Here is a 144,179-nt window from a genome sequence, read left to right as displayed (position 1 = left end):
TTTAAAATGGTCAAAGTATTTCTATAACAGCTTTAATCGCTTCTGCATATGTCAATTCTTTTGGAGTAAATACACACGATCGTGACATCTACACAAATATTTGCACAAAATGCTGACATAAAAATTAGTAGGAAGCACAGAAATCTTGTGCAACGGCCCCTATCTTTGATTCCCACCTAGCAATCTCATTGTCATGTGTTTTTTTTTTACAAATAAATCCACACTTTAAAATCACAGGCAATATTGCTCATATGCTATCTCTCACATAGTTTGGTACATAAATTTAGATACATACCATATCGTTTGACGTTGGTATGATTTCAGAGGGAGTAATGTGATACTCACTTAACCAATGTGTTAATCGTAGTATCAATAATGTAAACTGTTCTATCAATATTTTCTTTTTTCAGTTCGGCGAGAATCCTTTCACTGCAAAAGAGAAACAACATAATCATCAATACAATATGTAACTATTCTCCCAATGCATCATTAAGCAGGTAAAATAGAATGAGCTTTCGTTTGATAATTTGCATTCGATTGGAGATAATAGCTTTATAAAGATAATGACAATGAATCGTTCAATAACGCTGTACAGGTTTTCCTGTACATTGTAATGACAATATATTGTTACTGCACAAGACGTCTGAGTAAAATGTGAGTTTGCAATAGCTATTTATAGTTATCTTGACATCGTACAGAGGTTGTTTAACTTTTTTTAAAGAGGAAATATCAGAAAAGAATAATGTTTTACTGTTTCTGACACGGACAAGCAATGAAGTTCGAAATTGTACAAACTTGACTAGGTAGGTTCTCCGCATGTAAAAATAGTTGGTACATATTTCATAGTGAGATGCTAAAATGTATTTTGTGAGAAAAAAGATTATGGGCACAATGCGGTGATATCACTTTTACAAATACTTTTTCTCCTATTTAGGAAGTATATATACCTTTCTGTATGTTTTTCAAATTTGTATTTCCATTTTCGGACTTTTTTCTTCTGCTGCTGGTCACTCTATCATCCTCCCAAATTAGGATATACATATCTTAAAATATTCTAACGGCATCAAAATTGCCTAAAAAGGGATTCCAAACAAGAACAACTATGCTTTATGTAATAACATTTAAATTATTGTTAAAAAAAACTTCTTGGTTAAATATAACAATACACTTGCCATTCTATCTCTTAACGCTTTCATGATTATGTTTGAAAACGATGGAGACATCGGTCACTGATGAGTGTTGATAACAAACAAATTAAGTAACAATGGAAAAATGTGAGAGCAGCTACTGTTAGCGAACTAGAATCCAACATTTCAAGGCCACTGAATGCAGATAATGGAACAAAATAAAAAACAACACTCCATGAAAGTAAACTTACAAACATTAAAATATTTTGTCCAAAGGCATTAAGCCCTGAAATCTGTCTGATGCTGCTGCTCTACTTTCACTGTATCAGTCTGCGCAGTCAATGTGTTAACAACAATACGAATCGTTTCATTTCGAAAACAGCAACTAATTTAGCAAAATATACAATCCAAAGCATTATGTTGACACACACAATTTATTAGCCGTTAATAGCAGCGGCATATATTGGCGAAAAACTCCATGCAAACAGCCGGTTTTAATAACGTTTTAACGAAAACGAAGTTATTCTATATTTACGTTATCAGAACGAAAACCTGTTTTTTTTTTTTTTATCACTATCGCAACGTCCCCAGTGTAAGCCAGCTATCTAGATACATATACAAATAAACATACATGCATATATTCTTCAAATTTCACAAGTCACTGTATGATTATGATAAACATTGAAGATTAGGAGCCTTGACATGCATTAAATTTAGACTATTGCACACTATTTATAAAATCCTCCAAACTGTTTCAAACATAAATAAAATGGAGGAAAGAAATGTACATTTATTTTATTACTTTGTGCGCAAAATAAAACTGGATGCTATCATTTGTTTATGTTACGTTTTTACCACTTACCTTTAAACTGGCACCATTTAGCCAAAAATGTGCTAACTTGCTGCAAAACACTGTACATACATACATACATACAGACAGACACACACACACACACACACACACACACACACACACACACACACACACACACATATATATATATATATATATATATATATATATATATATATATATATATATATATATATATATATATATATATATATATATACCACATGCATTAAAAATAACATGGCATTTAAAGTGTTGGTATAAAGCAATTTGACCCGCCCATGGCGCAATAATATGAATATCTTAAAAACTGTTTCAACTGCAGGCATATAGATCAATGCTGAATTTCTATTCATTAATTAATCATAAATGACATATGAAAACAATCATAACAAGTATTATAAGTCCCTGTTTTTTAAATGAAATTAAAATGGTACACAATTTCTATGAAATCCTTTCTTTGTTCCATTTCCTCTCACCTCTCATGCTAAAGGGACAAATAAGGAAAAATGTGGAGTGAGAGAGAAAAACATTGCCCTGGACGAAAACATTAAAACTGAACTTGTACCAAGTAACGTACAGTAATCTGGTTCGTCGTAACGGTATGTTTACGCTTTCCTTGTGATCTGTCTACAGTGTTCATAATATCAATGATACATAATTGCAATATCCAACTAGGCCTATATGTTAAATTTGTCGGTTACGAGGCACACATACTGTAGCGTATTTAATGCTGTGTTTTTGTTTCTTAAACCTATTATAATGTTCTAAAAATAGATTATTAATTATTAAATTTAAAAATGTCCCAATTGTCGTCCTCTCTCTCTCTCTCTGGATTATCGTAGCTAGATACGCTTGTGCCATACGACGATGTCTCTGGACCTATGAATGATGGTAAAGTTTAGTCAAACCGTCCACAGAGAGAGAGAGAGAGAGAGAGAGAGAGAGAGAGAATAGTATAGTCTTTAGAACTGTTAATTATAGCAGAATAATGACATAGATGAACTGTCAATATATTAAAATATTTTAATTACCTCTTGTTGGTTCGTCATTTGGCTTAGTTTCTATTTCATGCAAATTTCCATACGCAAGTATGTGAATGTCTGCCAGTTCAGCTTCAGTGCACAGACGCTAAATGTGTTTGTAGCGCACTAATTTCTTCATAAAAAAACATGTTTCATGTTTAAATCATGAGTGTTTCTTATACTGATCCAATATGTGAATAAAAATAGAAACTCAAAAAGAAAACAATCAACTTATGAATTTGCATATGTGATTGTGAACAACAAGAAATATCGTAGAACTACATTTTGTAGCGAACACACTCACAGGGATGTGAGAAGTTCATTCACTCCGTCAATACACAGTTACGCGGAACATATCGTAACTCCATTCAAAGCGCAAATATGTGCATTTGTATGTATCAATGATATACTACTCGTTGTATAAATATTTCATTGAAAGGAAACTCGTGTGAGTTTTATTATATATATATATATATATATATATATATATATATATATATATATATATATATATATATATATATATATATATATATATATACCAATGAAACTCACACGTTAAATAAAACTTACATGTTAAAATTTAATTTCAGAGCAGCATTTTCTGTCTCCAGCTGTTCTATCCGCCTTTTTAACTCCTCCTTTGGTGCACTACTCTCATTGGGGTTTTCTTTCTTTTGTGGAGCATTTCCTTTCTTGTCAGCATTTCCTTTCTTGTCAGCATTTCCTTTCTTCGGTGGAGGTTTTTCTTTCTTATTTTTTTCCATACCGCAAGCCAATACCTAGGACGTACAGAGTACTTTAAATACATTCCATGGAGGACATGAAATCAATACCCTGCAATTTAAGTTTCCAATTAGTGTAACTTTGTGAAAAGTTGTCCTCATTCGCCATATAGTTTTTTGTTGTTGTTGATAGAACCCCTTCTAATGAGATAATGGACGTGTGCACACATAGGAACTTACATTGAACTGACAATTCAAACTGGAGGTCTTCATAAGGAAGAAACATATTTAGTGCACTTTTAGTTACGTAATTAATCAACTGCACCTTCACTCATGTCTGCATATACCAAATATTGTTCATAAAAATGTTTGATTTTCCACTCTTGCTCGTCATTTGTCGTAGTCTGCCTTAGCATTTCGAAATGAAATACAGCAAATATTCTCAATTCTTGAAATCACGTAAAATTTTTGGAAACCACGTTTTTCATCGTTAAATTGAGCTGTCTATATGCAATGGCTGAAATACCAGCATAAGTAGAAAATTGTACCTGAATCGTGAAAGCTTTAAAATCGGACATACCAGTCACCTTTGAGTGAAATAATTCATTCAAATGAATGTCTTTCTTTTTCTATATTTTTTCCCTAGCAATGTTGGATAACTGCGCTTGATCAAGTTGTTTAAGGATATATATATATATATATATATATATATATATATATATATATATATATATATTGATAAGCTTTACATCTTGTTTAAATTTGGTCCAAGCTAGTTAATATTTTCTTGTGAAAATGTGCGAAATGACTGAAATATTTGTCGAATAGGTCTTGATATTATCTTTAATGTGATAATACATACAGATTATGTTATAATATTATGTTATTATATTATATTCTATAAATTAATTAATAGTGAACGTACAACCTCTTCTCTCCCCTCCCCCGATGTTCCCAATCCGTACATTTTAAGGTAGATGACATGGGTCTAAAATTATGGACATTGTGCTTGCCAATTCACACATAAATTAAATTTGCAATTTGGGTTATATTTGTTTTGTGTTAGGCTTTAACATGGATTGGTTGGTTTGCGACTGCCTTTGACAGTTACAGCAGCACAGGACATCAAATGTATAAATTGCGATCAAAGGAACGACCAGTTTGGTTTACATATGTATGTATGTCTGCTGCAGATGTAAATATCTAAACTTCAAGATGGCTAATAAGAAGTATGACAATTTTGTTATAATGCCGGTGAACTTCAACCATGCATATGACCCATATTATTTGTTGAACCAACTTATCAGAGGACACCTTGAAAAAAGCTCTTGACTTTCCAAAATTAACACTGTAAAAGGTTGTTCAAGAAAAACTTCACCTGAATCCTTAATTAAAATTTGACAAGCATACTTTCCACAAAAAAAATCATTTGCAGGTTTATGTTTATATAATTATTCTCATTTTCTTCAATCTGCCCTAGTCCGTTGAAAGTTTACCAAAAATGCTATCCAGCGAGACATTCAGAATTGTGTCATTGTTTCTGTGGTCTCATTCACTGTGACAATAGTCGTTTCCTCATTAGCTCTGTATGAATCTGACATATTACGATATTCTATTCACACAGTTCCTATTCTAAATTGAACTTAATACAAGGGAGATAAGTCAATAATGTCAGAGTTTAGTCTTGTCACTTCTCACCCATTTTATTAATGAACTACTTAAACGTTTGAAGTTTCGTGCACAATGTTTTAATTTAATTAATTTGCTAAGTTATTCAGTTTATCAATATTTATAGAACATCCTTTTTATATTTTCATAATTTGTGATGATGAGTTAAGTTTATAGGTTTCATCCTATTTGCACATATATATATATATATATATATATATATATATATATATATATATATATATATATATATATATATATATATATATATACACACACACACACACAATCAAAGACTTGCTGAAAAGCATCAATTTCACCGCTTTTTAAGAAAGAAATCCATCAAATTAGGCACGTATACAGTTTGGCTTGGATCCAACCTTCAACACGGTGCGGAATAATTTGTACTCATTTCAGAGGAAAAAGAACAAAACTTAAAGCATTTCGTCCACAGTGTTCTTTTTATATGTTTTATTCACTACATTTGAAGATTGCTCATAAAATTGTGCTACTTTTCTTACACTGTATAAATAATTGCATCATGCACTTATATTTGCAGGGTGTATAAACTATGAAACTTGATGACACTGACATGTGAGAAATGTACTCTTCTGCTTAAGCAGGAAGGATAATGGATGAAGTGTGAAGGTGTCTCATAGCGTTGCTCCATATGATAGGATTTTGATTATTAGGGATTGTCATATGTTGCACCAAACACACCATTTGGAATTGAGAGTTATTTAGCAGGGGGTTTTATTCTCAAATTTTGGGAACTTAATCCTTTTCCCACCTTTTCACACCATAAATAAATTTATATGGTTTCACTGGATAGTTTCGTAATATAAATCCCCCTTCCCATCCCTTATGTTTCTAGGTTATAAGAATAGGCCTAATAAGCATGACTACTGTGTTTGTAAATTCACAAAGAAACTGAATCTTTAATTTGGTTTACATTTATGTTGAAATAAGATTGAAAGAGGGATGGTCTAGTTTAGAGATTATTTTTGACAGTTAGATAAGCACATAAGATCAATTGCGTAACCTGGATTCACATGAACGGCCGACTTGGTTTACGAGTTATTAATTTCCGCTTCAGATGTAAATATCTCAAAATCGAGTAGGACGAGAGGTAATGAGAATCATGCCAATATTTGTATTATAGCGGTGTGCTTTAGGCATCCATAGGACTCATGGCGTCTCTTAAAACCACCTCGTCACATGATAAATTCAACATAGTCATCGCTTGTCCAAAATTAACGTTGATGGTAGGATTGGTTAAATGTAAATGCCATCATTTGTACAAATAATTCGTCCGAACACCTTAATTCTGACAAGCACACTCCTCCCCCCCTCCAATCAATGATTAGTTGTAATTTGCATAAATTTACAAGAACAAAAATAAATAAAACGTCCAGCGAAACCTCAAGTACTGCACTGTTATTGTGCTTACAAGGTAGATAACTCTGTTTCGAAAACTTAACAAAATGTCGCATGGCGAAAAAGAAAATTAGGCGATCTAATGTAACACGAAAATCTAAACTACAAACCCCTTTCAACTGTTCCGTTTCAAATTTCTTGACCAGGGATTAATCCAATGAAGAATAACACAATCTCATACTCGAAAACATTACACTGATTCCCCGTCGTGGATCGAGTCAGAGAAGTACTTTGAGTAATTTACTTCCTTGGTAACGCGACTAAAGACGACCTGTTCCTGTACGATACTGTACAGGTAAAGCAAGCGGAATAACTTTGTCAAAGCAGTTGCCGATGAAAGTGAATGAGCTGGAAGATTAAATTAAAAAAAAACAAAAACAATAAACAATGGACAGTTGTAAACGTCTTTCGTATACTTCTGCATTTCGAACTTATAAACTGAAGAGAAATGTGCAACATACAGTGCCGATGTACTCTGTCTATGCAGACTTATCCTGCCCATTATGGGATTCGTATCTAAATGCTACCTATTATGAACTCTTATCTAACTTCCGCCTCTTGTGCTTCAAGTGTATACGAAGCAGATGTTGATTTGTTAAGACCTCTTTTTAATTACCCAACCTCTCTCTTGTATCTTTTTCTGCCTCCGTCTTAGTTTGTATGACTGTGAAGAAAAGAAAGAAAATAACATTATTCTTAAGTGCATACCTATTGAATGAACCAAACAGTAGTCAAAAGCCCGTAGTTATTCACACACACACACACACACACACACACACACACACACATATATATATATATATATATATATATATATATATATATATATATATATATATATATATATATATATATATATATATATATATATATATACATACATACACACACACACACGCATATAGAGATATATACAAAGACACACTTCTACAATTATTTCTCTACCCCATCCTCCTTCCTCTACTTTTCTGTATGAAAATCAAGGAATAGTATATCAGCGTGGCAGCCGTATCTGTATAACTTTGATATAACAATGCACTTCAAAATTCCAACAACTAGAAATAATGCCGAAACCCGCCTCTAACTCTTCCATTAAACAATACAAAAGTATAGAACATATCTCATTTATAATAGTATATGAACATACATCGGAAGAACAATCGTCTGATTTCATGTTGTGAAATCGAATTATGCGTAAGTACGGTAAGTAGGACAGATACATTCACTAAACCTGCATATCGAATCTATCTTTCAATGATGACAAATTTGAATGGGTGCCAAGATAGTACGACATATATCGCTGGTTAGTAGCTGGGCCATGAATGTATTGTTTCTTACTAAGGCTGGATTTTTGAGACAGGTATGGAAAGGTTGCTATTTATTGGCCACTTTTTCTGTTCGTTTATTTATTTTTCTTTTTTCCATAGAATGTTTCAGCATTTTAACCGGAAGAGGGGCATTAGAGCATTAGAGAAACCATACCCTGCCCCTCCTAGAATACACTCCTGATTATCAACTCGGTATCAGGTGTGATCCTCATTGGAATAACGTTTCCAAACATGCGTGTGGATTATCAAACGAGTTAAAATAGTAATGTTATTTGCGTGTTAGATATCTTTAATCTAAAGTGTATTTACCGTACAAAGTGTTCAGATGATATGTTCTAATATTCGATCAACAGAGTTATATTTCTTGAATATTAAGGGAAATTAATATGAATTATTCAGTCATATTGTGCTATACTTAATTATGCATGTGTTGTTGAATCCAGTTGAAGACGACATAGAACATTAGTTGCGTTAAAACATACGGGTCCTTGACCGCCTCATTTTAAGACATTACTAGTGTAGTGGGATACCGTAGGGCAAATGAGAACATATAAGGAAAAACAGGGGGTTGTACCGTGGGGCAGATGATGGGGGTTGTACCGTAGGGCAAATGAGAACAAAGAAGGAAAAACACCCTGGGACACTATGGGGAAAAAATGTATAGGGCATATGAGAACAAAGAAGGAAAAACACCCTGGGACGATATAGGGCACAAATGGGAATGGAACATGCTGAACAGTGGGTCTGTTTACCAGTGGAGTTTGTATAGCGTCTGACGTCACGGTACGGGAGATTGGTAACAATGTGGCAACTAGGGGAAGGTGACGTCACAGTACTGAGCAAAGAACAGGGGTGCACAGAGATAACACAGACAAAACTTACATTATAGAGATACATCATTTTAATAAAAAAATTTGGGGGTTAGGCAAGAAAGTCATTTCTTTTCGAGGCAAATGAGGGGCCCTGAAAAGGGCCTTTGAGTTTATGTTAACATCATTCCGTTAACATAGAGGGCATCGCATAGGTCTTCTTCGTTTCCTCAAACTTTGTCTGACTTCTGGTCCTTAAGTTAGAACCCTTCAAACAGCCTTGTCTCTCCACATAAACTCTTCTTTTCCAAACGCTTGTATCCGTTATCCTGACAATGGTCCACGATGATCTGACATACATGGGTAAGTCCGTACGGAACAACATTAAAGATACGAGAGTAGAGGATTCTACATTGGTCCACATCTTTGTGACGAGAACAGGTGAAGGAATGCAGCGAACTGCGGTTATTTATAGGGGAAGGGAGGATCGAAAGGGATTGAGTTCATTCACCAATCCAAACACGCGTTACAAAATTCAGTCACCACACGGAGTCAGTCGTCCAATCCGAAGAAAGCAGTCTGTGACGTCACATTCCCTATATGGAGGCGCTAGCGTCTGTGCGCAGTTAATCCATGCGACACAGCTTTCAAACATGACGACAACTAAGAAGACGATGAATTGGGGTGCACCGGCCGTGGAGACAAAAAGCGATGGAACAGCAGTGACTACCCAAGTCAACACGGACCTACTTCCAGAAAAGGTTAATTTTAATTGGGATTTTGTCGATTTTCTTTCGCAAGAATTTGTTCCGGAACCAGTACCTTCGCCCCCTTCTCCTTCTTTATCACACGTGGAGAATTTTAAACAGAAACAGAAAGAAGAATTGGAGAAATTTATACAGCAGCAAAAGGAAGCAGAACAAGCTTTTCTTCTTCAACAACAGCAAGAAGAAGACATAAGAAGAAAACGACAGGAAGAAGAAGCAGCTAAGAAACAAGGTAGTGAAAGTCAAACGGTCACGATACTTTTAGACATTTTAGCAGAGTTCAGAAGTCTGAAACAAATGTATCAGACTTCTTTATTACGACCGAAGAGAAAAAGACCTTCCGAGCTAAACAGCCCAACCCTGTGACTACGCCTGCCGTACCACCCTTACTGATTTCTACCCAATCATCATTGACAGGAGGCAGTTCAGAAGTAGGCCTTGGCCGTGGCAAAGGCTTAAGGCTGTTAAAATTGATTGGTTCCCATTCCTAAGTTTGTTGTTTAAACCAACAAATACTCAAAGGTCCTTTTTAGGGCCCCCCATTTCTCTCGAAAAGAATAGCATTTCAATTGCCAACATCAATTAAAACTCAAAAAGCCCTTTTTACCTCTACTGTATGTGTGAATGTATGAGTGCATGAGTGTAGGTTCTTATTCTAAAAATCAAAACCAAGAGACACTTGCGTTTTATGCCTGGTCTATTCTGGTCCAAATTTTACAATCCAATTCACAATTTAACACTTTAAAAAGTTCTTAGGCTTCATCTTTGTCTGTCTTCACTCTCTCTGTTTTTTAAATTTCTTTACTTTCACAGTTTTTTTCCTCCACTTCTTCCTCACTTTCTCCCCTTCTTCTTTTCTTTTCATGTTTCTCTTTCTGCACGTGTCTGGGTTCTTCCTTGGGGGAGGGTACCTCTTCTTCCTCTCCAGAATCCCTCTCTTCTTCTTCTTGCTTCTGTTGTTTCTTAGGGCAATCTGCAGACCAATGTCCTTTTTCTTGACAATGATAACAGGTATCTTTACTTTTGTCTCTTCTAGCCCCTGTTTTGCTTTTTTGACGGTCTGGACATTCTGAAGACCAATGTCATTTCTTCTTACAGATATAGCAAGTATCTTGACTTTTATCTCGAAAGGAGGGTGAGTAGTCCGTCGACCTGTCTGAAGAAAATTTTCTGATGACTCCTCGCAAAGCTCTGATCAAAAGTTCGATCTGTGTAGGTTCCTCCATCGTTCTGCTCGGTTTGAGAGTGAAATGAATATGGGAAGGCAAGACACACAAAATTTATAAATACGCTGGTCTGCCATGGATATAAAGTGACCTATGGTGTTTAAAATATAGTCATTTGACTTTTCGCAGTCAAGATGAAGCGATCGCATCAATTCGAGAAGAAAGAAGAAGAAGAAAGTAAGAGGCGGAAACGTGATTTATCGATTCGTACAATAGCTGAAGTCTTGGCACAAATTCATGCCAGTGATTTTGAAGATGAAATGAGTGAACCAGAATCCAGACCTAGAGAGTCTTCACCCTACCAAAGTTCACCAGTAAACCCTGAAAATTACTATCACATTCGAGAGACGGAAAAGCGTTCCTCTAGAACATTTAGAACGACTGCGTACACCTACTCGGTGAGGTTTAAAGATTTCAAGTCCGACGTACCACTGGAGAAAGTAGAGAGCTTCATCACCGAGGTGTGGGATTCTTTGTTAACCACTCTGAAACCCCAATGTCAAGGCAAAGAAGACGATCGCTTGAGACTTTCCATTCATCACGACGGTTTGAAATCCCCTGTTTGGATCGAGTTTAGCAGCCTAGCAGAGTTGACCCCTTCCAAAGTCATGGACAAGATACAACAAGTGCAGCAATCCAACGACAAGTTTCACATCACCGATGGAAACGCGACACTGTTCATGACCCACGTTTCTCGTCCCAAGGGAACTGGACGCAAAAAGGTGTTATTGGTGGACGACCTTCTTAGCATTAAGCGTAGCCTCATCCAAATTAACAACTGTCAAGACCACATGTGTTTAGCCCGAGCTATCGTGGTTGGGCGAACGTATGCCAACAAGAATGACACGGTAGAATGGAAAAGGGTCTGGGAGAAAATTCGAAAATCGGACCGAGCCAAACAACGAAGTGAAGCAGAACTCCTGTTACAACAAGCTGGCCTGTCCAAAGACACACCCTGTGGCATTCCTGAAATGCAAAAATTGCAAGATGTCCTAGCTCCACGCTACACCTTGAAAGTGCAACCTCAGGAAGTGCGCGGGTCTCTGTTGTTTCGAGGCAAAGATTTTAAGGATGGAAAATACATTCACGTCTATTATCACGATGAACATTTGGATGCCATTACCAGTATCACTGATTTCTTGGGATACGGCTATTACTGCGAGACATGTGACTATGGCTATAACAATCGAGAGCAACACAAACATTGTGGATCCAAATGCTCAGGATGTTTGGCCTCGCAACCCTGTCTGGACGAAGGACAAGAACGAGTGCATTGCTCTGCTTGTCAGCGCACGTTTGTCAGCGCTACCTGTTACCAACAACATCTAAAGACGCAAGTTTCACAGCAGAAATGTGCTTGTCAACTGCTGCGATTGTGAACTACGTGTGGACAAGGCATACTTACCAGTAATGCCAAGGCACACGTATGTCCAGGAAAGAAACGATGTCACATTTGTCACCAAATCGTGGACTTGGAACACCAATGCTACATTCAAAAATATCAACCACAACAAGAGAAAGATGACCAGAAGAAAGGGAATTTCATCTTTTTCGATTTCGAATGCATGCAAGAGACCGGCATTCATATTCCTGATTTCTGTGTGGCTCATCGAGCGTGTGAGAAGTGCATACAAGAACCTATCTTTAGTCGTTGCCCTCACTGCAGCAAGATTCCTGGAGGACGTGAAAAATTCTTTCGGGGGTCTAACACGTTAGCCGAATTCGCTCAATGGATCTTAGACCCCATCGACGATACGTGGAGCCAAGAGGACATCAAACGTTAGGGTGATTGTCATCGCCATGCCACGGTGATGGCCCACAATTTCTCGGGATACGATGGACAGTTTGTTTGGAGATATTATACGGAACAAGGCACCGAACGTCCTAAAGTGACTTTGAACGGAGCCAAAATCATTTCCATGCAAGTGGGACAAGTACAGTTTAAAGATTAGATGAGCTATTTGGCCATGCCTTTGAGTCGAATGTCTAAAACGTTTGGAATGACAGAAATGGCCAAAGGTTACTTTCCACACTTTTTCAATACCGAAGCCAATCAACATGCCGTCCTACCCCATTTGCCTGAGGCTAAAGACTACGACCCCGACAACATGCGTACCGAACAACGAGAAGTTTTCTACGCTTTTTACCAGGCCCATGCCTCGGACCCTTTCGACTTTCAGGAAGAAATGTTAAAGTATTGTCGTTCCGACGTGGACAGTTTACGGCGCTGCTGTGGAAAATTTCGAGAACTGTTCATGGAACACGGAGGGGTCGATCCTTTGAAAGAAGCCTTCACCATTGCCAAAGCGTGTTCCTTAGTGTACCGCCAACGATTCATGCCTAAAAACACCCTGGCTGTCATCAGCCCTCAAACGACCAACTATGTCAAACGTCAATACTCGGTCAAAGCTCTACGTTGGTTACATTACTTGTGCGACAAGGAAGACAAATGGATTCAGCACGCCCGCAACGGAGGGGGCGAAAAGATCATCGGAACGGATTCGGTAGATGGCTGAGACTTAGAAAACCCTAAGATCGTGTACGAGTTTAACGGTAGCTTATTTCACGGATGTCCCGTCTATTACCCTGAACGTGGCACTAAAAATCAGTTTTTACAACGAACCATGGAAGACTTGTACCAGGCCACTTGTCAGTGAGCTTGAAGTTAGAACAGCAAGGATACCAAGTGGTGGAAATGTGGGAACACGAATACGATCACCGTTGAAAACCGATCCCGAGTTTAAACGTATCGTGGAAAGTTACAAGTTGATGGACCCCCTGAACCCGAGGGACAGTTTGTACGGAGGAGGGACAAATGCCACCTGTTTGCTGTACCACGCTAATGAAGAGAAAGGAGAAGAAATCAAATACTTGGACGTGTGCTCACTGTATCCTTACGTGTGCAAATATTTTCGCTTTCTTGCAAGGCACCCGCAATTGTTGACCGTACACATCGGCCTGGACCACATTAGACAATATGAAGGTTTGATCAAGTGCAAAGTCTTGCCTCCCACTGACTTGTATCGTCCCGTGTTACCTCACCATTGCCAAGGCAAACTGATGTTTCCCTTGTGCCGTACTTGTGCCGAAACGTGTAACCAAGACCAGCCTTGTCAGCCCACCCAGGAAGAACGCACCTTGACGGAAACGTGGGTCAGCGTGGAATTGTTCAAAGCTCTGGACATGGGATACCAACTGTTAGAAGTGTACGAAATTTACCACATTCCCAAGACATAATAATACCACAAGGGTGATCCAACTCAGAAAGGCATTTTCGCAGACTACGTGGATACCTTTTTGAAACTGAAACAAGAAGCCAGTGGCTATCCTTCTTGGTGTCACACTCCCGAAGATCAAAAGACATTCAAAGAGAAATACTGGGAGCAGGAAGGCATCACTTTTGACCACATCGAGAAAAAGGAAATCAGGCGATCGTTTGCCAAAGTGATGCTAAATTGCTTGTGGGGCAAAATGGCACAACGACCGTGTTTACCCAAGACGGAGTATTTGACATAACCTTCCCGGTACTTCCAGATGATTCATGACAAAAACAAATACATGAAACACGTGGACGTCGTTCGCGAGGATTTGATCTTAGTCAATTACGAAGAAGATCTGGACTTTGTACAAGACGACCCCTTTGGAAATGTCATCATTGCGGCTTACGTGACAGCCCATGCTCGCTTAAAATTGTACGAAGCTTTAGAACTGTTAGGGGATCGCGTCCTGTACTTTGACACGAACAATTACCTTTACATCGATCGCCCGGGTCAACATCACCCTGACATCGAAGGAGACCGTTTAGGAGCCTGGACAGACGAGCACCCCGACGAGAAGATTTTAAGTTCGCTAGTGGCGGTCCTAAAAGTTACGGTTACGAATACCGGGACCCACAAGGAGAACTGCACACCGAGTGTAAAGTGAAAGGATTGACTCTTAATTATCGCACCAGTCGAATGGTAAACTTTGGAGTATTGAAAGAAGCCTTACAGTCTGGAGAGGATGGAAACTCTACCAACCGCACAAGATTGTACGTTTACCCACTCACCAAATTGTCAGTCGACCCTTGGAAAAAGTCTATCAAACCGTGTACCAGAAGCGAGTGCGTCTTCCCAACCACTTCACTTTGCCTTATGGACACGTTGGTATAAAAAATTGGTTGTGAGAGGATTACCACCAACCAGAAGGATGACTTCGCCACAGCAAGAATCGAGTGAGAAACCCAATGAGAACTCCAAGTTCAAACCCTACCATTTTCCGGTCTCCTTACCTGACTATTGTGATTGTGCCGTCGATTGGAAACGTTTCAAAAATGGCCCGCGGATAGGGAAGGATTACCTACTTCAAATGTTTTAGCTAGAAGAGGAGTTGTCTAGTTGGGACCTATGACTGGATTGGGATACGAAGTACAGTGTTTCAGCTGCGGACTGAAGTTACGAATGGATCTATCTATCTATAAAGATTCAGCTATTCTGGAACATACTCGATGGTCTCCGCATTGTCCTTACCTTTCTATGGCCTTTCCACCCATCACAGTACGGTACAATTATGACGGTACCTTAGAGAAGGTAGTACCGTTGTCCAGGAAGAAAGAAAGGAAGATTTTCAAAACTAGACATAAGAAAGGAACGATGTACAAGCTTGAGACATCATTGTGACTAGTATAAAGAGGGACAATGTGCAAGATCGATAGTTCATTGTGACTACAAAGACCAAGCGAACAAGATGAATACTTTCAGAGACACACAAAACAAGTTCAGACAGGCACAATTCAAGTTTGGGGCCTCTGAAGTGGAGTGCAATGGTGAGCCTTGCGATATGAGCGATGCAGTACAGCATCATGGGAACTTTGTTCTCACTACTACTACCACTACACCTATCATGGAAAGTGATGCCGTACGTGTGAAACCTGACGGATGCGAAAGCGATGCCACCCGTCATCATGAATTCTTTACTGGTTGCCATTGTGGATGTCAACCTTCACGTCTCCCACCCTACGGATGTTATCCAGTCCTGAGCAAACTCCTGCCAATGTCACCCTACCCTCATCGAAACGAACCTGTGAAAGACGAATATTAGTTCCCTGTGCGTTCGCCTGAATACTGCAACTTTGAAAATCGTTTTCAATCGTTCAAAGGAAAATGGCCTAAATATCTTGGAGGACCGACCCCCGAAGAATTAGCCAGAGCCGGATTTTTCTACTTGGGCGAAGGGAATAAAGTGAAGCGCTTCAGTTGTGGTGTGTCACTTCATCAAGGGAAAAACAAGATTCAGCCTACCTGGAACACGCTCGATGGTCCCCGAATTGTCACTATTTACCTTTAGTGGGACGATATCAGTAATCCCTGAATGAATACTTTACAAGAGAACATTCGTGGTTTTACCGAGAACTGGTCAAAATTCAAATGAAACGTAAAGAACAATTGCATCCGTTACGTCACCGGTGTTTAAACCACTGGTACCTGAAAGCTATAAAAGGACAGATTCAGTTGAAAGCGTTACATTGGTCAGACATTCATCAACTACCCCTTGGTTCAAAGGATTGGTTTGTTATTGATGATTCTATTTCCTACAAGGTAGACTTACTGCAACACATTTCAGAGGAAGAGTTAGAGAGTTAAAAAAAATCTTTTACACAATGTCACCTTAGTGAAAGAGGAAGCTTCTGAACGAACTGTGATGTGCAAGTTAGTGACTAAACTATTTAGATTCGCCACTGGAGTGAAATCATCTCTGGGCAGACAGTACACATATTGTCTCCGACAAAAGAGAGTTTTAATATGACCTAATCATGGATACTTTACAAGAGAACATACGTGGCTTGCCTGTGGAGTTGAGAGAACGCATTTACCGAGAACTGGTCAAATACAAGTGAAACGTAAAGAACAATTGCATCCGTTACGTCACCGGAGTTTACACCACTGGTACCTGAATGCGATAAGAGGACTGATTCATTTGAAAATGTTCTAATGGTCCGATATTGTTCAACTGGACAAGGACAGTAAGAATTTGGTGTCTACTCATCCTACTACTTACATGTTGACCATACTACAACGAGTACCAGAGGAAGAGTTAGTGGATTACCAAAATCTTTTATGTGATCGAATTTTGTCTCTAGAGGAAAATTTACTGCGATGTGTAGTGTATCCGTTACGTCACCGGAGTTTAAACCACTGGTACCTGAATGCTATAAGAGGACTGATTCATGAGAAAGTGTTCCAGTGGTCAGACCTTGTTAAACACTTCGAGGACGAGAAGGATCAACATGTTCATGATTTTCGTTACTTCGAGATACACCTACTGCAACGAATTGAGGAAGAAGAGTTGAAGGATTACCGAAATCTTTTATGCAACATCTGCTTAGTGGAAGAGGGAACTTCTGAACGAACTCTGAACTGTAGGTTAGTGTTTCAAGCATTTATATTCCCTATTGGAGAACGAATATCTCTGGGTAGAAAGTACATTTATTGCTTCCGAGAAAAAGAGGGTATAAAAACAGGCTGCCATGTCAAGGCTTTTATCAAAACTGATTCAACAGATTCCGTGGAAGGAAATCAATGACACTATTCAAACCGTGGAAGATTACTAACAGTTAGTACAATAACTGTATCTGTTGAATTTGGGTCGACGTATGGTGTGTGTCTTAGTGACTTGTTTTCTGGGATTTCGTTTACCAGCCGATTCCTTGTGGACTCTTTACGAACAGTACTTACCACCCAAACATGAAAGCGGTGTCTTTAAATGGTCACGAGAAACTCATTTTGTTCAAAGCCTTGCGTTTTCATCTGGATACTTCCTGACCTCTACGGGAAAAAAAGATTCGACGACTTTTAGGTACCAAAGAGGTGTATGACGATGTGTGTGTAGCTTGTGACTTACACCCCCATTGGACAGATGTACGTGACTGGAAAAAATGGGGTTTTGAGGCTTGGACCCAAGAAGTGGCCCAATATGCTCAAGAGTTGTAATCCTTCCTTCCAACGTCCAAGGAAAAAAGCCACTTTTCAACCTGTGTTAGTGACAGTACCAGAAGGAACCCGTCATGGACATTTCTGAAAGACCCTTTCGGGAGGACATTTGTGTGACATTACCCCTGTAGAACCTGTAAGAGCATTACACCCTGTCCCTAGGACATCTTCGTTACCCAAAACATGTTGTACAGAAACTTGTTTCTATTCCACATTGATCGTTTTAATGTGCATTTTATCGTTGTACTTAACCCTTTGGCTTTTATGTATTTTAAACTTTCGTGTTTATTTTTAAAATATCAATAAACGTGTCCTGAAAAAGTATATAAACTCTTGTCTTGTCTGTCTTCGTGTCACAAGTGACATTCCTGACACTATGGCTACCTCTGCTGTCTCTGCTCCCTCTTCCTCCACTTTCAAAGTCATCGACGAACACTTAGATCGTGCCAGTTGGGAGGCTTTGTATCTTCGCATCCCTTTAACATGCTTATTGCTAGACCTAGCGGTTCAGGCAAAACCGAATTTGTCAAACGCTTGATCGAACAAAAACATCATTTGATCGATCGTCCACCTCAACGAATCGTGTGGTGTTACAAAGAGTGGCAATCGCGTACAGCCTCTTGCGAGAAAGTCAAGGCGATTCCATCGTGTTTGTGGAAGGCGTTCCTAATGAATAAGACGGAATCGTATCTGACCCCCGTCAAACCCATCTGGTCATTTTCGACGACATGTTAGGAGAAGACGAAGAAGAAATTAAACTTTGGTTTACGCGAAAAGGGCATCATCGTAATGCCAATCTCATTTACATTACTCAATATTTGTTTCAACAAAGTAAAGCCCATTGCACCATCAGTCTCAATGCTCATTACGTGGTCTTGTTTAAAAGCCCTCGAGATAAATCGCAAGTGCAAGTCTTAGCCAAACAGTTAGGAACGCCTTGGCAAACTCAGGCGTACGACGATGCCATTCAAACTCCACACGCCTATTTACTCGTCGATTTGAAACCCACTACCCTCGATTATTTGCTCGGACACTTTTCGTCTCTCTCACACAGCGTCAACATGACGTCCCTTCAGTCTCATCTTCCCGTCAAATTGATTCGTGCCTTGTATGGCATCAGTCGCGAGAAAAATCCACAAACACGTGCTCGTGTCTTAGAAGCCAGTCTCAAAGACGTCTTACGATGGTTCACGGTGACAGCACGTCAATTACTGCAAGGCATCATTCAGATTCCTCATCAAACCAAACGCTTTTTTTGATAGAAACAAAGTAGCTTTGACCCAACAGCCCGATCCCCGCATCGACACTCAAACCAAAAAGCAAATTATTTTGAAACCTGGAGGGAGCGGTACTCTAGGAGGTGTCATCATTCGCTCCCTCTTAAGATGGGATCCTAATGCTCCCGAAGTTCTCCCCAAGAAAAAAGCCACTCCCATAAAAGCCAAACGTAGCCCCAAGAAGAAAAAGAGCAACGGTGTCAAGACCAGGTCACAACCCCAGAAAAAGAAAAGCCCCCCAGAAAAAGAAACAGAAAAGTCCCCAGAAAAAGAAAAGCCCACAAAAAACAGCTTCTACTCACAAGAGAGGCACTTCAGCCAGGACGCAACCTTACATTCGCAAACCACGGCCTGCAACGACGGTGACCGTGTCTCCGGTAGCCTCAGGTTCATCCACTTCTCCGTTGATGACACCATATAAGCCCGTGTCTCCAAGAACTTCTCCTCCAGTGGTGACACCCTCCTCCTCTTTAGCTGCAGTGGCAGCTGCTCACAAAGTACCTGCTCCCAAAATCAAAGTCCAAGAGAGATCGCGCATGTTACAGAGTTTACTGGATTTGTCCAAGCAAGAACTGACTCGATTTAGTCCGTTGCGTACCCCTTCACGACGTGTGATGCCTGTCATCAAGTTCCAGTATAAAAAAGCCTGAGACAAAATATGGGTATCAGTGTTTTTTTGTGCTCCTGAACTCCCAAAGATGTCACATCAAAGAAGTGCACACCGTCACTATCGTCATTCTCCTGTCCAAAAAGGAAAGAGACAAGGACAGTCTCGTCATCCGACAAAACGCTTAGCCAAGCATCGACGTTACCGCAAGAAAAGACGTTGTAGTCCAAAGAAAAAGAGGAGTCACCAAAGGGGAGGATTCTTTGGCAATTTTGGAAAACACATTGCAATTTTTTGATCAAGCGATAATCCAAAAAAAAAAGATAAAAGGGCGTGTGCTTAGTCATCGACGCCAGTGTATTTTTGGTGTGTGTCCCGCTACCAACAAGGAAAGATGTCACCCCCCAGAAAACATCCCTCTTCTAAGCCCAAAGGAAAGAAAAGGAAAGGACTGCCTCCTCGTTTAGTCAAACATGGGGACATTTTGTCTGTCCTGTCCAAAGCTTCTCCACCCATGCGAAAAAAAACTCATTCAAACAGCCTCCAAAGACGTCATCGATACCGTGTGCGAATGTTGTTTGAACGTCTTGAAAGGCACTCTACCTTTGTCGAAACACCAGAACCAATGCTTAGGCAAGTATCGTCACGTTCTTCGCCAAATGGTTCAAAAGAAAATCCCCATTCGTCAAAAGAAGAAGATGTTGGTCTAATGCGGAGGAATTTTGCCTCTATTGTTAGGACCTTTGCTGAAAGGAGTCTTGGGAACCATGCTGGAAGGACTCGTGGGAGCAAGATAAAAAGGACCTCTGGAGTCCCAAGATCTCAGACGTGACCCTTGACATCGAATGGAAGGACGAAAACTAGCTTTAGTACCTTACAAACGATGGATGGAATACCATCGTTGGCAAGAACAGCGAACCCCGCATTTGCCTCTCAATCCCAATTTGAGCGAGATGTTCCAGTTACAACACGAACTGCAGTCATTGATGGATCGCCACGATTTATCCGAAACAGAAAAATCACAAAAGTACGGTCAACTCTTGCAACGACTGCAACTCTTTCACCAGAAAGCTTTAGACGAAACAGCTCTACCCACTCTGAAAGATTTTAAGACCTTGATGAAAAGTCCACCACCACCACAACTACTGCCACTGACCAAGACAGAAAAATGTGAAGAAGAAGAATAAGAAGAAAAAAGAAAAAGAAGAAGAAGAAGAAGTAGAAGAAGAAGAAGGGTTTCAAACTCCGCCAGAAAAAGTACGTAAGTTAACAACACTACCTACATCCAGAATTGGATGGATTAAAAAGATGATGACCACCCCTTATTCGTCAGAAGAGAAAAAGAAGGTGAAGATAGAAGTGAAACAAGAACCGATTACCCCTGTTCAGACATCCTCCTCCTCGACACCTATCTCTGGCCGGACACGCAAAGCATTACAAACCAAGACAATACCACACGAGAAAAAGAGTAGCATCAGCGAAGAGTCGGTGACTTATTAACAACAACAAAAAAAAAATGGAGAAGGTGTTAGCCAGCATTTACTACGATCCGTCCCATCCTGCAGGTTACGTAGGAGTTCAAAAATCGTATCGTGCTTCCAGACCTCGACTGAAAAGTCTCCGTTTATCTCAAGTGAAACGATGGTTACAAGAACAAGCTACTTACACTTTACACAAACCCATTCGACGCAAGTTTTCCAGAAGTCGCACCCAAGTGGAAGGCATCGATCATCAATGGCAAGCCGATTTAGCCGATGTCTCTCATTTGGCCTCCTACAATTGCGGCTACAAATATTTGTTTTGTGTTATCGATATCTTTTCCAAATTTGCCTTGGTCGTGCCATTGACTTCCAAATCGAGCAGCGAGTTAGTGCGAGCCCTGCAACGGGTGTTGAAACAAAGCGGTTGTCACCCTCTTTGATGGCAAACGGACAAAGGCACCGAATTTCTGAACCAAGTTTTCCAAAAAGAATTAAAGAAACGTGACATTCATTTTTTTACCACCGAGAATTCTGAAACCAAAGCCAGTATCGTGGAACATTTTCAACGCACTTTGAAAGAACGCATGTGGAAATATTTTACGCATCACCACACTCTTAAGTACATCGACATCTTTCCGCACCTGGTTCAATCGTACAACCAATCTTACCATCGAAGCATTGGACGTGCCCCGCAAGATGTGACTGCCGACAACGAAGTGCTGGTTTCTGATCGCCTGTTTGGTACGTCCCCGACGGTGGCTTTCCCCAAGAAAGTTGAAGTGTTGACCGTAGGAGATTGGGTGCGCATTGGCAAAACCAAATGCACTTTCGACAAAGGTTACTTACCTAACTGGACCACCGAATTGTTTCGTGTCACTGGACGAGTGCATTGCCGTCATACTGCTGTCTATAAATTGGAAGACATGAATGGAGAAGTGTTAAAAGGAACGTTTTACTTGACTGAGTTACAACGTGTCACCAAAAAGAAGACGACGTGTACGACATCGAAATCATTCTCGACCGCAGATCCCGTAAAGTGGGCAAACGACGTGTCAAATAAGTCAAAGTACGTTGGAAAGGATATCCACCCAGTTTTGATTCTTGGATCGACGCTTCGCAAGTCATCAACTATAAAAGGAAGTGACCATCATTCCCTTTCACACAGCCTCAGCTACTGCTACCACTGCATTGAACACTATTTCACCCAGTTCTTCTCTGCAAGATCTACAAAAGCAACCCTTGTGGGTGTGGTGTGGGGAACGGGTGCCTAAAACACAAATCGTCTTTTTCTGCCAAATCTTTGTGGTATATTGTGTCATCGGTGCAGCCATTGCCAATTTGAGTTTGCAACAATGAGACAAACAATTGTGGACCATTTTAATGAGCAGTTGCATCGGTTACCTTCTTCCCAATCCATCCCAGAAATTCTCCTCGAACGGGAACAACGGGAATCTTGCGTCCAGTGCCAGTCACCACTCCAACAACAACAACCCCATTTTGGGTGGAGACACTCCTCTGACTTCCAGTAACCCCTCGGACAGCCACAGAACTCTGGAATTATGAGTCACCATAACCAATTTTACTTAACCTTACCCAGTGATAGTTCCATGGATGTGTTTCCCAATAACACTTTGTGCTATTACACGGCGGTCAAATTACCTCAGGCCATTCAATTAGATCACGAAGCCTACTGGAAAGTGGCTTTGGTGGAAATCATTCACCCGACCCAAGTCCTCAATGTCCTTCCAAATCAATATTTATTTACGGTCGAAGTTCATGACGAGCAAATGCAAAAGTACTTGAATAATTTAAAGTAGGACAATAAAACATATAATGAACAAACTCAAAAGTGGACCTATCACTTGATCATTCCCCCAGGTTATTATTTTAGTGGTTAACATTCAGTGAGCACCATTGCATCCAGGTTTAATGTCGTGTTTGTTAAAGCTTTGGAGAGTGTCAGAAAAAATGTCACCTTTGAGTACCACAAAGTAGCTCGTCGCTTCCTGATGAAATTTGAGGGGGGTAAAGTGATGTCTATTTTATTTTGTCATGAATTGTTTGACATATTGGGCGGGGACATGGAGATGAGAAAGAAAGTAGAGGAAAAAGGCGAATTAGCAGTCATTTCCGACAACGATTCTTTTACCAAGTTATTTTGTTCCCCAGTAGAAATGAACCAAGGATTGAATTTGATCTTTTTGTACTCCGATGTACTGCGTGTCATTCCTTTCAAAGTGGATCCTGCCACGGCCACTGAGGAGGAAGGTGGAAACACATATCACGTTCACCTCGAATTTGTACATCCTAATTATTTGCCCGTCAGTAAGTCTTATTTTGACATTGCTATAAAAGGAGATCTTGGACAAAATATTCCATTCACCAAATGAAACGTCTATGTGAAACTCCATTTTCGAAAACGATTCTCTAACGAGTTGTAAGTCATATATCCAGTGTACCGAGGTATCGCTCGACAGCGATGACATGGTTTAGGAGATATGTTAAAATCGGCCTTTCGTTAGGTGGCTCCAGTGTTGAAACCGATGGTGACAGGAGGATTGCACGCCTTGAAAGATGCCGCACTGAAGCAAGACAAAGAATTTCTCCAAAATGTCATCATTGACAAACAAAACCCTAAAGAAGCTTTCTTGAGAGCAGGCAAAAATGTCTTGTTTCAAACAGGCAAAGACATTTTGGGCCGACGAGAAACTCCTATAAATGCCCTGAATGCTACTGAATCTGGCATTCCCGGTTCCCTGACTCCACAGAAAGGACACGGCAGAAAAAGACGACGAAGAAAACATCCCTTCAGAAGACTTCATACACCTAAAGCTAGAAAGACTAAGAAAAGAAGAACTGCTCGAGACTTAGACGTTTTGATTATTAAATTATTGAGAAACAGAAAAAATGGTTCACCGATAGTCTTGCGCATGTTCCAGGTCGGAGCTGGATCTGTTTGCCATGCCACCCACCATGATGACGATGCAAGAATCCCAGTGGGTCGAATTTCATCCCGTCTCCTCCTTGACGGATTCAGCTCCCATCGAGTTTGATATCAAAGGTCAGCCCGAAGATTACATTGATCTGAATAGCAGTTACCTGTACTTGAAAGTCAAAGTGATCAAAACGGACAACACTAATCCAGGAGCTGATGTTAGAGTAGCTCCTGTCAACAATTTCATACATTCCTTGTTCAGCGAAGTGGACTTGTACTTGAATAACAAACTGGTCAGCAGCAGCTTGGATACTTACCCTTATCGAGCGTACCTGGAAAATCTCTTGACGTACGGAAAAGAAGCCAAGAAAACTCATCTGGATGCTTGCGTGGTATGGAAACCTGATACAGCGGGTGAGAACACGTTTAACTACACAGTCCTGGCAGCAGATGACGATCCTCACAATGTCGGGTTTAATGACCGTCGTAAGAAAATCCTGCAAGGACGTAGTTTAGAACTGTTGGATCGTTTGCATTTGGACATGTGGTTACAAGAAAGGTATTTGTTGAACGGAGTGGATATCTGCCTTAGACTGAATCGTAGCAGTGCCTCTTTCCATTTGATGGCCAATGCCAACGAATACAAAATTATCATCCAAGAAGCCAGGCTCTAGGTGCGTCTTATGGAAGTGTTACCTAAAGTGGGAAATGACATCAGTCACACTTTGAGCAGAACGACCGCCAAGTATCCGATACGACGCGTGGAAGTGAAAACGTTCATTATTTCTGCTGGACAGCGATCCATGATCGAAGATCATTTATTCCAAGGACAATTACCCAAACGTTTGATCATTGGCATTGTCAAGAATTCAGAATTCAATGGACTTCACAACGAAAACCCTTTCCAGTTTCAACATTACAACGTGGACAAAATCGAAGTCAGTCGCGATGGCAAGACATTGTGTATCAGACCCGTCAAGGCTACGTTTGGTGACAGGAATTATTTGAGATCGTACTTGTCCCTGTACGAAGCCACCGGACAGTTAGGGAACAACACCAGTCACGGTATTTCGTACGACGATTATGCAGGAGGCTATGCTTTGTGGGCTTTTGATTTCACTCCTGACCAAGGCAGTGACGAGGGACATTTTCACCCTATAAAATACGGCCAGATTCGTGTGGAACTTCAGTTTGCGAATCCACTACCCACAGATAACAAAGTGAACGTCATCCTGTATGCCGAAATTGACAATACGATAGAAATCAACAGTTTGAGAGAAGTCATTCTAGACTATTAGAAGCCATGGAAGACTGTTATCCCTCTTTACATAGTGCAGAATCAGTGGTATAAAGGCTTGCGTGAACATTCTTGTCCTCCATTAACAACTCTAGAGATCGATCGCATTGAAGCTCTCTTACCTAAAGGTTGGGAAAAGAAACGAAGAAACGGTTACTTGTCAGATATTTTCAAGCAAAAAGTCAGCATCGAATTGATAATTTATTATCACCTGTGAAGAAAGAAACAAGAAAAAAAAACAATACAAAAATGGATACGTCGGAACTTTATTACCTTTTGAACCACAGTTCGTACACTGCTTCTTGGAATCCTGTCGTATGTGGAAAAGATGAACTACCTCATCGCAAACCTCAAGACCATCAAGCTTATGTGATCAACACAGACGACAGCCATCTCCCAGGAACCCACTGGGTAGCTGTCTACTTTCCTCAAGAAGGATATAAGGAGTATTTCGATTCGTATGGATTGCCCCCTTTGGAAGACGATATCATTGACTTTATGAGAAGAAATGCTCAGACAATAATGTTAAATTACAAGGTACAGATTCATTGGTGTGTGGACAATATTGTGTGTATTTTCTGCATCAACGCAGTCTGGGATATTCTTTAGAACATTTAGTGACTTATTTTGATCGTCATTCTTCTAGGAACGATGAGAAAGTAGATCGATGGTTTTGTGACCATTATGGTTATTTTTTGTCTCTAGCTAGGAAACGTAGTGTCCATCAATGGCCCAATGACTTCCAACAGTGGAAATCTCATTCACAATAGTTATTGAAAAAAAAATATTGTTAAATTGAATGGTTAATTGTTACAAAAATTTGTTAATTGTTAGTTATGAGTTATTTGAATAAAAATGTTGTATTTTGGAACAAAAATGCGTTTTTGTCATTTGTTTTGCCATGGGTATCATGAACCATGCTCTTTGACTTCTCTCTATCCCTCACATCACACTATTTTAGCGTTCCTACTCGAACCCATGTAGGGATGTTTTCCTTCGCCTCCACGCTTTGAACATAAAGCGGGCTTGTCTCCAGTCTGACCATCCATTGTTGACTCATCCTCCTACGAAGATGTGCTCAAGACTAGCCAAACTGAACGAAGCCTACGTGAATTTGCATCGGGTCATGACAAGTCTGATACCGAGACCTGAAGAGATAGACAATGTTAGAATGTTGAAGGGTCACTGAAGACCTAATAGAAGAGCTGTTCAGAGAGAAAATCAAGAAGGAGAGAGAAGAATGGACGGAGAAGTACAGACTTCAGAAACAGAGAGAGCAGCAGCAACAAGAGCAGCAGGAACCTGACAGAGGTTTTGTCGACTGCCGTGTCGACACGAAAGAGTTCTCCTTCTCTTTCCGAAGAAGCAGACCCTATCCTGTGGGAAAGCCTGTCGCCAGACGAGGTCGCAATCTTAGATCATAAAATATTGCCATAGCTCCTCGTTCACAAAAAAAACCCCAGCCCTTTTCAGGGCTACCCAATACTGTAGAAAATAAATAGACATTCAATTGCCAATGGTGTGTTAGTCAGTTAGAAAAAATAGAAGTGCGCAAATAAGGACATAATTTCTTTATCTTGGTTAGAAAGTGTGACTCTAAGCCCTTCGTTTCCGTCGCTTATAAAAAATTTTAAAATATTGATTGTCAGTAAAAAGAGAGTGAGTGTTTCTTTTAGATCCGCCGTTTTTCTGGTGATAATATGGATAATGTAAGTTTTGATATGGGGATGTTTTCCTTCACGTCCGTGCTTAAAGTATTTATAGGAAAACGCTCGGCTGACTGGCTACCCATCGTTGACCTGTCAACATTAAAGAATAAGCAGCAGAATAGCCAAACTTATGGAACTTCAGATGCACCTGGAGTACGCCCGTTGCCTATTGGATGAGCTGGCCATGGAGGCTATAGCAGAGGAAGCAAAAACAGAAGAGGAGGAGCAGGAGAGAAAAAAGAAAGAAGAGGAGGAAAAAACTATATTACCTCACCTCATGATGAGAGCTGTGTGTGAGGTTAAGCCAGAGGCAAACATTGGGCACTATACCAGCACAACAGTCTCTACCAGTACCACAACCAGTAGCAGTACAGGTGCGTGCAGAGAATATAAGGAGACCCCAACATCCTAGAGTATGGAATAGAACAAGAGAGAGAGAGAGAGGGAAGTTTTGACAATCCCAGAGACAGAACATTGGGAGAGTGAAGCCAATCAACCTCTCTCTGCGGTCCGACAACAAGAGTGACCGATTGGAGCCGTCGATGTGTCTGCGGTGCCAGGCCGGGGAGATGTAGGCATTAGCCAGGTGCATCTGAAGTTAGAAAAAAAGAGCCCTTCTCAGGGCTAGCCAATACTCTAGAAAAGAGAAACTATTCAATTTGCCAATTGGTGTGGCTGTGGAGCAGTGTGATTCTAAACATTTACTCCTTTACTAATGTGATTATGTATGTGTGTGTGTGTTTGTATGCGCTCACGTACGTTTGTGTGGATAGTAGATTATTGGGGTTTGTTATGCTTCTCTGCGTGTGTGGATAATAGATGCGTGGTGGGTTTTTTTTGTTGCTTATTTGCGTTGTGTGAATAGTTGATTGGGTTTGATTTTGCTTCTTCGCGTGTGTGGATAGTATAATTTGGGTTACATTTCGCTTCTCTGTGTGTGGATATTATAATGGGGTTTCTTTTTTGTTCTTTCCCTTGTGTGGATAGTATATTTTGGTTTTGTTTAGTTGCTTCGCCTTGTGTGGATAGTATATTATGGTTATGTGTTTGCTTATTCGCATGTGTGGATAGTAGATTTTCTGTTAAATTTTGCTTCTTCGTGTGTATAGACAGTATATTATGGTTATGTTTTTTGTCTAGTAGATACTATGATAAGAGAAAAAATAGGGGATGTTTTCCTTCACGTCCGTGCTGTAAAATCTCACAGCGTTCGTCATTCGCGCCATTCTACGGAATAAAGGAAAGAAGATGGTGGCAGTAACGGAGTTGTTTAATAATTTGGTAAATATATATTATTGGATAATGGATACTACCTATGTGGTGGAAAGGTTAGAAAAAGAATGGAAGTTACCAGAGTGCCTGGACTATGCTAATAGCCTAAAACTAGCGAAAGACAAGGTAGAAGGAATGATAGAAGAGGAGGAAAAGAGGTTGAGAGGTTTGATTAATCCCCCCATGTCAGAGTGGGAAGCTTAAAGCAAGCACTTGACAATGTAAGCAAAGTCAGGTGCTTTCTGGAAGATATGTTGTATGGGACAGAGTGGTCTTATGTGAAGAGGGGTCTGGACAGGCTGAAGAAAGGAAAGGAATTCATGAGAAAGGTGATGGAGGTATAGGTGAAGAAGATAAAAGAAAAATGGTCAAAAGAAAGAAAGGAAGAAGAGAATATGAAGAAGAAATTGGACTTTGAGCAACTAAATCAGAACTGGATGAAGATACAAGACAAGTTTAGAGCGATGGGTCATCCAGACTGGATGCCGGACACGGAAAAGAAGAAGAAGAAAGGAATTATTGAAAAAGTCAGGCAATGGCTAAAGAAGTGGAGGAAATAGAAGAAGAAGAAGAACCCAAAGGCCCTTTTCAGGGCCCCTCATTTGCCTCGAAAAAGAAATGATTTTCTTGCCTAACCCCCAATTTCTTTTTATAAAAATATTGTATCAGTATAATGTAAGTTTTGTCTGTGTTATCTCTGTACATCCCTGTTCTTTGCTAAGTACTGTGACGTCACCTTCCCCTAGTTGCCACATTGTTACCAATCTCCCGTACCCTGACGTCAGACACTATACAAACTCCACTGGTAAACAGACCCACTATTCCCCATGTTCCATTCCCATTTGTGCCTTATATCGTCCCAGGGTGTTTTTCCTTCTTTGTTCTCATATGCCCTATACATTTTTTGCCCCATAGTGTCCCAGGGTGTTTTTCCTTCTCTGTTCTCATCTGCCCTACGGTACAACCCCCATTCTCTGCCCCACGGTACAACCCCGTTTTTCCTTATATGTTCACATTTGCCCTACGGTATCCCACTACACTACTGACATTGCTTTGAAAGCCGCCTTATAACGAGGTGGAATGTATACAAAACTGTGTTGACCCATATTTGTTTTTATGCATTGATCGTCTGAAAGGGTCATTATACAACTATGATTATATTACTATCTATTTCGTGACTCGCTGTCAAAGCAAATGTTATGTTTACATTTTTGGCTTTACATGAGATCAGATCCACAAGTAGGCTGATGTCTACTGTCAAGGGCCGACATATACAAAGACAGATACAGAGCACAAACCTAATGAACAGTGAGTAACATCGTCACGTGATTTGCCAGTCGGATTAGATGGCAGAATAAAATACGCTCAAAGCAGACGAGATTTAAATTTACTTAAGTTTATTTAAAGGATGGAAATTTCGTGATTATCTAAATGGATTGAAATAATCCTATTATACGCATAAACTATAATACTATTTGTGAATATATATATATATATATATATATATATATATATATATATATATATATATATATATATATAGAGAGAGAGAGAGAGAGAGAGAGAGAGAGAGAGAGAGAGAGAGTACACAGTAAATATCGAAAGAGAAAGGAATGGTAACCTGAAATCAACATATTAAACGATATTTACTTAGGAGAAAGGAATCAGGTCTCTCAGAATGTTTTATTTAGTTTGTAAATAATGTTTCTTGAATAGTATAACAGATGAATTCTAGATATCCAAAATACACCATCGGAGCAGTTAGTTGAATTTATTTGCATGCTTATCAATACTTGCTACATATTCCTCGTCTGAATTTATTAAAATGCTTGAAAAATAATAACATATCTAAAAAAAACTAGCACTCTATGTTAATGCAGCCATAATTGTTGGATGAAAGATGTAGGTGCTGTAAAATAATGGTCGCATCAGAATTTATTTTAAATTATACACTCTGATTTTGTCCAAAGCCTTACAATTTTAACAGTCATCTTTGTACAGAGTGAACACATTTGAAAAATATTCATGAACGGCTGGATTTGTGGGTTCGGTTTCTTTCCACCCCTGTTTTTTTTCTGATGTGGAGCCATGCTATGTGCACGTACTACCACGATCTCTACAAAGTCCACTTCAAACTATGCACTCGTGAATTTTCTTCTGGTTTTGCTTTATCCGTAGCATTTTAACCGTTCATTTTTGTATAGCTAGCACACAACGTCGCACCACATCAGACAAATATAGTCGATATCGGGATAAAAACAAAATCTCATTCACCAGTAACGGCAGCATTCAGAGAGTACGATGATTTGGGGCTAATTAAAGCCGATGAATGTAAACTCAGAGGACTGAATACAGCATGAGTTTTTGGATGCAAAAAAAACCCCATTATGGAACAGGTTGAAATCGGAGAGGATGTCAAATACGGATACCGAATTTAAAATTGCATACGAAGCTAAAGTGATTATCAATGGTGGATTGATCGCCAATTTGTTCGCTGATTGGTGATTTGACTGGAAAGTCAAGGATATTGCAGAGCATCAATGATGTTGCACAAATTATTCAGATGAACGTAATAGCCTGCGATGGTTCTTAGTTGCCTAACGGTTCTGAAAGGTAGATTATACATTATATGGAGATTTTTGATGATTTACGGGAAACAGCTTCTGTAGCAGTGTGGGTGGTATTTGTGACGCATATGATTATGAACAAGACAAATATTTAAATGAACTCAACAAAGCCATATTCAGTGGTGATTCAGCACAATCGTATAGTTTCTGCTCCTGACTATGGACATGTACAATATAAGTATTCACTCGGTACCAAAACTCAGGATATTAATAAGGCAAGAAATACGTTGGATCATCGTGCATCGGTTACCAAATGCACGTTTCACTCACAAGCCTACATCGGTGTGACAAGAAGGATGGCATCAAATAAAACGACACTGAGGTGAGTGAAGAAACATACGATTCAAAACAAAATCAGACTTGTTAGAACAACATAAAACGCGAAAACAATTCTTAAAATTATATCCAATCCAATAGATATAGAATTGATAATGCAGAAAAAAAGAATCTTGTAAAATGATAACATTGAATTTTATTCATGCCGAACATTCACTTAATATCAGACTTTATTTTAAAAATGTTTGTCGACGGATAAAAAGGACTAAATTTTACCGAGCTATTCAAAATTATGACATTGTATGTGTGTTTGAAACCAGACTTGATGCTTTACACGTGATTTATTTTCCAGATTATATGTTTACTGATCAAAAAGTGGCACTGGGGTGTTTACAAAAAAATAGCCCTATTTTTATTATATCTATGCATTTATCCAATGTATATGTAATGTGGCTAAAATTTTAATCATTTTAATAATTTTTATCATGACAAAGATCTCATTTTAGATGGTGTTTATTGACCTTCTGTAAATTCAAAATCTTTAACTGATTAAGATATTGAAATGTGATGCAGATATCATATCCTTTTGTATATAACATGCCGATATGTGATATATGAATGCAAGAACATCCAATGAGACTGACTTAATAGAAGATTATACGTTTCTGACTGATTATCTAAATTTTATCCATACAATTAAAGATTATGTTGACAAAGTTTCTGACTTAGATTTAAAACATTTTTCACAAAAGTGTGCTATTCATGATAAACTTTAGGCGAAGCAGAGACGAAACCTCCTTGACATTTGTATATGTATTAATGATTTTGTATTGGATGGAATGTACGATAAGCATAGACTTGTAGATAAATTAATTTGTCATAATATATCTCTGATTGATTATGCAATTTCGAGCAAGGGAACACTAACGTATCTCAACGATTTGGTAAAACATAATCTGGTTCAAATACTTAATGAACGTAGAAAACACCGAGACAAGATGAAATCAAAATTTTGTGCCAATATGATACTTTTATTTATATGTATTAAAGCAAAACAGCTTACATGACTACGTAAATCGATTAAACTTTTATTGTCAGGCAATTATCATCCAATACGATATTGATGGTAAATTAAATAATAATTATTGCAAAACAATCGAATAGTTTTCGGAATAAGATACGTCAAGCAGTTGCAATTCTGTAAGGATAGTTTAGCTTTGAAGTACCTGATCAGTTTAAAGATCTCGGTGATTTTTTCGAAAAATCTAGGAACTTTTGTGGAATCATATGATAGTTACTGAGTCTTAAAATATATGAGCATAGTCTAATTCCTCTGAATAATTGCATAAATAAATCATCTCACATAAAACTTAAACACAATTAAATGACTGCTTAGCTAAAGATGTTATTCACTACCTTATTTAAGAAAACTAAAATACAATTTGAGATGAAAGCCAAACGTCCATTTCTTTATAATTTTAACCCGTTATCATAGTCAGACCTTTGAACAGCCAACCAGTCAGAAATCAGGTGAGCCAGCATTTATTTGGGGAAAAACCAATGACCTTAATGGTGAACGGACACTTATTAAATTCGTCAACAAGATTACTTCTACGCCTTCTAAGGTAAAGTCACAAAAATATGTTCACTCAAACGAAATGAACTTATCCCAAAGTACACACACACACACACACACACACACATAAAGGACAAAATTAGCTATTTAATAGGTTATCTACGAAATGACTTTTACAACCTAATGTTATGAATCACAGATGAAAAAATATATGCATGTATGCATACTTATGCACATGGGGAAAATTGTAATTGAGTTAACAGGCTAGTTCGTTATATGAACTGGTAACATCAACATCAACATCAACCCCCTTCTCTCTCTCTGTCTCGACCGATGGATCGAGATGAGCATGTTTTTAGGAGACGGGGAATGAAATATTTATAGAATACGTTACGTTTGCTTCGTATTCATAGCAACTGTCTGGATTTAGGAAGTTTACTAGAAAGTAGAGCTGATTACTTCCACAACAATGGTAACCGATGAAATGAAAGTTCTGTTAAGCTTTATTCATCTGAATGCAACATAACTTGGTTCATTTCTTTTTTTTATCTCGGATATTTCTGCAGTGATACATCTTATATTCTAAATAATTTTGTACATGCCATTAATCAGATTTGAGAGGTACAGGCTAATCCTGTTTTGCTTCGTGTCAATGTGGACTTACAATACAAGTAAAAGAAAATGAAAATGATTATGCAAATTCGTCGATTTTTATTTTAGTACGTTTGCAAGGATTAAATACTTTTTTATATTCTGTGTTTAAGACATGGATTATTTGAACCGTAAAATGGTAGTGTATTATCATTTCACATTTCTTTGACGAATTATTATGGTTCAGAAATAAGAGATGGGCTGGTTAAATAATATACTTCACAAAGTATTTTGTTTGCAAATACATCACTGACATCAAGTTATATCTCTGAAAATAGCAGTGTTGTTGTTGTTGCTGTTCTTGTTGTTGTTTATATTTTGTAAATGAGATCGTGAAAACCTCAAGCATCTTTTTGATTCTGTACAGTTGTACCTACCTTTGAAAAACATTTTTCGGTTGATAGACACCAAGTGTACAAATAATAAAACCTAAAATTGACTTATGGCGAAATACTACTTCGAATATTACTTTCGAGAAAAGCGGGTTTGCTTCTGATTATTTCAAAGTGCTCAACACAGAACATAAAGATGGAAAATAAATCAACATCATTTTTACTTTAACTATTTTAAGATTTGTAAATCAATATCATAAGTAGTTAAGTGGGGCACTTTAGCGTCAATGGGAATTAGCATTACAGAGAGGGTCACGGCACTTTGGCGTCAAGGGGAATTTAACATGGATGGGGCAATCTGGCGTCGAGGGGAATTTAACATGGATGGGGCACTCTGGCGTCAAGAGGAATTTAACATAGAGAATTCAACTAAGCATATGAACGTTTAATAACACAGAAATAGCAGCCGTTGACGTAAACCATTTAATTTAATCATGTAGGTGTATGGGATGGTTCTAAATTTTTCAACAAGTCACTTTTGGGACTACTAGATTGAAAATAATCTTCACGAGGTACCAAACAAATTTATTTCTTCACTGGTCTTATTGGTTCTGTCATCCTACAAACCTCTACCCCAACACATTTTTTAAAAGTGGTGTGTGACACGGATCGCCATTGTTGCTTGTTGTATGCTTTCTCCTTGGAAAATAGGTCGTTTCGTCTTCATTATAAAAAAATTAATTTGACTTAAGTTTTACACACTACTTGAACTCTTAACATTTCACGTTGTAGGTGTAAGCCGTCGTTTTCAATTTTCTGGAAGTTTGTTTTTGCGTTTCTCAAATGTGGTAATATTCTTATGGAAGGAATGAATTTCTTTTGGCGTGAATCAAGACTCTTGGTTTTGTGACATAAGTGGAGAGCGTTGATTCAAGCTCACTTATGTCGTCTTTGAGATTGCTAGAACGGATGTGAGCTAACATTTCTGCTCGTGTATGAGGCGACACGGCACGTCGTTGCCTCTTACTTTCTCAAAGCAATATCTTATTGCAAAATTTCATTTGACTAAGTTTCACACGCAGCAGGTCCCTGTATATGGGGAGAGTGTCTTAGAGTCAGAAGGGTATTCATTCAACTCTCAAACGATCAAGAAGATGGATGAGTCAGCACAGATCGACCTGCTGGTCAAAGATTTGCCAACTCATAAGAAAGCCTAATTCACAGGCGAAAGTGGCAACACAGTTTACTCTTCTGGTCGTTGATTTGATGAGAGTATAAGTGCCGATGAAGTCTGTTATATCTACAAAGCAAATGGGTATTTATCTCCAGAATACCTGCTTCGTCCAATAAAGAGAGACAAAAATCAAGATAATTGTTATCGTTGTAAGGAGAAGGGACACTGGGGCTTCAGAGTACCCTAAGAGAAAAAAGAATAAACCGAAATAAGAGGAGAAAGAGGAAAGGGGTTCAAAGAAGAAGAAACAAATGAAGATAAGGAAGAACTTGTGCCAGTGAAAAGATGGATATGGAAAAATTGACAACCTGAGCCGGTGCGTTGGTCCTGATGTGAAATTTCATACTAACTTCTAAAAGAGAGTAGACAAGAAAGAAAACGTAAGTGTCTCATGTTTTTGAGTTTTTATAATAAGGATGGTATGTTTTGTTTTTATTGAAACTGCATGAATATGTGCGCTTTTACCTTTCTCTGTCCGTCTGGGTCATTTTTATTTAGACTTGAAATGGAATGGGCGTTTTCCTTCACGTACGCACTTTAGGTACACAAATGGTAAAATATAATCAGCCTGATCACCCATCATTTTGTGTCTTGATTGTTTCTAAAATCACACACACAGACGCTATAGAATAATGGGTTAAATGGGTTTTGGAGTGGGTGGGTGGGTGTTTGGTAGAGTTGGTCATTGTATGTGGAGGCTTATGTGCTTTCGAAAAATCTTTTTCTTCTTTACTCTGTGTAGATAGTGTAAACTGGTTTATGTTTTCTTTTTCCCTCTGTATGGATACTGTATAATGATGTTTAACTTCTCACCTCTGTATGGATAGTATATTTCGGTTTTGTTTTTTCCTCTTCCCCTGTGTGAATAGTAGATTTTGGGGTTTGAAAGCGTTCGCGTACGTTTGTGTGAATAGTAGATATTGTGGGTTTTTACTCCTTCCCGTGTGTGGGTAGTATATTTTGGTTTGTTTATTCTCCTTCCTTTATGTGGATAGTAGATTTTGGGAGTTTGCAAGCGTTCGCGTACGTTTGTGTGGATAGTAGATATTGTGGTCATTTATTGCTTCTTCGCGTGTGTGGCTAGTATATTTGTGTTTTGTTATGGCACCTTCCCGAGTGTGGATAGTATATTTGTGGTTAGTTATTGTTTCTTCGCGTGTGTGGATAGTATATTTGTGTTTTTTTGTGTGCTTCTCCACCTGTGTGGATAGTATATTGGTGGTTAGTTATGGCACCTTTCAGTGTGGGGATAGTATATTTGTGTTTGTTTTGCTTCTTTGCGTGTGTGGATAGTATGTTTATGGTTGGTTTTAGCTTCTTCGCGTGTGTGGATAGTATATTTTGTGTTTGATTTTGCTTCTTGGCGTGTCTGGATAGTACAATTTGGGTTTGATTTTGCTTCTTCGCGTGCGTGGAAAGTATATTTCTCTTTGGTTTGCTTCTTTGCGTGTGTGGGGTACTATATATATGGTTCGTTTTTGGATAGGTTAATTGTGTTTTGTTTTGCTCCTTCCTGTGTTTGGATAGTATATTTGCATCGTGTGGATAGTATATACCAGTTTTCGCTTCTTCGCGTGTGTGGATAGTATATTTGTGTTTTGTTTTGCTCCTTCCAGTGTGAATAGTATATCTGAATTGTGTGGATATATGGAATATTAGGAAAATTCTGGATCTGGTGGAAGAAGTTGAGAAAATAGAAGAAGAAGCAGAAGAACCCAAAGGCCCTTTTCAGGGCCACTCATATGCCTCGAAAAATATTACTTTCCTGCCTTAAAACTTTTTGTAGTGTGATGTATAAGTGTTTGTGACTGTATGTTGTCTGTTGTATGTGTTATATATATATAGGTCCCCTTGATGCCAAACATCCCCGGGGTTTTTTTAATGCTAATTCCCATTGACACTAATTAGACCCAATATGCTTTTTTGAATTCTCTGTGTTAAATTCCCCTTGATGCCAGAGTGTCCCATGCATGTTAAAATCCACTTCACCCCAAAGTGCTGGGACCCTCTCTGTAATGCTAATTCCCATTGACGCTAAAGTGCCCCACTTAACTACTATCATGTATATTTTGTTAGTTTAAAATTTGGATATATCCGATTTATAAAAGAAATATATATTGCTTTAAAATGTTGTAAGTGCTATAAATTAGATGAAAATTTGAATTCGTTCTTTAAATGCGCAATCTTTATTTATGTAACTAAGCCGTGTTTTCAGCATGTTAGTACATTTCCTGTAGACAGCATCTCCCACAGCAGAAAAATAGTTTTATGTCTTGTCTTTATCATGTATTCATGAATATGACGGATTATTTGTGCCATATATCTTGTTCTATTTTTTACACGGCTGGAATGAAATGACTCACTTGCCGATGAGCAGCCTAAGACGTAAATAATAAAAAATAACATATGCCATGCTAAATTACAAGTAGAGAAACCAATCGTTTTAATTCTGAATTTGTATTTTTATATTTTAAAAGAAATATACACTCATAGATAACTGATTTTAGACAAAGGATAGTAAACAAGAACACGCTATATTTTCCACAACTATAATTCAGAGTATTATTGCTAAATTAAATAAAAATTTAAAAATCCTTTTGAAATAAAATTCATTACCAGCATATAAAACAGAAATCTTTCAGTTGTAAACATAAATAATTTTACTATACTAATGCACGTCAACATATTCAGAACCTTTCAGCATTTTGTTTTTCCAAAATGTGTATCCCTTATAATAATATTTCCCTAACGCGTATGTATGATATTCATTGTGCTGGTAGCTGTCATGACGTTGTTTACCGTGTTCTGTAAATGCACAATATAAAAAAGGATAACATCACTTTATTCTTTTATTTTAATAAATACTTCAAAACAATAAAAATATAAAAATAACAGCGTGAAACGGGATACGTACTGATTAAGATACGTGTCAGCTTTCTGAAAGTTTCTTATGCAGTACCTGATTAGAACTTCACATCAGTTTTTTTTTTCTCCTTCTCTTTTCATTATTGTATAATTTTTATTTATTTCTTGCCTTGTTTATAATTGGTACTGCAGTGTAATTAACTCATACTTTTGATATACTTTAACTACATTACAAAAGAAACAAGCACAAATAAATTCCTCAATATATACACCAATCTTATCCTTCCTGGTCCGCCTTCAAACAATAATGGTTCACGAGCAACGATTGGTATACCAATCATTTCCCAGATTGTACGTACCATTCCACTGTACCGTCACCCATATACAGTTGTCTGCCACCATAACATCAAAATCCTCCAGTAAGTGATGGTTGATATAGCTCATCTTAAAACAAGTCTACAGTGGCTTTTTGAAGAAACCACATCAATGTGTGTAGAAATAGGAGCAGACATTTGTGTGTCAAAAGGAGGAACAGAAAACAGAGAAAGAGAAACTTTAATATGAGAACTTGTGGAAGAACAACTGTATTGATCATGTGGTCTCAAGACAGGCAGAGCATTAAAGAAAACTTTACGGGCATTAAAATTTGAAGATATCTACGGATAGGTGGTTGCCACATAACTTATTTGACTGTTCACCGTCCGCCCAACGATCCACGCATCTGGATCATAACCAATTAGAAGCATACCAAAATCCTTTCCAATCTGACACATTTCTACAACAATCGTCATTAGTTATATTAATGGCAATGTGCAATCGTAGCTGTCATAAATATTCTATTTATTTTAATTGCTGCCTTCAATAATTGCCTTCTGAATATTCCATAAAAATTGGACCTGTCAGTTATAAGAATAACAATCACAGGTTGCATACTAAATCCCATCAATACGAGTGGTGGTAGTGATTGTTTGGGAAAGGAGTGGAATGGTAAACACACACAGTAATATGTATTGCAACAATTTCAGCGACAGATTGCAAATGTCATCCTAAAGACGGAGTTTCGTACTGTGAACCTTATTCGTATATTATTGCATCCTGGTTCTCATTTTTCCATTGCATGATGCCACTGGTTGGCTTTGGTGTAGGTTCGCCTTCTGAATTGAAGTAATTTGGTATTCTAGGTGTGGTAGGGTCCTAAGCAAACACTTTCGGTTGCTTGATTGTTTTGACTTTCACCGCTATAGTATAGTTTTGTGATACAAAAATTCATATTTGCCAATCCACGTTAGTGTCGGCATGTAAGCAGTTCATTATATTGGTCATCCTTGCGCTTGCAATCACTAGTCTTAACGACTGTAGACAGTTTTGTTTGCTTGTTTTTGTGTTTGCCGGTATATCAACACACGAAAGAGTATATGGTGACAAGCTAGTTTAAGTAAATTACCTTGTCCTGTAGCATACCAAGGTGACCGATCCAGCCTGATCTGGGCAGCACTACATATGAATTACAAAGTGTGAAATTGACATTGATGCATCGATAACAAACTTAAATCAATGGATGATCATTGTAAAGTGTCATCACTGTTATCCTAAAGTAGATTCTGCAATGATGTTCGAAACGATATTTCATATCATCATCATCGTCGTCGTCGTCGTCGTCGTCGTCGTCATCATCATCATCATCAGAGTACCATTTTTCTGGGGCATGCCAAACATCCGACTCCTTATGCAGTTACTAACTCTCTTTCTATAAAACACACTAATATCTCCAAAAGGTGTAACTTATAGTGTGATTGAACAACTATGAAAATCAATCAAACATCTTAAAGCTGGATCAAAACAAATATGAATATAATCAAAACCCATTACAGTGGTATCAAACAAGCACGAGTACAACCAAAAGACTTAAAGCTGGATCAGACAGCCATGAATGCAATCGAAATCCTTACAGCTGGATCATACAACAAGGAACATAGTCAAATTGCTTCAAACTTGGATCAGACAAACAAGAATATAACGAAAAGCCTCAAAGATGGATCATACAATCATTAATACAAGATTATTACTCAGAATAGTTACAATACAAATAAACCTTATTCAATGTACTAGAAAAAATATGTCGCATATGTCGGAATCAAGGATTGAACAGCAACTGAACAATTGCAATCTGAACGTTGTTGTCGCTGCTTTTGTGGTGTTGCTGCTCAATACCGCCGGCACAGCCGACTTTATGTTCTTAGTGTTATCCGTTCTTTCCATTACTGATTGCTGACGGGCTTCAATGAGCAGACGCAATCCAAAAATCCTACTAATTGTAATTACTGAGATTTTAATCCAACAAAATAGTACTATATAAACATACAAGTAAACATTACGTGATCCGTGAAGTACATGAGTTCTATTCATAGGCCAAGATGACGTGGTTTCCTGATTAGCTAGTGTGACCCACGTGACCCTTGTTCACTGTCAATTATTTTTAATTATTTCACTTTATATTTTAGGGAAATAAATTATAATTTTTGAATTATACAAAACTTGTCTGTGTATGCGCTTTCTTATTTTCATTTTAGGTCCATAAAGTTGTACAACTAGTAATAATTTACGGGAGGGGATTCTATGTTTGATTTTCACGGCAGTCTGGAATCGAACCCGATTCTTCTGACTTGCAGTCGATTGTACATGCTCTAACTAAAATGGCATAATCATCATCGTCATCATCATTATCATCATTAACATTATCTTTGTTGTTATAAATATTTTTAGTATTATTGTTATTATTGTTGTTGATTTTGTTATTGTTTTGAGTTTTATGCCATTTCTCATTTCTAATGGAGTTTTTAGTCCTTTTTTTCTAAAGTTGAAACTATTGACAGCAAGCACATGCCACAATAATCAGCCTTCGATTTACATTTAGACCGGCAGATAAAATTATTTGACCACACCGTTATATCAATACTGGCCTATGGGAGTGATATGTAGATATGGACATCTTGATTTGTTAGAAACAATATCATAATGGATTTTTAAGAAAGAAGAAGAAAAAAAAAAGAATTTATTATACAGTGATCAGGTCGATATTACATGTAGAATTAGTGTCTATACATCACTATAAGGACAAGTAGGATTAATGCACTGTAATTAGCCATCACTGGAATGGAAGATGATTGTCAGATATGGTATCTGTATGTTTTAATAATGGAAATGGTATTAACGGCATAAGAAATTATATTAAAACCTTCGTCTTAGATCAATACAAATAATATTGGGAATATGTTGTAGACAAATCATCTTAAATTTATACAAACCTGTATTAATTTGAAACATATTGTATTGTCTTTCATACTAAAGTGTTTTTCTTATCTATAGATTCAAGACATTACACATTGCCTGTTGAAACTGAGCGATGAAACATATTTCGCACATCTTATGTTACGTGTTTAGGCTCGAATAAACAGTAATACGAGAAAGAGTGCAAACAACAAGCTTTGAAAAATTCAAATATTTATTTCCTTGGCAAAATTCTGTAAAAATGAAAGAATAAATTTGAACTTGCGGTTTTAAGAATCAAATCCAAAAGAGAATTCAAGAATAATCCACGAATAAAATTGTAGAAGTCCTAATAATAAAATGCTCTACTGATTTCAAATTCGAGTCCTGAGGAAGAATCCATGATAGATCAAGATGACATATGCCATAACATGTAGTGTTGACGTCTAAAGTTACTTGTAGAAACAATACATATGCCTCCGGTTTTCGGAAATCTGAATACATTTTTATTAGAGCTGTCTTTGTTCACGAATTTCACATGAGTACATGTATTTTCAAGAAGAAAAGAAAGAATTAGTCCTTTTGAATCCAAGTAATTTGAAATAACTCCAAACAGCACAACAAACACCTACCAGTATCAAGAAAAAACCCAACTAATGTGAATATCTCTTCAAAACAAAGGTTATATCGTATTCCAAAGCGCAAACGTGAGTCAGGTGATCATTTTCCAGAACATCGTCGAAATTATTTACTTGTTAAAGATCACGTACACCCAGCGTGGCCTGACGAAAACCAATCAATTTGCTCTAAGAAATAAAATAAAACAAATTGTTTACATCTTAAATCAGTACTCCCATCTTGACCTCGACAAAACCAAACATTTTAAAATAAAAAAAGAACTTCTTAATGTGGTTGTTACTAATTTTGAATCAAGGTCAGAACTTAGGTCAACACCTTGTAGTTACTAAAACGAACAGTCAAGGTCAAACACTTTTCTGGAAAAAGTATCATCTCTAGTGAATACATTTACATTACAATAGCAGGTAATGAAAAACATTTAACAAAATTAAACCTGATAAATAAACAATTAAATTGAAAATCAATATATATTAGATCAGATATAGTTAAATCAAAATATTCATAACACACAAAAATAGAGGGATGTCAACGCCTGGTTAACGTTGTTAGCTTTAAGCGTTTAACTTGCTTTATCTCATAGTTACCTTTATTTAGAAGTCGTTTTCATCTTACGTTTTTACCATGGGTTGTGGGTGGGGGTACAGATGTTTATCTTTACACTTGTTGAATTTATCTTTTAATCGGTACTATATAGTGCTTTAAACACTGTACCACATATACATGCTTACATAGATGAGAATAATATTAACTTGTAAACAAAGTAGCTCATGAATTTGTAACAACAGCAACGATAATATAAATCTCATTTCGTTCTTTCTTTCTTTCTTTCTTTCTTTCTTTCTTTCTTTCTTTCTTTCATGGTAAAGACGTAGCTCTGTTGAGTAAAGGCTGTTCTAAACCTAGTTTGTCGTCAGTAAATATTGTACATTGTACAACATTAATATCAAAGAGTATAATCCAATATAATCCGAATCATAATCGCACAACTACTTTCCTGGTTGTGTTCCGTCGCTTGCAATTAGATAATAAATATTGCGTGCCGCACAAGTTGACATTTATTTGACTGCATTTATTGACAGTTGGTTATATATTTAGTACCTAAAGTGTTTACCTCAAACAATAAATATCAGCAACGCCAACATTAAATTCACACAGTCAGAACGAAACCTAGGTGTTACTCTGGACAGTACTCTCAGATTGCACCAACATGTCATGAACATATGCAAGGCTGCATATCTTGAGCTGAGACGCATCAGCTCCATTCACAAATATCTTTCAGGTAATGCCACTAAAACACTTGTGTGTTCATTAGTACTTTCATGACTGGACTATTATAACTCAATTCTGTCTGCTTCATCTCAATATCTACTCCAAAAACTTCGAAAAGTTCAAAACACAGCTGCTCGGATCATACTTAGAGTACCACGATCAGAGCACACCTCCCCGCTGCTCTGTACCCTACACTGGCTATCCATTCGATCCAGAATCAAACACGAAATTTGTTCTCTGTGCTACGTTTCACTGTCGGACTCTAGTCCAACATACCTATCCGATCTCACCCATGTGTACACACCAGCAAGATACTTACGTTCCTCTTCTGACAATCATATACTCATTATTCCCACTATGAAAATAAAGTCATATGGACAGTGTTCTTTTGCATACCAAGGCCCAGCAACGTGGAATGAATTGCCCACTGAACTTAGACGCAAAGACACAGTGATCACATTCAAGAGGGCTCTCAAAACACTTATTTCGACTGCAAGAACAAACTTAAAGACCTAATAATGTTTCCTACCTGAAATATTCTCAGCATGTTTTTTATTTTTTAATGTTTTTTATTTTTGCAATAGTATTATTATCTTTTTTTTTTATCTTATAGGTGTTGTCTAATGTTGTAAAGCGCATAGAGCTTCTAAAGATTAGGCGCTATACAAAGTCCTCATTATTATTATACCTCAAATCTGTCTATATTGACCATTCTCTGCAGAGACGTGCCGAATTTATCACTCCATGTAAATGGCAAATAACCTAACGAAATAAGTAAATTGAACAGCCTTCAAAGTAGCAATAAAGTCGAAGGTAGTATCGTAAGCAAAGACACGAGAAGGATCCACAACAACTAAAATTAAACACATGGTAGGTTAACTCAGAAAAAAACATGAACATCAGAAGAATTTCCCAGGAAGTGAATTCAAGCTGAAAAAAGCAAACGAACCGTTTATGCAACAAACACCCAGCCATAGAAGGATATTGTAAAAGAACATGCATTTTACAACATCTCGAACAGGTGGAATGAAACAATAAATCCACAGCAAAAGGAAACTAAAAAGCTTAAAGACATCAAGAAAGAGGGAAAGGTTTAGTTTGTGACACTGTACATTATCAGGATCCTCCACAGTTAGCAAGCTGTTGTTGTTGTTGTTGTTGTAGGGTTTAACGCCATTTTTCAGCACACGATAGGCGCCAAATGTATACACATGCCGGCCAGTATTAATGGTGGAGGAAGAACTCGGGAAAACACCGGAAAGAACCACCGACCCACGAGAAGCTACTGACAAGCTTTCTCACATACCCACTTTAGCCGAATCCGAGATTCGAACCCACGCAGGCAGAGGTGAGATGGCAGTGATTCGTAACGGAGAGCGCTTTAGACCAAACGGCCACTCGGGGTCCCCATTTAGCAAGTAATTTGACAGAAATATGATGCACATATTGTGGACTAGATATCATGCATGAGCAGCCCAGGTAGTCTTCCTTACTGTGTTCTAGAAAAATACATTTGGCGCCCATTTCCGCTGCATGCTTAAGCCGTTCAAGCCAACAAGATTGTTCATCTTATGATTCTTTTTAGTATCAGTTTTGAAAACGGTTTACAACATTCAGAAAAAAGACATGTACAACACATAGCCGAAACAGCAGCATTGCAGTAACAATGTGGAGACTGTGATTAAAGCATCCGGACAAAACAAAGGAAAATTTAAAATTGGCATAATTTGTTACATTCTGGAATAGTAGATGCAAGGAGACAGAAGACTTCATCTACATTTCATCACTAGTCACACGTTCACTTTTTTAAATACAGAATACTCTAGAAGAGTGTACTCCTTCGATGAGTGTTTATGCTTAAATGCTGCTTTTTATGGGTGTTAAAATGTATTTCGCATCATGTCTAAAGTATCGAAGTGTTCGTACTAATATGCACTTTTGGTAATCTTGACCAGTTTCATTGGCTAAGTACCACCTATCACATCTGTGCACTTTTTCACTTGCGAAATCGACATGGGTGTGTCCAGGTTCTTTTTTAATAATAAAAAATGCACTTTGCAATAACAGATTCCAATGCTTTCTTGGCCATTTCAAATTGTCAGCAATGTATTTAAAACAAGGAAAATATTCATCTTCTCTTTCTTTAAAAATAATATGTTTAGTACAATCAAAACCTGAAACTAGTGTTTAAAATGGGGATGTTCGTTTCATTTTCCAGCTCCAAATCTTTTAATCTGAATTAAAACTTCCTTTCCTACTTCCGCCTTTCTCTCTGTATTTCTCACTTTATCTTGGTTTTTTATACATTGCATCTTTATTTGTATTAATCTCTCTTCTGTCTCAATCTCTCTTTCCTCTTTACGCAGCTCTCTTTCTCTCTCTCTCCCTCTCTCTCTCTCTCTCTCTCTCTCTCTCTCTCTCTCTCTCTCTCCAATTGCATATGTTTGTGTTTTTTAAGTTCAAGCTTCCATTACTCTATTTCGTTCTTCTATTGTAATTTTAGTTCCACAACTTTAAGTTAGAGCCCGGTAGAGACTCACTAAACAAATCGAATGCACTATTATCGAAAACGATCTTTTCCAACAAATATTGGACGAACATTTTTTTTTGTTCCTTCATTAAAGAACCATTTGCCTCAGAAACAATATTTTTTGACAAGGCGGGACAACTCATCCTTCCTCAAGGAGTATAACCGTTCATGGGTAGGATTTGAAACAAAGTTATCAACTTTAGAGAACATTGTAAAAGTTTGCTGGTTTAAATATTCATTTCCTAATGTGAAATAATACATGCGACTTAGAAATGTAAAAACAATGTGAATTTAAATCTCAAACTTTTTGAGAAATTCGTATCACATGGAAGTGCCTCTAATTTTCTATTACGACTCTATGGTCTTAAAATAAGTAATAAAAAGGACTGAGAAATAACAAGCTTTGTAAAATTCACCAAATAATTTATTTCCCAAAAATGCAAAGTAGAAATGTAAAGCAAAATAACTCAGGATCTTGTGAATTAATTACAAAACAATTATAGAATCTCTAGCACAGGTCCTAATGATCAAAGTTCTATAAATTTATGTAAATAAGTAAATACTCAATTAATCAAAAGGTATACATTTTTAGACACGGAGAATTTAATTCCAAATATAATTATCATAAATCATGATGTTTGCAGCAATAAATGTTTACAATAGCAAAATGAATATTATGATCGCAAACAATAATGACAAAATTAATATTACTTCATATAAATTACATGCTAATATGTAATAATTTGTTTCACTCTCTCTCTCTCTCTCTCTCTCTCTCTCTCTCTCTCTCTCTATATATATATATATATATATATATATATATATATATATATATATATATATATATATATATATATATATATATATATATATATATATATATATATATATATATATATATTCCAGTTACACAAATAGCATTGAAATGATGGCTTTGGTTTTTAGGATACCTATTAGCGTTGCGCTGATATAGCCTAAGAGAAACTATTTTAAAATCTACAAAGAACAAAGTGGCAAATCTACAATTAGCAATGAATAAAGTTAATACATATAATGATGAGATGAGAGCACTCTAGACCACGAATGCAATTAACCTTGAACCTGGCTCATTCGAAATGTGTAGTCTTCAGTAACAGACAAGATACGATTATTTAGCACATTGCAACGTCCGTGAAAAAGACACAACTGAGAGAGAGAGAGAGAGAGAGAGAGAGAGAGAGAGAGAAGAACTTCTGTTTGGGTTACAAATCTGATGCTCTCTGTATTTGATTGACACAAAGAAAACAAGGAAAGAATCCTCGGGTAACTGATTATATGAACGCTTCAAAATTGCATTTATTCTTAACAGACAAATCAAAATGGAAAGAGAGAAACATATTTGGTTTTCTTATATTTGATACCAAAAGTCCCATATGACAAAGAGAATTGGGAAGGATGGCGTACTATATCATATCGATTATTTTCCGCTGAATTATGCTAGTCTACTTCATAAGCTTAGTAGCACATTCACTCATATTAAAATAATTCAAACATAGAATGATATAATAGAAGAGGCCAATATTCCCAGCGAACAGCTGCAAAAGAGTGTATCATAAATATTGAGTAATCTAGTTATCAGCTAGTTATTTAAAAACGGTCTTTTCTGTTAAGGTGTAGAAGATGCATTTTGCTTCATCTTTTTCAGTCGTACCATCCTTCGTTTCCATATTAACTGACTAGGGCATGAAATAAACCTTTATTTGCATATTAAAGTTATTCATTGTTCAAACAACTATTGAAGTTTTGGCTACGTGACCTAAGACTGAATACATAGACCTCGGTATTTCATATGACATATCATAAACGTGTTGAGTTTTTAAAAAAAAGTGTTCAAATATCAAACGTCTCTTGTTTTATAAAATCGAAATTACTTGTTTTAAGAATTACGTTTCAGCGTAAGGCTAAAACATGTGTTATTGTGGTTTGCTTTCAGAAATCTTGCAACTCCCTGTTGTGGGGGGAGGGGAGCATCAGCAATAGTCCAAGCTGCAGATTTTCTATCAAATGTTTACATCGCAGCAATCCATTCTGTTTCTTACATACATATATAATTCCGCTTAACAGTTTTCTTGGATATATGACAGCCATTTAAAAAAGGGATATTATGCTTTGTTCTCTTTTAGCAGGATTGGAAAGTCAAATGTTCCAAACATTCAATAGCAACAACATATTTACATATGATTTATAAAACTAAATATAGCTGTTTCTTAGGATCAATGTGTCGATTATTTTGAAGAAGCCCGTTGTTAGAAAATAACTATAATTACATTAGAATTTGGTTACAGATTGCTAATTAAGCAACAATCTTGTCATTGACTAAGCATCCAGCCACCCTAGGAATTATATGCATTATCCTTTCTTCCTTTTCATTCCCATTGATAAACAGGATTGCATGCATTGTGAACTTCACGTGTAAATATTGCTAATTCAACAATATTCCACCAATTGTTAATTATGAGTGTGCAGTAATTTGTCAGTAAATCGATTTGGTTCTCAGCATATAAAAACTCTAAATATGTACCTAATCGCAGACCATTCAACGCTTATTTTCAGTGAAACGAATTTCAGCACGTGATGCACATTTGAAATGTACGTTTTAGATTCTAGACTATTTATGTATTATTTCACTCGTTATGTCATGTGTACCTTTAGATTTATTTCAGTGTATTTCCTATGCTTTTACGTTGCTTTTACATTGATTTTGACTGCACCATGTTGCACGAGTATCTTTCCTGGATCAGTTAAATATTTTTAGCTTAGTTACATCATTTTAATAAAGTAAGTATATGAAGCAAATATTTAAGAATATGCATCAGTTCAAGGATATCTAATTGATTTATATCAATATCATTCTGTGCGCGATGCATGAAGATTCATGACATCCACAGTCAATTAGAAAACAAATGAAAAGCTGAAGCCTTAAAATTATGTGAATGATATAGTTTATAAAGTTCAGGGTCTTTCCTCCATGTTGAAATCGGGAAAGAGCTATTATGCGTTGACCATTTGCACTTTTCTATAGCTCTTGATGAGTTTGATGAAGTGTTCATTCTCCTTGTGCTACGCCCTTGACTAACAGTGGTCCGTTCTCGTGAAGAAAAAGAGCAGGCCAAACGACAAACGCAATTTTCTTTCCTCTCCTGGTGTATTCTTTGCAGATATCTGCCACAAATGAATCCAATTTGACCGACTTTAGATCGATGCATACTGGTGGAATATGAATCTGCATTTGCCAACAAAGTTGTACACATTCTTCAATGTATAATGCACACAAGTTCATTATCTCTCCATACTTTTTCTTCATAGTTTCTTTCGCTACAAAAGCCTACAAGAAAAAAGTAAACATTATATTTTGAATAAAACAAGTCTAAGTATGCAAGCAAATATTATGATTAAAATATACATTTAACAAATCAGAATTAGATGCTGAATATAGTTTCTTCAATATTCTTTTTTATTTCTTTTATATCTGGTATGAATTATGAGTAAATTTCTTTCAGGCACAGACGGCTGAAACATCGTCACTGCTGTGATACCAACAATTTCAATGTTGACTTTAATGTTATAACTATGATCATGAGGGTGGTTGCGATCTTTTTTGTATTGTCGTTATTTCAAAGTAACTTCCACCGAACATACAACATTCCTTTTCCATTTACAATGCACTGGGGGTGATTTCAGAAATAAACGTGTATCTGTTGAAAAGGTCAACTGAAACGTTGAAGATTGTAGCGATTTCACGCCGTGTTACACTAACAATAATATGCGCATTTACATTCATAACCATTAAAAGCATGCCTTTTTTAAAAAAATTGCTCTGAGTTATGATGTAAATCTTAAATTTAAATATGAAAGGGATGGTTAAAAACCTAAGTTTCAAGAGACAATTTACTAAAGTCAAAATATCTCGATCTCAGATATACTTCATCTGGTAATAGGTTTCATATGACAGTCTTAAGTTAATAATAAAAGTTGTATGGTAATGTCAGGAAGACGAAAAGAAACCCACATCGGCTTACATAATTAAATTCTGCGAATTTCTAATTTTATGTAGTTATATCTCTCCTGGTATTTAAACATAGACTTTACTATATTCTAATTGTTTTTGCAAATTTTGTTTTATGCTAACGTATGCAAAAAACCTCTAATATCATAAGTGTCAGGTACAAGTGTCAGGCGTAAGTGCATTTCTTGTAGCTTTTAACTTGTACAGACCCAACTTGACTCTATGTATCACGTCGTGTAGTACGGAAATCACTGTGGCCTGTTATATGCACTGCTGTTGGTTATAAACGGAGGTGTTGTTTAAAGGAAACTGTGTCTAGTATAGTCACAAACTGGATATGAACACACACACACACACACACACACACACACACACACATATATATATATATATATATATATATATATATATATATATATATATATATATATATATATATATATATATATATATATATATATATAATATAATATAATATAATATAATATAATATAATATAACATAATATAATAACTGCCATCCAAGATAACTCTGGTTTGTCATCACCCAGTAATGAATATCTTAAATACTGACAAATACAAAACGTTTGGTTTTTTTAATAAATATTTGAATGATAGTTTTTTTTTTTGTCTGTTATATCTCCGTATCTCTCTTTCTGTCAGTCGTTCTCTCTATGCAATACTATGAGGTATAGATCTTTGTAGATAACGTCACAGGTAATCATTCTGTATTTCGCATGAATATTGTCCTGTAGATTTTATAGGGTGCACCACAAATTAAGTTAAAAAAACAGATCAATAGAAAGAGAGAGCAAGAAAGTTTTCTTCAAAGTCTATACTGATTTTGCCTCAATATAGCTAGCTAAAAACGTAAATACTTTATAAGATTTATAAGACCAAGTGTTTGCTTGTACTACATACGAGGCTAAATTATATGATGAAACCTATCTTCTCATCCGATATATATATATATATATATATATATATATATATATATATATATATATATATATATATATATATATATATATATATATATATATATATATATATATAGAAAGAGAGAGAGATTCTGGTATACAAATATACATGAATACAGAAAAGCAGGAACATAACTGTGAGTCAGCTGTTAATGTCTCCTTTGGTTACTATTCACACGTGTCTGAAAAATTTAAAAGAACTAAAAGGTACTCGCGATTTAACTTTCAAATTCGAGAGTAAGAATGCCTTACCTGACTAGCTTCTATGCCACCAGCAGGATACAGGATTAAATCTTCAAGACTACGAATTTGCGCCTGTCGAACATCTCGGCAGAAACAATATCCATCCTATGGAGTGAAATAAAAAAATATTTACTTCAACCAAGTGTGGCAAACAACACAATTTAAAAATAATGAAAGGGAAAATACGTCGAGACTCAGTTCGTAAATCTTTGAAGAAATACAAAATGTATGGTAGCAGCAATCACAATTCGCCTAATTGTTTAATGATATTACATCACATATTCTGAAGATAATAATCCGAATAAATTGACAATTGGGTTCAGTGAAACTGTAATTAAACTTGATGTTTAAATGTATAAGGTGGCTAATTCAAGAGTGCGAACAAGGTGGGCATATACACTTTTACCATGGAACAGAAACGCCTCTAATTATATTACGTATAATTTAGTTCTATTTCTTACTGTGCTTGTAATATTGAAAACAGAAGTGTGTCAGACGAAATTGAGATAATCTCAGCCACATTTGTCAAAGTAATTTAATGGAGAAAGATATGTTGACATGTTAATTATAGTTCACAGTGTTGTGATGTGATTTGGATTTTTAACGTAGCTTTAACAATTTTTCAGTCATATCGCTACGATGTCTGCAATGTGACAGTTTATAGTGATGTCTAGCACTGGGGCATCATGCCGCAGACATGTAGCGTGATATCCCACCCAGTCACATTATCCTGACACCGGGCCGACCAGTCCTAACACTAACCTCTTAATACTGAGCGCCAAGCGAGGCAGCTGTTAGTACCGTTTTGTAAGTCTTTGGTATAACTCGGCCGGGGATCGAACCCACGACCTCCCGCATCCGAGGCGGACGTTCTAACCACTAGGCCACCGGAGCGGTATATATAGTTCACTATGTAGGTCCTAATGTTATCATTGGTTAAAAGTACCATTACATTACAATATTTTTAAAGAATAGTTTTGACTTAGATGAACGTAAAAGTAAAATGTTACATTTGTTAAGGATGTTTTATGCCTTTTCTCCAAAATACCAGCATTTTTGTCAGAACATAAAATAATATGTTTCAATGTAGATAATTTGAGTTTTACGTTGCAAAGGTTCTTTTGCAAACGTCATGGACTATCAGGATCAATTGAAGTTCTATATATGTTCATTAAATGTGTGAAGACCTTGCGAAAGAACAACATTAACTATAAGTATCATTTGCCAAATTGAGAACATTTCTTGACGATGAAGTAGTGTTAGTTTGTCAGTTAGTTTGAAAAGCAAACAGAGGTTAGAGAAAACAGTAACAAAATCCAATTTTCGGTTGATTTACGGTTAGATGATCTAAACAAATATAGTGATATCATCCGGCTACGTTGGATTGATACAGATCCATTGCCTATCTAAAACGTTACATGATTGATAACATCAAGTTTCTTAAAAATAGTGAACATCCCCAACATATATACAATCACTTTTTTACATTATTTCTGGTGAAATCGTTTTCAGTGAACATTATTTTCATTGCGTTTTGTCCTTGCTCTAGAAGTCAAGCACTCCAATTTATTATATTACCCTGTGACAAATTCACCGGTATTTTCAGTATTGTTCCTCCTGGTTTGATACAATTTCACATGAAGTTGTTAGATTTGACAAAGTTTGGGGACGTTGAATTACCTGAGGATATATTTCCATTCCATATGGCAGATTCTGTTTATTGGACTGAAATTGTGCGCTCTTGTACATGATTGGCTTTCATACACGTATTAATATCCTATTAATTTGAGCATGTTTCATCATCAATGTCAAGATACTGAATCTGTTCATAATGTGATTCATTTGTAATATCAGTACTTGTGTGCATACTTCAGTTTGCGCTAGGAGAATATGCATTCCCTTTGCGAGAAGTGTTTTCGTCAGCAGCGACAGATTCTGTGCGATTGAAATGCGTTGGCAAAATAATAGTATGTTATTTTCTCTAATTTGAGCAAAGTCATATTACATTAAAGAAAGTATATCGTATACTACAGTAATGACCAATTCTACAGTGGCAAAGCAGCTGCGATAACTATTGTAATCTAACAGGGATAAAATCAACTTTCCTAAGGTCGAAAATTTTACCAAAAACATTACGAAATCAACTTACCGAATTATAAACCGATAGATTGAAACACTAGATTTGATTTTGATAGATCACGAGGTGACAAAAACAACCACAATTTGAGTTACAGTTACACGAATTTATCAAAAATGGCCAAAATGAGTTTGCACAAGATGGTGTTTCTAATGTATTTTCAACATATATTTTAAACTGCGATGGCATTTTCGTTGAGTCAACCATGAACGACAAGCGACTATTATTATTAATTTGTAGATGACAGCGTTATTCGTGATAAACTCATCACGAGGACATAACAATGTCGTCAGCGTGGACAAAAACTCCAAACCAGGCATGTTTACCATAATAGGCAAACCACATTACGCTAACACGTATCCGCTATACCGTTTGAACCACCTTGATAATGGTGCTCTTACCCCAACGAGAACAAGCACGTTAAATTGTGTGGCTCAGCGTATTAGAGAACTTTTTGTTAACTCAAGACGTGCAAACGAACTAACAGAATCATGAATAAAATAAATAATTGAGAAGGAAGATTCTCTTGTCGACGCAGTTGAAACAGATTATGTCTCCATATTGGAGCAGCGACTAAACTTTCCAATCGTGGTAAAAACAATAACAAACGAGATTTTGTATAATTCCGGCAAATATTGTAGTAAAAGCGCTCTATTAACGATCATAAATCATAACCATCACGCTTTGACTGAATCAATAAAAAGTTTTAAAGACAAAAAAAAAAAAACCAGCTAGAATTTATAACGGAGATATATTTGAAGAATAGGATAATATTATTGCGCATGACTCTGTATCTCTGGCTATTTCGCGGTTACGACGCAGATTTATCTGCCACAGATTCGTCTGCCACAGATTCATCTGCTACAGATTTATCTACCACAGATGAATCAACATTTGTTCAGTTTGTGCTACAGTCTGGTATACTTTATCAGAACTAATCTCTTCAAATTGCGACGAAACTGATTGCGGTAAAATATGTGGCGACAGTGATGAATTACTGAATAATGTTTTATTATGTCGTTCATATAACACAACATAAACAAATCATGGCGTCCAAAACCAAAATAATTTCTTTATAATATATAGCTTTAATGTGTCGAGTTTGGTCTCTGGAACAAAAAATATAATTACGCCGATAAGTTCTCAGTTGACAATGTGGCATTTTATCCGGCAAGTTGTCTTGGACTTGTAGAATGCTGGACTTGTAGAACACCAACCGTATCTTGAAAGATTCGGTCATTTAACACACGAAATGACCAGAGCAGCAATCAATGGCCCGCTACCTCTCCACTACGATCTGTCTAGATTTCTGAGATTGAATCATTCGAGTTCTCAGCGAGTATTCTTCCGGTTGAACCTGCCTAGTTTGGTCGTCATTTTAATAAACCGAACACAAAGAATAATCTCAAGTACATTTGCGCAAAAAATCAGCGTGGCTGGGCTCCGATAGTGCTATTACGGTATTTGTTAGATAGTGGTATTTTAACTTCGCTGACTGTAACTTCTGTGATAATATTATACAGGCCATAAAAATGTGATTGGCTTCCTTAAGATGATAAAGATATTTGCAGAAAAGGTATCGGTAAGTTTACACTACATGTGTCATCTGATTATAAACTCCGCTGAAAAAGATTAATCACGGACCCAGCAGAACTTAAAATTTGTGATCGCAGATACAACGACGAGAAGGGTATTTATGTCTCGGAAAAGTGCAATCGAGATTGAATACATATTGGCACAATACTCAGCTACTACGATAGTGAAACAACGCCATTTACTGATTTGAGATCTTCGATGCTCGCATATTCGTCAAGAAACCTGTTATCGATGATTAGCCGGTTTTCAGCGGATGCTGTTAGATTCTCGCCACGGATTCTATTTATATAAATCGATCACAAATAGATCTTGTGAGACCATTTATCGACGACGATGCTAGATGGTGTAATTGAAGAGTAATACGCGAACAAATACGTAGTTATTCTGAATCGGCCGATGTTAAACCTCCTGAGGATGTATTACGATAAATTATCAGAACCATCATCATCTCCGTCAATGAATGATCCTATCACGAGACATAGCACAGTCTATCTTAATGGTCATTGTGGTTGTGGTAAAACAGGTGCGATAGAACTATTTAAAAACTCAGTCATGATTGTACTAACACCATTTCACCTTCTTGCCAGAAACATGAAACAGTGGAGAGTTAAGTCATGAACGTATCAGGTTTATATGGCGTAGTGTTGAGTGGACCACCAAGCGAATGGTTGAAACATATATCTCTAAATTCGTCATCTAGGACAAAATAGGCACCGTGTCCAAAGATATCTTAAAAATAAATTCTCGACTGGCTGTCGACAAAAACATAGTAATTATCATGTCCGTCGATTATGGACAGCCTCCGCCGTTTAGAGGAGAATCCCCACATATACTGGATAAGTAACTACGTTAGCCATTACGAAGAAATATCGTATGACCATCGATCGCGTGAAGAAACATTAAGACAGTTGACATTTTTAATCGGATTACAGCCGGACAAGATTCAATGTGAAATAATGCGTACGTACCGTAATTCCAGAGGCACCAATGTCTGATTTCTGGAACTCATGACGACCCAATGATCTGATAGTTGTATGCAAGAAAACATACGTGATTCACTTCAATAGAAATTATTTGAGCTTCACAAAGCAAAATTTCCAACGCTGCTAGTTTCACTATAGTATCTCTCTGCAGATACCAGTCGACATAATATACACGTTGACATTCCTTCAACGGACACACAACAAAAACTGGTTCTTAATGATATCGTCGAATTTCCAGTAGATGATGCACAGCAGGCGCTGTCACTCCGAGCGAACTCCCTGGAGAAAGCTGCTCCGCGTTAGTTTCCTTTTTTAGCGATGGTGACAGAGGATGCTAGCGGCTGAGACGCCGAATCCAACTTGGTGGAAATTGTGTATTTTCTCGAATTGTAATTGATCACGGAAAAATCCACGTTGAGGAGCCGTTGAACCTGGTCTGTAGATCATACCACGCTGGACTGTATGTGTGGTTGCACTCCAGATGAGATAAGTTGCTTTTGTTGCACACCCTCAAGTTCACCGGATTCATATAAATATCTGACTGTCACGTTTCTGTCTAGCACTGGACTCTGTAAGTGGCTTACCCTCAACAGGGATGCGTTTCTTCAAGATTGCATCGACTGAATTTAAAGCAATTCCACTCGTGACTTCCTTGTTTAACGCTGTTATCACGTGAGGTAGTCTCGCAACCCATTCACTAGCTTTGTCCTTGCTTGGTAATTGTTGCGCTTATTGATGTCCAAATAATCGCTCAGCAAATTCCTCGATTAAATGGTTCAATGACTGCCTGATCACGATTTAGCACGGTGTGTCCACGTCTAATTACAACATTATGCTTTTGCATCAGCTGTGATACCGCACTAAGAAATGCTTTGCCAGGATCAACATGTAGCAAATGTAGCCAGTGTAAAGGTTCACGCGAATATATGCGTTCAAACGCGGTTGCGACTTCAGTTGCTGTTTTAGTGGATAGCGGCTCTGCTGCTTTGTATATGCATGCAACGTCCACGACAGTCGACGCGTATTTGTATGTGCACTTTTATGTGATGTGCTAATGATGTGATGTGCTAACAAGATATCTACCTGATGAATTTCGTTGGGCGTGTCGACATTAAACCGTCCATGCTGTATCGTTTCGGGAAGTGGTAGATACATTTGCTATATTGCATGATGTGACAACCAATCTGAGGAAACAGCAGGTGTGACACCTGCTGAATCGGCGAGTTTGCTATTCACTGCTGTACCTCTCCAATATCAACTTGGGCTATACAAATCGACTCCATTATGTACTTATCAGACAATGATTTGCCAACACCCACAGCTAACTTACCATTTATTGCCGATCTTATCAACCAGCTGGCGAGTGATTCTCATATGATTTTATTTTTTATTGACTTCAGTGTGTGAATCAATTTGACATCCGCAACATGTAGGGATCAAATAGTTTTGTTTTTGTACGCGTCATCATGAGTATGGCACGCTTGATCAATCGCATTTACTGGAACTTCACCTGGTTTTGGTTGATTTGCTGTGTCAAGTCTACTGTCAAGTCGGCTTCCAGGACAACAATAATTATATCCCAGAAGATGTTTTACCCTGGTTACATAGCACATGGCTTTCCCGAGTGGTGTGGCAACATCACTGACGGCATAGCTAGCACTGATGCTCACAAATATTGTTTATGCAGCATCTTTCACATGTGAGTACGCGTTCGTTATTTTTTGACGTGCTTAACCCAGGTGTATCCGTGACCGTCTTGCAGCGAACACAAAATAAATTCATGTGCATACATAATTCTATATTTGTACAATATGAACGTGATTGACTTTTCAGAGACAAGCTAGCAAGCACCGGACAAGCATCATCCAGTGCTATTAAATTATATTCTGGCTATTATAATTGGTCCGCCTGGGTCTGGTAAAAATCAGTTGTTGCTCAACCTGATAATTAGGTAGCTCGAATGGGACATACTTTATTTAGTGGCACCGTCCATGGATAACCAGCGATAATATAATGTTCTTCAGGAATTAAGTGAATCGGCAGCGGGTTTGGCTAACAAGATGCTATTAAATTTATCACTATGTCACGGAATAGTAAAAACCTTTTATTAATTAAATACACGTACTCGGGTTTCGTTTTTTATGTACAACGATACCCGAGTGTGATTTATGTATATTGTACAATATTTTAAAACAGTAATTTCGGTTCATCTTATGCCGCACTTGAGAAGTACTTTCGATGGGAAGAATCGAATACTTCAAGCACACAGACGACGAATGGCAGCATCGTCTGTATATAAATGTCTCAATATAAGACTAAATCTACACATTACGGATCGTCCTGTGGGTGGTCTACTTAAGGACTTGCACATCTTCAACTGTAGAGTTATGTAAGTTATTTATTGATTTCTGACGTATACGTTATAACTATTGTACTACCACGTTTATGTTTTATACATTTTCTATGTAGTTTCGGCTTACGTAGATAATGCAAATATTTTCTATTCTTGTTTGTGACTTAGCACGAGATTTATATTAGCATTATAAAGTTGCATTTTTAAGAAACGCTTAGTAGCGTAGGATTCTTATCGGGCACGAATGGATTCACTTCTGAACCTGCTGATTGTTTTGTAATTATTGTATCATAATGTAATTTGAATAACTTAACGTATATAACGTAATTACGTTTTATAGTATATGCCTGTGTCATGCATAGTACACATTGTTAGATGCATTTTCAGCTGATCTGAGTCGCAGCTGTAGGGCTAATCGGAGTCGACAATGTACCAGCTGTACAGCTAACCTTAGAAGTCGACCATAGCAGCTGTAAAGCTGAACCATAGCAACCGTAGAGATGAGTGGACGGTCGAGCAGGAGGTGATCGGCATTGCTGACCGATTGGCGCACACTGATTGCTTGATTGACCAAGGAACTGAACGGTGGTCGGTGACTACCTGGAATACTAATTGCTTGTTTGACCAATGTGATTGGTAGCCAAGTGTGCTGGTGACGGAGTGTGTAACTCCATGCATGTAATCTAATTTTGGGGTTCGTAATAGCCGGTGTTTGTGAGATTGTAAACACATTTCGTATGATATCTGTCCCTTTGTTATCATCATTTTACTATTTCAGTAAAATACCTAAATATTTAGTATTTGAGTAAATTCATGTTTACTATTTTAGTAAAACACACCATTATTTTCGTCGTGTGAAATTACTGTGAATCATTCACCTTCGTCCTTGTACAGTGTAAGGTCATTTATTCGTATTTTCATTTGTTGCATTATTAGGTTCGTGTGGATCATGTTAACTTATCCAATATTTGGATCTCATACACGCACGTATAAATCATAATTCTTTTCTCATTCAAGTCAATCATCATTGAACATTGTATTTGTAACAGCGTCAGAAGTATTATTTTGTAAATTCGAAATCCAACCGGTTACCTTGTTACAAAAGACATTGACGATGCTCCGTCCGTCGAGGATCTTAACGGGGATCGTAAGGATCTAGTGGTTTACCTTGATGTCATGATTTACAAACAAATAAATTCAACCTGAATATTATCACGATGAGACAATGAGACATAAAATCACAGATGACATTTACCTTATACAGCGGTACTTTGAAATTCCCAAAGTGATCAGAGATAACCGTAATTGTGGAGTTATTTGTAAAGGTGTTGACACACATACGCTGAGAAATATCCATAAGACTTGGTGTCCTGGTAACATGGACATAAGTTTAAAAACTTCTTTGCACAGCTCAATAAACCTGAATTAATTTATCACAATACGTTTACACGATCCAGCAAATATGTTATCAGTTGGTCTCTATCAAATCTATTATTAAAGAAATACACTTACAGTATAATGAACAAGGAAAATAGTAACGAGATTATTTCAGAGACTGAACAATTACAGCAAGAGGATCTCGCAGTTTAACTTAAAAAATCAGCGATGATTTTGAGATGATACAGCAGCGACTGGAAGAGACCTGATATACACTAGTGACTAAGTATAGATTTATCAAATTATTCCAACAAGAAATGGAATTGTCATTTGCGGATTTACACGAGTACCATGATATAGCTAAATTTGTTCAACTGGCACGTGTCATTGAGCAAATAGGATTCCCGAATCCGCCAAGGTGGAATAGCCATGTCAACAGCACCAAAAAAAAAATACATCTTATTTTTTGGTCATCGATATGCGCTATATTTTTTGTCAAGGTGGGCCGTTCATGGTCGATCACGCACATATAGACTAACAGTGAATTCTTCACTGCACGTTTCCAATAAATTACCGTCTTGGTCGGTTAGACGAAAATGTATTCTTGACAGCGATAGATTATGACATCGTAAATAAACAGGATTAATGGGAAATGATACAATCTAATAACCCAGTGGGACCTCCGGAGAAAAGCTGTAAGAACATATCCCTGGTGGGCCTGCCTGCCGGATGTTTGTCAGGAATCGGTATAGCTAGTGTCGACTACGTCACTGACTAGATTTGCTGAAATCGTCGACGTGATATTGACAATGCCTGTAGATACATGTCGACCACTAGCTGGTGGATCGTTGTGATGCGAGAACATAACCAGAGGGCCTGTTATTTTATCGCATGCGGCACAAATCTTGGAAAAATATTCGTCAATTATACTACTGAGATCCTGTTGCGTTATATCGATGTCCAGCTCGGTAATTTAAACGTAGACAGTTTGGCTTCGGTGATCTTAACAAAGGCAAGAAGTAATTTTTTGTATTATGCTGCGCCTCTTACTATCTTAAATCACCAAGGTGAATTATTGTTTCTGAGATTTTTGAAAGTATTATGCATCAGGTATCCCCATTATTAAAATATTCCACTGTCCCCATGATTCTGAGTTTAAGATCGTCATTCAGAAATTCAACTATATCCAGCCTTCTCAGATCATCGTGTGTATTTTTATGCACTTGAACCATTTCATTGATATGTGTTATACTAGAAAACCTGTTTGTGCTCTTCCTGTACTATCGACGTCGGCATTCTTGCATCTTCATAGAACCATACCGGGTATTTTGTACCCGTTGTTTTAAAATTCTTCAATGATATTCCCGAATATTTCAAGGTTTTTCCCAGTTATCCATTGCCGTGTCCTGTATACCCTAGAATTCTTATGGATCTTGTCTGTCTGATAAATAATCCGATCGTTGTGGTTGTGGTGGTCTAACAACAGCTGGTGCTAACATTGTCCATCCCAAGACAGCTCTAATGGATGACTTACATTAGTCAGCTGCGTAATCTAGTGTCGAAATTTCAATGGCGGTTTACATCGTAGGCTCATGTACTTTTATAGCAATGTTTGATTCTTTTCCCGTATTAATTTATTTCTACGCTGAAGTTCATCATTGATTTGTTCGATTTCATACGGTTTTGTTGGAAAGCCAACGACGTTCTACTCTGTCTTCAATGATCCATCAATATTCCTATGCGCAAATAACAGCGAATTGTAAGCGTCTAATCCACCAAATGATTTTTCTCTGATATTTGGCCAACTATCATAAAGTCTTAACTGTGCCAGTGCGATCTCAAGTGACCTGTCTTTGCAGGCTTTATCGGAGTTGGAAAATGAATATCGAATTCCGGACGTGTTGACATAGCTGATATCATTGCGGACAGCGGATGAGTTGTGTTAGCGATAATGTGTTCTTGTCGTGTGTTTTTTTCTTCTAAGGTGATTATTATCATTACGGCGGATTATAAATGTAGCGTTTGCAATGTTTACGCGGGGGTGGTTGCGCTTTTGTGATACCGATAATAAATGCCTCTAATTTCAGCCAATTTATTGCAAATATTGCACTGTCATTGACCCGCGTTAACAAGATCGACGTTATATTTATAAACGCACACATCGCCGCGTACGTTACTTCTTTTTTATTCATGCAATTTTTTACCTGCACAAGTATATATTTTTTCGCAATAATATTTTAGATACTAGCAACACCGACAACAACAGTAACACTGATTCAAACCATGGACAATATCACGTGAGTTGGTGATAACGTACCGGTTAACCTCCAACAGCGAAGTGACCGCGTATACAATATTATCGATGATGATGATATGTTTGCGATATTTGTTTGTTTTGTCATGTGCTGATCGATGAGTTTTTCCAGCGATGCCTTTCATAAAATCTATCAGTGGAATGACGCCATGGAAATGTGGTAAATATCCTAAATCGCGCACCGATAAACACGGAAAGCATGTACACACCGGTGACCTCAGCGGTATGTTTGAATGAGATGTTTTGTTGTGACCACTTAGCTGATCCAGATGCTACCATGTATACCGCATTGATGAATTACATCAGAGGTAATCTTTTTGTTTTGTTTGGAGTTTGTCATCGAGTAGTTCGCGAATTTCAGAGATCCTAATGTTGACGGCTATTGGAACTCCCACAAAGTCACTGGTAACTCTATTTACAGCTCTACGATGGGTCGTAAATGCGGTTACGTGACTATTTTCAGCTCTGAAATTGACCAATATATCAATGATTGATAATAACGAGATTCTTTTCGTGATGTTGTTGTCCACGTATTTCTTTGTTGCAGCGTCATCAACCGATTCTGGTTCCCTGAATTTAGCAATTATATTTCCGCTCATGCTGAGTTAAAAAGTCATCGCATCGCCGAATTTAGCAACACATTTAAAGATCTCTCCTATGGTGCCTCTGATTGATACGGTTGAGTCTTTGATTTTTTTACCGTCAGTAAATGCCACGATGTTATCGTTGGTCGCACCTGCAACTGGCAGGATTATAACGACCCACTTGATATTGCGAGTCTTTAGCCCCCATTGTTGATCTTGAAAAGCAACAGCCGCATCCGGATCAAACCTGGCGAAACGCATAAGATCAGCGAGTTCATCTAGTGTCAAATACGGGGACAAGCCAATGTCAGCAGAGGGCTTGCTTTTTGCAGATCGTCCGAAAATATCTACTTTTATAAATTATTAACCTGTTTGAAACGACGGGCGGTATATTGGCACATGACATTATGAAGCGGCACTGATGACTTTGACACGGCGTTAAGTACGGTAAGTTCGTATGGCCCACATATTGGTGGATCCGTTATTGTCTGTTTTGTAATATTGAATGCCAGATCGGAGCAATATCACTATACCTTAACAGCTCTCTCGGTGAAGCCAATCCGTACGAATCGAAAAAAAAAACAGCTTGTGGATCAACAGAGTAGGCAACCCAATGAGTACCCGAACCAGATCGGCCATCGAGAATAATTACACCAGTTCCAATGTGGTTAGGATGTTTGGGGTAACTGATCACGCATGAAAACACCTCTGAGGATTTTTATGTTTAATCGCTGAGCAGCATCAAGTAAATCAACATTAGACATGGACAGCTTTAACGAAATGTGCTCGGCAGTCTCAAACCTTGACCGTACCGCGTTCCTGGTAATCTTAAATCTTGTCCTCTTTTGAGGTCTTTAGACAGTGTCATGTTGCCAACAGCACCAAGTACGGCTGCTTTGGTAAGAGTTTCAGAGTCAATCAGCACTGGTATCACCGCTAGAAACCGAACTATATACCGTCGGTCGCTGCTGTTTCGCTGATCGCATTCGAAGAGAGATCAAGGCGCTCGCCACTTTTAGATTTCTTGGCGTCACTGTAGTGTTTTAGTTGACTTTCAGTCAGCGATAATTTATTAGGTCATTGCAACGCTGTTGGATGTATTTGCTCCAGAGTTCTATTTTGATGTCGAGTGCAGCTTTATATTCTGACTGGGTGTCAGCGTCACATTGACGTGATGATATGACATTAGAACATTATGAATGATCTAATTACATGTTTGGAAAACACGAACATGTTTTCAACGGGCGCATTAATGACTCTTTTTCATCCACCATCGCCTTCAAGCAACATTGTTTTGTCTGAGAGTATGATAGTAATTGCCCTGTAACCATCATCCGACGCAGAACCAAGAGCAGCTCACACGTGTACGTCAACGACAGATTGTCTTAACAAATCGTGGTGTTCCATTGAAACGTAATAGGTTGGATACAATGACGATAAATCCCGGTAAGATACGTACACACTAGAGTCGACATTCTGATCACACCCCACGAATCTCCTCAAACTATAATATGCCCGTGCAAGGTTGTTTTGGTAAAAATTCAGTATTATGTCCTCGGATGGTTCTTGATGTCTATGTAGCATCAGCAAAATCATAGACACTGCTAATCTATTAAGCACCATTGATGTTGCTGTCTGATCATTATACATGGTGGCACGAATATATGTCATGGTGCTGATATTCCATGTTGTGATGCGATCTGCCATGAAAATGTTCCTGCTGTGCCCGGAGCTGTGTCTATGGTCATTGTCAACCACGACAGTTTTGATTTACCACCTATATCCAAGAACGATAACACCCGTGCTTCTTCTGTCACTGATAGCCTCATCGTTTGCATTCATAATACTAGTTTTGTCAGTGTTACTTTACTAGCACAACCCCAATTACCCTCAGCTTTTCTACAGAATTCGAAGATCTGTGACAGAGGTAACACACATAAAAATCAACCGTTGGCGTTAACCTGAGATCATTGTGCCAGGTTTAATTCAAAATTAGTACTCTGCACTGTCGCAAACGCAACGACAGGTCGTGGTATCGTTACTGCTGCTACAACATTGGTGCTAGCCTGTGCTAACTGTACCATGAGCTACCGCCTATAGTCAGGGTTGTCGATAATGGCCTTCGCCAACATCATGGATGGGCTGGCGGACCGTCAAAAGTGATCGGAGTATCTTGCAAGACCGATAATTATTGTAAAATCATGAACGTTGTCGAGGCATGCTTCGACATCTCTGCCATAAATTATATATCTGGCACTGGTAAAAAACACCATAGTACCGTTAGTAGCCAATCTATGTCGTGCATTTGCAACGTATGCGGTATCATCATTTTTCACAAGTTCACCTCGTGGTTCGATTCGTCCACGTTGCTCTGGTTCTCGTGCTTCATAATAATAGAAACACTGATAATCACGCAAGACTCTTCGTTGAGTACTGGTGCATCCAGGTCAAACGGGGGATCAGACACAGGCTTGAACAATTTATTATATTCGTTGTTGTCTAAAATGATGTTCTAACACCGATCGATAGGCGGTTGATCAACATCGACGATGTGCGAGACCACTACCCGCTATTAGGTTTGCGGTAATATTTTGTCTCTCCCAGCGGCTGCTTGTTTCGTCAGAAATGGCCCGCCAGCTAATTCTTTCAACCGCTCATTAGCAGCTTGATTTATTATTGCACCAACACTTGCTGACATCACTTAGGTGCTGAGTTCTTTTACCGGCTATGGTTTTCGTCGTACTTATGGTACGAGCCTGTCTCTGATCGCTGAAAATGCTTACCGGCAACATCACCAACACCGCCAATACCCTTATCACGAACAATTTTGATCGCTTTCGTACCTAATTGTTTTACAATCGAGATGTTTTTTGGGTTCTACTTCGGAATAAACCCTGAATAACATCACCGAATCCATCTCCGTAGATCGCTTTATAAAATGGTAATCGTGAATTGATCACCCTAACGTTTTTAGGTCTACCTTGATCGTTATGTTTAATCATGTTATTTTGTTATCACTTATCTAATTAATCAATCACTGTAGCAATCGTCGGTAATTTCATCGATCAGTGCCCGATAGACGCTACTGTCCATGATGACACCGGAAAAAAAACGCTGACAATCAACAGCTGCTTCATTGATGATTTCGTGAGAATTTTTGCCGGCTCGTCTCCCACCAAACAGAATTTCAAGGCAATCAACATCAGTGAAAATGTTATTTGCACATTGTTTATCGTGAATCCTCTTTGATGATTAATTTTTACAACGTCGACCACGAGTGGCAAGGCAACGTCTAGTTGCCCTTTCTTTCTCAATATATGTTGATGTGAATGGTGAGTTTTGGGATGATAACATATCTCCATGTAATGGTACTTTTCTAGCTGTTTTGACTTGTTTCTCAAATTTTTCAAATTCATCTTTATATTCACTGCTGATTTGACTTATACGGTGGCTTTTTCGAAACGCAAAATTAGTAATTTTTTGGAACATTAGCAGTAGTTGGATCTAACAAAGTATCACGAAAAGAATATCCTGCTGCAAGAACCACTACATGCTTTTCTCGATGTGCTTTACGATCTTCTTCGGTAAACTCGGCAAGTGACTTTTCTTTTAACTGGTTCTGGTTCTGGTGCAACAGGATCCAATACATCATCGATCTCAACACTGGCTTCATCGATACACTCTATTGCAGGCTGTATTTCTTACTGTAATTCTGGTTGAACAGCAGCTATGGCAGCGTGACGCTCTCGAAGAACCATTTTGAGGTTTTTTGTGTGTTTTCTGCTATTTTTCCAGTTGCACTGGCGATTGTACCAACGACGGAAGAAGTCCTTTAGTGGCTTATGTAACTAGTTTAATAGATTCTCTGTACCATCTATAAATTTCACATGAGCTTTCTGACGTTGTTGCAGCTGCTGTTTGACAAAATCAAGGACTGGAATATATTACTGAATTGCATATAGTCACTGTCGAACTAATTTAACTGTATGAGATTCCATGGTAAGCGCCAAATCATTCATTATTATTATTACAACAACGACTTAACCAGTGCCAGTAATTTTCCATTGCGGTCAGCATGCATAGTAGCCAGTGCTCCATTCAGGCTTACATACAAGATTCGGATTTGTCTTTGGTAACGAATAAATCAACATTTATAAATGTAGAAATATTTATTTTAGCCCCCGTTTTGCAAAATGGCTTTGGTAAGAGGATAATGTCGACACCATTTTTTGGTCGGTCAACCCTCTTCTGATGTTTGTTCTTATTCCTCTACAACGTTGATTTTAGTTTGTTGATGTTATAGAGAGTCATGGGCTGGTTGATTCACATTTTGATTGCCATATGAAACTTTAAGTTTTACCGGTAACAGCACGATATATGTTTTTAAAAGGATAGGAATTTTTCATCATGTTACCATACTGCTGCAAATTAGTTATTACTATAGTCTCTATTTTGAAACAAATAATGCTTAATTGTTATATTTTCAGTAGCTGTTTGCGTTGTTTCTCAAGGAGGTCAATTCGACTGTTCTCATTATATATTAGTTCTTTTCTTCCATAGACTGTCTTTATTCGAGTAAGCTAAAATATATTCAGTGTTTTCTTTGTCCATAATTCCGTAGCTTTCCCAGTACTAAAAGTTCTTTTCTTTCATTATAATGTATCTTTTTCAGGTGATAGATAGATGCTATCATTATTAAGAATAAACTGTTGATCTACATCTATGTATGTAACATTGTATTCCCTTAACTTTTTTCAGCAGAGGTATTTTAATACACTTTTGTTCAATCCAAACTTGCAAACATATAGGGTTTATCTCCAAAACATTAAAGTACATGTTCAATTCATGATTTATGCATGAAATATTTATATCACCTCTCTGAACAAATACTGAAATTAACACGATTTAGCATTGTGCCATTATTAATAATTTTCAATCAAACAATAATATAGCAAATTCTTGTTCAGTATTGATGCAACTATGCGCTGTTAATTTGTTATCATTTAATTGTTTTATTATGTTGTTGTGCAGAAACTTTTTGGGAACCATGATAATGTACTAGCATATAGATTTTCGATTATTTTTTCTTCTATTTATGTTGCATCACTGCATGAGTGGCCTGCTGCAAAACGTATGCTAGGTACCTATTGCTATATGAATGCTACTTAGGATGAAATAAAAGAGTAAATATTCTGGAGTTTATCTACAGTGTTTGAGTATTATCAAATATGTGATATAAACGTCAGTTTTGATGTAATGCCAACCTGAATTTCCCTGCTTGAATTGTCTGTTTTATTCATGCATTAAGATGCAACAAAGCCTTTTGGGATTACCAACAAATTATTATATTTCGTTGGCATGAATCCCTGCTAAAATCATGGCGATAAGGGACAAATGCCTGAAAGCTTAATTGACATAGCTACATCGAAATACGGTTCTTACGCTGGCTTTATTGTTCTACCGTTATCGTGCTGGTTCGTCCGTCTTTTTGTAAATGTTTATTTTTAAAATCTGCGCTCAAATCATCGAACAGGGGCATTTAAATTCCATGAATATGTGTCTAGTTCATATTCAAATATTTTGTATACAATCAAGGAAGATAACAAGTTGACTGCTGACTCAGAGTAAGGTTCTGAGTTCTGTAATCTCATTTTACTAATTTTTAAAACTTACATGTATAGCATTTCTAATAGTGTGTAAAACTTTGTGAACCCGTCATATAATCATCACTAACTTACACTCCGTTTGTATTTTAGTTTTGGAGGTCAATATCCCTTACACAGATACAAATTCCAGATTCGATAAAACGTGTTTGCGTATTCTGGAAAATAATTGTTAAATGTTTGCTACCCCAATGCTTTAAGTAAATACTGGCTTTATCCACGAGGTAAACATTGTTTCCATTTTCGAGACAACCTCATTTATATTGGGTGTTTTCTTAGCGATTGATGTTGTGTGTGCTGACACTTCATTACACACAGAATAAATTAAGTCCGGAAACACAAGTTAATAAACGTTTAAATATACCTGCATAATAAACATACAATAGTCATATGTTCCCTCCAACTTTCTGGTCAAGTAGCCCTGCTCAGATATAGTATTAGATTCAATGTTTAGGAAAGTGTTTTATTTGTCATGATTGCAATGTCAATTCTAAGTACGGGCACATGGTGAAAGATATCAAATGGAAAGGCTTCGTACTTACAACAAGAATGTCATACAAATATGTACTTAGTCTCTCGTCAGAGGCATTTGGATATCTCTTCGAAAGGTTTGTAAATGCATCTGTCCACTGATAATCATAGAGCTCTAAATATTTTTCTCCCAGTTTTGTAGGTCTGTTTGGATCACTGAGATCAGTTTGGGAGGCTAATTCGTCCTTTCGTTTTGCACTAGGACCTTCATTCAGCCTGAAATTGAAATTACATCATCTATGCACATTAGAGTAATAGAAAAATGGCCTTGAGTAAATCAAAAGACAAACTGACGATTTCGATTTTGTAGTAATGAATTTAGAAACGTTACACATACATTTGGTAGCAATAATTGTTATATGGGTTACGCATTGTAACATATGTGTATATTATTTGTGCTTTGCAAGATATGTGTGTTTTTGTAGGTAATTTATTGCACATGCATAATTGTAGAATCGATTCGTACAATTCGATTTTTTAAAATTGAAAATACAAACGTTAAGATCACTATGATGCTAAAATAGTTCATCTGGCAGTTTTAACTATTTTTGACATCTATTTAGCAATAGGTCTATACAGACAAGCTACATGTTTTAACACAACACGCAATATTCATACAACTGAACTGAACATTGCACACTAGTTGCACGTTCCTGAATGCTCTCAGACATGCACGAGTAGTATTGTGATTTACTCTTCTATTGCCACACTCAATGCAGTAGTTAAGCAGTTCTAACAGGTCACAGACAACTCTAAGACTCATGCATAGTTTACCAGTTTCATGTATCTAGTTATAAATAAACAGACGGTTAAAGCTAATAATAGTGCATTACAACAAATTATATCTATCTTGAAGTAAAAAAGTCAACGCTTGCCTAAATATAAGATGAGCCTTTTATTAAATTCCAGGATAAGTTATTTTAAAGAAAATAAAACAATCTCTTGTTGTGCATGTTTGAGTATGTTTAAGTAACTTCTCCGTGCGAACATGTGTTTTTTAAAAATCAAGTCAAAGAGACTATTTCGTGTCCTTATATTATCTTTTATATTAGAATTACAACGAACATTTCATAACAAGTCACAAAAGTCCATTTTGTATTTCTTTCATTGATTGTCTGTTTATCGTTGGAATTTATGCACTGGTATGGATTCTTAGTCTTTAATGTCGTCTTGGTTTGCTGCCTGCTACATTCCCTTGACGACAATGGGTTCTTCTTCTTATGTTTCTGAAGAACGCTCCCCTCCTGCTGCTTCTACTCCTGTTTGTTCTCTTTTTTCTTGGGACCTTCTAAAGACCGATGACTTTTTCTCACAATGACAACAGGCATCTTTACATTCTGTCGCTCTTATTCCTATATTTCCTTTTGCTTGATGTTATGGACATTCTGGAGCCCAAAGTCCTTTTTCTGGATTACGATAGCAAGTATCTGGACTGTTATCTCGAGAAGAACCGTCAGTAGTCTTAGTGTAAGTGACATATCTTCGAATGAGAATCTTTCAATCTTGGACAAGTAGGGATTTGATTTCTGTATCATTCTTCCATCTTTTTTCGCAGTCATAAAGCTGGATGAAAATATGTTCTTAGGGTGCGTGTATAAATGTTAGGAAAATCAAATGGTGGAATCAAGATGACACGATCGCACAAATCCAGTGAGAAACCAGAAAAATAATACAAGAGATGACGACTTTCGGTGTCGTCTCATATGCTAAGTGACTTGTTAGTACAATCTCATGCCAGTTATTTTGAAGATGACATGAGATTGCCTGAAAGAATACCCTCTGCTTCTGCCACAAGACCAGCCGAGAAAGTCGATTAGTAGCTCCTGAAGATTAATTTTGTTTCACATTCCAGTGACCCAAAAAGTGACATACAGAAAAAATAGAAAAACCGCTTGCTCCTACATGGCGACATTTTAAGAGTTAAATTCTCATGTCTCAGCAGAAAAAGCAGTGGGGTTTTTATAGAGATTTGTGGAATTTAGGTTTAGAGACAATGAAACCACAATGCCAAGATAAAGATGACAGTCGTTTGAGACTCTCCTGTCTTGATCGAGGTTAGTACACCAGCAAAATAAAAACCGTCCAAAATCATCGACGACAGCTAGCAAGTTCAACAGTCGAATGACTACGTTAGCATAACCCACATTTTATCTCGTAGAGTAAACGCAGAAATAAATGTCTATGGTGGACACATTTTGTATTATCGTCCAAAGTGGCAAAAAGTCAATTACCAAGGTCAGATATCTTTAGCCCGTGCCATCGATATGGTTCAACAAGTATGTCGAGAACAGTGATACAGCAAGATGAAAACAATCATGTAGTGTATTCTAAAATCGGACAGGTCCTAACAACATAATTAAGATGAATTTATTTTGAAACAAACACGCATTACAAAGAGAAGCATTCAGGCATACCTGAAATGCTGGGACCTAAAGACGTCATTGTTAATTTCAAAGTATCCCCTTAAGTGGCTAGTGGGGCTATTATATTCGAGGACCAGATTTCATGTGTATCATCATAAAATATAATTATTTCCGGTACCACAGGATTTCTCAGATGCAATTACTACTTAGAGAAATGTTGCCAGGGATCTTGCATTCGGGACCAATAGCTTCATGGCAGATAGAGATGTCGTCGAAGTATTGCGTCCAAACGTTGCATTCCTGAAGCAAACGAATCAATTAATCGTTCTTTTCATGCAAGCGAATATGTGTCGGTCCCACTTGCTAAGAAGACCATCACATGAAACAAATTCAATAAAAGAGTACTTGCAAATTATAAACATTGTTCTCCACTTGTGCAATTCTTATTCAAACCAATACCCATAAAGGCACACATTTGTTTTGGAATGACGAAACGCATTTTATATCACCATATCGAAGAATTCGAACATTAATGCCACATCTAAATATATAAGAATAAACTTGAGGACGACTTAAAATAAGATCTTAGGAAGAACAGTATAAAATAACTTGATTTGACCTTTTTTGAATTTGAATGTACACAAGACAGTGGTATTCACATTCCTTTTTACGTATCTTATCATCGCTAATAAGTATATACAGTTATATACATTTAATTTACATTGTGTGATTGACCTTAGTCAGCAATCGAGGTTAGAATTTTGTACTACCTGACGTTTTTCGGAACATGCTGTTACGATATAGGCCTAGCGGGGTTTATATGAAGAGGTATTTGTAAACAAAGTATTAATTCCTTTGTAAAGCTCAGTCTTTGGAATCATATACGCTTGTGTTCCGATATAATTTGAGAGGATTTACTTATCCAAACTATAAACTGGAATTGCAAAGTGATTAGTAATTTATTTGTACTAAACCACTACGTTGGCACAATTGAGGTCTCAATCAAAGGCATTTCATAATTCTAACATTGTTCTAAGCCAAGACATACAAGACTATTTATACAGTAGCACATTTAAGACCACTGTCACATCAGCACGTCCAAGACTATTGAAAATCGTTCAGAACATTCTATGAATTCGGATTGTGATTTAACATGTATGAATATTTGTGATTTTGTTCATAGTACCGTGTCTTTTGAATTTTCACTTTGTACTCCGGGACATACTTGTTTTGCTTTCTTTCTTTGACATCTTTTAAAGGCCTAGATTCGTGTCAATACATGAACCTATGTTTTCAGTTATTGTAAAATTTCAGATGAATCAGTGAGAATCTTTCGGAGAAATGACACTCATCCCAATTGTGTTAAATGCATTGTAGACTATGCCGAGGACGTAGAAAGTTACGGCGACTGCCATCGATATGCTACACTCGTTGCTCGCAATATTTAGGGATAGGAAGGGCGATTTCCTTCTATTATTCAGAACAAGGTGCCGATCGCCCCTCAGTCACCCCGAATGGAAATAAACTACTCTATATTAAAGTGAGACAAATACACTTTAAAGAATACATGAGTTATTTGACCATTTCTTTGAGTAGAATGCCTAAAACGTTAGGAATGAAAGAAATAGCACAAGGTATTTTCCACATTTTCTAATAATGAATATAAAAAATGTGCTCTTCACGAGAAGGATTATACCCCTTGTAGCAAACCATCTATTCAAAACCGTTTGACTTTCAACAAGAAATGTTTAAATTTTGCCGACGGCGTAATAGAAAATGTCGAAAGCTAATTCTGGATAACGGAGGTATCCATCATTCTATATTCGGCCTAATTAATGGATACAAAGTGATATAAATGTGGAAGTTTGATTATGAACACCACTTCAAAACCGATAGGTTTGGAAGTTTGACGTGTTGTCGAAGAGTACTACGTGGCAGATATCGAATCCATTGCAGGAAGCACCAATTTAATACGCTTGCTGTACGACGTTAACAAATTTAAAAGACAACAAATCAGATGCATTAATGATTTCATTGTGTTCCTGCATCAAAAAGAGAAATATGCCCGGGTCCATAACATCACTGGTGAGCAGCCGCTGACAAATAGGTGCGGTCTCATTATTGACTTTTTGTCATTGCCCGCGCGAACTGACCTCTGCTAATGCTGGTCCACAGACAGGGATTTGAATCATGTGGGTCGGAAACATTTAGTGTTTGTTGGTAAGCTTGGTTTTTCACGCACGGCCATAACAACCTTTACGAGGTGGGGTGGGGCGGGCACACTAGCCTCGATTGTCGAGAGATATAATTTTTCATCGGGTAAGATATCCATCCGATGCTGTGGATTAGGAAATCAAAGCGTTTGTCTTAAACGTTTTAAATGTCTGTTTACAAATTCGTCATGGATGGATTGATTCATTCTTCGCCAGTGACTTGATAGTGGAGAACATTTTGATGAGCTTCAGACCACATAACATTATCTTTTGTTATTTTTGCAACTCCAGTCCACTCTTCGAATACACATTGGTCGGTATTTAGGGTAAAGATTATTGTAATCTCATACGTGCGTTGTTTCATTTGCCTGCTCGACATTTTTCAATATATGAGCAACAGACAGAGCTCGTCTTTTTCAAAATCAGAGTTGTCAGCCTAGTTATGGAAACAAATTATGTCTGAACGATTCTGATATGAAGAAATTACTCAGATAAAGCATTAAAAAAAAAAACATTCATTTGAGCATGATGATGTATATATCAGTTTTTGATAAAGTAGATGGTTTTGTCACAGGATAAGGTGGCAAATGTTGTCTAAATGTTATCCCCATCACTGTTTACGGCAGAATTAAATATAGCAATACATTATAAAGAATGGATATGAATGCTATGCTGAATACATTTGTGAGAGAACATCAGATATAAGAGTTCTCGAGAAGGGTACTCAATTATGTCAACGACACCTTATGGATATAAGTTGTTCACATTCCTTGGTATCTGTCCATTGCAAAGGCAGAAGACAGCCATTACATTTTTCTCGCAGTCTATTATTTATACTTTTTGCTTCACACATTTGCCTTGTTATTCCGTACAAAAGTATCTCTCAGTATGCGCCTTTTCTTCATTACCTGATATATTTTGCACCTTATTATTTTTCGTTGCTACTATTGGTTTTAAGGCCTCGCTGGTTAGCTGGCTTATTGTACTTCTTACTTTGTTTCCAGAGTTTTAGCTCTGCTAAGTGACTCTTTGCCATTGCAGATTTGATTTTAACGTCATATTTCTTCTAGTTAGTATTACAATAGTGGCGCTCTTAGACTAGTCAATTGTAGTCAATTGCTGCCAGTACTGTTATAGTGCTTTTGGACCAGCACATCATCAAATTAAATTTGAACGTATCGTTTTGCAACCTGCAATTTGCTAAGTTCGCTCGCATTTCTAATAAATTCTCACATGATATATGTTACTTACAGAAGAGATCCAGTATAAAATATGAACAGTTACTTAAACAGGGATTTGCTTGAGTGAGTTATAAAAGCAAACATAATCTGTACATACGAAATGTGACTATACCAAGGTCTGGAACATCAAATACAACTAAAATTGATCCTTATGTGGCACTACTAGTATATAGCGGGATGTGTTAATGGCTTCTGAGCGCCAAATGTGTATGCATTAATATGCAAGTCCCTCTAAGCTGCAATAGTCACTGCAAAATGTTATTATATTCATATGCAAATAGAATTGAGCATGGATTACAAGCTGCAGTCATTCGCCACTGAAGAAGTGAATATGAAATTATTGGAAAATGTAGAATGTGCTTTATAAGCAGATGACTATTCAGATGAGGCAGACACTACAAACACACCGTAATTACCACAATTGCTTGACAGCGTTGGGACGTGTCTAATTGTACTTTTTACACGACTGACACTTACAAATTCTCTTATGGTTGTAGTCGCTTATGTGAGGACAACAATGGACAACAGTCTTATGATCTATATTTGACTACTACAGACATTTTACACGCCATATCCATTGACTAGTCTACATATAATAAGCTTCCGGAACTCCCATATATGTAGTAAAAGCCACCAATTGATCGTGCTGTTATGGTACTGTAAGTTCGATAAGTCATTTTATCACCACATTATTTCCGGTGATGGAGAAAAGACAAAGGTGACTGCAGTCAAATCGTACAGTTCCTCGTTTACATTATTGGTCCAGGGCAAGCAGTTGAGTCAGCCTTGTTGAGATTTTCCGTTCTTGACTTCAAGTACGGTCGAAATTGTATTGTTGTTAATTTGAAAACCTTCAGGTACTTGAACAATGATTGGATTATAAGCCACCTCAGATGTCATGTAAACAAAATTCCATCTTGTCTGCCATCGAAAAATAACACAAGTATTTGTTCCGTGAAGTCTAATGTCATTCCAATAGATCTGTTTAGGACAGTTGGTGAACTAATAAAAAGTTCCATACTCGGACCAAACTTTGCAAGTGCAGATGAATCTGAAGCTTAATTTGCGTCAAGAAGTGGAGGGGCCAAATATATATGTTTGTCGCTCGTTTTCATATCACGTGTCTTAATACCAGAAGAGTGAGGCAACACACTTAGCGCAGAGCCTCATTGCCTATGAATTTTTATACAGGCAGCAAGTATTTGTTTTTTTAGATAAATATTGTTCGCTTCGGTCAACAAAACATTTGCAATCGCGTAATTTTATGCACATTCTTTATTGGTCTCTTTTGAGTTATTTGTCGGTATGGCCACATGTGTTAATATATGCAAATACACACACACACACACACACACACACACACATATATATATATATATATATATATATATATATATATATATATATATATATATATATATATATATATATATATATATATATATCGGTCCTGTCATGGAATCAGCATTTTTCTAATTAGCCACAAATCATAAATAACACAACTTGCTTCTCACATGTAACGGTCGCCAGAAATAACTACTAAATATTAATGCGGAAAATATTAGACTATCCAGACATATCGTTTATATCCGTATTGCCGTTATATGACTTTGGACCAACTGGTCAAGGCAAAACAAATCTGCTGCGTCGTATGCTTCTTACCCATAAACTAAATTACTTCATCGAAACTATTTACACGGTAAATTCGGATCAGGACAAATACAAAACGAGACATACTTTTAATTAAACAATTGTTGTCACAAATGGGATTAAGAAAATTTTAAAAATTGTTTAACCCGACGAAATAATATCCGTTGAAGCAACTTGACCTCAGCAAACATTCCACCATTTTTATGGGCGACATTAAAATGACAGCAATAATATTTTTATCTGAACGCTAAACAAACTGTCCAGTATAATATAATGGCGCAATGCAACAAAGTTTCTATCGCATGAGATCATTGTCGTGAAATTGACACGGTTAAGCTTAAACAAAGTTATCTCGAGGCCACTACCGATAACAAACATGATTTTATGACATTTCATAGAAATACGGCAAACGTGCCTAACTATATAGTCGCGTTTGTGATGAGTTGTCTTTATGAGATTGACGCGAACAGCAAGCGGCATCGCAAACGTTTGGTGTTTCAGTCAACTTTTTCGATATGTCGACATACAATATTTTATACAAATTTGTTAAGTACAATACTACTTGTATGAGGATCATGTGCAAAACACTAAAACGATGTATCTATTCGAGTTTTAGGGAAAAAATACATTAACGAACAGTTCCCAGACAACAGTCAAAACATTGTTATTGACCACACAAACATAATTGATTCACCCTTGGACTCAGTAAACAATTTATTGATGAGACAAAATTGTAACCAAGTTAAGTGTCAAGTACAAAATGATCACTAGAGGATTTTCATCTATGTTATTTTCCAGCTAGATTTATTCCAGGCATTGCAGAAAGGTTACTCCAGCTGACACTGTCACATCAAAACATTTTCGAACAGAAAAGAAGAATAGTTGTTACAACAAATGTATAAAAACCACATGGACTTCAAGACTTCATCCACGAAATAGTAGCGTCAAAGGAAGCAGAACGAGCAATGACAGCAACTGCCAAAAAATATTAACTAAGGAAGACAAGGGAAATTAGATTGCCACGCCTACGTTTCCAGAGACGGCACCAACTCTTGGAATTTGTAAAGTTTATCTACTCTTGACCATAACAGGCATGGAATTGTAATGTTAATTTATTGTAACTATGACAGATAATGTCTGCAATGTTTATATAAAAGCATCGACGAGGATCCCATTGATGAATCCACAACTTAATACGAATACATCAGATACATAGCGAGCGATCCTAATATATCATAAAGTTAACAACTTTCGATGACGATGTTTATTTGCTGCCAAATGAAGATTTGTCGAAGCCCAAGGCGACATATACTTGTAAAATCAAGCACCCGCAGTTTATGATGCAACTTTGCAAGTAACACATGTTAACAACCGCATTAGTTTAATAGCAAATTAAACATATTAACTTAATAATAATACCGCATAAAATATCGATCGCCGGACTGTCGCCAATACAATATTGAATCGGATTTCTCTGTGTATTTCCAAAGCTGCAAATAAATTTTGACCTTAGGATGCTGGCGCTGACACAGCTGTTCGTGATCAATTTAAGACTGGTCAAGATGATGATGTTGATGTAGAATAGACTGAGCTAGATCCAATTCTGGCGCTGTTAATGCCGTGCGAAAGGTGCCTGCCACTTCTGATGTCGTAGCTTAAATTGCCGCTGCCATTGTTTCTTTATTGCTACACATTTATCCATTGTATTTAAACAATACCTGTCTAAATCTCTCGAGCAGCATCTATAGGTCATCGATAAATATTTGATCATAAATTCTTCTTAATTTGCATTACTACAATCGAATAAATGTGATTATCTTGATACCCTCCAAGCATGTAGTTTGCTAGAACTTGAACAGCTCGTATCAATCCCAAAAACTAAAACAGGTTGCTACAAAGTTTTCACGTACAAAATGTCAAGGTCAGTCAGAAATACCTATCAACAAAATGGGCAAAGCATACAAAGTTTAACAATAATATGTTATATCTAAAGGATATTAGACATATAAAACCCACGATATATTTTGTTATTTGCAAGATTCTTATTATGTATATCTCTATTTTGCATAATTTTTTGTACATGATTGTATATACTTTGTGTTTCACGTTTGGCATGTAAATTGCATAGGTCAATACATAAGTGCTTGCAGCCATTAATAATAATATTTAAAATAAACCTGCATAAGAGTTTAGGGTTATTTGCTATTGGACGTGACCTTCAATTGGGTTCTTTTACAACGCGGGATTTTGCGACGCGGGATTTTGCGAGATGTTATGTAGTGCATAGAAGGAAAATTCAATTTTGTGTCCTCGTGCATGTATATAAGGAGAGAACTGAGCAATCAAATTATTTTATATGTTCTTGTGTTAATAAGAGTCTGCAGATGTTTGAATGTTGCGTTGTAATAAAAGTTGGGATTAGACAATTGTTTGGATTTTTATTATTATTATTATATATATATATATATATATATATATATATATATATATATATATATATATATATATACGGCATTTATTCCTAATACAGCGCACGTAACGAGTGACAATAGTTCAGAAATAAGGTTAGTTGATCGTGGGTTCCATCAATAATGAAAGTTCCTGTTGCTATGGTTTGGCAAAACAAGTACTTAAGCTTTTAAGCCTTCAGGAAATGAAATTAAAGTCAGCATAAGTAAAGCAGAATCATCAATGGCCACACCATTATTTATTCTGAGGTACAAATAATTATTTTATAATTTATACAGAAAAGTTTGATATCGTCATATGATTGATACAGGTAATGATAGAAAGAGTAAATAGTTTTAAAGCCATAAGTCAGAGAAAATAACACAATAAGGACAACTGCTATATTAAATTAAGTCGAAATATATATCTGAAATGACTACTAATAACCTGAATTATAAGATCTAAAACAATACCTCGTCTTAACATTTGCAACTTCCTTTTTTAGATCTGTCATTTCCTTTTCCTTTTGAATAAGCAATTCTTCGGTTCTCTTCAGCCTGAAAAGGTCAATGTATTCGACATATTCTCCGTATTTAAAATAGCTATAAACCAACGGTATTTCATTTACGAATATCAATAGAAATTAGTTTTTTTTTTTTAAAATTACAAGATATAACTGCTTATAACATTATATTGCATTACTTGAAAATAACAATTAGGATTAAAATTTGAGATTCCCGTATTCAGATCTTTTCCAGCACCAATGTAAACATATACTTTTTGATCCGTGTATGTCTACCAACCATATTTAAAATATTGTCAAACCGGAACAAATTACGGCGTATATTTTGAAGGATTTGGTTTTTATTAATATGGCTTATACTTATAACATTTACATGGCTAAAGAGGTGACAGAGTGGAAACATTGCGAAATTATATTCTGATACAATTTATGGCTTACAATGAAAATGTTACTTTAAGCAATGAAATGATTTTAGACCCCAAAAAGTAATAAAATAGTGGAAATAAAACAGTGGAAACAAAATTAAAATCAAAGAGCAAACGAAGAGGACCTCACAAATGTTTTGTCTCATTTAAAAGGCCAACACATATTATGTGTATCTAAACAGATACCGAATAAAACTCTTTTTAGAGAGATTAGTACACGTTTCCACGATCATTTACAAGTCAGACATTTCTGTTGTCGCAATGCTGAGCCCAGTAAAATAGACAGTTTAAAGAGAATAACACTTGAAATGTTCCCATATCAGCAAGCATCAGGGAAATTTTTTGCCCGCTTCAAGTTCACTAATGTTTGCTTAAATCTTCAAAATCAATCTTCTCTCTGTGTGCCAAACTGATTATTTCCGGCAATATGCTTCAAGCGGAATGTATAGGATATGAACAATAATAAGAGTGTCAAACTACATCATTATACAGAGAAACGAAACGTAATCAACGGTCCTTGCCGCATTGGAATTTAAAATATAATTACAAAAGTTCAAGCCATCAACCGTACATACGAAAGAAAACGAACATAAGGCATAAGTGATATAAAAAAAGAACATTTTATTTCTAAATATTCCCTCAGTGCATTGCATTCTGTTCAAAGTTATGAACAATGAAATTAATTTTAGCATACATGAAACGTTAACTTTAAGACCTCGGTCCACCTATGCTTAATGTTGAATATCAAGTGACATAAAATTGGCATTTTGATCTATCATATGTTATATTTGTATATCATGGCATCTGTTTTGATAAGACAGGTTTAACTTGAAGACTCAGACCAACCCTACAATTCATAACATAAAATAATCATAAGAGTGCTCACTTATCTTTCAGATTCTTGTTTATTTCCTTCAATCGCTTATGTTCTGTAATCGTCAGTTCCAATTTCTGCATTTCTGCGCTTATTTGTGTCGTGTCTAACAGAGATTTCTTTTCTTTGGAATGCAGTTTTAAGGGATGACATGTAAATTATCCAACTCGGGGGAAAACTGTTTTGTGATAATTTATTCATAGGTTTCGGGAAAACAAACTCAATAATAGTACTACTTTTGTGTATAAAATGTCATTAATTCAATATCCCCCGCTGTAACACTGCATACAAAGGAAAACTTTACTGCAATCGGACGAGTTTTTCCATCTATATTGAATGTCTGTTGTTACTGCTTCATACCATATATAAGATTAAAGTTTAGATCAAATGTGAATATATTTCCTAATATAGTAGCTGGCTCTTACTAATAATCATTACACCATTCTAAAAATAGGAAAAATAGGAAAAAATAGGAAATTTCAATCAACACAAAGTACAATGACTTCATTCTGTCACTACATCGCAAAATGTTTCAGATTTTTACAATGTAACATATTTACAATGTAACAATACCAAAATTACACACATCTGTCGTTCGTTTGTACTGACGATGTCTTCTAGCAGTACATTGTTTGCGTTCTAACGTCTTAATGTTTCGTCCACACATATTTACTTAGAATATTACAGGGTTATCTATGTAATTTTAATTGTACTCCCCAAGTTATATATATATATATATATATATATATATATATATATATATATATATATATATATATAGTAATTTTTGGGACAGTAATATACTTCCTGAAAATATCATCAACACAAGTTCTATAGAACACCTCACTCTGATTGAACTTGCGTCTTTGTTAGAGTTGTTCACATCATTCTCAAACCATTGTTGATTTCCACGATTGCCATGCCTTAAACCGTTTGTGCATTGTTTATTTGCATGATTGACTTACAAAAAAAAAAATTAATAAAAATTTGTACTGTTCATAAAACAATCGAATTAAAGAAAAAGCGAAAAATTCAAAATGACTTCAGACTTTAATATGCATGACCTAGAAACGTAAACAAATATCGACATATTTTAAATAAAGTAATAAAATGTTTAATCATCGAGCCCTCACTTAGAAGGAAGAACAAAACAGCTATGTACGTAATATAAGAACATAACAAATTCGAATTACTTTCATGAAATAAATTCAGTTCTGAAGAAGCAAACATAATTTAAAATAGTCATATTTATCCCTCATGACTGTGGTTCACATCTTTCTTCGTTTCTTCTTTTTCTAAATGCTTGTCCTTTGATTTTTACCTACAATGTATTTACCAATATTCGATATATAAACTTCTATCGTACAAAAGTAAGACATTACAGTAAACATTTTAAAACAAACCGCACTTATTCAAAACATATCTCTAGTAACTAGAGACAATAAATCAGCCAGAAGCTAAATTACTGCTATCGTCAATACGGAAACAGTCTGTTGATATTTCGTGATGTTGTATATACAGAAGCAGCTAACTTATGAGATCCAGTGTGAAGCAAGACAGAATCATCAGTTATGACACTGCTATTTCTTCTGTTCTGCGGCATACACAATACATTTTACAATTATATTATCTTATTATTACCTTGTCTGAAAATGTGTCACGTCTTCTTTCATAGTTGTAATTTTGCTATCCTTTTGACGAAGCAAGACTTCGGTTTCTTCCAACCTGAACAAATGAGGCACAATTTTCAGCGATCCAGTACAATTATAAGCAATGAAAATAATAGAAAAATGAAAATAGATTATCTAATAAATATAAAAGAAATCATCTTTGATAATGACAACATGAATCTGGTACTTTATCATATTGCTTATAAATAACGTGGCAAGGATGATTTAAATTTAGTTTTCTCTTACTGAGATTGTTGCTGACACTGTATATTAAATTATAACGATTGCTTAGTGCAGGACTACTTATAAATTTAAGATTGGGTTGAAAAGATAGATATATTGCGACGCATATTTCGAAATGTTTTTTTCAGTGAAAAGTACTTGTCACCTTTATCACATGAAACAAGTGAACGAATTGGAAGGCTGCAGAATTTAGGCTGACATAAATTTGATTTTGTGCTGAAAAACATTATTTCCATTTTGGACATAATTGGTTGGAAACATAATTTATTAACGGACAGACATAAATAAGAAAACAACAAAACAAAAGAAGCAGAGGGATGTTCCATTCCATTTAAAATGGCGGCACACCTTTTGCATCAAACTAGATATATCATTGGCGCAAAACTATTTTAAAGAGATTAGTACAAGTGCCCAGAGTCATTTTATGACCTGGCATGTCCATCCACATCCGCTATGCCTAGTGAAATAGTTTTGATATATAATATGTTCTTCTGTTACATAGACACCCTCTCATACTTGAAGGTCAATTATATGCCCCGACAGGGGTTGACATAAGTATTCGAGGAAGACACAATAACATTCGAAATTGAAGCAGATTGTTATAGAATTTAAGATTTTCACTAACACGACCTATTTAAAGTCCACTAATTCTTTGTTCGAAAGAGAATGGATCACTAAACGAACGTAGCCATCAATAGTTGCATTCATTCACTTAAAGTTCGTCCAAATTTCAAGCAGTAAAATTTATAATATAGCCACGGAATTATAACATTTTACTTAAGCCACAAGATACCAACGACACCCACAGATTTAAAAGAAAGGCTAAATGAAAATAAATCACATTCACCGCGATTATATGCAACGTTTGTAATCGTGCACTATATTCTTATGAGTCCGTTAATTATGATTTATTAACGAATAAATCAAAATCAGCTATAGGCAGATGTTATGATTGCATTAAGTACCAATAATTGAGGTCACATAGATTTTCAATGCCCCTAAGACTCTTTGGAGAAGAACCTCTTTAAAGTGATGTATTTATACAAACTGTCAGACCGCTGGTAGAGGTCATGATTTGTCCACTTTACACTCAAATACATATTTATTTGAAACTTCAAACAATTCATGAATGAGAAATTTCCTATATTAAATTAAACGTTCACATAGTTAGCGTCTCCTCTAAAGCATCCATATTTAATCGGATGTAAATTTTCAAAGAGTAACTTTATTTGTTCTCACATGTGTTTGTTATCTTTGTTATATAGTAAATAGCCCTTTTACCCATAAAACAATTATAACAGACTTCAAAAATGGTTTTCATGATTTTCTTGGAAGGACACGACTGTTAATATCAGCTTCCAAAAACATTTTGAACGCAGGCTTACTTTTTCTTTAGACTCTCTTTTTCCATCTTCATAAGTTTTATGAGATTATTCAGTTCATTTTTCTCTGCTTGCAAGGACCCAACCTCTCTGCAAAATACGAATCTACAAAGTGTCATATTAAATGAGTGGAAGAAAGGATAACAAACCCTGCATAACATAAGATGAGTAAGATAAAGATCTACTAAAATAATCTACTTAAGACAAATAGTAAATAGGATAAATTATGTTATATTAAAAACTGCTCAGTCCATTTACATCTTGAGATAAAATAATAATGCTACAGGTTTCAAGATGGCATTTCTTATATTGAGAAACGGAGATCGCAATTTATTTGACTGATTCTGAAGTATATGAAATGTATTATTGTACTTAGCTTCGCTACAGAGTAGAATTATTAATATAAAAGCACCGCTAATAAAATTAGTAATGTAAATTCACTAACATTTGTACAGGATATAATACAGAATTTTGTTGTGATGACGGATTTTTACTAGTAGTTAAATCTAAATAACTGAGGAATTTCCTGAGTAGAGATCACTCCGCCTACTAATTAAAATAGAAGTTGATGTTAAAATCAACGTCTTTATTGTTGAAAGAAAAACTGCCTATAGAAGTCAAATTAAGTCTAAATATGTCACAAAATATTGATAACGGAAGAACAACTTTAATATGTATAAACCACAAAGTGACACACTTCGGGATGCATTGTACCGTTTTCTATCGAATACCAACTGTCTGAAGAGGTTATCAGCGAGGCCTGAGCAAGGAATGGAAATTGAGCTTATCAGCAACACTAAAGCTACTAGGGTAAAACGTAATCCGGTTCAAGACAGATAAGAAGTTAATGTACCAAACTAGACAGATATAAGAAAATATGTTCCTCTTGACATGCCATGAAAGAATAATAAGTGTATCTCTATTTTGAAACAGCTCCATCCATTCTTATAGATTTGATAATCTTCTGTGTACGTTTAATTGGGAACAAATATAGTTAACTGCATATATGGTAATAAAAACCTCCAATTACTGATATGTTACATAATGTTTAATATGATTAATCATGTCTGAAAATGGGAAAAGTGTGGAAAGTTGTTTTAAAAAACCTCTAATGACATAATTAATTCATTTGTTACATCATTTAATCAATAATTAAATATGAAGAATATCAAATGACTTATAACTTCATATCGATTACATCATCCGACAACGTTTAATACAACAATGATATATATAATCACAGATCACCACAACAGACCTTTCCAATTCCATATTTTTGCCCTATACTTTGCAATTCCTTTATCTGTTTCTTTACTGTGCTTTCCGTCTCCGCTAGAGTCAACAGAGATACATAAAATTAGTATTCACTGCTAATTCAATTATTTCACTTTTTGCCTCACTGACGCTCGAAAAAATGTTACTGAAACTTCCAGCTCTGGCAGCGGCATTGATATTTACACAACTACTGAGTACGAATGTTCAGTTTATGCTACATATCAAGTATAGTAAGTAATATAATTGTACGGTGAAAACAATATAATCTGATATTAATATATCAACTATTCTTGTTTGGGTTTATTTTCAACTTTATCAATGGACGGACTGACTGATTTACTGTAAATTGGTTATCTAATAGATACGTTTGATAGATCGATCCAGTAATTTATTGATTTTGATATGAAATTACTAAACACATTGTTTAATTTTCCTAAATTTATTTAAAACATAAGATTTGTCGCTATCCTTCAGATAGAAGAATTGTTATAAATCTTGAAGAAAAAGCAAATTATAAACACGTTCTTCTTAAGATGTGTCTACAGACCTCGAGTCCGTCGGTAACTGATTCCTGCCATTAAAGTCTCTCTTTAATTGATCGATTTCGCTTTGTGTTTACTGCAAATTTGAAGTATTTCTTATGTAATTGGAAAAACGCACACAGAATACATTTCTTTAAGTATTCAAGCTATAAAATCAGAATTTAGGATCGAATAATTACAAGTGAATTCTAATGAAAGATACATAATTTTGCACGCATCAAATAGAGGGTTTTCTACTCTTCATATCCCTGTCTTCGTTCTACTCCTTCTCTTACTGTTTTGTTTCATCTGTTTGTACTCCTCACCTCCATATCTGTCCTTCTCGTATGCCCCTAATTGGATCTCAAATTTGAATTTCTAGTTAGAAATGTTTGAACTATGTATCATCATTTTTTCAAATTTGTTATTTTCATGCTGCTAACATATGTATAAATTAATGCCAACTGCAGTATGTACTTCGTAACTATTTTTTTGTTTTGCGTTTGCAATATCATTATTGACGATATCTCATCGTCAGACCCAAACATTTCAACTTCACGGAAACGGAATCAATACATGTACTTTCCTGCTCAGACAAAAGGCTTTCAGGCTGATATTGATCCTCAACGTATTCGTAATAATCCAAATATGTATATGCAATGTCAATAAGGAATTTGCAAACATTGTATGGAAATAACACCCACACCTTTCCAACACAGTAATATAACTGGCATGCTTCATCTTTTCTTCATCAAATGCCCTGAAGAAAAAAAAAGAGATAAACATCAGTCAATATTTGTTTTTGTATGCTGGGGCTGGCGGTTTAGTAGAAAGGACTACTGATTAAGATTGCCTCCCTTTCTAATAAGATTAAACAACTCTATGTATTTACTTCGCCACAAGAGGATTGACTGGATTAATCGCATAGACGTCTAAGTGCAATTGTCTTTATCTCGTCATGCACATGAATGTATGTTGGGGACATTGTTGAACGCAGGATGATAACATACGACTATATCTAAACAGAAAAGGTTTATGATGAAACATTGTTTGCATCAACATTAGGTTGTACTGAATTTAGCTTTTCTTTCATATTATGTGTTCTAAGGAGAAAACTGCAACATTATGACACGTTCTGTTCAAAACCTGTACAGAAGCATTAACAGCAAAATCCATTGCATTCGAATTACATTAAGCTTTATAAACTTATTCTCTGTGTTGTTATCGAAGACGTTTGCCTGAGTACAAAATCCTTATTTGGAGAAGTATAGCATCAAGGAGCCATATATAATCACGAGAATGGCTGCAGATTAAGCGAGGAAGACTGATAATATATGTATCATGTATCTAATTATATTTTCGCCGTATGATAAATACGATATATATATATATATATATATATATATATGCATCTTTCCTTCTCTCTCTCTCTCTCTCTCTCTCTCTCTCTCTCTCTCTCTCTATATATATATATATATATATATATATATATATATATATATATATAGAGAGAGAGAGAGAGAGAGAGAGAGAGAAGGAAAGATGCATATAAATTTTTCTAAAGATATATATTTTGTTTCCTTTTGTCACAAATGAAACTACTTTTTTCTATGTTTATGTTTTCGATGAGTCTATCTGTTTCTAGGGCCACCTTGGAAATGATATCATCTGTATTCCCAAACATTATTATATATATCCTGCAAAATTATTTCGGTATAAACAAAATGTTCCCAAAACGTGCTCACAGGGGAGTAATTTTGTTTCCAATGCAACAGTAAAATAAGTAGTTTTGGCTGTACCAATGTACATGATCGGAAGCAAAACGAAATAAAGAGTATAAACTTGTGTCTTAGTCACTCACATTTCTTGGTTTTAGTAAAATTTAATATGAAATATCGCCAAGGCATAAGGCCAAACTATGGAAAATGGAAAGTATCAAGCAAACATTAACAAATTCAAAAAGCATACTTAGTTAATTGTTGTTTCTCTACTAGTAAGCTTTTCAAGTAGTCTTCAGACTTGCCAGCAGTAACTTCTTGAGGGCTGCAATGACATTTATCGAATTATGATCACAAAACTATGAGTAAAGACAGCTGGAAATGCATACATGTATTTTAGAAGATTCTGGTCTTAAAAAAGCTATTTAATGCTCTAGTTAAAGAAGACGTCAATTGTTAGGTGTATATTGTTTAGGTAAATATATCATGACAGTACTTTTTTAATTAGAACCGTGAAAAAAAAAAACACAGCACAGTGGCTTTGAAATAAAAGTATGATCTTAATGTATCAAGAAATATAATAATGTATATGGTTAAGATGGCATTTGGCGATAAATAACGGTTGTAGGTGTTTGCATGATTTCATTTGGAAGAACTACATGACTGAATGATATAAGGTTTCAGACAGGGACTCACATGATTGGAACACAAATAGTATCCATATAATTCATTATTAAATACATATAAAACCTTTTATTTCTTTTATAGCGAAATATTAATAAGTACCACCGTGGATTTCTATTAAGAAGTTTCATACCATTCATTTGAGCTTTCGAGTAATGAAATATTCTTTTATCATCCATTATTTTGTTTTTGGGATCACATATATGATGTTTTCTTTAAAATCATTCTATTTATAAATACATTGATTTACTCGGCAACAAATAGGACCACCGCGAAAATTATAGGGTGTATATTGCTAAGAAATGTACGAATTATGTCGCAAAAATTCTTGTACTAAAAGTCCTCATCATGAAGCAATCAGGTTGTCAGCATTATAGTAAGAGAAATAACAGCCATACTACCATACTAATGTGCAGGATCCGTGTTATATAAACAGAGACTATGTCATATATTTTGCATAATATCTCTTAGGTTTTATTTTTTATCGATTTCAGACAGAAGATTCAGTTCGCAAAGTCTAATGTTTTTATTTCAACTTTAATTCTAGACGGAACAATATTTGTCTTTTACTCTGCATTCAGACGATTGGTGCTATTTTTTATTATCATAATATGTCTTGATTTATTTACCTTTTTGTTGGATATTCTTTCGCAAGGATGAGATACCGGGACTAGAAGTTTGACCAACCTGTAAAGTGTCATGTCTTTAAGGAATGCACTACGATTGTCTGATGCATTGCATGTTTTGAAAGCAATGTTGTGGGTGAAACAGGAGATGCCTTTATAAGTAATAATTAATTGCATCAAACTTTCTCTGCAATTGTGGTAGTAAATTGTGCGATACTATAAGAAACCATGTAAAGTCACGTAAGCTTGTCATGTTCATTCATGGCTCTGGAGTGAAAGGCTGGGTTGTTTCTGATATTAACGACCTAAGTTGTTTTGACTAAACTGGTGTAAAAAAATGACATTGTTTGAGTTGACTAAATACACAAACTGACAGGAAAATACAAACATGAATAGACAGATAATATTGAAAAGATACACAATCTAATAGACAAAATGTCATTAATGAGTATAATAGTACAGACAAGATATTCTGCACAACAAATATAATCAAAGCAGAATAGTGCTTTTCTTAAGATTTAATATCGAGGAAACGCATTAATTTTTAATATATTAAGCTTTCACTCAAATGTGTATAACGATTTTACACTAAAAATGAAAAACAAAGGCATATACAAATTATTTTACATACTTCGACTTAGCTGGCAGCTGATCCTCGCCTTGCAGGTTCTGGCTTAATTTTTCTATCTCTTTCTTGTGCTTTCTGAGAATGTGAATACATGCGTCTGAAATACTTGTTTAGTCTAGGAATAAAAAATTATTATCATAGGCATAGTTTTCTTGCTCATGCTCATACCATAACGCAGAAAAAAATACTAGGTATACTTGCAGCAAATTCTTGTATTATTCATTTCAAAGGTGCCTTACTGTATAACTGGATTCTTATCCGTCACCATCCCTCCCCTGCTTACATTAATTTTTTTTTGTCTTCTCCTTGGGCAACTTTCTGAGCATAAACTAATTTTCTCTGCTTTAGTTATCAAATACTGACTGCAGTGGAATTGTTCATTCCCTTTAACTACAGGTCGTTTGATCGTGGGGAAACAAGTATAGTTTTTAAAGATTCTTTTAACCAGGACCCAAAAATGAATGGCAAAAATCCGTAGAAACTTTGATTCTTAATGATTCAATTTTTATTTTAAAATAACGACCTTATAATTGTTATGTATATTTAATGTAATTGTTTGTTTGTAAGCGTTAAAGTTTTTTATTTCATTACATACTATTGTAATGTAACATGGTATAATGGACTTAAACTTGTCCAAAATTGAGCTCATTTCTGATTGACCTGACTTACTTTTTTAATGTCATTTTTTGCCAGCAACTAATACATAGCTAAACTATTCTATAGGTTTACAGGCGTTATTATCAGAGATGTTATTAACAGAAGAATATGTTTATCTAGGTCAGGATTTTGGACTTTCCTACGTGAATTTTAAAGGTTATGGTTTTGATTTTGTAAACATCGGGACCATTCTAGAAGGTTATTTTCCGTCGGTAATCGGTGTTTTGTTTTAGAAAATGCTAATTGTGACCTGAGGTCAAGTAGAGAACTATTATATAATCCTGTGATTGTGAGGACTTGGTCAGTCGTGCTTTAACGTCTCGCACTTTCAACTCGTATATTATATGATGTGACCAGTAGTTTTGGGCTGGAATCTTTTTTATTCAAATTATTGAATTAAAGTGAAACTTTTCTCTGGAAATAAAAAAGTGCTCTGTTAAAATTCTTGGATAAAGACATTAACTAGAGTTTATACTGAATTCAAACATGGAATTATATTACTGTGATTCAGCGAAAGACTGTAGACACATCAACGCTGTAATAGCCACTACAGAGAAGTCATCAACTTCAGTTTTGGTTTAGTTTTTTCTGGACTTTTACTGAAGTTTATTCAAGGCTTTAAATTTTTAGGACTTGTGTCTGTAATTCTTGGATTATTTAGGGATTTAATACGCAGTACCGCAAGTTCTGTTTTCTCATTTTCACTTTGTATTCTAGAAAAATAAATATATTTGTTAAATTTTACAAAGCTTATTGTCTTTCACACTTTTCTGTTACTTATTTTAAGAGCATAGACTCCTAATACAATAAAGAATGTGACCAAAGCCATACTTTTCCATGTCCTATTTCTCCGCTGAATGCTTTGCGTCTGCTTCTTGAAGTGCCCTAAAATCAAATGCACCAATTGGTATGAATTGCAGGAGGAAGACGCTCTTGATAATCCTGTATTATATTTTTTAATACTGAAAAGAAACATTGCCATGTTACAAAATATTATATCAGTAAAGATATAATACACTTTCCTAGTTTAAATGTATAAGATTCATTAATCTGATATTTCGTTGCAATTTTGAATGCTAAGACATACTTTGACTCATGACAGAAAGAGTTCACCTAACTACGGCAAGCAATTCATACTAGGAACGTTTTGAAACGTACGACATTGCACCACTTCTCTCTCTCTCTCTCTCTCTGTCTCTCTCTCAATCTCTCTCTTATATGCAGTGAAACTCATGGGATTAGTATTATTTACGTCGACTGCTACTGAGAGAACATTCATAGATTCCTTTATCCAGTAGCTTCATAATAGATTTTTATGCTTTCCATCTAATTTTCATTCAGGGAATCTGGATACCCATGTTTGGCGTTTTCATTTAATATTCTTTTTTCTAAAGTTTACATTATCATATTACATATGTCTTTACAAATCGAACGGTGTTACGGTAACCTTAATAAAAACCCGATAAATCAGAATTTTCATATATTTAAATGTATTGAATATAGTGACAACTCAGATTCATTAGTTGATCTGTTCATCGATTTTATTTTAAGCATGATTAGCGATTGCAGATCATACATTCCTAGATTTATTATTTAATAATAAGGAACCATAATTTATGAAATATTTAAAGAATACCATTAGAATCCTTGGAGATTATTATAAATTTTCAAAACTGAGTCTACAGACTTTCACCAGCGTTCTCTTTTTTAATCACAATATTTGTTTTTGTCTTGCTCGTTAGTAGCGAGATATAGTTAGAGTGTTGTTAGTAGCGACAGAGAAGGCAGCGTCACAAATGTTCAAATTATGTGTTAACGCTTTGAACAGTCATATAATTTCTACCCATGTGACCTGATTCAACTGCTGTTTGGTACAAATACACTAAATGCCAAAGCGTATATTCGGATATGCAATATTTCTGTCTCGCCAACGTTATCAGAAAGTATGGGCATAATAACCCCAGTTATGTGCACGTCCTTGCATTCCGCGTAGCCCGTTTTTACTAATCCATTGAAATTCGTGCAATTCGTATCAGTTTCCATTAACAAATTCTTCCAACAGGACAGTACTGAGACGACTGTGATATTAGTGTAAAAGCATGAAGTCTAACGGTTTATTAACATACAGTACAAACATTAGACTGAAATAACGTACTGAAATATTTTACAGTCGAGTATTCTGTCGGAAAGACAATTATAACCTACTCTCTTTAAGCTCTAAGCCATTCTTGTATCAATCATATAATATCTGTAAACGTTCTTCTTTGGGTCCCTGCAATGTTCCTCTGAAAGCCTGGGTTCATGCAAATCAGAAGCATTAGTCTTAAGACATACTGCATGCAAATGAACAGCGATTCCTAACTTGTGTAGCTAGATGTTAGAAATAGAGATGACGGATGCAAAGAGAAATGTGTATCTTTTAACCCTCTGCTAGATCTTCCGAAAAAGAGACTTATTATTGCTGAATATATCTGATAATTACATGTAGTCGTACCTTACGGTTCAAGAAATTTGAAGACCACGCACTTATATTTATTGCTCTTTTGAAAACGTCCAAACAGACTTAACTGCTATTTTTCTCAAATAGACAAGCCTTTCGGGATGATCGATTAATCAGAAAACATCTAGATGACTATGTTACAAAACAATGCCAATATTTCATTAATAGCAATCGATATACATCGACATTACTTACTTTAAAGGTATTTTTTGTAAATAATTGTACAAATGCATTTGAATGGCTTGGAGTAATTACAAATCAAAATCTGTTTTGAGCGTAACATTTTCCAAGCTAAGTCTTTTGTTATCATCCTCAAGATTTTTAATCTTTTTTGTGAAATCTGCCTGCTTCGGTTCTTTCTTCTCCTGGTCTGAGAGTGGACTTCACGCACTAATCATTAATAATTTCTATAAATGTTATGTACCATGACAGAGACCAATAGATATATGAAATTTGAGTGGAGTCATGTTTCTCTGTTTAGCACGAAAAGTAACAAAAAAGCATTTTATGACTCACATGCTGATTAAATCATGTGCTATCTGAATTTCGTCCATTTCTGTTATTCCTTTTTTTAAAAGCGCTTTAATAATCTCCCTCCTGTAATATAAAATATAAGTATATTTTGTAAATATAATACGCTAGAGTGCAGTTAATGTACGTCATATGCATTAATTCAAATATGTCTATATCTTGAATTCGTGCAATTAATTTAGTGTGGATCGGAACCATGTAAAAGGAGGAAAATAATCTAACTGAATAAATTGTTAAAATGCAAAATCAAGACAAAATATTAATCACATAACTATTATTGTGTGTGCAACATTAACAATCCCATTATTCGCATACTGCCCAAAATTAGGTTTATTAATATTAGTCTTGTTCATAGGTCTTACCAAACATCATTACTCATTAATCTGTTTTCGAGTAAATACGAATAGGTACCGAGGGTTGCAAAAATCCACCTCTCTCTCTCTCTCTCTCTCTCTCTCTCTCTCTCTCTCTCTATATATATATATATATATATATATATATATATATATATATATATATATACACACATATATAATTGTATCTATTATTGAACTGTTCTGCACTGGTCGTCGAAAATTGTTGATGCAGACTTGTATTCATAGACATGTAAAATGGGAACCTGTCTGAATGGAATAGCATGTCATACCCAGTCATCAATACTTATTATACCAGAGGCACTCCAGCAACGAAATGTGACTGTCTTTTCTGCTGAGAAATGTAAAAGTCTTTTTTCCAAAACGATAATATAAATGCCTTTTGCGACGTTATATGTGTCGCTCTTTTTAAAACGTCGAAACAGACATAACTGCTATTTGCTTCAAGTAGAGAAGCCTTCGACTAACCAAAAAACATCTAGATTACTATTTTATATAAGAATGTCAATATTTCATTATTAGCAATCGATATACATCGAGATTACTGTTTTATATAAGAATGTCAATATTTCATTATTAGCAATCGATATACATCGAGATTACTTACTTTAAAGTTATTTTTTGCAAATAATTGTACAAATGCATTTGAACGGCTTGGAGTACTTACAAATCAAAATTTTTTTTGAGCGCAACATTTTCCAAGCTAAGTCTTTTGTTATCATCTTCAAGAATCTGAATCTTTTGCGTGAGATATGGCTGCTTTGGTTCTTTCTTTTCCTGGTTTGAGAGTGGACTTTTTGTTTTCTCTTGCGTCTTGCTGATTGTTTTCTTCCCTCCAGCACCCCTGTACCAGTGCAAAAGAGGAATGAGGAGGGTTATGGAGGATTGCATAGATAACTTTATAAAGTAGGATATACTATACTTCACGTAGTAAGAAACGTCTATAAAACTACACATTCATTCCATAATATTTTAATTTTTTTTATTATTATTTTAAGTTTGCATATATCAGACTGTCTTTTTAATACAATTTATGTAACTATAAAACCTTTCATTTATCTTCCTTTCTGAAATTGTATTTGTTTGATTAAACAAATATCGGAGTTGTTATATCATAGCATCAGACCCCACTGTAAAGGCCTAACCAAGTTTAATAAGTTGCCATTTAAAAATGGACCATTCACATCAGGTATTGGAAATTGCTAGTCGTTTTTAGTTTCCGTCAGGTCTCGCGAGGTACGAGGCTGATAAAAATGTTGTTAAGCTGTTATTAATGGACTATGTTATGGTTATTATTGTAAAAATATCAAAGGAAATATTTATGAAATTGTGAGTGTTTTCTGTGCCTACAAAGTTTCAAGACGAATGTGAATTGGGTCATCATTTAAAATTGTCATTAACTGACAAAATAAGCACTACGTCTGGATTTAGGATTTTTTAAAAGAAGATCCCAGAAGCATGGAAGCCACAAAATACATTGGCGTATCCATTAATAATATGTGTTCCTCATCGCAGAAAGTCACAAATTCACACGAAGTTCCTCAAAAATCGAAACAATGTCGTTGTTTGCAGGGTGCGATAAACGTTAAACTGACTTACTGATCTTTACTTGCCATTTCAGTATTGATATGATAGATTCTCTGCAAATATAAAAAGAAAATAGTTATTACATATTTCTGAGTGTAAATTGAAATACAAAATATAGTTTCAAGATAAAATACTGAAAGAATGCAATAAACTGGAATTTTTTATTCTCACTGAAGCAGAAGATCGAAATTTATAAAATTAAAACATAATAGCCCATATAATATTTTGTCAAATTTTATGACACGTTTGTTTACAACAAGATTCATGCACAATGTACATGAAAGAACGACAATATTACAATGTAAATTATTCAATAGACCAGCATTTAATCAAGATACTACCTAACACAAACATCAAAAGCTTAATGTTTTCAGTATTACTGGCATGCATGTGACATTAAATAGATGGACATTCAAGGGATTACAATAAAAGGTATGCAGCCGAGATATTCCCTGTGTGACATACGCATCACCACTTTCCTTCTGAAAAACACGTTTGAAAATGAATTAAATTGCTGATCTAAATGCGCTTAAACGTCCACATTCCTAATTAGCGTTCTCAATTTTTAAACTGTTGGTCTAATAAAGATTATCTTAGTTACTTTTCACAAGATTATAAACCGTACAATCCTAATGGAATAGTCTATTCCACACACACACACACACACACACACACACACACATAGACACACACACACACACACACGTTTCCACAATTGTCCACACAACCAGCATGCTTCGCTTTGGCCTAACTTGCGTGAATTTGACGTAATCATTTCATAACTGAAATGAAAGACTTTACTATATAACTGCTAAATGAACGGTATTACCCAATTCACTTTATATATATATATATATATATATATATATATATATATATATATATATATATATATATATATATATATATATATATATACACATACATACATACATACATACATACATACATTTTAGCCATATTGAGTCTAAACGTGTTAACTTAAGAATTACATCGTTTATATTAGTAGAGAAGTAGTAGCGTTAACGACAAGGATGATGCTGATGTTGATGACCATGAAAGCAATATTACTCATTACACATTGTTTATCTCACAAAGCTGTCCCCAGCGCTATATTATTCATCGGATTCAGAGATGCATTCTTCTTCATCTTTAATCCATGCTCAATAGCACGAGTCTGCCCTTTCTTGCCCACCCCCATCCCCCAAAGACCGACGATGCTTTACCCATGATTGCGACGAAAAATCGACATACAAAAGTCATTTGGCTTCAAAGGATCATTTTTACCTCTAGGATTATTAGAAAAATGTTGCCAGCTGCAGATGGACAGGACGCAAAAGACTAGGGTAAAGGGTAATACATAGATAAAGCATCAAATCAAACATATAAGCTTAGAGGTATATGAATCGTCGATTTATTTATTGACGGTCATCCTGTGAACATAGTCACCGGTAACTTATTTAATTACAAGCCATATTTGTGCTGCTCAGATGGCTTCAAGAAAGAATTCTCTATATGGCTTACTCTGACTTTGGAAGCAATTCAAAAGAAGAAAGATTTCCATAAAAGTTTTTGTAAATATGTTCTGCTTTCATGACATGAGAGTTTGCTTGTATCATACAAGTTTGTGAGTACATTTTACGAAAACATTCTCTAACTTGGGCACGCAGTTACTTGCGGACCTTGGTTCCACGATGTGTCAAGCTCTTTAGCAAACCACGACTTTGTGATGGACCTCATCTTTAAACCCCATTTGCCATGGCAGTTTCATAAGAAACTTCGTCTTCCTTATTATGCTTCTAAACGTACCTTGCTCATTTAGTGGTCAGACAAAACTAAAGAAAACAAAAGAATAACAATTGTTGACATGCTTTATAACTAGATTAAATTACACCAATCGAATATGTGTTGCCTTGGGAACTAATTATATTAATTGTATAAGCGAACTAAATACGTGAGGTAAGTATACACACTTATTATCACCCAGAACAGCGTTTGAAGCTTTGTATGTATCTAGTAATGCATTCCATTTTATTGATCAACAAAGTGTAATTAAAACAAAATACCAGTCAGCTTACATTTCGGAAACTGTCAGAAAACGTATATGTGTTTGTGGTTTTGCAGTTCAGTCGTGGTTCAAATTATATGCGAGCAATATGTAAAATTAACACAAGTATAAAATTGCATTTTTCCCAGTCTTGATTCCACACACATCCTTGCAAATATCTATGTAGTATTCTAGCGAAAAAGTTAAATGCCATCAATCTTAATTATGCATTTTATAATTATTTGATTATTTGCTAACAGCTTTCATGACATCTTCTGTTAACGCTGTGTGACAACATAATAATTGTTTTGCGAGCCAGTTTTTTTTTTCTTATTGTCTCAGCTGTTGATGTACCTTCCACATTTCTTAAATTATGATCTCTCTCTCTCTCTCTCTCTCTCTCTCTCTGACGTTTGGATTTTATTGCTGCCTGTCCCACCTTTGTATATCTTCAGTACAATTACCGTACGATTGCTTTGTCAGATTTCTGCCTCAGATGTTCACTTGACAACCATTTTAGATGTAAATGGTATCAAACATTGCAGAAATTAGCAAACGAAGTACGGTGTATTTAAGTTCTAATCTACATACTAGCGTATAACATGTGTTAACATTGTACGCAATATTTGTGAAGCAATATGTTTTGTTGAATTTAAAAAAATTGTAAGGTACTGTCAAAGTTAAATCTCGTTCACATATATTATAACACAACCACTTGAATTTATGAATGTTACAATTAAAACAGTGAGTATTCTTAGGTACACAAAGTACCAGTAGCACACGTATAGAATCTTCTCTTTTATTATTTTATACTAGCAGAGGACCAGACCGCATATAAAAAACAATTGTGAATAGTGTCATTCTTTTTCATAGCGTTAAAGTGAATGTGAAGCTTAGCCGATAAACTCGCTAAGGTATTGCTACTTTGTGAATCTGCGTTAAGGTAGGTTACTCAAGTTAACTTCAATATCAGTTGCCAAATGTTGCATATTTTTTATAGCAGCATAGCGTAGTTACTTACCGCGTCAAATAACCGTTTCTGTTCACGTAGTCGTTCTTGTTGTCGAAGAACTCTTGCTTTGTGTCGTAATGATTGGGTCTTTTCAACGGTAAAAGGGTATATTCTGCATTTTAAAATAATGTGAGCTCCTTCGTTTCAAACAAAATGAACGAGACGCATTAATTTACTTCCTTGAAGACTGCATTAGAAACGAGGCTTTGCACGAACCCACTTACATAAGCAGAGGAAGTTATATTTTAAGTATCCAGCCTTGTGCAAATCGTACGAATATATAAGTGTCAGAATAAAAGAAATAAAGTTATAATTTATGAATCGGTATCGATGTGTGATACGAAAGTAGAAGGTTAAAAATTAAACTTTTTACCACACTTTGAGAAAGTGTATTGTAGTATCAGGTACAATGTATATACCAGTCTTTATGTCTCATGTGCAGTGAATGAAATGTCTTGTATTATTCCCACACTATCGCTGATATAGTGTGGTAAGCTATATCCTTCCGTCATTGCATCCGTCCATCCCGTCCCGTTCATTGCTGTTACCATGTATCGTGAACTCCATATACATTGACACCATATCCATCGACTGATATACAGTAATTCTACTTTGGTAAGTCATTTTAGCAGGATGGTTAGATGACAATGAAGGCTGAGGATTTAGGATACCATGCTAGATAAGGTGGCAGTGGGGATCAAACGTCCATATTTTTTTTTTGCTCGTCCTTGTGACTGTACCGATTGAGAAAAAGTGGCAATGTGACAATCAAGGCTTTTAATTCTGCACAATGAGGTGGGTGAAAGGCGGGGAGGGGGAACTTGAGGTTGGGTGTGTCACACGGGAGTTGTATATTTCTCCATTTCTTAATGCGAATATATGTGATTGCTTCCATATCTATGTTTGTCATTTCTTATACAATAAACTAAATTCTTAAGACACAAGATGGGACACAGACAACATTAATAGAAGTTCCTTAGGATAACCACCAGTAATCTATAAATGTACACCATCATTTGCAGATCAGTTGTAAAGAGTAGCAGTAAATGTAAATTAAACGTGTATGCTGACGAATATTATTCAAACTTCGATGAATAAGTCAGACAAAGCATTTACGTCGTTAGTTTTATTTACTTAGTTGCAATTTGATCGCTCCCTTATCTTCTTCTTGCAACGTGATTTCTAATTGTGACCTTATTCAAAGTTTTCTTGGCGCAGAAAATGAAAGACTGTCTCGTCCGAGATGCACTAATTAGTATGAGACTCCGTTACTGTCACTAGCGGTTACTATCCTTTTTTGTGTTAATCCACTGTGCTGCAATAGAATCAATTATATTTCATCTTGGTTTTTTTTTTTTTTTACAACGCATAGCAGGCAGGATGTATAGCTCCTGTATAGAAAGCATTTCACTGTCGTATTTTTTCGCACATCTTTGCAGTGTGTTAAAATGCTATTTCGCTCATATGTCTAATCAAACATGTTTTTAAATTAATGAAAAAAACTAATGTTAATAATAATAATAATAATAATAATAATAATTTCTTCTAATTTTCTATCATTTTATTTGCAATAACTAAACAACTATATTTCATGATAAATGTTGTATTTAGGCCTTAAAAACGATTATTAAATTAACGCTGATCTTCTTTTTATGGCGTGAATTTCTGTTTTCAAGCTTTATATTGTAACAATTAATACAAATCCGATCTCTACTGACGTAGGTGAAGATCTGACAGAGACCGCTTAGGGGTCATGTTCTGGTGACCTTTGATTTATCCAATGGAATAGCAGCCTTAAGAAATTCGAAAGTGAATCATTTCGTTCCTTACACATTGATGCCCTTCATCCATGCTGATCAGCCTCCCAACCATCAAGATATAAAACTTCATCTGATTGGCTGCCTTCATTAGAGATCGTGATAATAACATAGGTCACCAGGACATGGCCTCTAAGTGGTTACTGTCATATCTTCACCTATGTATTCACTTTGCGAATTGACACAGATTACTAAAATGGATAAAATGTACCTGTACTTGTCCGTGGAGAAGTTTAACGGCTTAAATGAATACTGAAGCTGATTGGTTGCCTAAGTTAGTCCTAAGTTAGCTTATTGGTCTCCTAAGTTAGTCTAGCAATATTTTGGTCTATGTGGTTCAAAAAAAATATTGGTCTTATTTGTTCCTCACATGTGGGGGGCCCCGAGTGGCCGAGTGGTCTAAAGCGCTCTTCGTTACGGATCACTGCCATCTCACCTCTGTCTGCGGCGGTTCGAGTCTAAGATTCAGCCAATGTGGGCATGTGAGAAAGCTTGCCAGTAGCTTCTCGTGGGTCGGTGGTTCTTTCCGGGGTTTTCCGGGTTCTTCCTCCACCATTAATACTGGCCGCCATGTATAGCCTATCGTGCTGAAAAATGGCGTTAAACCCCACAACAACAACAATCCTCACATGTGCTTAAATAGATAAGCTGTAGATAAATCGCAAGGAAAGTGTACACATACCGTTACGACGAAACATAATCTTGTAGGTTACTTAACGTAAGTTCAGTTTCAAGGTTTTCAGCCAGCCCAAATTCTTTGTCTCTCTCACTCCAGATTTCTGCTTATTTTTCCCTCATGCGTGAGAGGGGAGGGGGGACGGAAAGCAGAAACGATTGTGATGAAATTGTGTAACATGTCAAATTCATTTAGAAAAAGGGTATTATTAATAATACATTTTGAGTTTATTTTTATACGCCACCAATGATTAATGAGTGGAAATTTGTCATTGATCTATAAGCCTAGAATCGGCACCACACAATTGCAAAAAATAGTATACATGCGTATTATTGCGCCTCGGGCGAATAACAATTTTATATACCATTAGTATTGATATAACAAATTGCTTTATACCAACACTTTAAAAGCCATGTTGTTTTAGTGTGTTCGGTGTATATATATATATATATATATATATATATATATATATATATATATATATATATATATACCTACTATTATCAAGCATTCTTCTATAGAATCCAGAGAAAGCACTTTCTGTTCTGTCTTGTGTATAGTTATAATTTTCTCTCTCTTCTATCTCTGTATGTATGTATGTATGTATGTATATATATATATATATATATATATATATATATATATATATATATATATATAATGTGTCCACACCCCCCTAGTGACGCCACTGCCCCTACTTAGTGTTTAAATTACTCATGCTTATCTTCGATCAATAACACCTTTATTTCGTGACAATCAGACACACATGTGATAAGAACTGGTGTGCCACATTGAGTGTACATGATGTTGGTCAACACAGTTCTAGCCGATATGAAAGATTAGTTACGCTAAAACGTATGGGTGCATAACCACCTTATTCTGTGTAATTTCCACTGAAGCCGCCTTGCAGCGTGTAGGGTCATGTATACGAGTATGTTGACCCATACTGTGTTCATTTATTGATCGTCTGAAATAGACATCATGCACCTGCGATTACTTTGTAGTCGTTGTGAAAGCAAACTATATGTTTACATTTGAGGCGATTAAAGGCAGCCAGCGCCTCATGCTATAGACTCGACCAGGTATACAAGTGCGCCGATTGTACACTTTAACAGAGGGGACAGACAAACAACGAGACCGATAATGCATTGCGTAACTTGATTTGTCATTCATATTTTCCTCTGGGTAGCGGGATAACATACACTTGGTGTAGACAAGAGTTAACAGTACTTACGTTTACTTAAAAGCTCGAAATTGTCCTATTCTCTAACTGATGAAATGATGCTAAATTAGTTACATAGTTTTATTTAACAACATAATAAACCCTAAGTGAACATTTTTTTTATATTGTTTTGGTTGGGTATGGGGAATAATTAAGTTTACTTTATTACCGACCTTCACAATTTCCATGTGATTTCCCATCCACTGCTGTGGAAATGGGACGCCGATGAATGTCCTGAAAGCCCCCTTGTCGTGTAAAGGCTTTCTTTGCGCCTGAAGGATATACAAAAAACAACCACAATGAATAATGGGAGGTAATCGAAAGAATTGATTATAGAATCATATAATTTTGATCTCCCTTGTTGAATGTCCTGAGCAAGTTGTCCTTGACTAATTTCTTCATCTTCCTGGTACGAATACAGTAAAATGCAATAAAAAGGTAGAACATCTAATACAATCAGCACTTGATGCGAATACTGCGGTCTATTTGGTTTGTTCAAACGGAACACAGTTGGATATATGATGCCAAAGACACGTGAACTAAGTGACTGTCCCAAAGTCACACACCTGGGCAGCAATATGGATTATGAGTCCGACACACTACCGATGAACTAACAAGGATCCCTTACAACTTCTGATTAAAGAGAACAATGTTTCACTGAAGATGACTTTACCGGTAAATATTATATTATGATGACAGATACGTCCGTCAGTCATTTGTTTGACTACTTACAACAATTCAGTGACAGAGGGTAAGGGACATTGAGTACATTTAGTTGGTTGTTGATGTATGGTAGATACTTAAGTTAGCCCCTTTCAGTTTTATGCAGCTTACACTGAACAAATTCTACAGAACGAGAACATAAAGTTTATTCAGTACGTTAGACCTCTGACCCGTAATACATATCATATTAAACACAGTATAATACACTTGTTTAGGTGTTGGTATTGAGACTTTTTAATACTCCATTGAGACTTTTTAATACTCCATCTCTAGATTTCAAAGCAAAAAACAAAAACAAAACAAAAAAACATTTTGAAACGTTTATAATACGGCCTATTCTCTGAGTGGACATTAATTTGTAAGTGTTTTCACTGAATGACTGATATAATACATGTCTTCGATATATTTTTTGTCTTAAATTGGTATAAGAAGTACATATACATACAAAATCATACTATATTCTATACTCTTGATATTTTCTTCAAGACATAGTTTGTAAACTCTTTGATATCTTTCAGTTTTAATGTGTCTTCCTCGTTCAATCATTAAATTATGTTTGGAACATGGAAAAGATGCAGATGATTTTTTCTTCTTCTGAAAACAGGTAGATGGAACATTAAATATATTTCAGCATCCAAAAACGACTTGATTAGACTATAATAAATATATTTTATACAATCGTCTATTTATTTAACCAGATCTGTAACAAAAATGCAAATAGACGCTGTCTGAACATAGAAGATTGTCTCTGTTACCCATTTCTTGCGCTAGCCATGCATATCCAAGACCATGAGAGAATAAAACAGTTTTAACTTTACTAGCATAGTTGCTCTGCCGGAATCATCCAGTTGTTTTGTTGTTTTTATGTCTGGTTTTATTTGTTGGTTTTTTGTGGTGTGTTTTGATTAAAACATATTATAACATTGTAAAGAGTATCTGCTTGTCAGCATTTCCTTATTTTAGTCCAGTGCTTTACATATTTTGACAGATCAGTTGTACTCAAGGGGGATTGTCTACATTCACCAAGACGAATGCAATTATTCGCACGATTTGGTACTTTAAGATTTCTTTTACAAAATCGTTGGTGAATTTATTATATTTCTGGTGAATATCCATACCCCATATTTCTGAACCCTAACACAATCTTGGTTTCACCATAAAATCAAATATTTTAAAAAATTAACCTGAACATGTAATCTTCAAAATAGTTGTTGATACCGAAAATTTATATACTCTGCTTTGAACACATGTGATTCCAACATATTTGTTGCCTTAGTCCAGCTAAACCTTAAAGTGAAATGCAACCCCATATATTTTTAAAATGACAATGTCTCAGTAGGTTTGTCCCGATAATACCGAATCTCATAATATCTCAGAAAACCACCGTTTCAAAAGACAAATAATTTTTTTAAAACTTCAATTCCTGTTTCAATACAGAATTCATATGTAGTATTACATTTTTGTTGTAATAACCGTACAGTTTCAGCACAAATATTCATCTTATCTGCATACAACGTGATCTCTGGTATTATCTATATGATGGAAATAACTCCTTAAAATTTGCTTCGTAACGTATGAACTAAATTATGAATAAAAAGGCGAAAAAGAATTGGGCTTAAAACTCCACATTGTCTTGTTCGCAGACTGCAAGTAAAATAATTGTTTAGTCGATTTGGTGTTCGTACACAGCCTTTCAAACAAGAATACTTATTTTTAAGACTTGTAAAATATTTTTTATTAATATGTTTCTGTACCTGTTTAAACCATAGTTAACAATATTGTACTCGATGAAAAGCTTTGAAAATTCAGTGAAAAGCTGTAAAATCTAGCGCCATATTTACATATATATACTTCTGAACGATTGCATACAAACTGAATATGTTATCACAAGTACTGTAGTGTTTTATAAAGACAACATGCGACTAATCTAGTTGATTGTTGCTTTCTGCCCATCTATACAACCATTTCTTCAAAATAGATATGAATTTATTATAGAAATTTCTCTGGAATTGCTCGGGTGATTCATACTCCATTCTTAAATATCGGGTATATTATACTTTTTGACCTTTGCTTTGGATGTTCTTCCGTTTTAAAGATCATATTGAAGAGCACATTAGAAAATGACACAATGCCTGGTAAAGTCAACTGGTAACAAACGACCTGAATTTTGTCTGGAATTCTCTTTTTCAAAGAGCGAACGCAATCAATTATTTCTTGGCTTGTAATTGGTTGAGTCAATTCGAAATTGCCATTCTCAGTCCTTGCAGTTTCCTCCTCGTCATTCATAGTTGTATCTCTGTTAGACATTAATGAAGAACGAATACAATCAACTCAGCCATTCTGTGTTACTTTATATTTACTCACATCTAACCTGTTGTATTATTTTCCCTTTAACACTTGCCAGAATTTGTACGGTCATTTCTTGATTGAATAAATGTATCTCTCATTGGTTATTCGTATAATGACTTTTTGAATTGACACAATCTTTATACCGAATTTTTACTGCGTTTAGATGAATCATTTGGTTTGTAAATCTATATTTTCTTAAAATTTGAAAATTCTCGTGTTTAGCATTATCGTATTATTGATCCCACCATGGGTGTTCTTACCTCTGCGGTAAAACTGGAAACATCTGTGTCTGCATTTTCAACACAAATTTCCTTATATAAATACTCAAACGTTTTACACAGTCGTTGATATTTAAATGTAGTAAGTCAGTTATATCTTGAACACGTTCAATACATTTCTGCTCAAACAAGCTGGAAAAAGATTCCCCATTCGTATATTTCAATAAACCAAATGTTTATCATTATCGTCGTCATCCTCCTCAAAGTCATCGATAATGCCACCTTGGCTGACAAATCCTTTATGTACATAATGACTTGTAATCTGATCAGTTTTACTACAATGATTTAATTTATCAGCGATTTTCAGTCGAAAATAGATCAGAAACTTGAACGATTCGTCTCTTGTCAATACCGAAGTTTGAAGTAAAGGGGAACAACTCTGTAGACACTACAACACTGCCCACTATGCAGAAGCCATTATTTGCATGTAACATTCCAGTCCTTAACGCTGAAAAGCCTACCATTGAGTACATGCATATTAAAATATTTGCACATTTCTACAAAAGCCAAACCAAATTTGTTGTGTGTTTCACTATCTTTTGCATTACCTAACATCATACGTTATCTGCAGTTGTAATATCTTCCAAAGTGTTATCAGATAGAAAGTCAACAAAATCTTTTATACGAGAAATAAAATCTCCTGCAAGAATCAATGCACCTTCTTGATTATATGATTTTTTTCTTTCTAATTTCTCAGTAATCGACTTTATTCTATTTTCGTTAGGATCGTTAAAAACTGTTGATCTCTCTGGTGAAATATATACAAACAAAAGAACTAAACATCTACTTGATGTGTCTTAACAAATACAGTCACAGGCTCTGAATTCTTACCACGATTTTACCTTTGACATTTTATGCACAAAGTTTAAACTCTTAGTCCGACAGACTCCATGTTTCTCAAAAACAAATTGTATTGAGAATAGTGTGTTATTAACATCAGACAAATAAAAATGAGTTTCTTATGCTGGCTATCAAGTACAACTCCTGCACAAACATTGTTAATACCTCTCAAAGTTACTCAACCAGTCTGACTGCCATCTTGGTTCTATATAAAAAGATAAAGTTTCTTTCAATGTACTTTTGCATTCATAATTATAGTTGGTATGGATTATTTATTTAATACCATTTCAAATACTAAATTTCTTATCAATAGGAAACTCGCACTTTAAAGATGAGTCACGTATAGTGCCTATATTGTTTTATCCATGGGTTTTAAAGTTGAGTAGTACTCTAGGTACAAGTAAATATCACATGATCCGACGAGGACATGAGTTCTAGAAAAGGCCAGGCTGACCAAATCTTCCATTAGCCAGAATAATAATAGCTGATCTCTTCTGAATTTTCGAAATGCTACAATTATTCATTCAAAGTCTTTTATTGCTTTCTCGCTATTGCTTTGTAGCATTCTCTATAAGATAATTTATTCTTATAATTAAGCATTCTTATTAGTACTAACAGACCTGAAAGTGTTATTCATTGAGAGGAATTTGTTTATTTAATTTAATCATTCGTTGGAATGGTAGTGCTCTAACATTGTATATTGGTATTCTAAACGTTGGATATATTCGATTTGTAAAACAAAGAAATAAGTTGTAATAGTTATAAGTTAGGTTAAAGGGGAGTTTATACTTTAATATAAGAATAATCTTAGTTTATCTAGCTAGGTCAATCTGTCGGCATGATTGTACATGACTTGTACACGGCAGCACTCTCTCTCTCTCTCTCTCTCTCTCTGTGTATAAAAATAGTTTTATATTTGATCTTTATCATTTATTCATGTATATGGTCCATATAATCTAATCTTTATTTATATTTATAAACATAAAACACATTATAAGAAATTTTAATTTTAAAATAATCGAAGGTGAACACGTACGGTTCACAAGAAAGGATTGACATACCAAAATATTGAATAGCTACTACGCGCCATTCCCAAGTTCATGCACACATATTAAGTTGTCTGCCACCATAACATCTAAATTTACTCTTGTAAATGAATGTTGACATAGCTCATATTGAAAACATATATGAGGCAGCGTTTTAGAAGCCACATCAATGTGTGTAGAAGCAAAGTATAGATTTATGTGCCAAAAGGATGTAGAACTAACGGAGAAAAGGGAAAATAACTAGAGGATCTGTTGGATAAACATTTTTGTTGATCATGTGGCCTCCATGGGGGCAAAGCATAAAGGCAGTTATATAGGGACTGAAAAATGGAAATCTCTATGCATAGGTGTTCGTTATGTACATTATTTGACAGTTCTTCGTGAGCCCATCAACGTACGCATCACGGGCATAATCAGTTTGCAGCATCTCAGAATCCTCCACAATTGGACAAATGTCTACCACAATGATCATTAGCTATAGTAATGACGACGTGCATGTGTAGCTTTCAAAAATATATAATATTTATTTTAATTAATGCTTTCAATAATTTCCTTCTCAATAATTACATTAATATTTTACATGGCATGTTTAATAATGGTAAGCATGCCCTGATTACCAAGTTAATCCTCCAAAATATGTAGCTAGTGAGAAGTTAAACAAGTAAAGACCTTCAGGAAAATTATTAGAACCCTTAAAACTAGATCAGACAACCATGAATACAATTAAAAGCCTTAAAATTGGATGCGACTACCATGAATATAATCAAATGAATTAAAGCTGGATCAGGCAATCTTAATGTCATGCATAGTTAATTGGTATTGTGTGCTTGACATTTGTCCGTAATTGGGGATTGGAGTTTGGGCCTACCTGACTAAAATCATTTTTAAAAAATATGTTTCTTTGGATTTGGGTTTAGGACATTGATATTTCCCCCGGAAAAAAAACTATGGTCTACCTAATATGTCAGATCATTTACTAAAATTTAAGTACACAGGCGTGACTTTCTTTACAAATTTGATGGAAATTTCCATTAAAATGGACTGGGCACAGGACACTGCGTTTTGTCATAAGTCAGGTTACAGTCTGGATATAAATAAGACTAAGTAAACATTATTCATTCCTATTTTAATGAAGTTGAGGAATCACTTTTATATGTGTTCAGATATAATTTAAGAGGAATTAGTACTTTAAATTATTGATTATAGTGCCAAAGTGCTCACTGACATTTTGGATTCAAACAGGCACTGTGTTGTGTCATAATTATTGGTTACTGCATTTATATGAGAAAATATGAACGAGATTTTCGGATGAATATACTGCACATCCTTGGGAGTGCGATATATCCATCCGACAAAATGAGTTCATATTTTCCCGTACAAATGCAGTAACCTTTTTATTATATGCTCATTTTCGTATTCTACCTAAGGCTTTACTATATAAACAAAAATACAATACAATAAACAAAGTAACTGAATGTATGCCATATTCCAAACTAAATACACAAGCGCAGATTCATAAGTACACATCACCAATAGTATTAATGCGCATATAACTCCGCCCAGATAAATTTGAACTTAGTCGCACGCTGGATATCACTTTCGAAAGAAAATGGCGATTTGGTCTACTTAAAATTGAAATTTAGATTCATAATCTGAATGAATGCGCATTGTAACAACTTGTTCATTTAGTCTGGAATGAATAGATTTTGGTATTTTTGTCGAATCTGCCAAATTTTGTGGTAATGACTGGATGTATCTGTGTCAATTCTACATGTAGTACATCTCATTACATCAGGGAAGGAGCAGCATGTTAATATCTGCAAGTGTGTTTCTGTTCTGTCACTGACTGTTTGAAATCATAATGTGTGGAAAAAATATGAAGTCTTTCAATTGCAATTATCAAAAGACACTATGGAATATAATGTTTATTTCATTTAAAGTGCAGTAAGGAGGTTGTAATTATACTTCGAATATAGTCGAAATTACAGTACAATTTCGAAATGTGTAATGAAGCTTTTGAAATGTGTAATGACATGGCTCATGTAATTCGTATTTGCAGAATTAAAAAAGTACATTTTGGGGGGAAATTTAGGAAGTAAAACTGTAAGTATATTTCTTCCCATTCTTATTATCAGCTAAAGAAGACAGTTTATGCCTTGTCACTTGCATGGTATTTGAAGGAACCCATCAGTTCTATGACCTGTCTGGCGTCTATCGTTAGCCTAATTCTGAAACAATTGTTTCAGAAGGGATAACGCTGAATGTGGCAAAGCAGCTCATGTGTGGCAATCCACGAAGCATGTGCTTTAGTTCATTCAGAAACAAATTTAATCAACCAAAACGTAAAGCGTCGAGTACGTGAGTGTACATGATTCGTTTACAAAGTAGTTCTTAATATGCTAGTGGGCACACGTGTCGTGCACGTGAGTGCAATATGAAGTACACGTGAGTGCAGTATCGTAAAATAATGCATGATTCTTCAATGTAAAGTTAACGGAGAAAATATGAGCATATAATAATCAAGTTGCAGCCTGTATATAAAGAAGACCAAGTAAACAATTATTCATACCAATTTTAATGACGTTGTGGAATTACTTTTATTTGTGTTCAGTTATAATTTGAGAGAAATTAATCCTTTAAATTGATTATAATTCCAAAGTGTTCATTGACATTTTGGATTCAGACATTATTTTGGAATTATTGTAAAATCATTCAAAGATACGCTGGATTATATCATTGTGGTACATAAAAACTATTTGTATATCAGTATATTCAATACTGTTGGTACATCAGCACATTCGAGACCTGGAATTCGTTCGGAACACTATATTTCTGGGTCTTGTGATAGAACTTTTCGAAGTATTTGGATTTAGTTCAAATTACTGTAAGTTTTTTTTAAAATTTCCACTTTGTAATCTATGCCAAAGTATTTTTGAGGAATTTTGTACTAAATGTGTTGACTTATTTTGCTGTTACTTTGTTTAAGACCATAGAGTCGTAGCACATGAGTACAGTCAAAGGCTCTAAAGCTGGTTCAGACAGTCAGGAGTGCAATCAAAAACCCTAAAGGTGGATCGCAACCATATATACAATCAAAAGCCTTGAACCTGGATCAAAACCATGAATGAAGTCAAAAGCCTTGTATCTGCATCGCAACCAAGAATACAATCAGAACCTTGAACCTCCATCACAACCATGAATACAATCAAAAGCTTTAAGCATGGACCAGACAACCATAAATACAAACAAAAACTTTGAACCTCGATGACAGCCATGGGTCAGCCAAAAGCCTTAAAGCCTGACCAGACAATCATGTACACAAGATTGTTATTATTTAGAATATTTATTCAATGTACAAGACAAGCATATCATGCATATGTCGGAATCAAAATTCAAAATATCGAACAGCAACTGAAAAGTTGCAGACTTAGCATTGTTTTCGATGCTTTTCTTGTTTTAGCTGCTAATTGCCGCTTGTCCCGCTGAATTTATGTTGCCAGTATTACTCGCTGATTTTTGTTTTTACCATAGTGATTTTTGACGCGTTGCAACAAGCAGACTTAAACCAAAATTGGTAACAATATTAACAGGCGAGATTTTGATGCAATAAAATATTATTATATGTTCATACAAATATTTCGATTTGAATTCTACGGATTTATGTTCTTGTTATGCAGTTAATACACAATACAAATACATGAATTCACAATTATAGACTGGAGATGATGTTCTCATTGAATTAGAACAGTCTTTTCACGACACTTTAGCTCCTCCTGTCATACAAGATAATGTGTTAAACAATAACGCACGCCCCCATCATGGCTCACTTATGTTCAGTGCGTCATCTATTGTCGGACGGCTTTTTATCTGTTGAAAGTAAGAAAGAGTTAGTCATCAAGAAAGTGCTCTACGAAATTTTGTATGAATGATATAAAGTGACAAATTTTTTCATAAATCAATATTTTTGCTCGTTCTGTCCGTTTTAGTCACCAGTATCGAATATCATAATGTTAGAACAAAAAACAACCAGTAAACGTCAGCATAGGAAGTTTAAATATTGTACCTGTTAGTAATGTAACGGGAGGGGATGCTAAGTCTAATTGTCACTGCGGTCGGGAATCGAAGCCAGTTCGTCTGTCGCACAGTCAGTTGCACACAGCACTAACTGAAAGGTCCGTACCAGACAGGTAAATTAGTAAGTAGCCTGGTATACCTAGACCTTTACGGTAACAGCATAAATAGTAATGGATTATTAAAAATAATTGCAATCATTATCATCATCATCGTCATCATCATCGTCGTCGTCGTTGTCGTATTCGTCGTTCTTACTAAACTAATTAGTATAATAATAATAATAATAATTATTATTATTATTATTATTATTATTATTATTATTATTATTATTATTTCTATTGTTATTATTATTATCATTTGTATTATTATTATTGTTATTATTATTATTATTATTATTATTGATTGTGTTGTTCATCTTCCTACTGCTACGACTGTTGATGCCAACGCTTGTTTGTTCATTTGTTAGTTTTTGTACTTAATTGTTGTTCTCAGCTGTCGCCATGTACCGCTACTCGTTCATTATATGATGCTGATAGTCGTAACAAAAAATGATTTGAGATACAGCCTTTTTAAGTCATTGATTTAACTATTATCTGTGTATATATGTGCTTCATTTTCTAAATCTAAGCAGCTATCAGTCTTCGTAGTCTAAAGGTCAAATGAGAGGAAAATCTTCAAAATGCAAATTAAAAAGTTCTTTGAAGAACACTGTGTACAATAAAAAAAATTGATTCTGTGGCACACATTTACTTCAGTCGAATTCACCCAAATTCGCCATTAAAGGTAATGGAGAGATTCACTGCCAATAATTATTAAGTGCATTACAATACTTGACTGAGGCTTGGTTTGCTCTTATATGACGTCATTACTGAACAAACTGACTAAATAGTACAGTGCACGAGTAGTGATTTCACGGTCATTTCAAGTAAAACGGAGCAGCTCTGAGCAGTATAAGGTAACGAATTGTGATGGGGAAAAAATAAATAGGCATATGGATTTCTTTTCAAGGTTTCAAACCTTGAAAGACCGAGAAAATATAGTTGTATCGATTATGTCATGTCAACTCGGGGAAATATTTTCAAAAGATTTCATGTATGTAGGTTGTGCTGCTATGTTCTATGGTTGTTATTGTTGTTGTTATTGTTGCTGTTGTTGCTGCTGCTGTTCTTTCTTAAGCACCTTACAAATGATTAGATGATCACAAATCCTTCTAAACGTGGAAAAAATGATCTTGCCTTGCCACTTCGGTGATTACACTATATGCTTTCTTGTTTCCTTTGGTTTCTTAAATTTCACCCAAAACAGTGACATCCAGTTTTTAATTGATTGCTTAAAGATGTGGCTGCAGTGTTAACGTTGCTCACAAGTAACATTAATGATGACAATAGTTCGAATAGATGACCCCCATGGTGTGAAATCATGCGGATGTTTCAAAAGAAAGAAATCTTTGTATTAGCGGCAGCTAATAAAATATTTACAATTATCATGACGTAATCTAAATACTGCTATCATTTAAACATAATTATCATATATCGATTATGCTGTGCTTATTGAAGTCATATGACCAGATTACCTAATGCATTGACCAAATACCTTAGGAGAGAAGTATTGGGCTTACAAATCTGGAACGACCTCTGGGCGAGGTGACATCCTGTCTGCCTCTGATTGGTTGAGTTTGGCTGTTGCCTTGGCAATATATATCTGCCTATGCAGTAAATGGGTGGTGTCACTGAAACATTGAAATGAAAGTAACATGAATGAATATTATTTCGGAGTATATTTAAAGAAAACAATTTCTAAATGGCACATGCGCATGCTTACTACTCAATGCCAAAATAATTCTACATAAATTCTAAGAAATATTTATGCCATCCGTACTTATTGTAGATACATATCAAATTGTGTAGTTGTGCTCTATCCATCCATCCGTCACGTACGTATATGTTTATCTATCTGTCTATCTGTTTATCTATCTTCTATCTATCTATCTATCTATCTATCTACCTCCCTACCTATATGCCAGCATGCCTGTCTGTCTGTCCATCTATCTGTCTGTCTGTCTATCAAAATAGGTGTAATTAGTTTTAAATATTTATATTCCGTCGCAAACATAACAGTTCTCACCTTATGTCTCTTAACTCTGAATTCTTCCTGCGCAGAAATTCCTCCAGCTCCTTCCTTGACCATACAAAGTATGGCAAATTGTTGTTTTAATATGAAACAAAATATGTTATTTTACATCAAAATTAAAAATATTAGTCTTACATAGCAAGACAAAATATGTCTTATACAATAACAACGAATTTCACACAACATATATTAGTAAAGGTCGGGCAATTTCAATATTCTACGAATACATTATCATTGATAGGGTCAAGAAAAAGGCTTTAGTGTACGTAAATGATTTTCGTCTTTAAACCCCTCTATTCATTTTAGTAAAAGGCATTAAAAAGAAACTACTAAACGTGACTACCAATTTCACATGGTGTTATTATCGAATTTTTCTTTTCTTTTCTAAAACTTGTTTCATTTCTACTCATTACAATCAATTTTTACCACGGCCATGGACTTCGCATTAAATTTTGATACTCTTCAAGGCATATTATGAATTTATTCACATATACATTGTTTTTCACAGTTTTGGCTTATTAGGAGGTAATAATTCATATACCTGTCACGTCTCACTTCTAGAAGTTCTTTTTCAAGAACACCAATCTTATGTTGTAACAACTCCCTCTCTCGTTCGTTGGTTCGTGCACTATCATCATAACAAAATTTGTGGAAAAAAATTAGAAGTCTGGAATTAGGTGTAAAAGTAATCCAAAAGTATTATAGTAGGATCAATAGTATTATTGTTAACAGTAGTAACAGTAGTAGTAGTAGTAGCAGCTGTAGTAATAATAGTTGTTTCCGTTCTTGTTATGGAGTAAGTTGTGATTGCTTTAAGTATTGTAGTAAATGTGGCACTATCATTGTTATTGGATGCAACATCATTAAATTATCATTAGTAGTTTCAGTTCCAATAGTAGTGTACATAGAGAAGTGTTTTCATTAGGACTTTTATAATTACATTTGAATACATGTACATTCATTGAATGATTGGTCAATCGATCAGTTGACTCACTGCTTAAAAACGCGGCTTGTTATGATTGTAGAAGAGGTATTTTACTCACGAGTACGTTAACACTCCCGGTAATTTTGTTTCCATGAGGCTAAGTTTTTCTCTATACTCAGCGATCTTACCCCGGCATTCCGCCAACTGTTGTTTCAAAAGCGACTTGCTTTGGGCTGCCTCTGTGAACAAGTTTCTATCAAATGAAAAATAAAATCGTTTCATTTTATGTATTTGGTTGCACGTTATTATCATACTTACGTTACATTTTGTGATCATAGAAAATAAACTTTGACTACTCACGGCTGTATCTATTTGCTATTGTTGTTGATGTTTATGTTATTATTGCTGATGTTGTCTGAGAATGTATGTACATCCACAAATAAACATCTTTACAAATATGCAAAGACGTTGGTGTCATACCTTTCAAAAGATTATCTGTGGACATATCTCAAGAAACAAATACGAGATTTAAAAAAAAACATAGCATTTTAATAGTTGTAATGTGATCTAATCACTCATACCCAAGTATAATTTTTGACGCAAATTAGGGGCCAATTAATACTTTCGGTGCCCACTGGGAAAAAAAGTCTATTACTGCTAACATCAGAAAGCATTGTGAACGCAGTAGTTTTAAAATGTCATCATAGGTTGTATTGCATTATATGAAAAAAGTTGCATTTCAATAAAAGGACCAGAATTTAAAGCGCATTTGACCTTTATATTGGAAATCACACCTTTTCGCTTCATTTGGCTATGCAAAAATCAAATAATCTGAATACAATAAACATTGTATTTTCTGTTCAGGATTTATTGGTTTTCTCTGTTAAATACTAGTATCTTCAGTGGTCAGAAGATCTCAATAAAAATCATATAAAAAAATTTGGGACTATGATATTATTTTGTTTGCTTGGCTGGTGTAATATAGCTAATATGTATCTTTGTTTATCTGTCCGTACCTGCGTCTCCTCCGATGTCTCTGGCTGGACATTCACTAACGCTTTGTAGTTATGTTAACCCTATGATCGATATTTGCTAAAGGTTTGCCATTATTGACTCAAGCGAATCGGGTCTATGTGTGGGCCCTGGAGGAGGGGGAAGACTGTATTAAATGCCGCTATAGTAGAAAGATGCATCGTTTATATGACAGACTTTGCATTCTGACCCTGGATATCTGAAAAGGAGGGGGTTTGGAGCGAAGAGGGCGTGTTTTAAATGTTCTGTGTAAAACGTGGAGATCTGGGATCGCTGGCCGTTTTGTTGTTCTGGTTACATTATGCAATTTGTCATGTATGGATACCATTTATACATGGCCTAGTCTATGTAAATTTGTGTCAGAACACAAATATTGACCCTTCGGGCTCTTTTCCTGTACCTCTGCAGATATTAGCACACAGCACACAGTACATGATCTCCATATACATATCAGGTAGATGATAAGAAATACCATACAAGAAAGATTATCACATACCTGTTAGATGTAATTTCCGGAAGTCGTGATGTCAGATCTTTAGTTTTTCGTTCCAGGCTGATACTGCAAAAGTAACAATAAATGAAAAATAAACACACGTGCAGTATATCCCAAACACACACATAAAAACAGACAAAAGTTAGTCATTTGGCCATATGTTCGTTCTAATGCGCGTAACTTCGACATCAAACATTGTTTTTCTTGAAAAATGTTAATATTACGGAATATATAATAATCATGAGTGAGATTTTGATTGGAAGAATTTAAAAATATATCAGATAACGTTGCGTTCAAAGTGCAGCGATTCCGTTCCATATTGTATTATTATAGAAATTATCTCAGTCATATCTCATGTATGTATGTATGTATGTATGTATGTATGTATGTATGTATGTATGTATGTATGTATGTATGTAAATAAATAATTGAATGATCCCTGTAATGTTTTTCTCCAACGATAAATATAAATAAAATGCAATCTAAAAAGATATAAATGCTTTTTTAGTAAATTAAACAGATATAGACCTTCTACTTACAATTTCTTCATTAGATCAGAGAACATCAAGTCCTTTCCTTTAAGTTTCGTGTCCACCGCTCTACCATCAGTACTATTTTGAATAAGACAAGAGATAAGGATGTGTTCGTATGATTCTTTTATAACAAATGCATTGATGGCCATCTTAAGAAATTATTTGCTTTTAAAAGGCAAAGAATCACCTCATCAACAAGAGTAATTTCAATGAACAATTTCAGTTAAATAATATTTTAGTAATTAGGATGAATATAATTAATAATAGGTATAATTAAAGTATGCGAATACACTGACTGAGTCACTGCATGATGCTTAAACAGCTACAGCATCAAATTCTTTTTCCTTTTTCTTTAATGACGTACGAAATCAAATAGGTATCCAACAAAATACCAAAGAAAGTTCACCTTCTATATACTCTATCACTGAGTACACTCTGTTTCAGCTTAAATTCTACATACACATTCATGTCTGTCACGCTCGTTCAATTCACCTTCTACGTTCACAAACATTGCTATCACTCTGGTTCAGTTCATCTTCTCCATATACAATCAAGGCTGCAACTCTTGTTCAATTCACCTTCTAAATACACATTCATGTATGTCACTCTGGTTCAACATACCTTCTACATACACACTCATGTCTGTCACTCTGGTTCAACATACCTTCTATATATAAACAATCATGGCTGTCAGTCTGGTTCAACTCATCTTTTGCATAATCATGATTGTGGCTATGGTTAAACTTACCTTATACATATGCAGTCATGACTGTCACTCTGGTTCAACTCACCTTCTACATACACAATCATGGCTGTCACTCTGGTATTGCTTCAGTTGCTGTTCTATCCTTTAAAAGACGGAGTAGAAGAGATCAGTGAGAAGCTTTCTTTCTGTTTCGCGTGTTATCTTGTTTAGACGAAATAATATCTTGTTTGCAAGAAATATATTCTTGTTTAAACAACCTATTAAACCTGACAGATGATGTATTAACGGATGTATCGACGGGTTTTATTGATCTAGTGGCTATATACGGTGGCTGGATAGTTCGGTCACTTTGACGGTTGAAAGTATATGCAAGCACTTAAAATAACCCTGCGAAGTGAAGATAGGAGTAGACACGGGTACAGGAAATGGGCACGATGATGCTTTTACAAGTATTTCTAGTTGGGAAGGATAGTTTCATCTTTGGTGAATTAAGAAGATATTTTAAATATGTCCGAAGACAACATGGCAGAATTTGTGGCATTTTGTTATAAACTGACAGGGCTGTGGTGGCTCTGTGCAACATGAGGACAATGTGCAACCAAAATCTAATTTATATCTAAATAATATAATACTACGTCACTAGCATTGTAATACGTAATTATAATTAATCAGCGGAGTAGCACCCCTGTGATGATTTATTTGCGAGTGAATCATCTTTATTTTTAACATAGAATAGATAATTTTTTTTATTTAAAAGGAAGATTGAGTAAGAATAAATGTAAAGAGTTTTCGGGCACCCTTATCTTGCCAGACCGGTGCGATCCTTTCGCACTAATGCTGCTACTGATACTGGATGTAGTTATGATGAAATTCTTTGCTTTTTAGCTTTCGTCCATGGCGTCATCATTAATAAGATAACTCTTTACATAATATTGCGGGAAAATAATTTGCATTGACTTCGCAATTATTCTAATATCATAAATGTGGCAGTTTCAGTCATAAAATCTAAATTGTTTCGGAAACTAGAAAAAACTTGCAAAAGCAGCCGCGTAACTCTAACGCTCGCCATTTAACCAGTTTATAGTTAGTAACCATGGCTACTCACTTTTTCAGCGCTTCAACATAAACTTGCCGGTAGTCTAGTTCCACAACATTTCGCCCCTTCCAGTCCAACTGTACGCCCACTCTCTTCCTGAATAATAAAAATTTGTTTCAATTAACCAAAACGAATAACAACTTGACTTTTTTTGGTTATTACTTTATCTCCTTAAACTATATTTTAACATCAGTTTAATTGTATTCGAAGAATGCAAATACTCACTCTAAAATGAGAATTATTCTGTTATGACTCTACAAGTAAATAAATGGAGATATGTTAGTCTAAGGGCCGCGATTAGATTGGGTTTTACAAGCTGACAATCGTAATAGTTTTCCTAAAGAAAACCAACTTAATGGTATGTTAGGTTTCGTTCACGGTCAAATCAGAGTCAGAACATTAGTCCAAACAATTTGTTTATTGTGACGCATTTCGTGGATATGTCAATGGCATTCTGGGCAAGACTTCATTCATTTTTTATCATAATATTTAGACAAGCCAATACCAACATTACGAAATCAAAGCAATATTTTTTGTTAAACAAATGCATAACTTTCTGGAATTTAACAAATAATTGATTTGACACTTCTCCTGGTCATGAACTTCTCGTGTCAAGTCACTTTACATTGTTTTTTTTTTAAAAAAAAAATGAATATTCAACGACATGTTATTGCCCTTTGAATACCAGCAGTGTGATAATCTGAACTAATAGGGCAATCAAGGTAATACAAATATAAATGCCACAATATAACATGTCTATGTATCCCCGGAGATTGGCTGCTTCTCCCAAGAGTTTTTCTTTATCCTGCTGGATTTCTGCAAGGTCAGCTTCCAGTAGATGGATTCTCTGGACACTGGCGATAGACAAATTAAAACATAGCATCAAACACAAACCTTGTGTAATACCTAGTGTTAATTACAGCTGTGTTCCAAAATAAAATATAGCGCGGTATTTATGTACGTACAGCGATAAGTGCCATAGTATAGAGCAATTTTATTTTAAGGCCAATATTTTATTGTTATGGGTCAGGAGCCTGGCACGTTTTTTTAACTTCCCTTTTTTAATAGCAGCAAATATATCTCGATCTGATTTATAGAAGAATAACACCTTATTATATCCATGATATTATTTGGAAAAATATGAACTGTCTTGAAATATAAAAAATAAAAATATTGCAGTTAAAATAAAATCACAGCCTCAACCACTACCACCCGATAATTAAATTTATTTTCAATACCTAATAGTAGATGCATTTGCTGTGTATATGTTATTTAATGTATAAGTTGTAATGCAGAAGACGTAACTAAAGAAAGATGATTAAGCTTACATTATAGCTGATTGCATTCTGACATTAGAGAGAGCTTTTAGAAAAAAAACAAGCAGTGTTATGTATGTATGTTTGTATGTATGTATTGTATGTATGTATGTATGTATATATGTATGTATGTATGTATGTGGATATGTATGTATGTATGTATGCATGTATTGTATGTATGTATGTATGTATGTATTGTATGCATGTATGTATGTATGTATGTATGTATGTATGTATGTATGCATACAGGTTGGTAGGTAGGTAGGTAAACATTATTGATTGATTTCTTTATACTTTTATGCAATACATATATCTGTAATTATGGTCATATCTTGCAAAATAGGCCAATTAATCGAAACATGGGTCATATACTGTAAATGTGGTCATCTACTTTAAATATTGTCATGTACTGATTCCTTGAGATACTTACTTCGAGAGATTCCTATTAACTGGTGGGAAACTCTCTGTGCCATCCCATCGACGTGTCATTCTGTATTTTTGCAACGAAGAATATGAAATTGTATTTATTTTTGTGAATGAAATATTTATATGAAGAACTTCGCATGAGGTACTTGTATAGACACTGGAAAATGAGAATAACGTTCTATTTCGTACTATTTAAATGTTCTTTCTATGCTCGGTCAAAAATATAAAAGGAGTGTAAGGCAATGTGCTTGTTTGAGCGTTCCGTGCCTTTCAGACACAACGCGAATTTTAAGCCTAATAAAAGGACGTGTTTGGGTATTTTTTTTTCTCTCTAAACGTTACAAACTTTGGTCCCTTTTAGAATCTTCAAGTATGAAGGGTCGAGAAGTAAAAAGTAATAAATTTGTCACAAAAAAGTTTGGCCTGATCCGAAGAAAAAGAAGTTTCCACACACAGTTTGTTCGACTATTTGCGATTCTGAGCAATAAAAAGCCGCGCTTTCCACGCCGAATCTCCGTCGGTAAACACTTAATTTTGACAAGCAGAGGGAAAAAAAAAAGAGGAAGGAAAGGAAAAAAAGTAATGCAACCCATCTTGGCCGAATAGGGTATATTATTATATTATTTAAAGTTGTTTTACATCATCATCATCATCATCATCATCATCATCATCTGTCTGAGGTTATATGAACATCGATACACACGTTATTAAATAGAGTAAAATATATGTTTGCAATGTTTATTTCATTTGAGCTTAGTAACTTTAATTTCGCAAACTTAAATTTATGGTGTTTTGCACTTTACAGTAAAAATTAACAAGATTGGTCAGCAACAATCGCATCTCTTAATTATTATTATTATTATTATTATTATTATTGAGGGTGTTGTTGTTCCTGTTGTTGTTTTCTGTTCTTTTTATAGTCTCATGCAGTAATTTTTATAACAATAATGTTTACTTACAGTTTCATTTAGTGATGAATTCCGTCTTGATATATGGAATTTTTTGTTAGAATGATGGAGTCAACCTAATCATTGTATTCTTCGTTCCTTGTTTGCCGTATTAATAAATCACACTCTCATGTGAAGAATTGTGATACCCCCTGTAGCCCACCCCAAAAAGAATGAAACAGACATAAAGATTTTTCTGGTAACGATCCATACTTTACTGATTTGAAAGGTTATATGTCTTTGTTTATATTATATTATATTTTTTCGCTATTTTCTTCCATTTTACTACATTCGATCAGATTTCACAAATTACTGAGCATTTACTGAAATTTATACATTTGTTTTACTATACTGTAATCAATGTTATTTCCACGTGTTACAAAACGATATAACTTCATCGCCTGTTTTCCACTTCTGAATAATCGTGAGGTGTGACATCGTTTCTGCATGAAATAACGATCATAAAAATGGGCATTGACATCCTCCTTTATTTATTTAATTTCACATTCAGCATCTTCATTTGAAATGGTCACACATTTAGAATGTTATCATTCAAATCCTTTTCGTCACATAAAATGCGAGAAACGATTTTTTCTTCACCTTTAAGTTGAGGCCCACACGTAATCGATGGACACGTGACTGGATGTAAGAATACTGTATAGCTGTCCCTATCACTACCCTTTGTACCTCTGCGTGGGTTCGAGTCTAGGATTCGGCCAATGTGGGTATGTGAGAAAGCTTGGCAGTAGCTTTTCGTGGGTCGGTGGTTCTTTCCGGGGTTTTCCCGGGTTCTTCCTCCAACATTAATACTAGCCGCCATGTATAGTCTAACGTGTGCTGAAAAATGGCGTTAAACCCTATAACAACAACAACAACAACAACCCTTTGTACCAGTCCATATCGTACATACACCTCTGTTTCCATCCATATCTCAACTATACATTAAATTCCTTACATGCCGAAACGGAATGTAGCGAAATATCGGATATCACAAATTCCATTGCTTGGTCCTTACGGCCTTTTAAATAATATTTTACTTCGATTATGACGAACTTTATACATAAGGATAGAATTGGGGAGGGGGCATATGGGCTTTGTAATATTTGGAATGTATTAACGATCTATATATAGGTGTATCATATATACAAAATTAGAAGTTGTCTCTGAATGCTTACGTATTATTTTCCAACAAAATGTATTGCATTTTTTTCCTGAGGTTAACAGATTTGAAGATGGACGAACCCGACCCACCCCATACCGTCCAATTTGAGCAAAGCAACCCGAACGTTCCATATAAGTTTTCCTCGACGCAAGATTGCTAAAGTATGCCCTGGATACGCTTAAAATGCAGGAGCTTCCAGAGGCTTCCACCCCAACCCTATCCCCCGCCCCCGACCACTACCAGGAGTTCCACACCACAGACTCTTAGTCTACATATGTTTACTGACACCCTCACTTATGCGATAATTCGGGATCCGCCGCTGCCGAATATTTTGAAACTGATCATGCATATATGTATGCTTCTACGTGTTTTTTTATGTTTTTTGTTTTTGTTTTTGTTTCTTCATTTGTTATACCTATTGTGTCTAATGTACCGTTAACATAAATATGAAATCCGAGTAGATTTGTTAAAGCCATGAATAATCTCCCAAGGAAAATCACTAAGTAATTCGTTGTAAACCATAACGATTGCTGAGTGTACTATAATCTTTATGAAAATATTTATGTTTACATGCTATATAGTGTCATACTTACATTATGTCAATCCGTCCTCATCCTAACGAAAGTGAATGAACGTTTAACAGAGCTATCTAAGACAAACTATTGTGTTACAACATACAATGAATTGACGCTTTGTTTTCGTCTTTATGGTGTAGTATTATTAATTGGAGTGTATTGAAATTGGACATGTGTATTATACAGTATAACGTTACAAATTAATTACTTTTATTTTTAGCATAAATATATTCTACATGTATAAATTAGTAAGGTTCAGTTTACCTACACAATACAATATATTTAAATTGAGGCTAATGAAACCAAACTATAGCATTTCAATTTTGCTCGTAACATCGCTTCTTGTACGATCTGGGTAGCCATTATATACTAATTTGTCTTCTACAAATTAAAAAATTGATGAATGACCTTTCATGTTATCTCGATCTGCAGGTTATAAAAAAAATGAATCAACAAAATCAAATGTACACTTTACTTAAGATACTGATTTTAAAGGACACAATGTGTACAGAACTCATAGACCCTTTAATCATACTATTGATAGAGAGGTATAAAATATGACAGGCTATATACAGCACCCAGACAGATACCTGCCTATATCAACTCAATTCTAACTACCAACCCATCCATTAGACGTCTATTCATCTATCCACCCAATGAAGATCGATTTATACACACATGCTTATAAATATGCACTTACATTCAAGGAGTATTTTCAAGTGAATATAATATGGCATTTACTTCTTCATGAGGATATGTAATTAATGCAGAAAAAAATAAAAAATGTGTCGAGCAAAATGTATGTGAAGCTTATGTTCTGCTCTCTCTCTGTCACACACACACACACACACACACACACACACATATATATATATATATATATATATATATATATATATATATATATATATATATATATATATATATATATATATATATATATACGTATTTTTCTATGTATGTACGGCAGCTAACAATTATTGTATGGGTGAAGCATCTTGTCTGCGTAATTTCGACACGTTGAATGCATGAATAAACTCCAATATCTGGAATTTATGTAGCTAGAGCCTCTCTTTACAATAAAACATCACCACCATCATCATCATCATTATCATCATCATCAACAACAACAATAGCAACAACAACATCAGTAATTATAATCATCATCTGTTTTCATTATGAACACCATATGAATAAGTATGCAAAACAGCACAGTTCTCTGCTGTCTCATCAAATATTGCATTCACATTCATTGATGAATTCAACACATGAATTTAACAATATTGAAAATACCCCAAATGAATTAAGTAAATGTCTGTAAAAAAATGCAGCTCTCAAAAGGATGACAATGTTGACAAATAATGCTATAGATGAGTCTGGTAGGGGTTGATCCATGATTTTCTTTTGCACCACAAGGGTTCTCATTTCGAAGGGGATAATTACTTTGTTATAACCTGCTCAAAATTGTTATGTCTTTCATAAACAGTTGTAAAATATTAAAAATATAATGGATATATATTCACTCTAAAATGGTTTGGCCCAAATGGGTGTTTATATGATTTTTTTTACATTTGCGATAAATAAGTTAGAGGGACCTGTACTTACTGTCAATTGTAAAACATAATTGTGTCCCTACGTACATGTACGTTTAAATCCTGTTCTAGGTGATAAGGCATTTCCTTTCAACGCTCATTTAAAACGGGTATGAGCATGTACAATAATGTGTTGACCCATATTTGCATTCAGTCATTGATCGCTTGAAAGAGTTATTAAACACCTGTGATTATATGACGGTACATATCGGGACCAGTTGTCAAAAGAAATTATAGATATACACTTACATAGAAGTAGAGTGAGTGTATATATATATATATATATATATATATATATATATATATATATATATATATATATATATATATATATATGTGTGTGTGTGTGTGTGTGTGTGTATCTATATATATATATATATATATATATATATATATATATATATATATATATATATATATATAGAGAGAGAGAGAGAGAGAGAGAGAGAGAGAGAGAGTACAATCAGCCCCTGGTAAGGCAGCCACGTAACTCAGTATTGTGGTTCGACCTTGGATTGCATGATCACGTACACTCAGTCTGGAGAAGAGGTGTAATTGTTTAACTTTTTTAAAAACCGTTTTTTGATTCTTCTGATTCTCAGTTTGATTGAAATAATGCTAAACCATTCTTATTTAACAACCTGATAAAAGATACGAAAAAATGTTCTTAGTGGTTGATCGTATCTTTTTTTCTCCTTCAAATCACTTAATCTAATTCATTACTGCATTACACAATAGCCATCTATTTTGCTATATCCTGTGGTAAGGTGTTATCTAGGTCACGCATGAAAAACAGTCCATTAAACAGGGATACCCTCCATTATTCAGGGATACCATCCTTTATGCAGGGATATCCTACATTATACAGGGATACTCTCCATTATACAAGGATGCCTTCCATTATACACGGATACCCTCCATTATGCAGGGATTTATTCCCTTGAGCAGAGATACACATCAAGCAAACGAAATAGATAATGGGAGGTAATATGAACTAATGAAGGTAGAAGCTTGGAATTTTGCTGTCCCTTGTTTAATGTTCTGTTTCAAGTCGTCCTTGAGATTCCATAACAGTTATGCAAGTAACTCATAATTTACAATTTTAAGGAATCTAGTCTTCTCAATAAGTGACTTAAATAACACGACTGCCTGCAACATGTTGCACGTCTATATCACTTTAAACAATGAATGATGTTCCTAATGCAGCAATGATGCAGCCTACCCCATTTGCCCGTATGTGCTAGAAAACCTGAGACCCATGGATTACTAGACTGACGCTCTAGCAATTTTGCTATCGCGGTTCCCATAAAACAATCTCAACGCCTTTGAAATCAATCAATGATATATTAAGAAAATATAAAGTTTAGGTATTTTAAACTTCTTTTGTCTTCTCAATAACACAAAAGAAATCTCATTCCACGATGAGAGTAGTGTTGCTCCTCCTTTCATGTGTTGTCAATTCGCTATGATGTATGTACGCTCAATAATAAAGGAAAACCTGAAAATAAATAAATAAATATGTGTGTGTGTGTGTGTTGCGAAACGCAATTAAGAAAAAGAACTCGGCTCTCTCGAAAAGTTTAAATAAATTATTAGAAATTAGTAAAAAATACCTTTTTTTTTCAATTGTAGAATAAAAATGTGTCCAACTATACAAATAAATCACCAGAACAGTAAATTAAAATATATGTCAATACTAGTTTCTGCATCTTTCTCACTTAAATAGATCTCATTGCATAAAACCTGTACAATTTTTAAAAAAATATTCATCCAGTTATTCAGTTTGCTTAATGTTTCTATCCAGCTAAATATATTTTGTGAAATTGTAAATTACTGACTTTTGAATGAATATAGTTCAGTACAAGTTAAAGGTTCTGCTAAATCTGTAATCCTCTGTATAAATGAAGAGCCATTTTCAATTATTAATTTTTTATATTCCAAAGAATATTTGAGGTTTCTCATATTGGTAATTTCCTAAATGAATCAATAACCTTATTGATATAGATAGTTTTCATCTGGTATTGATTATATTCCGATTCTTTTTATTGCCATGTGCCTACCTTTTCTGCTGAAACAGGAATTTTCAATCATGTTTCTATCAGCTTTATCTTTGACTTTGCTAGTTCCAGCTGTCGGTTTAAAACTTCCATTGCATCACTGAAAATGAAATGTATATTCCCAACATAAATGAAGCGAGCGCATTTGGAACTGTCTTCTTTATGACTCGTCCATTCTGCATCACATTCTCTCTCTCTCTCTCTCTCTCTCTCTCTCTCTCTCATACACACACATACACGCACACACACCGATTTTCCCTTGATCATGTATGCTTCCATATAATTGTAATAATTGAAAGAAATATTGTTACTTTGGTACCGCTATATATGTAAAGTTCTTCTCGACTATAAAGGAAAGGCTTATTTTACGTTGTGACTAATCGTGTAGACCATCTTTATTTTGTCAACATATACGGCAAAATAAGTAGTGTATACTATTTTGAATCATAACTTGAAAACAATTTTAGCTACTGACACGCGGTGGTCATAATTATATCTGTTCAGAACCAGCTAGCAACTATTCCAATAACCTCTGAGCGATTTCCTCCTCTTTTCGAACAGGATTAGTGAGACTGAATCAGCCAAATCATTTATCGATATAAAAACACGGAGAGAAAAAACAACAATTTCTGCTATATACATTTAAAAGCATTTTACAGTATTGTACTGATATTCACAAAATTTTAATTTAAGTATGAAATGCGATAAGTGTCTTTTTATTTAACCCATGATACTTGAGATATCTATGGCCTTAGATATTATGATTCCGATACATTCTTATAATATAATAATTTTCTGAAAATAGGCAGTACCTATTATGTTGTTTATCATGACTTTCGATTATTAGGGAGCGGTGATTTTGGCGAACATATCATTTTATGAATCAGTAAGAAATGTTTGAACAAATCACCTTGAACAGAGAGAGAGAGAGAGAGAGAGAGAGAGAGAGAGAGAGAGATATAAGGCCTCAACCAAGCCTAGGAAGTGTTACTTTCCAGTTTCATTAATTATTTGATTAAAATGTATTGATTCGAATGTATTAATATTTCGATACTGATCACACTTACCTTTGCTCTTTTATTTCAGCGTCTTTTCTCGACAGCATTTCATTCAGCTGTTGACTGAAATAAAATCTTGAGATCGAATAAACAGCATCAAAATATAGAATTATACCTTTCTATGTCCGTCTGTCCGTCCTTCCGTCCGTCTGTCTGTCTATCCGTCCGTCCGTACGTACGTACGTACGTACGTATGTATGTATGTATGTATGTATGTATGTATGTATGTATGTATATATGTGTGTATGTATGTATGTCGGTCTGTATGTATGTATGTATGTCTGTCTGTATGTATGTATGTATGTATGTATGCATGTATGTGCATTAGTGGGTTTTTGCATGAGCTACTGCTGCACAATATGGGGACCATGCATACATGCACACAAACCAATATTAACTGGTAATCATATAATCAAGCTTCAGATGCATGCAGCTAAAATTATCCTTTATGCCAGTCAAATGGCACTATCTGCTGAGATTTTGATAATAAAAAATTTCTTCCGTGGCCTAAGTGGTTAGAGCGTCTGCCTCCTGTGCGGGAGTTCGCGGGTTCGAACCCCGGCAGAGTCATGCTAGATATTTATAAAAATGGTACTAGCAGCTGTGCAAAACAAATCAACTGTTGAAATTTGCAAGATCTAGTATATTCCATAAATTTAAATTATATCATTTGGAAGTCCGAGAAAGAATATACAGAAAATATAATTTAGTACGTATCATTACACACAATTTCATCAGTTTCAGGCAGAATACTTGCGAAAATAGTAGTATCCTATACATTGGGAATCCATCTAAATCCTCTCTGGAAGAGTTGTTTCAATTATTACCAGTGTATCCCCCATGGGTGTAAAACTGAGGGTAAAAACTGAGGGTAAAAAACCCCTTGGTGTCAGAACTGGGGGTCAAAAAAAAAATGTGGGGTTCAAAAATGTACTGACAAATTTTCATCTGACTCGTGCTTTTTCAGCTTGAAATATGATATTGCAACTTGCACAACATACTCTCTCTCTCTCTCTCTCTCTCTCTCTCTCTCTCTCTCTCTCTCCAAACATACAAATAAACCAACATGCACAATAAACAAACAAATGCATAGTCCATTCAAACAATAATTTTATTAGTTCATTTTTCTTTCAAAGTGGTACTTTTAGCAGCCTCCTTACAAGGAGGCTAATGATTCATCTTATTTTTATAAGTTACACTTGAACTTTAAGATCTTTTCTTTTTTGCAGTAAAGTTAAAAAAACCAATAAAATCTGTAATGACCCCCTGAAAACAAACGCATTCGTCTCGGCAAGTTTACTGATTTATTTGTTGTGAAAGAATGTAATGAGTTATAATGTGTTCTCCAGACATATTTTGGCGAACGAGGGCAGATTTTTTAAAATTCTTAAACCCTGTCACGAAAGGATTATTCACTTTTGCAGTCTTCGCAATCACGCGACCAGAAGTCACACCAGTAATTCTAATGGCTGTGCCGTATTACAGTCAAGGGAGTTATTTTCTCCATTTTTCATTAAAGTTAGATCCACAGTTACTCTTTTGTGTTCTGCTTCTTTCACTTTCTTCGCTTATGATTCTTAGTGCACGACGTTTTAACTTTCTAGTGCAACAAGCATTGAGGTTAAACATTAAGATGACATCTTGCTGGGCTCGATGGAAATCGCGTAAGAACTCGCGAGATTAGGGGAAGCTACTCCTTCATGACATTGCCTATACTAGTCTGGTTGCTTATTTCGTATGTTCCCTGCGTTGCACTCCACTATACGAATAGAGGAGCGCAACAAAGGGAGTAAACAAAGCGAGGAACCAGTCAATGCCTATGCTCGAAGTATGAAGGATGCCACCCCTCGTCCAGTTCATTGGATATTAAATAAATCCTGATCGCATTATGCGAATCCTTTGCGTCAAAAAAAAAAAAAAAAAAAAACAAAAAAAAAACGCACGGCAACAAAATGTGTGCGTCAGTTTTCTCCAGCGTGCGTCCCTGACGCACAAATGTGCGTAAAGGGAAACACTGATTTAAAACAGAACACCAAAATATGAATAATTATGTAATAAATTTCTTTTCCAACTTGTGAAATAATACATTTAAGTCTGAATGGTTTAGTCGTTCAACTTTCTTTTCGATGTTTAATGATTTTCTTCCCCGATAAGGACCTGATCGGTCAAAGTGGGAAACTTGGGAAAGTTTGCCAGTAGTTTATCGTGGGTCGGTAGTTCGTTCCGGGGTTTTCCCGGGTTGTTCCTTCACCAGTTATACTGGCCGCCATGGATAGCCTATCGTGTGCTAAAAAATGGCGTTAATCTCCATAACAACAACAACAATAATTGCCATTAGCATATAGAAACACAAAATATGACTGTTTTTGATGGGTGTTTTTTTTCTTCATTTGTTTTCTCATTTGTGAAATTTGTGAAATATTAACATCAAGTCTGGCTGGTTTATTAATTTTCTTGCTTAATGGTGCTTTTTTGCTTTTTATTGTTGTTTTATACAAGATAAAAGACATACTTAAGTGGTGTAGTAATTTTTGGAGAACCTATATATTTTTTTCGTCGGCTTAGTAACTAAAATTTGTCCATGGATTGGTTCATTTATTTATTGAGCTCAGGCCAAATCCACGAAAGAAAAAGATGTTGTTACGTGTGTCAGAAACAAAAAACATTCATTTTTTTTAGAAAAGTCAGATTGGAAAGCTACTATTTTTCATACATATAACCATCGAACAAACTACTCATTTTTTTCTGCACAGAAGTCAAAATCTGAGAAATATTGATGAATTATTGCTCATTTCTGTTCCTGTTTAAAACCAAAATTGCTTCTAATTTTCGTAACTCTGAAACTGAATTCTATTAGTTTGCATCCAACTGTACAGATGGCTGTACCTTGCCAAAGTTCTAACACACAAGCGTCTTCTTTAAATGTTTATAGTTTAGTTTTGATCATGAAATCATTTAGATTGCCACTAATAATAATAATAATAATAATAATAATAATAGTAATAATAGTAATAATAATAATAATAATAACAATAATAATAACAATAATAATATCAACAATAAAAATAACAATAAAAACAGCATCAACATAAACAACAATAACAACAATAATACTTATATCAATAATAATATCAATACTACTACTGCATCTAATAATAATAATAATAATAATAATAATAATAATAATAATAATTATAATAAGTAGTAGTAGTAGTTGTAGTAATAGTTGTTGTTGTTGTTGTTGTTGTTGTTGTTGTAGAGTTTAATTATTTTATATTGTTTCTATTTGAAACCAGTTTAAAGTATCTGGACTTCCCTAGGGGGACAAAAACGTTCCGATAAAAGGAGGTTCGTATCATCGATTTTGGGTTGTACCTAATATGATTCAGGAGCCAAGTGTACAAAATGGTCATCAAATAAAAAAGATTTGTAAATAAAATGTTTTCATATATCAATTAAATCAACGGGCAGAATGAAACTTACCTGTATTTCTTCTCCTTTTCTAATTCCTTTTGTAAGGCATTTAGTTTATATTCGAGTTCATTGACGCTCTGTTCTCTTTTTCTTGTGCTTAAAAGGTAAAGAAAGGATGCGTTTGGTACAAAATATGCCAATTATCTCTTCTAAAATGTTACGATAGCCATAGAGAGAATGAGTCTATGGAGAAGATATATCACATTATGTTTCATCGCACTGCGTATATGCAGATATAATTATAAATTCGACACGCGTAGTTTTGAGATAAGGGCCGATTGCATAGTTTGGAATTGTATCTGTAGCTAATTTTGTTGCTTTCGTGAAGATTCGTGTATTAAATACTGAGAACTAATCCTGTAAGACAAGTAATCAGGGCCGCGGAAAGGGTAAGCCAACGATTATTCAATTCCGAGGGCCCACAACTGTCTGGGGGCCCACCACCGTTACAATTTGTAATTCATAGGTGACTGCAGGAGAATTGTTCCAAGGTCCACAAATCCTGTCCGCGACCCTACAAATAATGCATCAAACATCCTAAATACTACGTAACAATGCGAACACGAGACTGCCTGTAAACATATTATTATCAATATAAACGTATTTATCATGTATTGCGATAATATAATATAACTTTGCTTCAGAAGTAAAAAATGTAAGAAAGAAGCTTCAAGAAAAAAGGAAGTAAGAAATCTAAAATTAGAACAGTATGAAATAGAAGGAATAGAAAATAACAATTTATAACAACTTTATAGAAAGAAAAATTCTCAGCAATAATAATAATAATAATATGACCATTTTGGATGTATATAATCAGAATTTCTCGTCATAAAGATTAGCTCTGTGCATCGACTGGGCAAGATACAGACATAGAAAATCATTGCAAAACATACAAACCAAACAAACAAGCAAAATCCGGGTATTTGCAAACATACTTACGAGTTTCCAAATATTGAGGGTAGTTTTACTTCAAACAATGTCAACCTCTCCCGATGCTCATTTAGCTGTCTCTTCGCCTCTGCCAGCTTTTCTCTCAACACTTCGGTCTCTTTCAACTCTTTATCGTACAGGTTTCTGTTTAAAATATCAATAAGAAATGGATGGATTTTTTTATTCAAACGTTCGTTATCCCACTTTGTTCTCAAATCTTTAAAATGTCCATTAAGGGTACGCGCCAGATGCAGCAACTGTAGCCGAGGTGTTCCAAGTAGTAGTTGTAAGATAGGAGCTATACGTAACCAAACCAAATACATTATAACTTTGATAAACAGAACCTCGTTAGTCCTGATCGGATGCTTATCTAAATCGTACGTATTTAAACCGAATGAGCATATTTGATATAATCCAGACTTTTTCAAATAAATTAACATTTATATATACTACTATAGTTCGCGTTATTTAGGATAAATGAAGTATCATTCAGTGGTGAGCAACCGCCCAATTTACCATAGCAACTGTAGTAAATACCCGGGCTCAGTAGGGATCAAAAAAATTTCATAAAAGAATTTTTGTTATTAGAATGTCGATCTTAATTATCAATTTGCTGATGCCAACAAGGATGATTATAATAGTGATGACAATTGTGAAATTGGTGATGATCACAAAGTCGATAACGATGATGAAGGAACAATAAGACAAACGATGATGATAATCGTTCCTCTAAATAACCCTATGTATGCTCTACTACTACTACTACTACTTATATTTCTACTATTTCTATTACTACTACTACTACTACTACTACCACTACTTCTGCTGCTACTACTACTACTGCTACCACTATTTCCCATGCAAAAGTTTACGAAAAATTTCTGTAGAGTATTGTAGACAGATACAACAACATTACTCGGTTCTGATTTCCTCTGGTCTAAGAAAGTGAAATAATTTAAGTTGCATGTTTTATGTGCGTGTATGGATGTGTGAAAAATGAATACCCACTTACTACACTCTCACCTTCTTTACGTCTTTAGATCTGTTAAATTTAGAACGTTATATTTATGCATATATTTAGATGACGTCGGATCTTGTTTTATTGCATATATTAGGTCCATTTATTTTTGTTACGCATACGGCACATACACCTGATATTACCTGTTCGTTTCTATTTCAGGCAGCCTAGATTCTAGTTCTTTGTTCTTTCTCTCAAGCACAAGACTGAAACAGAAAACAACATTTCAGGAATTGATGTCCACCGCAATTTTTGTTCGATGTAGGTGTGATTATGGAGCATGACAAGAGGGGCCAGAACTCTGCTAGAAATGATAGAATATTGTCGAAAACAACAGTGGTTGGGTGTGAAATTCAAGGACCATATCTACGCTATATGATGACGTACCGCTGACAGTCAAATTCTTCTAAGGTTATATTGATATTAAGCTGTTTACCAAATATTGTTTGAGTCAAGCTAGTTTCAATGAAGTACTATGCGGCAATGTAAGTGCATGGTTCTGACAACAAATGCACTTTAACCTCTCTGAACCTGAGCTAAGAATACTGACGTCATGTTATCTCTATCAAGCTTAATGTCAAATATGGTTATAATCCAGCCGTAACTAAGTGAGTTAAATCATGGAAATGAAAGTTGGTGAGTCTGACGAAAAATGAATGCCACTCTGCTCAACGGTGGCGCAGAAAGCTGCCAGACAAATGTAGGTATGGTCCCAACAGTATATAGCAAGATTCCATTTATAAAAAGAAAACAATATTTTTACAACTAAGGAGGTTATTGTGCAGAAGAATAAATGGGTGGCGCTGATAATCAGCGGGTTTTAAGCGACAAGATAAAAAAAACTATGAGATCAATCGGAACAATATCAATATAAACGTAGACGATACAAATTTCAATCATCTTCAAACAAAGTGGATGACAATATTATGAACACGTACATAAGTTAATTTGTTTGTTTATTGTTTTGATTTTTTTCTTATTTTGGCTAAATTTAAAGGCTCCAAAAAGATACATTTAAATAAGATCTGAAAGTAAGCGAAAAAGAAAGTAGGAACGAATTGCATGAATAATATTTCGTTCCTCACAATTTACATTAAAGTCTCAAAAACGACAAAACTTTCAAATACAACAACTGGAAAAAGTTTGTCCCTATGTTAAACTTGTATTCTAGAATAATTAATTTCTTTACTATTTTCGCATTAGCTCGGTATATTCAGTATCCTTCCTCTTCAATTGTTGGCTGAAGCGTCGATCATCGTCACTGAAAAAATATAAACCGGTTTATATTGCATTATTCATTTAAATTCACATTTAAAATTAGTTATGGACGTTTATACATGTGTCCATATATTATGTATACAGGGCGGATTATACATAAGGCAAAGTGGGCAACGTGCCTAGGGCTCCTGAGGCTAAAGGGATCCCATATATATATATATATATATATATATATATATATATATATATATATATATATATATATATATATATAGATCGTCTGATTTCACAGGCAGGGTCCCCGAGGCTCAAGAGGCCCCGTATAGTATCGTTTGATCTCACAGGCTGGCCCCCAAGGATCAAGGGGCCCCGTATATTATCATCTGATTTCACAGGCAGTGTTGTTAATAGTACTGTAACAATATGTATGGACAAGGCAGGATAGCTATATGCCCCTGTGTCGGCTGTGCCTAGGGCCCCTAAAGGACTTAATCCGACCCCGTATGTATAGTGTCTTTTATTGTCAATGGTTGTTTTATCGAAGCAAAATCCGTCAACTACAGATCGTTAAATGTACTTTTTGCTGAATGAAGCATCAAAATACGAGATTAACGGCTCCTTTACAAACAAGAGCACGTTCACCCGAATTAAGTAGGGATATATTTAATTTGTCTTTCTAAACTAGTAAACTTAAGATGTCATCTATCAGTTTTTTTGGACTTTGTAATAAAGGTATCACAAAAACAAGTTTTAATATTTTTGCAATGTAAATTTACAAAAGGAGGAGCAAACACTATAACAAATTTAGAATTTCCTATATCTGGGTTAGTGCATTGTTGAAAGGATTCATAATTTGTTGAAGTGGAATTTCTCGCAAACAAAATTTAAAATTTACAACACAAAAAGTAAATAAAAATATTGTCAGCAAACTCCTGAAAATGACAAATGGCAAATGCGAACAACAATAACATGATCGTAAAAAGAAGTTAAATTTACATTTGTGAAATATTTTCCGTTAAATGGGTAGATACAAGAAGCTTAGATTCCAGTGCTTATTAGGATGAAAAACAAAAGTGTCCCGTATGAAGAATGCGGGTTATACTTGTGAGTAATTTAAAAATCAACAAACGAATGGAAGTGGTTATGATATACGTACGATCTGCAAACGCATTCATGTTTGCCATCTTGGTATTCCTTTAACTGATGCTCTGCACTGAAAACAGAGATTATGGACGTGGGACATATACTTGATTCATCATTAAATACACTTTTAGTTGAATGATATCAATGATATCAATGATATCGATGATATCGATGATTATTAATATTGCCGTATACTCAGGCAGTATACAAACTTGTTAGCGATTAACACTTTGTTCCCAAAATTGTTCCCAAATATTTGTTGAATGTTGGACAAAGGTCTCCTCTACAACAATACAAAGATAGCTAGCGTAAAATACGTAACTAAATAATATTTATTGACATAAAAAGACATTTACCAATATCTTCATAGCGACACTGCATCAGAGATATGTGAAAGTGACATTTTCAGAGGAAACATATTTTCTTACTATGGGGTGAATAGCTATACATAATGGCACACGATTTTTAAAACAAAGCAAAATATCAGTAATTATTGCTTTGTGATTAAACATTTTCGAATGTACAAGTTGCACAGTACTTTAAAGAAACTAAATTAATGTATGAATATACCTGAATTCATTGCCGATTTCATGTAAAGTTCCCATATAGAAATACATGTTATATATATATATATATATATATATATATATATATATATATATATATATATATATATATATATATATATATATATATATATATATATATATATATATATATATATATATATTCCTTACTGTTATTTATGATTTCAAGCTTTAAATTCGTCGTGATAAATACTAAAATATAGGAGTCATATTTAAGAACTTTACAATACAGGAATCTAAACCTGAGGACTGCTTCACTCTAAAAATAATTTACTATGATAACAAAGAACACGTTCTTAAAGGAAAGTGATGAAAAGAAACCCAGTTATTCTCTCTCTCTCTCTCTCCCCCTCTCTCTCTCTTTTTCTCCGTTATCATTTCTTGCCTATATCTTCGTGTTTCCTTCCGTTCTTTTTTTCAGTAATTAGAAAAACATTCATACCTTTTCAATGCATCCATGTACAACTGTGTGTAATCAAACTCGACGATATTGGGGTTCTCTTTCTTCATCTCTCTCTCAATTTTCGCCCTAAAATCGTACAAGAAACAGAGTCAAGAAATATTTGCATAATATTTATCTATTAAAAATACATTCGAACGGAAAAACGTTTGATATGAAATGTTTTATTCTACTTCAAAATAAACAAGGCAACATGCACGTGATCAAATAATTTACAAGCCAGTTTTGACTACTCTTTAACAACGAAATAAAACATATGTAAAACATTTGACCGTTTTTACAAAACATATGTGATCTCTTTTCAACTAAGTGCTTCGCTTTATATATTTGTTTACACTGAAAGAACATCAAGGAACATATTATAAAAAGCACTTCATTAGATACAATAATAAATATACAAGCACAAGAGTGGCTTTTTTTAAGTAACCTGTTGCTGCGATTATAACTTTATGTTACGCGTACTGTAACTGCCCTTTGAAAATCTTTGCGTCCCCTAAAGCCATATCAGGACTCTCCATCCTTTTAAATACCCCCTCCCACTGCCCTTGACCACTCCTGCCCCACCCCACTACCGCCAAATCTTACATGTCGAAGAAGCCACGCAAGATGATAACCTCCTTCAGCAGATTGTCTTTTTCTTGTCTGGAAATCTCCAGTTGTGTTTCAAGCCGACGAATTTGCTCCGTCCTGTTGAATTAAGATTAGCATTTTACTAAATAAACAAATAATTAAAAAAAAAATACGTACATACTTAACAATTGGAAACAATACTTACTGCATTAACTGTGGGTTAAGTTTATATATATATATATATATATATATATATATATATATATATATATATATATATATATATATATATATATATATATATATATATATATATATATATGTGTGTGTGTGTGTGTGTGTGTGTGTGTGTGTGTGTGTGATTACTGTGTTAAAGGTCAAAGAGTTTAATAGATTGTGTAATAAACATCCATAACCTTTGAATTGCTTGATAGAAGATCGAATGCACCACACATGTAGCGTTTGCATATAGTGAAAGTATTCGAATCACTAGAAATATGGCAGCTAACGTGAATGCCCGTAATCCCCCCTCCCCTCATGACAAAAGGAAGCGGTACCGCTGCTTATTGTGATGGGGGGGGGGATTACTTTTATTCACGTGATCTGCCAAGCGAAACTCAAGACTACTAGTAGAGTCAAAAGCATGCATGCCATTTAAATTCTGGCAACAACTCCTTTAGTATACTAGCATCATTCGAAGGGTGTGGGAGATGGGGTGTGGATATGGGGGTTGGTGGTGTTGTCCATTTCTATACATTTTATAATGTTGCGATACTCACGTGGACAGGAGCTTCACAGGCGTGTGAGAGCCTAACTTCTTTGTAGACATATTTCCTTCCTTTTAACTGAATCGATGACCACTGCTGTGAATGATATATTTGTATGTTAATAATTGTCAGTGATGGCGAGGAAGAGGACCAATTCACCAACATGAATACCGGGGGTGTTAAATTCTAACTTATGGTCATTAAAGAGCAAGAATCAGCAAATATGTGTATATATTTAGGTATTTCTGTTGCATAGGATAAAATGTTAGCATTTAAAAAATGTTATTATAAGAATTGTTTCAAGGTACCAAGACATCAAGCAAACAGAAAACATAAACTGAGTATTTTATCTTATTAGGCAGTTCCTGGGTGTGTGTGTGTTATCCACGTGAGTGGATTGTCTGTAAGAAAAACATCAAGAAACTTTGAATTGCGTGATACAAGATCGAATGCACCACATACGCAGCATTTACGTACAGTAAAATTATTCGAATTACTAGAAAAATAAAAGGAAGGAAATATACTTACATACAGGAGAGGAATATTGTACTCTGTCCCCGGCCCAAGTCACTTGTTTTAGTCTGGGTTCATTGCACGCCTTTGTTGTACAAGTTAGTGCCTTAAAACTTAGAGATTTGTTTTATGGTTCATTGTTTCGTCTACACAACAAAAGAAAAATAAATGCCATAAGCCACTTGAAACTATTTTGAGGTTTTCCCGGTTGACGGAAAGCGAGAACACACTATGAGTAAAATTGTTTGGCATTTGAAGGCAAATTTATGTTAGGGAATATGCAATAAGATGCCAAGAAGAAGACGGTTGCCGGCGAAAAGCTCTTGGATCTTTAACACAGTAAATCCAAACGTCTAACACTGTTTTTGAAGAATAAATTTTCTATGTAGCTTATTAGATCTTTGGCATTATATAATTAATTCCTAATATTTGCACTCAAAACATTTACTACATAAGAAAAAGATTTTGCATAATCACAAATTATCACAATACTTTAGCGGCCTGCGATGAAGGCACAACATTTCTGCTGTGCAAAAATCATTTTATATATATATATATATATATATATATATATATATATATATATATATATATATAGAGAGAGAGAGAGAGAGAGAGAGAGAGAGAGAGAGAGAGACAGAGACAGAGAGAGAGACAGAGAGAGAGAGAGAGAGACAAAGATGTTCAAAGATCAGTGCCATGCTAAGCCAAATGCTAGTTAGCTCTGACTACAAGTTTGTATGACTGCAGGCATGTTTCGTTTTGTCAATACGGTAGTTGACACAGTACTGCTGTTGTAATTTTATCACTTTTCTGTTGTATTTCATGATGTTGTATTATCCTTAATTTGATTAATCAGATGTAATCTCTGTTGAAGGGGAAATAAAGTCATTCAGTCAGTCAGTCAGTCAGTCAGTCATGCATGCATGCATGATTCATGCATGCATTTATACATACATACATACATACATACATACATACATACATACATACATACATACATTCAGACAGAAAGACAATAAGACAAAAAAAGAAACAATTATATACTTTGATGCTGTTGTTTCGATCTCAAGATTTTTTTTAGTCAACACCTAAATGAAATACTGTCGATAAAGGACACTGAAATAAAAGAGCAAAAGTAAGTGTGGTAAGTATCGAAATATGTATAATATATATATATATATATATATATATATATATATATATATATATATATATATATATATATATATATATATATATATATATATATATATATATATATATATATATATATTAATATACATACATATATATATATATCCAATTCCCAGATTAACCCGGGTTCGGTCAATGGGGGTATGTGAGAAAGCTTGCCAGCAGCTTCTCGTGGGTCGTTGGTTCTTCCCGGGTTTTCCCGGGTTCTTCCTCCACCATTAATACTGGCCGCCATGTGTAGCCTATCTTGTGCTGAAAAATGGCGTTAAACCCTGCAACAACAACACAGATTAACCAAACTTTCATTATTTTATTATATTTTTTGTTCTCTTTTTGCTTGGCCATAACCGTATGAGTAAGTGGTTCGTTTAGAATATATTCACTGACATTTAACCATGGCCCACTGATCCTTTTAAACGGAATGTTACACAAGTTTAAGCCTTTTGTTATCTTGCTGACATTGTGAATTCACAATTTGAATGTCGGCAAAAAAATATATAGAGACACTTGTGTGACTTGTAATTCCCCTTTAGAATGGAAATATTACTGATTGGCTGTCAGCTAACTTGGAAGTGTTACTATTGTTTTAAGATTCATAAAAGAAACTATATTCCACAAATAGGAAAGAAATCTAATCTTTACAAATAACTGATCATGTTCGTCTTAGGTAAGCGGAATTCTGTATTAGGGGAAATAACTGATAAAACCTTTAAAGAAAAATATTGGAAGTTATCTCTCATGAATTGCAAAGCTTCATCGCACACAAAGCAGCTCCTTTGAGGAGTTCATTTAACAGATACACTATGTCTGTATTTCTTATATTTCTCAGATTCACACCGTTGGACTGTCGTGTCATGTGAAAAGCAGTGGTACTTTAACATATTAAACTCTTCCTTAATTAGAGATTTTTTACTTTGTTAACTGTAACGAATGAATGTTAAGCAATTATCATGTACTTTTGTTACAGATGAATCTCTCTTCTCTCTCATTCATGTTCACAGCTGATTTCCGAATGTTATTTTGATTTTGTTTCCTGTATCAGTTTGTGAATACCTAACTCAGTGATATGGTATGATACGATACGATACGATACGATACGATACGATACTATGTTATGTTATGTTACGTTATTTTGTTATATGATATGATATGATATGATATGATATGATATGATATGATATGATATTATATTATATTATATTATATTATATTATGTTTTATCATGTTATTTTGTATTATATTATATTATATTATATTATATTATATTATATTATGTTTTATCATGTTATGTTATATTATATTATATTATATTATATTATATTATATTATATTATATTATATTATATTATATTATATTATGTTTTATCATGTTATTTTGTATTATATTATATTATATTATATTATATTATATTATATTATATTATATTATATTATATTATATTATATTATATTATCATACATTGTAACTAGATGATGTTTTTCAAGTCATATATTATCAAGAAATGCAAGTATCTGGATGGGTTTGTTATATTGGCCTGCTTTCAAATTTCATTAGCTAACGATAAGTATGTTTTTTCATGTACATGGAAGATACTGTTCGCATGTTTTTTTTCTGTATTCTTAATTAAATAGAAAGGTTTATTCTGAAGAGGCACATGAAACGTTTGCAGATTGTTTTCTAAGTTTGTAAGTAATTCCTGAATCCTGCCAGGTGGAATTCCATGGGATGATGTAATGGACTAGCAATTGGAAAACTAAATTTGAATTGATTAGGAATCAGTCGTAATTCCTTATATTCGCATGAATCATGTTTATGGCTGTTGAAAATTTGAATATTTCCTTTAAAAGATTCACAGGCGTAAATAAGTAAAAATTAGGTTGTTTTTGTTTTGTTGTTTTTTTTTGTTTATCCTCCCGATAGCCCCCGATTTTACTTATATATCCTCCCGATAGCCCCCGATTTTACTTATGTTCCCTTTTACCGTATCTGATCTATCAAGTATGATATAATGTATGGTTATCATTCGCTTGTTTGTTTCCAGGTAGATTAAACTAAGTCTGCTAGTCAACCAGTACCATACAAAGACCTTTGTAATACTTTTCTTTAACCCTGTTTTAAATATATCAAAAGAACGACTATGCTGATTATGCCAATTCATCTTGCGCTAATTAATAATGCAGGTGCCCTGTAAATTACTTTTTTCCTTCATGCGTGTGAATAAACCCAGAGTTTTATAAAATATTCATCTGATCGCTAAAACAGCAACAGGATACGAAAGGTGAATGTAATAGTCAAATCTTAAACTCACCTTTCCATATTGATAAACCCACGCCATGTGCCATTTGTATCTACGTATCCGTTTATAATTTTGTTATATTTTAGTGATTATTTATTGGGAAGATATTTCTTAACAACCCGAGTAATTAACCGTTTTCTATGAGCAGACGTCATAATGTACAGCATTCATGAAACTTATATGATAGAATGGATTACATTCGTAAAATGAGACCTACTATCGTAACACAGGGAATTCTCTTGATATTTTTAATCATACGTGTTTAGTAATTTGGGACAAGTATAGTTCTTTCTATTAAGTGTTTGGATCGTGCTTTGTTTTGTGTGTCGTTAAGTACTAGTATTCGGCTCCAAAAAGTTTACTCGTGAATTCTACGAATGCAAAACAAAAACAAACCATGCAAGTGTGCAGTTAACTTGGAAATAAGAGAAAACATGACCAGGCTAAACTCGCGCAGGTGTTTGATTCGATCGGTATGAGACCCCTTGCGAGTAACAGAAAGGTTAATTTCATATGGCAGTCAGAATTTTGGCCCTAAGAGAAGAACCACGTCAATTTAAAATCGTGGTGAATATTTTATAACCAACCAACCAACCAACCAACCAACCAACCAATCAATCAATCAATCAATCAATCAATCAATCAATCAATCAATCAATCAATCAATTGATTGATCGATCATTCATTCAGTCAATCAATGATTTATTTAAATTCAATTAATACCAGCGTATGTGCATGTCAAAAGCTGTTATTTTCATGCAAGTATATCATTTGTTACTCTCACTCTGAAAATATTCCATTAAAATCAGTGAATAATATCATTACTGTTAATTGAGTGGCCTAAATTAACAGCCAGAATTGGCTGGGTAAATGACCATAATATTATACATGAAATCTCAGTTTACAAATAATTGAATTAGAAATAAAGAAAAATAAATTCAAACAAAGGGACAAAACTGCACCGTTAATACATATACACATCAATAAATCAATAAATCAATCGAAGAGCTTGTCTTAAACATGCAGCAAATCATGCTGTTAATGTTTTGAAGAGATTTCAAAAGCTGGGTTTCGTCGAAATCAGCAGTAACATTATTACGTATGTATTCCATAATATATTTCTTGACGAAACATAGCAAGAAGTAATTGTCTATTATTATTATTATGACGAAGTACTGCAGCGACCCCTTGCAGCTAGTTTGGATATGTTCTATCGATTAGCCCTCAAGATACAGTATCCTATTTCATCCTAAACTCATTAAAATCAGCATGTTGGTGCATCTTAGAAAAATTAAACTCTACTACTGTATATGAAAACCAGGTCAATGTTACGTAATTTACACGTTTGAGTAACATTTGTATTTTTATCCACTCGATCACAAGTGTCTCTCTCTATATATAATTTACACCGCCTTGCGCTATTTACTTACTGTTAGTATGATAAGAGACTTTCGTCTCTCAAAAATGTCTACCCTTTGAGAGGATATGATGGTAAAATGCGGTTGAAGACTTATAAAAGAAAATATATAAAAATTTATTAGACCAAATTTTTAGCTCTCTTTTTGTTCTTAGTATTAGCGTGCACAACTGTTATGTACACATACTCAACTCGCGCAAAGAGAAACATCCCATTTAAAACTAATAAAGAGACTGACTATACGTGTAGTAATAAAGATAAAATTAGCCTATTAAAGATATATATATAGGGGCCCCGAGTGGCCGAGTGGTCTAAAGCGCTCTCCGTTACGGATCACTGCCGTCTCACCTCTGTCTGCGTGGGTTCGAGTCTCAGATTCAGCCAATGTGGGTATGTGAGAAAGCTTGCCAGTAGCTTCTCGTTGGTCGGTGGTTCTTTCTGGGGTTTTCCCGGGTTCTTCCTCCACCATTAATACTGGCCGCCATGTATAGCCTATCTTGTGCTGAAAAATGGCGTTAAACCCTACAACAACATATATATATATATATATATATATATATATATATATATATATATATATATATATATATATATATATATATATATATATATCGAGAGTTAATAGATGTCATAACTTTTAAAGTGATGGAGGTATTTTCCTCTCTAGACATATAGCGATAATCTATTGTGATAATTCTAATAGGGAAATATAGCAAGTTAGGATGTTATATTTAGCTGGTATTTAGTTCAACCAATGATAAGAAATGGTCCAGGTAAGGAGAACATAAAATGACACAGGACTTTGATCTGGGCTGTACAGATTGTGAATTTCAAATTAACTTTTAGTGAAAGATAAATCAATATTTTTGCTTTATTCTATCCATTTATGACTAGCGGGTGTTTAGTTCAAGGTCAATTAGAATGTTTAATTTTATGCCAATCCCTCTAGAATAATCATTACTAGATTTGTACTAAATGTTCAGCCAGAAAGTTGATTGTCTGTATGATTGTATGCACGAGAAATGACACTAGTCTGAAACGTAAACTTCTGTCAGTTTTATCTAGACACTACTTTTTGCATATCAAAACTACACCACATGGATAATATATTGTTTATTGCATGAGATACGCTGTTTAATTTTACAATTGTATACCAGTGCATACGATATGTATAATCAATTTTGATTTGGTTCAATTACACTTTGGAGAAACAATAAGCCAGCTAAGTTTGAAATTGTTAGAGACAAGAAGACACGACACAAAGCAATGATCCATGTTTATTGATCCAAGTACGTTTACCTAAAGTGAATTTAACACGTGATTGCCATGTGATCCAGAATGGTGATCCATGTCAAAAAGAACATTGAGATAAAACGTAACGATACATGCCTATCGAGATTCAACATAGCTCTCGAAGCGTTTGCCATTAAAACTCGAAAAGCTGACTTGGTTAACCAAATCATTTGTCTGGACGTGTTTGCCATTGGAATTCGAAAAGATGTCCTGGTTAACGAAATCAAATGTCTCGAAGTGTTTGCCATTGTAATTCGAAGGGCTGACTTGGTTAACCAAATTGATTCTCTGGAAGTGTTTGCCATTGTAAATCGAAAAGCTGTCTTGGTTAGCCAAAATCAACTATCTGAACGAATTTGCCATTGTCATTCGAAAAGCTGTCGTGGTCATCAATAATATGCAATGCATTGAACTTTTCTATGCTGTGATTCTCATACACACATATCAC

The 144,179-nt window shown here is 35.3% G+C and overlaps 5 protein-coding genes across 12 annotated transcripts in view; all 5 read right to left on the bottom strand.

Moving 5' to 3' along the window:
* The window catches only part of LOC149797666 (uncharacterized), a 51,809-nt gene extending 44,492 nt beyond the window's left edge, over positions 1–7,317 (bottom strand). For all 4 annotated transcript variants that reach the window (XM_089962575.1, XM_089962576.1, XM_089962578.1 and 1 more), the window contains exons 1-3: positions 6,946–7,317; positions 3,579–3,787; positions 346–429 (exon numbers count right to left, since the gene is read on the bottom strand). In XM_089962575.1, the coding sequence (XP_089818701.1) occupies positions 346–429; positions 3,579–3,772 (278 nt within the window). In that variant the 5' untranslated portion in view covers positions 3,773–3,787; positions 6,946–7,317. The remainder of the gene's footprint in view (positions 1–345; positions 430–3,578; positions 3,788–6,945) is intronic.
* A 38,862-nt stretch (positions 7,318–46,179) lies between these two features.
* Positions 46,180–92,804, bottom strand: LOC149797665 (uncharacterized). 2 transcript variants are annotated; one of them, XM_089962573.1, is made up of 11 exons: positions 92,740–92,804; positions 90,555–90,608; positions 89,070–89,141; positions 87,379–87,453; positions 86,117–86,170; positions 83,618–83,704; positions 81,961–82,044; positions 78,971–79,054; positions 68,594–68,798; positions 51,054–51,149; positions 46,180–49,141 (listed from the first exon to the last, which is right to left on the bottom strand). In XM_089962573.1, exons 2-11 carry the CDS (start codon positions 90,560–90,562, stop codon positions 48,863–48,865), a joined length of 1,044 nt encoding a protein of 347 aa, XP_089818699.1. In that variant the 5' UTR covers positions 90,563–90,608; positions 92,740–92,804; the 3' UTR covers positions 46,180–48,862. The 2 variants fall into 2 exon arrangements, with proteins under 2 accessions (XP_089818699.1, XP_089818700.1); XM_089962574.1 differs by lacking the exons at positions 90,555–90,608; positions 92,740–92,804 and adding an exon at positions 88,442–88,499 and having other exon boundaries at positions 89,070–90,496.
* A 17,254-nt stretch (positions 92,805–110,058) lies between these two features.
* On the bottom strand, positions 110,059–122,250 carry LOC149797664 (uncharacterized). 2 transcript variants are annotated; one of them, XM_089960457.1, is made up of 12 exons: positions 122,159–122,250; positions 119,461–119,520; positions 118,467–118,568; positions 117,724–117,810; positions 116,704–116,760; positions 115,919–115,990; positions 115,383–115,445; positions 113,973–114,107; positions 113,471–113,557; positions 112,924–112,977; positions 112,393–112,528; positions 110,059–110,592 (listed from the first exon to the last, which is right to left on the bottom strand). In XM_089960457.1, exons 2-11 carry the CDS (start codon positions 119,517–119,519, stop codon positions 112,414–112,416), a joined length of 831 nt encoding a protein of 276 aa, XP_089816583.1. In that variant the 5' UTR covers position 119,520; positions 122,159–122,250; the 3' UTR covers positions 110,059–110,592; positions 112,393–112,413. The 2 variants fall into 2 exon arrangements, with proteins under 2 accessions (XP_089816583.1, XP_089816584.1); XM_089960458.1 differs by having other exon boundaries at positions 112,418–112,528.
* A 1,949-nt stretch (positions 122,251–124,199) lies between these two features.
* LOC149797663 (uncharacterized) lies at positions 124,200–137,652 on the bottom strand. Its single transcript, XM_089960456.1, has 12 exons — positions 137,543–137,652; positions 137,027–137,110; positions 136,263–136,364; positions 135,660–135,746; positions 134,644–134,700; positions 133,459–133,530; positions 132,413–132,475; positions 131,261–131,395; positions 130,331–130,417; positions 126,857–126,910; positions 125,793–125,889; positions 124,200–125,230 (listed from the first exon to the last, which is right to left on the bottom strand). Exons 2-11 carry the CDS (start codon positions 137,074–137,076, stop codon positions 125,820–125,822), a joined length of 777 nt encoding a protein of 258 aa, XP_089816582.1. The 5' UTR covers positions 137,077–137,110; positions 137,543–137,652; the 3' UTR covers positions 124,200–125,230; positions 125,793–125,819.
* Positions 137,653–143,697: 6,045 nt separating this feature from the next.
* Positions 143,698–144,179, bottom strand: part of LOC149797662 (uncharacterized) — a 22,592-nt gene continuing 22,110 nt past the window's right edge. For all 3 annotated transcript variants that reach the window (XM_089962569.1, XM_089962572.1, XM_089962571.1), the window contains exon 12: positions 143,698–144,179. This exon is cut by the window's right edge and continues 1,917 nt beyond it. The gene's annotated coding sequence lies outside the window, so the exon portion shown is untranslated.

The sequence above is a fragment of the Sinohyriopsis cumingii genome, chromosome 6, assembly GCF_028554795.1.
Source record: "Sinohyriopsis cumingii isolate HCF-2022 chromosome 6, ASM2855479v2, whole genome shotgun sequence".
Taxonomy (NCBI): domain Eukaryota; kingdom Metazoa; phylum Mollusca; class Bivalvia; order Unionida; family Unionidae; genus Sinohyriopsis; species Sinohyriopsis cumingii.
The sequence above is the reverse complement of the archived record's forward strand: the minus strand, read 5'-3'. Positions and strand labels throughout refer to the sequence as shown.

What these genes read in the sequence shown, in the direction of transcription:
- LOC149797664 (XM_089960457.1), bottom strand. Translation starts at nt 119,519, where the DNA reads ATGACACGTCGATGGGATGGCACAGAGAGTTTCCCACCAGTTAATAGG. An exon ending in TATGTTGAAGCGCTGAAAAA is followed by an intron (nt 116,761 to 117,723) that starts GTGAGTAGCCAT and finishes CGTCTTTTAAAG; the next exon opens with GATAGAACAGCAACTGAAGC. An exon ending in TCTGATCTAATGAAGAAATT is followed by an intron (nt 115,446 to 115,918) that starts GTAAGTAGAAGG and finishes TTACTTTTGCAG; the next exon opens with TATCAGCCTGGAACGAAAAA.
- LOC149797663 (XM_089960456.1), bottom strand. Translation starts at nt 137,076, where the DNA reads ATGTCTACAAAGAAGTTAGGCTCTCACACGCCTGTGAAGCTCCTGTCC. An exon ending in TACATGGATGCATTGAAAAG is followed by an intron (nt 134,701 to 135,659) that starts GTATGAATGTTT and finishes CTCTGTTTTCAG; the next exon opens with TGCAGAGCATCAGTTAAAGG. An exon ending in CCTGAAATAGAAACGAACAG is followed by an intron (nt 131,396 to 132,412) that starts GTAATATCAGGT and finishes TATTTTAAACAG; the next exon opens with AAACCTGTACGATAAAGAGT.
- LOC149797665 (XM_089962573.1), bottom strand. An exon ending in ATTTGTATGACATTCTTGTT is followed by an intron (nt 51,150 to 68,593) that starts GTAAGTACGAAG and finishes TTCACTCCATAG; the next exon opens with GATGGATATTGTTTCTGCCG. An exon ending in GTGGCATAGAAGCTAGTCAG is followed by an intron (nt 49,142 to 51,053) that starts GTAAGGCATTCT and finishes TTTTTCTTGTAG; the next exon opens with GCTTTTGTAGCGAAAGAAAC.